Source organism: Canis lupus, chromosome 14 (assembly GCF_003254725.2).
Source record: "Canis lupus dingo isolate Sandy chromosome 14, ASM325472v2, whole genome shotgun sequence".
Lineage (NCBI taxonomy): Eukaryota > Metazoa > Chordata > Mammalia > Carnivora > Canidae > Canis > Canis lupus.
Window position 1 is genome coordinate 47,500,075 of NC_064256.1, and position 121,896 is coordinate 47,621,970.

A 121,896-nucleotide genomic window follows, 5' to 3' on the forward strand; every position below is an offset into this window, starting at 1 on the left:
TACCTCCCAAGGAGGAAGTCCCCTACACTCAGTTATTTCTAATTTACAGCTATATCCTCTTCTCCTTTCCTTTATTCTAACATGCTCTGCTCTTACTGATTTAATGCCTGCATTCCACTGGCCTCTCGGCTCTGGGAATAGAGAAATCACGTATTCATATATTTTCCTCATCATTGTACTTCCAGAGCCATGGATGTTGAAGTTGAACATCAAAAACTGCCTTCCTTTCTTCCCTTCCACCACCTTCCCCCTTCCCTGAACCATCATTTACCTTTGAAACTGCCAACTAAGAAGCAGGACAGTGTCCTCCATCACTCTGTCCCTCTGGGGCATTGGCCCCAGGTGGGATCTCTGTGCTAAGGAGCAGTGGCCACAGGATGTGGCGCTCAGCAGGAACGGTGGGACCTTTGCCCTTTGACATTCTCATGTAACACACATGCCAGCCAGGCCCTAACCTCCAGTCCTTGGAGGTCAAATGACACTGGCTCCAACTTCCACTCCCTGGGTACAGGTAGCAGGACAGCCAAGTTCCCAGTCAGTGGGGATTCTTGAAAGTCAGACATGTCACCAGACCTCTCAGACCGTGACTTTTGCTTCCAGTGAATCCCGGATCTTTCTCTCCTCTTGCATATTTCAGCTGCCCCCTTCTCCTATCCCAGAGCCACCCAGAGAGACTCAGCTCCTCTAGCTGATTGCCCCTGAACAGCACTCATTCAAGGCCGTTACACTTTTTATTAAAGATTCAGGGTGGGGGGGTGTGTGCCTGGGTGGCTCAGTGGGCTAAGCCTCTGACTCTTGGTTTCGGCTCAGGTCACGATCTTGTGCTTGTGGGATGGAGTCCCATGTTGGGCTCTGTGCTCAGTGTGGAGTCTGCTTCAGATTCCCTCTCCTCCCTCTCACTCATGCTGGTTCGCTCTCAAAAAATAAATAAGTAAAATAATCTTTTTAAGGATGTAAGTGTGGGGGTTACATCAGAGGAGAGCCCCGCAGATTAAACAGACTGTCAGATGTCATTAGTCTGAAAGCCTCTGGTATCCCCTCTCCTGGGCTATCCCTAACAGGGAATGTTCTTTGGTCTTCTATTAGCTCCAGAGTCAACTTCTTCCTGGGTTCTTTTGCTCCCTTTCACCGCCCCCTCCTCACCTTGGCTCACCTACTCCTCCTCCCAAAACAGTCCTGCCCTCCTCCTCCTCCTCCTTCTCCTTCCTCTTTTTCTTCTTTAGTTCAAAGAACATTTCTTTTTATCTTTGGAAGGCTTTTTTTCAACTTCATTGAGGCATAATTGACTAACACTAAACTGTACATATTTAAAGTGTCCAATTCTCTATTTTGACATGCACACACTCGGGAAGCCATGACCTCTCCAACATTTCCATCACCCCCACAGTTCTCTTGTGCCCTTTTTCATCCACTCCTTCATCCATCACAACCCCAAGCAACTGCTCATCTACTTTCTCCATGTATATTGATTAACTTGTGTTTTCTAGAGTTTGTATAAATGGAATCAAGCAATATGTGTTCTCATTTTTTTCCTGGCTTCTTTCATTCATTGTGATGTTTTCAAGATTCTTCAATATTGCGTGTATTAATAGTTTGTCTTTATTGCTGGGTAGTATTCCATTATACGCATATATCGCTACTTGTTTATCCATCCATCTACTGGTGGATTTGGGTTGTTTCTTGTTTTTGGCTTTAACAAAGCCCCCAAAACATTCACGTACACGTCTTTGGGTTTCATGCTCTCATTTCTCTTTGGTAAATACCTAAGAGTGGAGTGGTTGGGTCATATGGTAGATGAATGTTTCATTTTTAAGGAAATGGCCAGGCTGATGTCCAAAGTGGTTTTATATTTCACATTCCCACCATCAACGAATCAGTTTCAATTGCTCTACATCCTCACCAGCATTTGGTAAGGCCAGTCATTTTAAATTTAGTTGTGTTGTTGTGGTTTTGTTTGTTTCAATGCACAGTGGTTTTGCTACCTCTTGGCTTCATTTCTACCAAGTGGGCACATATGGTTAGATTAACCAGATTAACACATGCTTAGATTAATCAGGTTATGTCTGCTGTGCCAGTGAAGTTAATAGTGTCCCTTTTACCTTATAAAGTGTCCTGGTTTGTATAATAAACTATGTGATTTCCCTATTTCTACTCCACGTAGAAGGCTGTCCAACCATAGCCACAGAGGCTCATCAAGGCATTCTGCTCGACAGAGATTTCCTTTCTCTACAAGAGATTTTTGTGCTTTTCCTGAACATTTTTTCCTTAAAATCACAACAGGATTATAGGAGGAGAGGAGTGGCATGATGTAGCTTAGTACTGGGGTTGCAGCGTGGGATAAGTGGAGGGGATAGAAGGAGGGAGTCAGACCAGGTCCTGATGACAATCATCTGAGCTAGATGCAGCCATTCTTGACATAAGCTCTATTCTTTAACTTTTGAACACAAGAATGGGGAAACCCCCCCCCCCCTTTTTTTTTGGTCTAAGCTGGTGTTACTTAGATTTCTGTCACTTGCAATTAAGTCCTGACCAGTATGCGCAGTAGGGGAATGTGCCTAGCATTTTGCCAAGCCCTGGGTGCCTCTCATTTCAAATCTGAAGTACTTTCTTCCTTCCCTAAGAGTTACTGTTTTTGCTGACCTAGCCCTGGGAATGAATGAATGAATGAATGAATGAATTTATTTAATGAGACACAGAGAAATAGGCAGAGACAGGGGCAGAGGGAGAAGCAGGCTCCTGGCAGGGAGCCCAATGCGGGACTCGATCCTGATCCTAGGACCCAGGACTCTGGGATCAAGCCCTGAGCCCTCCCTCAACCACTGACTGAGCCACCCAGGCGTCCCATAGCTCTGGAAATTTAAAGCAGGAGCATTGGTCACATTGGCTGGGGGATGAAACTTCAGAGGACACTAAATGCCCAGGGTCAAAGTATTCAAAACTATCATCACATGGTTTGTTTAATCGAATCCTCTAGCTCCGTGTATCTGCTGTAATTCCGCAGGCTCTTTAATCTTTAACCAAATCGTCATTCAGTGGTAGGATCCAAAAACTGCTCTGAATTTTGGTAAGCAATCTCCATTCCCAGCTAGCATTTTCTGTCTCCTTAATGACTAGATGTAATACTTACAGAAACGTATGGATATTTACTGAGAGCGCTGTGCGTGCAGGCAAGCAACCCTATTAAGTGACGTCTTGGAACACATCTCTAAATAACAGGTGGCGCATGCCCTGTCCTAGCAGCACCGTGAGTTACTAATGTTTGAGGACACCTCTCTGAGAGCAGTGCAAAGGTGACTCTCCAGTGAAACAGCAGAGGAGGTTGAAAGTGGGGGGCAGAGTTAAAAAAGATCCTGTTCAGTGTCCCCCGGGAACGTTCTCAGCTTGAGTGCAGAATTGAGGGAGGCCCCTGACACGCTGGGTCGCCTTCCCCACAAGGAGCGCCCAGACCCTGCCTCACGCCCCAAAGGTGATCTAAACTCAGGCCGGGGGTGGGGGGTGGGGTGGTGGTGCCTGGTAGTGTTTGCGCCCTGGGCGCCCCTCTCTTCTTTGGGGCTCTTCTTGCGGTAAAGCAGCGTGGTGGGGCTCGCCGCGGGCAAGCCTGAACACCCTTCGATCCACACATCCCGGCCGGGGTCTCTCGTAGCAACCCCCCACTCGCGAGCCGCAGGGCCGGGGGCAACCTCGGTGTGACCCGCCGCGGCAGCCGGAGCATCGGCCCCGCCCACTCAGGTCCTAAATCCCGCCCCCGCGCCCCGCGGCCCCGCCCCTCCCGCCCTGGCCCCGCCCCCGCGCTCCCGCATTCCTTCTCCACCCCCACGCGCTCCGGCCACTCCCCGGGTAGCAGGGCCCCGCCCCCCGCGTGCCGGCCCCGCCCCCGCGCCCCTTGGCCCCGCCCCTCCCGCCCTGGCCCCGCCCCCGCGCTCCCGCATTCCTTCCCCACCCCCGGGTAGCAGGGCCACGCCCCCCGCCCTCCCGGCCCCGCCCCCGCCCTCCCGGCCCCGCCCCCACCCTCCCCGGGCCCCGCCCCCGCGCTCCCGCATTCCTTCCCCGCCCCCGCCCCCCGCGCCCCGCGGCCCCGCCCCCGCCCTCCCGGGCCCCGCCCCAGCGCGCTCGGGCTCCGCGCTCCCGGGCTCGGGTCGGCGCCGGGCCCCGCCCCCACGTTCCCCGGGAGTCCCGGGAGGAGTTGCCGCGCGCGGGGGAGGCGTGGCCGTGGTGCCGGCGGAGGCGCGGGCGGCGCGGCCAGGACTTTGGCTCCGACACGGACGCCGAGCTGGAGCCGGGGCTCGGGTGCTGGGCGCCGACGCGGTCCTGGCGGATCCCGCGCCCGACTCGGGCGCAGGACTTTTCGCCTCGATCCACGCAGCTGCGGCGACGCCGCAGGTCCTGGTGCAGCCTCGGGACTCGCCGCCGCCGCCTCCGCGCCGCGCTGCAGCCCCCGCCGGCTCCGGAGAGCGGCTCCGAGAGTTTCTCCCGAGGAAGGAGCCGCGGACGCGCGTCCCCGGGGGCCCCGCCGCCGACCCGCACGCGCGGGCACCAGCCCTGGAGGCGGGGGGCCCGCGGGTCCTGGGCTGGGCTCAGGCTCCGGAGCCGCAGGTGGAAGGACGCCCCGGGGGAGCCGCGGAGAGGTGGGGCGCGGGGACCGGCGGCGGGTCTGGCGGGGTCAAGCCCCTCTCGGTACCTGCACGGGTCGGGACGGGCCTCCCAAGTTGCAGGTGGCGCCGAGGGTCAGGAGGAGGGGTGGGCGTGGGAGCTGCGCCCGGGGGGGGGGGGGCGACCTGGGGGGGGACGGCCGCATCGCCGCGAGAGGTGAGAGAGGCCGGACCGGAGACGGGGCTGCCGAGGTCTCTTTCCAAGAGAAGCGGCTCGGAGCGCTTTTGGGGGCGTCATGTGACAGAAGCCGGAGCTCTGCAGGGGAGAATCCATGCGGGCCGGCCTGGCTGTGTGTGTGCAGGAGTTCACGGACTCCTGGCTGCGAACTCCTGCTCTGGCTAGGGAGTGCTAATGCAAACTGATCAACTGATCCAATCGATTTGTGTGTTTATTAATTTGTTTTCCAGGTGGCCAGGTGAAAGGCACTTTGGGACACCCTGGGCATGGAGATTTAGTGTTTGTCTTTGGTGACCGTTTGGTTCCCTGCATCCTGCGCGCCCCCTCCCTCCTTCCGGGCCAGTAAAGGTCCGTCGGGCTTCCCCGCCTCGCCAGGCCAGGGGTTCGGTTCTCCGCGGCGGCGAGGCCTTCCCGGGCCCGAGGCCCGCCGGCATGGGGAGCACGCTGGGCTGCCACCGCTCCATACCGCGGGACCCCTCGGACCTGTCGCATAACCGCAAGTTCAGCGCGGCCTGCAACTTCAGCAACATCCTGGTGAACCAGGAGCGGCTCAACATCAACACGGCCACCGAGGAGGAGCTGATGACCCTGCCCGGCGTGACCCGCGCCGTGGCTCGCAGCATCGTGGAGTACCGCGAGTACATCGGTGGCTTCAAGAAGGTGGAGGACCTGGCGCTGGTCAGCGGCGTGGGCGCCACCAAACTGGAGCAGGTCAAGTTTGAGATCTGCGTGAGCAGCAAGGGCAGCTCTGCGCAGCACTCGCCCAGCTCCCTGCGGCGGGACCTGCTGGCCGAGCAGCAGCCTCACCACCTCGCCACCGCCGTGCCGCTCACGCCGCGTGTCAACATCAACACGGCCACCCCGGCGCAGCTCATGAGCATTCGAGGCCTCACGGAGAAGATGGCTGTCAGCATCGTGGACTACCGCCGCGAGCACGGGCCCTTCCGCAGCGTGGAGGACCTGGTGAGGATGGGCGGCATCAATGCAGCCTTCCTGGACAGGATCCGACACCAGGTGTTTGCAGAGCGGTCCAGGCCCCCGTCCACGCACACCAACGGGGGCCTGACCTTCACCGCCAAGCCTCACCCCAGCCCGACCTCGCTGAGCCTGCAGAGTGAGGACCTGGACCTGCCCCCGGGGGGGCCCACCCAGATTATCTCCACCCGCCCTTCCGTAGAGGCCTTTGGAGGCACGAGGGATGGGCGGCCGGTGCTGAGGCTGGCCACCTGGAATGTGCAGGGCTGCTCAGTGGAGAAGGCCAACAACCCCGGGGTGCGAGAAGTGGTGTGCATGACACTCCTGGAAAACAGGTGAGGACAGGAGCCCACCGGGGGTGTTGGCTGCAAAGGCAGTTCTTGCACGGCCTCATCTGCGCATGCAAACGAGTGGGCTTTTAATCGGGGGTAGGGAGGGGGCAAGATTATTTAAGCAGTGTTCTTGAGGCCCCAGCTAATATTGTCACCTGTGGCTGAGCTCTCCTGCTTCAGAATTTCCTGAATTCTGAAGCCATTGGGGCTCGTGGCCCGTATCTTGAACGTGGCATATCTGAGATCAGTTCATAATTTGGGGGTATGTGGAGATTATGTTGGTGTTATTGCTTTGGAGATCGTTGTTTGACTCAGAAGACTTCATGCGGTTTATATCAGATCAGGCGTGCAGAGTCTGGGAACTCTTGCACAATTCTGCACATGAGAAAGAGCTAGTTGGATTTTTTTTTTTTTTAATGAGAGGGAAAGTCACATTTGTTTCACCAAATATGCCTATTTGTATGCACAAAATCATCTGAAAGGCCAGGTATTTGCAAACACATACACTGTGTATATTCACCAAAATGCTGTGAATGAATCACTCCTCATTCTTTTTCCTTATTTAGCCTGAAGTTGGTGTTCAGGTCCACAATTGCAGCCCCAAATGTATGTAACCTCTCATGTCCTGTAGCCAGGAAGGGTCAGGCTGACATGTGGTGAATATTGGCCAGATTTTCCCATCTGAACCACAGGGGAAGGAAGGGCTCCTGACTTGTAGGAAGGGCTCTTATCTCAGCATGTTTACATTATGCACAACACTGCTCTCTGTAGGAACTTCTGTTGACCGCCCCCCCCCCCCCCCATAAAACAAAACAATATTATTGTAGCAGTAACTCCTGCTGTTAGTAAAACAGTGTAGTATATAATGCAATCAGCTTTGGGAAGGAAAGAAGTCTTTATAGTGGTCTCTTCTGGGTCAGAAATCCTCTGATCCTGGTCTTGAGGGACTGTGCTATGCCACCTGCCAGAGCTGGAGTGTGTGTGCGGCCACTAGCTACTTTCCTTTGCACTGGGCTGTCGGTGAGCCTGGCGGGGCAGCCGGCTAGTGACCTGAAGTGAGTTCTCCGCGGACAGTCACGGTGCACTGTGGCAGAGCATCAGGATAAATTAGTGAGGAATAAACCAGGTCACACCGTTTCTCTGGCTCTGTCCCGTGGCACACTGTCATCACAGGTCAGAGCACTGGACCGGGGGAGCTCCTGGGCACTCCTCCTGTGCTGCGGTGTCCTCTGTTTTGCGCTGTAACTCACTCCTTTTGCAAAATCATCTTGTATACAGGTGAGAACTAGACTGAGCACTCGGTGGTATTTATCCAGAATGGCTTAATAATTGCTCTCTTCATCCATAGCAGCATAGGTGCATGTATGGGAGAGGGAAGGGAGGGGGAGGAGAGATGGCTGTTTAATTCCTATTCCTGAGTTTTCTTAAGGCTTAATTTGGGGGGCAAGGGGGATGAATCAGGATCTGAAGTTGCCCCAGGGGGGAACAGCAGACCGGCCGCTCTTGCCCATTTACTGTGACAGTGATTTTTCAAGTGTGGTGTCTGGACCAGCATCAGCATCAGCTACTGACTTAGAGACCCTGGGTCTCTGTGTTTTCATGCATTCTCTGGGTGGTTCCAATACACACTGAAGTTTGAGCCCCATTGTACTGTGTATTGGGCAATCAGCTGTCCCTGTGGCTTGCTCTGTAAAGCACCTTCTCCTGTACTGGCTTTTCTGACAGGATCCATGAATCCATGCAGAGCTTTCCAGGTACTATGTTTTCTTTGGTTCTTCTGATCATCTCTGTGGTTGTTCAACCTCATGATGCTCTTTCTGGCCAGAGTTCGAGGGATGTATTCCACTTCTAGGGTAGATGAATGTGAAGGGTAGGAAACGGGAGAAAGGGCAGGGCACAGTTGGCCTCAGAGCAGGTTCAGCTCTGCAGTGTAGACTTGGGTCAGCCAAGGGCAGGCTGAGAAAAGCACTAGCGACTCCTGTCCAGCACGGAGTTAGGATTTGTCTTGGTGTTTCTTTTTTGGATTTCCTGGAGGGATGATGATTTGTTGAAGACATTTAACTCTGGCGAGAGTGCTAGAAGAACTTACCTGGACCTAGTAGGATGTAGAAGGGAACACCTGTAAGTAACCAGGAATGTGACCTATGTCCCTATCACATTTCTCACCCTTGGCCACGTGTGTTGTCCTGTGGGTTGGTGGTTTCTTTTGCCTGTTCACAATGTGCTCAGAGTGTTCTAGGACTCCTAGCATCTTATTAGGGTCTGGTAAACATACAGTAATAGGCTTAGGGCTTGATCCCCTGTCAAGCTGGAGCAGATCCATTTGTCTGTGTGACTGTCCTTGGGCACCAAAAGATGGCTGGCTGTTACACAGTGGGTCACATGTCCCCAGAACGACAGTGCACATTCTCCGAGAGCTGTGTGTTCATCCTGATTCACAAACATCTCTCGCATTCCAATTGATCCCCTTATTAGTAAGAGGAAATACATTTAGTTTGAGCAAGAATGGATGCTGGTAATTTTCTAGGCGGTTCTTATTTTTGTACATGTGTGTTTATCATCCAAGTATCCTTCATACTTTCTAATACTTCCATATGCATTTGGTTTCCGCATTAACCCGGGAAGTAGGTAATGCTTGTTCTTATTAATGATTCTGCATCTCTGGGCGAGGAAACTAAAACTAAAGACGTTAAATAATTTGTCCTGTAGCTCATTAGAGACTCAGCTGGGAATAGGACCCAGACCTTCTGACTTTAATCCCATGCTCTTTGCGAGCATGCAGTGTTCTGTAAGCAAGCCACCTTCATCCTACCTCTTGTTCAGGCATCCGACCCTCTGCCCAATCAAGGGCACTGGCCAGTTTGTGTGCTAGTCACATTTAAGAAAATAAATCCACTGTAAAGGCCTTTTAATGGATGCCTTGACTCCACCTTTTCTGTGTAAATTCGGTGAAATTCCTTAACCTTTCCAAGTCTCAGTTTTTCCATCTGTTAAATGTAACTAATGAAAGGAAGAAAAAAACCCTTCAAAAAAAGAAATACTTCTTTTGTAAAAGGAAGAGCTGGCTCTTTATTTTCCTTTCTGTGGGTTTGCTTTAGTAGGTATGTTTTCTTAGCCTAAAGGGTGCCAGTGTGGGACTCTAATGGTTAGAGTCCTTTCTCGCCCTGAGATGCTGCTGGGTAGACCAGCGTGTGTGAGCTACAAGAAACGGTGTTTTGCATGAAGACCGAGGTAGGACAGCAGAAAACTAGATAATCCTATGAGCACCAGGAGCCTTCAAGGACATCACCCTGTGGCACAGAGCTGACGAGTTTCATCAGATTCCTTTGCCAAGCCTCAGTCTTGGGCAATGTTACTCCTTGTTCAGTGTTTATGGAGCAAGACAAAAAGAGGAATGCTTCTGCTAAACATCCTTGCAAAATTTGGTGACAGCCCACATATGGAATGAAGATTAATTTTTAATTTTCGGTTTTTGCTGAGTAGTTGTTCTATTTTGAAAAGTCCCTTTGGTTTATGGAAGAATAAGCCCCAGTGGAGCTGACTTTGACAATCTCCAAAAAAATAAATAAATAAAGAGGTTTAATATCCCACTCGCACATTTTCCCCATGGCCTCTTTCAGAAGGGAACGTGTCAAAGTCTTTGGCCTTATAATGATCTCAATCTGTTTTCTTGCTACATGTCTGTCAGCAGTATCAAAGCACAAGGTGAATTAGTGCCTGGCAATGCACACTGATTGTGAGAAATGGGATTTTAGTTGATCAGACTTGATTAGTAGGATCAATGTAGACACAAGCTATCTTGTTGTTTGATTCATCCATTGAAAAATCCATGTTGAGTAGCTGCTGTGTACATGTGTATGCTAAATCCAGGAGTCAGCCTGGCCTGTTATTTAACTTAAGTAAACGTGAATCAGCTTGTGTGGCTCAACCTCAAAATAGTCTGAGAAACCCAGATTTTCAGGAGCGGGGGTGGGGGGGTGGCGGGGGAGTCACTGAGTGTGATTGATTTCTGGTTGTATTTTTCCCATATGAATAATGAACTTATCTTGGGAGACTGAACGGTGGGTAGATGCAGCCAGACATAACATCTAAGGCAAAACGGCCAGCAGCCCTCTTAAAGTAGAAATTACGAAAACTGTTTTGACTGTGGAAACTGAGGCTCAGAGAGATGAAATGGCATCTATGTGGCCTTCAGAAATGTAGATTGGAGTCAGGATCTGGAGCCAGGCTTTGTCTGATTTTAGAGGGGGAGTGGAAGTGTCTCTTCCCAAACACCGTGTCCTTTGACTGACCCTTGGCCCACCTGCTGTTCCCTCCCTGTCTTGGGTCTTAGCTGGCCAGGCATCAGGGCTTCACCCAGACTCCTTGGGCTAAGGCAGGCCCCTGGAGGCCTCTGCTCCTTTCCTGTTTTTCTTCCTCTGAAGGACAGGGCTTATGGTCAGAGGTAGAGCAATCCAGAAGGTGTCAGGGCCTCTCCACCCGGCCCCTCAAATGTGAGTCTATGACCTTGGCTCATCTCCAAGGTAGAGTTCCGGTTTTGTGAGCCAAGGAGCTCTGGGTGGTTTCCAGAGAGAAAGGTGGTCGGTAATAAGACTTCTGTGGATTAATAAGAGAAGATAGTGTGAATGGAGGGAAGTCCTGGTGTGTGCACAAGGCAGGCTTTTTTTTTTTTTTTTTTTTAAACCAAAGGAAAAGATGTTTATCCTACAAGAAAGATGGGCTCATTTGGGATCTGATTTTGGAGGTCTGATAGTATTGTTTCTCCCAGAGGATATTCATTCCTCTATTATATATTCATTCAACAGATATATCTTTTGAACTCTCACTAGGTACTGGGTTCTGTGTCAGACTCCTGATAACGAGACACAGTCCCTCCTATCATATTAGGTGGGGAGATGGACAAGTCAACCCATAACAGTGGTGAATGCTGAGGGGGGATGGAGGTGAGTTGAAGAGAAGCCCGCTGAGGTGGATGCGGGTCAAGGAAGGCCTCAGCTAAAGCTGATGGATGTAAAGGACCCAGGCATAGAAAAAGTGGTGTATAGTGGGAGGTGGGGGAACAGGGGGCAGAGCCAGATGGCTGGGGCCTCTAGGGCTCTTATTTTAGCAGGAGGAGGTCACAGTTGCAAACTTTGATGCAAAAGTTGATGATTTACCTGTTATCAGGCTGTTCTAGCTGCTGGGAGCATTGGAGGGGAGTGCTTGGAGCAGGTCCTGGAAGTTGGGTAGAGGGTACAATTTGAGAAAGTTGAGTAAAGGCTACCAAGGATGGGGAGTGGGGGGAAGGGCGAGTGGGTGGAGGTGAGAGCATCCTTTAGCGGCAAAGACTGGAAAGCCATGCCTGTGTTTTGGGTGCTGTGGGGATTAACCATGTGGATTCCTAGAAGGCAGGAGGTGGTTAAGGAATCCTGGGCTAGCCCACACGCCTCTGCGTTACATTGACATGATGCAACTTGCCGGCCTGACCGCTGCCCTCTCTTCTTGCCTCACTCTGGACGGGTCCACAGTGCCCCTTCTGGACCGGGAGGGTCTGGGTCCATAGTGGTTGGAGGAAGAGGCCTTGTGGTCTATCCTCTGTGCAGACCAGCTGTCTGATGGGGCCACTTAATTTTAGTATCAATGGTACGTGTAGCAAGGGCATATCTGGAGGGGTTTGGGGTAACCATTTCTATTAAAAGACACTTAAATTTAGTTCATCATTGGTTGAGCACCCCCTCCTGACGTCCTCCTCAGGGATGTTAGGGACCCAGGGAAAGCCTACCCTGTCCTCAAGGAGCTCACAATCTGACATAGGGACACATCTGCTGGTACTTAGCCGCGTGCCATGGGCTGTGAGGGAGGAGGTGAAGCTTATGCACAGGGATGTGGTACCTGTCTGCCGGGCTCCCGAGGTGTGTGCAGTCCTCCTGTAGGGGAAGGATAGGACCAGGTCAGGTGGTTGGGAGGGAGCTAATGTGGAGAGGACAGTGGGATCTGAGCGGTAAGAGCAGGGTGAAAGTCAGCAGCCCCCTGCAGTTTCTGACGCTCAGGGGTCCAGGCTGGCTCAGCGCCCAGGCTTATAATCTGAAATATTCAGGCAGGGAGCACAGCAGGTTTCCGTGAACAGTGCCTCACAGTAGAGAATAGTATTGAGGTAGGTGTTATTTGCAGTGTGTTATTTTTATCTCAAAATTACCCTACTTTACAAAAGGTTTTATCTCAGAGTTCCTCAATAATGATCTCTGCCAATAACAAAATGATGCATTTCACTAAAATTTGATGTGAGGGTAGTGAGGGTAGTGATGTATAGTTGAGTGGAAATTTCACACCAGTGACAGCTGGTGTCAAAACATCCAGCAGGTGCCACAGAAATGCCCCCCTCTACCTCTAGGCATGTAGTCCTCAGCAAATTTTTAGGAACCTCAAAAGCTGCCTGACCCTGTTGCTGTGACCATATGCAGGCATGGTCCGGCCAGCAGCTCTTATTGTAATATTTTGATTGGCAGCTGCCAAACAGCTGGAGAGGAACCCTGGGGAGGTATACTCAGAGTAAATGTTTCATTGTAAAGAAAAGTCTTGAATTCTTCTACCAAACTGCTGGATAAAGAAACCCTTGGGTTTTCTTTCCTGAGCAGAGCTGCCTCTACCTATGTTGCTTTGTCATTTGTTTCCAACAGTCCTATTTCCTGCGAATTCTATTTTGGTTCAGCCATTACCTGATTAAGCTGTTAAGCTGGGCCTTCAGTTGTTTTATCTAGAGGCCACTGTAAACTCCCGAAATGCAGTGCCGCAGCCAAGGGAATGTTGTTCACGTTGCCACGTTGAAAGCTGCGTGCATTTGGAGTGTGGTTTTGTCATGTTCCAGGGATCTGAATCCTGTTTGCTCGCCCAAAAGTTGCTAGATGAAAGCCGTACTTGGTCTTTCTTAGCTTGTGCTAAAAGCACAGTGTCTTTTGAAGCAGGAGGTCTCGGATGGATTGTTGTTTTTTAAAAAATACTGATCTAAAAAAAATACTGATATAATACTCTGTAAGGAAAAAAAATAAACCAACTTCTTTAGAATGTATTTTTGATAAGCAAATTCAGCCTGACTTATAATGTTTTGCAGTCTTCATTTTCTTAGACGACGAAAAAGTAAACATTCTGCTGGCCTTGAAGTAGCAATGATTGGCATTGGGCTGTGGACTCATCTGCCAGTAGACTCAGGGCTCTGGCCTTCCTTGCTCGGTGGGCAGCCTCTGCAGTGTCTGGCCACTGCGTTGCTTTACTGGTCAGTTCTTTACAAAGTGGCTCCCATTCATTTTTAATTTGAAGACCCATTTAAAAAAAAAAACAGCAAAATACTGCAGGTCGCTCCCACCACCCAGTGGTGGTTGTATTTTCAGTGTCCTCGTGGAGAAAGTAGTTGTACTAAAAACAGAAATAATGGCAGTTAACATTGATCATTCCTGCAGCCGAGGCCCAGAGCCCAGTCGCTTCACAAGTGGGCATCACCATTAGCCCGCTGGTACAGCTACAGAGAGATGGCTCAGAGAAGCTGAGTAATTTTCCCCAAGGTCACACAGCTTTTAAGTGGTGGAGCTTGGACTATGTAGCCCAAGCAATTAAACCCCAAAGTTTGATGATAAAAGCTACTCTGAGCTCACTCATGCTCTTCCATGTGCTTGTCTTTATTCACCGCCCTAGCCTGCATACCTGCGACTGGACTAGATGTTCTCCTAACAACTTGGTTTGAGTTCCCTAGGTCATGATCTTTCATAAGTATGCGGATCCATAATGATATCTGTGGGTGTATCTTGTCCTTGTTTCTTCAGAGTGGAGCGAGGATATTTGCAACGTCGTCTGAGTGCAAGATACTATATTTTTACAACTTGTCAGTCTTTTACAATGGTCTTGCCCACACCTATTAAGACAACAGTTTCTTTAAACAACTTGCTTTTATAGAAACTTCTCAAGAATTTTTCTCAGTTTTCTTCAAAAAACTACTTCTGTTTCTGCTCACATTCCTATTTCATCTGTTGAGGTTACATTCCAGGAGACCACGGTAGCATGTACAACTGACATAAACAAATCCGGGAACAGATACAGCTGACCCTGGGTAAGCACATGATGGACAGCTGATCTGTTCAGGAGGACTCTGTGTACCATGGGCATCCATCCCTCTGCGTGTTTTCTGAAGGGACTGAGGATAGTCTTCTGGGTCCCCGAGTAGAGGTTGGTTAGGAGAACATCTATGGTGTCTTGAAAAATGCTGATATCTGGGCACCTGGGCCCAAATAATATTATTTATAGAGTCTAAGGACAATATTTGCCGTATATGTGTATTGCAGACCTCTGGCGGTAACAGCAGACTGTTACCGACCCACTATTATTTTCTCTAGAAGATTGACTCAAAAATTATAACCAATTATAAGGTCAGGGCTCACTGTCCCAAAACCCAACTACCCCCCCCAAATATCCTGCAACTTTTAGAAATAAAAGAGGTGAAGAAGTAATGAGCTTTTTGTTGTTGTTTACTTGTTTGAGTTAAGACCTATCTTAGGCAGCATTTTCTCCAGTAACATAGATGGGCTGCGTATGACATTCGTGAATAACAGTAAACTGGGAGGGATTTAAGCAAGTGGACTGGACTAGGGAAAGTACCTTATAAAGTACCTCCCCAAGTGTGTCACTCTGCACCTTCTTTTTTAACTGTTCCAAATTCAGTTTTCAGGTTTGATTTTTCGTTAATGTTGAATCCATGTCCATATGAAACTATACCGGAGACCATTGTATTCAGCATGTACACACATGCTCAACTCAGTTAAATGCTGGGCAAGACTGTTTGAGGTTGATTTGTGGTCTTCAATGATGTGACTGTTATCCAACATTACTAATAAACCAACATTTCTAATAAAAATGCAACTAGTTAAATACTGTTACCAGTTTTGACATAGAAATAGAAGATGCTGCTATCTTTTAAACTTTGGGGTAAATTTAATTAAAGAGCTTCTGAGATTATAAGATGTTTGTTTAAAATGTTACCATTTACAACTATTTATCAAATCTATGAAAACCAGGCATTTCTTGTCCCTGATCTACCAAACTAGATGATGGGAACTCCCCTCTACATGCTAGATAGGATCCTGCCCGATTCATAGGCTGATTAACAAAACCAAATAGATCTTTGGGGGAAAAAAGAGTTAAACAATATGGAGACCAAGAGATGATTGTAAGATCACCCATAACCACTGATTTCAAATGCAATGCTTGCGTTCATCAAACAGCTGTGGTATTCTTATTTATTGATTGTACCTAGTAAAGGTTACATATTTAAATATATACACTTCTTCTAAAACATAAAAGTCTCTTCCATTCCTTAGGTTATTTCTAGAGAGGGAAAATGATCACTATATCTGCCAAATGCCTTTCAATTCCAAGAAGGAAAAGCAATTGCTCCCACGGATAAGATGTGTCTTGTTTGCTACAGCTGTCCTAACAAAGTGCCGCAGACTTGGTGACCTAAAGAACAGAAATTAATTTTCTCACACTTCTGGAGGCTGTAGGTCCAAAACTGAGGTGTTGACAGGGTTTTTGTTTGTTAGTTTTATTTGTTTTCCTGAGGCCTTTCTCCTTGGCTTGTAGAGGACCATCTTCTCACTGTGTTTCAAATGGTTATCCTTCAGTACCTGTGTATATCCAGATTTCCTCTTCTTCTTCTTCTTTTTCTCTTTCTTTCTTTTTTCTTTTCTTTTCTTTTTTTTCTTTTTTTTTGAAGTAGGCTCCACACCCAGGAGCCTAACACAGGGCTCAAACTCATGACCATGAGATCAAGACCTGAGCCAAGATCGAGTTGGATGGTTAACTGACTGAGCCACCCAGGTGCCCCAATCAAATTTCCTCTTCTTAAAAGGACACAAGTCATATTGGATTGGAGCCACTCTAATGGGTTTCTTTTACCTTCATTACCTCTTTAGAGACCCTGTCTCCAAATGCAGTCACATTTTGGGGGTTTGGACTTCAGTGTATGGCTTTTGGGGACACAATTCAACCCATAACAAAATGATGTAAGAAAAATCGCCCAGGGATTCCTTCTTGGCTCTTTGTGAAGAATCTGTTTCTCAGGTAAAACCTGGAAAGATGATGATTCAAGATACTTGTTTAACAGTTTAAATGCTAGATAGTCCTAGAGTGACACTCTGCCCGACAAGAGGGAAGCTTTTCTTGCCAGCCACAGTCAGCGTGGACCAGTTCAGGGCTGAGATCCTTGAACTTCTCTCTTTGCAACTTGCCAATCCTTGGTTTTCTTCTGAAATGTAGCAGTCACCCCAAACCTTTTACTCATGCTGCCAAGGCAGTAGTTCCACTTTGCCGAGTTCCTTGCTTGCCCTTGGCTGCAAGTGATGGTGACACACGAGTCTGTCTGCCCTTTAGAATTTAGTGCCCTTTAGAAGTGCTGGGGAAAGGTGAGAATCAGAGGGACCACCATGAAGTCCACTCAAATTCAGCTCTCCTTGCCTTGTATTGGTAAGCACTGTAGCAGCAGGCTCCCCTGTTGGCCTGTGTTCCCCTCCAAAGCCGTCATTCTGTTATAATTGCCTGTGCGATGTCGTCTGCACTCCTAGACTGTAGTACGGCCTACTTTCAACATGATAACACTCAGGGATTTGTGGAAAGAAGAAACCACCACTGACATTTATTGAATGTTTACTTTGCCCCAAGTGCTATTGCTAAGCCTTTTATCTTCACACCATCCCAGTGAGCTAGGTAAAGTATCCCCACCTTACATGTACAGAAACTTATCTTAAAGAATTTAAGTAAACTTGTTCAAGGTCACATGGTTGGTGCACGTGGAGCAAAAAGTCAAACCCAGGAAGAATTACTTGGAGCCCAAAATCTTTTATGATCAAAGGCGGAGAATCCATAAACTTGAAGATTTCCTAGACTTTTTATATCTGAAAAACATGAAAAGCCAAGTTAAATTGGGGAGTACTCCCTGGAGTGGGTCCCAGCCGATACTGAGGAAATCATCCTATTCTATCATCCGGTGAAGTCAGAAATGTGGGGCTTTCGGGGTGCTGGATTTTTAAAATTGCGATATAATTTACATACCATATATTTCACCCTTCTAAAGCGTACAGTTCAGTGGGTTTTGGTATATGCACAAAGTTGTGCAGCCCTCACCACTATTCTAGAACATTTTCATCACCCCAGGAGGAAACTCTATATGCTTTAGCAATCATCTCCCCACCCTCAACCCAACTGCCCCAGCACCTGGCAACCCCCAAGCTACTTTCTGGACATTTCATATAAATGGGATTATATAACGTGGACTTTTCTGTCTGGCTTCTTTTACTTAGCATGTTTCAAGGTTCATTCTCGTCGTGGTATGTGTATTTCTTTTTTTTAATGGCTGAATACTGTTCCATTATATGGATATACCACATTTTTTTATTCATTTGTCAGCTGATGAACAATTGGGTTGTTTCTACTTTCTGGCCATTATGAACAATGCTGCTGTGTACATTCATGTGCAAGTTTTTGTGTGGACATCCGTTTTAATTTCCCTTGGGTATATATGTAGGAGTAGAGTTTCTGAGTCACATGGTAATTCTGTGTTTAACATTTTGAGGAACTACTAGACTGTTTTCCAGATTGGCTGCACCATTTTACATTCCCCTGAGCAATAGATGAGGTGTCCTATTTCTCCACATCCTCTCTACCATTTGTTATTCCCTTTTTCTCTTTTTCCCTTTTTCTTTTCTTTTTCTCTTTTTAATTATAGCCATACTGGTGGGCATGAAGCAGTATCTCATTGGGGGTTTGAGTTGCATTTCTCTAATGACTAATGACGATATTGAGCATCTTCTCATGTGTTTACTGTCTTTTGTAGATCTTCTTCGGAGAAATGTCTGTGCAGATCTGGGTGGGCTGTTTTCACACCTGTTTCCAAGCTGATAAAATACAAGATATTTTTATGCTAACTCACTCCTTACTCCATATCCTCCCTCTTTCTTGCCCCTTAATCGTGGGGTCATTATGCCGGAACCTAAACTAGAATAATCACTTTGTAATAGGAAAAAGTGCCCACTGTCCTACAGGAACACCCTTCCCCTCCCCACCCCATCTCAGGGGGAACATGGAGAATTCCATTTCGTGCTTCATTATTCTGGCTGGAGCGGTCTGTCAACACTGGACTTTTAACACTGCCCTTGAGAAGTACTGGATGTCTTCTGATTTTTATATTTAAAGTATATGTTTTGGATGGAACTCTAGCACTTTTTATGTACAGCCAAATGTAACATACAGCATGCCAGGATTTGCAATGAGAGGTGAGCTTTGGATGGTTCATGACAATATCTGCACATGACAGGACCCCGCACCAGAACCCTGAAGGAGCACTTTCCATAAGACTCTCACCCATCAGTGCTAGGCCTCACTTCTGTTTGGTTTATTTTTAAAAAGTCTTTTCTTCTTCATCCCCATCCCTATCCATCCCCTTCCATAGGTCCCCAGTGCAAAGTGCTAAATAAATGTCCTTAGACATCTCTTTGAAAAATGGAGTGCTTTCAATCTGCAGAAACCCTGTGTTTTTATGGTTGCCAGCTAGCTCCCTGCTCCTGATGGCTGCTTAGCCACTGGCCGTGTGCAAGGACAGGTACCACGTATACTTGTCCATCCCCAGGTGGTGACACACCATGCTGCCTTGGGTTCCCTGCTACCAGTGAGACCAGCATGTCCTTCACGTACTTTTCAGGCATTTGGATTTCCTCTTTGGGGAACAAGTTTTCTCAACTGTTGCTCATTTTGTAAACTTTAAAATTGCCTTTAAAAATGTTTTCTTATTATTTTTAGTTGTTTGGAAGTTTGTGCATATTCTAGATGCCAATCCCCAGAGATTGCAAAGTTCTTTTCCCAGCCCATCACCCTCTGTTAACTTTGCGTTTGGTGCCCTTCATGCAACAGAAATTCTTCATTTCGATGTGGTCGAGTCTGCCAGTTTCTCTTCTGGCTGCTGCTTCACAAATCCATCCCCAACCCCCTGCACTGAGTTCATACCTACATTTTCCTCTTTGTTTCTATATTTTATAGTTTCCTTTTGCATCTACGTTTTTAGTCTATCTGGAGAATACCTTTGTGTAGGGGTGAGGTGGGGACCACCTACAAACAGGTTATCCTCCCCGCCCAACTTGGGACACCACCCTTACCAGATGGGTACACGCGTCTCATGGTCCATTTGTGTGGGTCTGTTTGTTCCCACATTGTTAATAACACCGTGGTGTCTGGTCGAGTGAGTGTTTGTCCTTTGTGTCTACTTCAAGATTTCCTTAACTGTGTAAATTTTAGAGTCAGTTCAAGTCTCAAACATCCTGTTGGATTTTTTTATTGGAATTGCATGAATTTTACAGATGAAGTTTGAGAAAATTTGACATCATTGCAATGTTAGCTTGCCCTTTCTTTGAACCTCTGTATTTCTTCATTTATGTAATAAGTCTTCTTTTGGAATATTTAATAGATTTTCATATATTTCTCTGTGGAGGTTCTATGTATTGGTTGTTAGGTCAAATCTTTGATACTTTGATTTTTTATTTTTAAAATCTCAAGAGAAGTTCTCTAGTTTTGTTGTCACTCATTCTAGTGGTTAACTATCCTTATGATGACACCACTCTTCCTCTACTTACTATACATCCTTCATTTGTAGTTTAGGCCCATTTTGCTGAATCTTTCCTGGTAGAAGGAAAAACCAGCCAACCAGAACCCCTGTGAGGCTCTTTCTGGATATTTGGAGACCTCCATTCAGTCTCCTTCCACCTTATAGTCTCTCTCTGATTAATGTAACTTCATTTTGCCTTTTTCCATGGTTTGTATTTTTCAAGGATAAATCAATTCTCTGACAAATCAATACTATAGACCTCAGATTGTCCTTTTTTTTTTTTTTTAAGTTTCTTTATTTCTTTTAGTAATCGCTACACCCAACATGGGGTTTGGACCCATAACCCTGAGATCTGAAGTCATGCACTCTTCTGACTGAGCCAGCCAGATTGCCTCAGATTGTCCTCCTTGTTTGAGTAGGTATATGAATATGAGTGGACTCAGTGGAAGAACCTAAAGACATGCCACCAGCTTAAACCAAGCCAAAAAAAAAAAAAAGTAGCGACCCTAAAATATAAATGTTTAAATTCAAAACTAATGTTATTTGTGCAGAACAACTCTAGCAACAGATTGTATTTTATTGTAGGTCAACTTTGAGATCAGGGACCTTGGAATTATCTTTAATAGTTCAAACATCATTTATAGAGTCTCATTTCTTACAAATCTTATTTGCTTCTCACGTGTCCGTGGATTCCTCTCAGTCTGACCACAGACATATGTCTGTACATGCCTCCACCCACAGAGTGTCTGGATATGTGTGAGTTATAAATATACCCATCATTTTAAATAGATCTTTATCTTTAGTGTTAATTGCTTCTTTCTTCTTCCACTTTCTCAGTGAGTAAGTCAAATTGGGAGGACCTGTCTGCAGCTGGCTGTGTACTGCCTTCAAACTAACTATTTGTAAGTTCTTCTCTGTAGTTAGTCTCAGCCAAACCCAATGGTACTTGGCATCTTATTTCATCTAAAAGCAACCCAGGTGAAAATGAGAAATTTCTTTTTCTATAATCAGGTTTCTAAATGGCCCGGGGGCTGCTAAAGTCAACGTCAGGTGCCATGACCTAGGTAGGTTTTTTGTGTAGTGCAAGGCCAGATTGTGTAGTTTTTTTTTGGTGTCCAAGTAGGGGTCTTCAGTTTTGATATGAAACATTTAAAACATACAGAAAAATATAAATAAAACTTGGCAGACTTCCTCCCTCTTATCCATGCATTTTACTTTCTTGAGGGCCTAGAGCCCTTTTATCCCACTGTCATTCCTTTGGATCCCCCACCCCCACCCCATCACCACCACCCTTATGTGCTTGGAATATTTCCTTCCTTACAAGACTTGGTGGGCAGCAGAGTCTACCACCCATGGGGGAAGTTGGAAATACAAAGGCTTGCTTTCCCAGCATCCTTTGCAGTTAGGGTCTGGGTTCTGCAGGCCGGTGAGTTTGTTCTAATCTCTGAGTTGGGAGCCAGTGGTATTGACAGCTCAGAGACATGAAGAGCTCACGCCAGCCATGGGGACAGTTTGCACAGGATCGTGTCCCTGGGACAGCAGAGTGTGGCTGCTGGAGGGTAGTGGTGTCCAAGGGTGGGTGCTGTTGGATGCCTATGCTGCAACATCACGAGTTCGGAATTGTGGCAGTGGGGTGCTCACTCCTCAGTCTTGGGTCCTGTTTGCCCCTTATTCCTGATTGCCCAGTCCTAGCTTCTTAATATCCTTTTAACGAGGTCCTTTTTTGCTTCAGTTGGTTGGTGTTGCTTTCTGTTTCTTGGTCAGGTCAAGAATCCTGACCAATACACTCTGATATATAGGCCCTCACAGTAATTTTAAAATGCTCTGTAGCCAACAAAATCTTTTCTTAAATGAAATTTCAGGAGGAAGCACAGTATGCAAAGCCAATGAAAGGAGAGCCTCTTTGGGTGAAGAGTCCACGGTGCAAGCAAGGTTGAAAATCCACAGCCCTGGACCTTTCTTGACGTTAGATCAGTTCCTGCCTCTCTGCCTTTGTTGCCTAAGCCTTGTTTTCTCTGCCATGCAGCTACTGGATGAGCAGAGGGTGGTGCTTGCTAGTGGTTCCTCATCGGTTTGTGTTTCCAGGCCCTCAAGACTCTGGCCTTCTCTTTGATGGCTTTCACCAGGTGGGTGGTTACAAAGCTGGCCCCTGTCCAGACCCTGCACAAGTGTGGATACTTAGATCAAAGGACATTTGTTGCATGTCTTTCTTAGAGTCTTCTTCAAAACACACATCCATTTTTTTTGAGGTTTTATTTATTCATGAGAGACACAGAGAGAGGCAGAGACACAGGCAGAAGGAGAAGCAGGCTCCCCATGGGGAACCTGATGTGGGACTCGATCCCAGGACCCTGGGATCAGATTGCCTCAGATTGTCCTCCTTATTTGAGTAGGTATATAAATATGAGTGGCAGACACTTAACCACTGAGCCACCCAGGCGCCCCAACACACATCCATTTTTAAGATAAAAAAACCTTAACAGTCAACTGATGAAATTTACCCTCACATATGGAAAAAGGATGTGTTTTAGAGTGGCGCCTCTCAACCTAAGCAATTTTGACTTACAATTTTTTTTTCACTTTGAGGTTATTATAGATCCACATTCTGACATTTGGGACCAGATAATTCTTATTTGTGGGGGCTGGCTTGTGCATTGTGGGGTGTTTACTGACATCCCTGGCCTCTATCCACTAGATGCCGGGAGCACCCTCCTTCTCCAGGTGTGACAACCAAAAATGTCTACAGGCATTCATTGCCAAATTAACGTCTCCTTGGAGGTAAAATCATCTTCTCTAGGCCCATTTGTAAAGAAGGCACAGAGAGCAGTGTGACCATTGTGGGGACCGGGGCCTAGCCTGGCTGATTTCCCTTGGCTTCAGTAGAAGTGCTGGACCCTAGGGCATGAGCTGGGTAGGGAAGGAGGGAAGCCAGAAGGGTTGAGAGGAAGATCCCTTGGTCTCAACAAGGTTGAAGAAGGAGTGTGGGTGACCTCTAGCAACTGGAGAGCTGGGATGGGGTAGGGGCTGGAGCGTGTATGATTTCAGCCATGGAGTGACTGCGTGTGGAGTAGAAGGCACAGTTAGGGAGGTAAGGCCCTAAAATTCCTCTGTACCCCTGACCCCCTTGCTGGGACCACTAAGTAAAGAAGGTACTTGGGAGCCACAGACTGATCCACCTCTCTGGTGATGAGGGTGAGCCTGGGATGTGGAAAGGGCAGGAAGGTTAAGCAAAGGCCCTATGGAAGGAGATTCCCTAAAGAGGACAAAGCAAGGTCTTCCCGTGGGAGGTTGATATACCTGCTGAACTACAGCTCACTGCCAGAGCTGCTCAGAGAGAATCTCTTCCCTCCTGTGGTTCAGCGCAGAGCAGAACTCTGGAAGGAAAGAAGAGGTGTAGGGTTCATTATCTCCAGGCCTCATTTTACAATAGGAAAATTGGGTCTTATGGGAGCCTAGTGAATTTGGCAAGTTCTCTTAGGCAATGGCCATTTGAATAAAATTATTTCTGTCCTCCGATGCTGGGAGGTATCAGCTTAACAATAACCCACAACCCTCGGACCAACTACTGGGAGGTATCACTATTATCATTGCAAACGTGTAGGGAAAATATTAGCAGGGTTTGAGACACTCAAGCATTAGTGCTCCTATTTCTATGGGGGAAATAGGAACACATTCCCTTAGTAATGACCTCCCTTAAAATAAACAATGAATTGTGACTGAAATAAGGTATTATTTTTTTGTGTGCAGAGAAACATCTCAAAGAATTGTATTTGACTTTAGATCATGCTGATTTGATCTGTGCTTGACCATATTATAAATACAATCCCAAATAAACTGCTAATGCTGAGAAGCAGATAAAGTCATTTTCAGTAAGGGAAAAGAGGTGGGAGGGAAGTAGCATATGGTATTAAGTTGTACGACCTAAAAATAAAGCTGCCTGATTCTGCCCATATAGCTCTTGGGCCCTCTGAGTGTCTTCAGTGGAAAGAAAAATAATGAATCAAAAAATGATAATGTATATTTTGACTTAAAATGTGAATGCCTAACTTTTTGAGGACAGAAAGCAGATCTGTGGTTGACTGCAGATGGGCACAAGGAAACTTTTGGGGAGGATTGAAGTGTTCTAGAACTGGGTTGTGGTGATGGTCATGCTACTATAAATTCCTACAAATCGCTGGGTTGTACGCTTGCAATGGGTGGATTTTACGGTATGTAAATTTTACTTCCCTAACGCGATCCCACAGTGATCGCCCTGTGCTTAAGTAATATCTTATATGACTTCTCAGCAGTTTTCCTGTGTCTTTGTTTCATGAGCCCCTTTAACAAGTGCCCCACTTAAAGTAGGTCTTAAACTCTCTGTGCTTCACACTTTTCTGGAAAAATGGTGGCAATAATGCACCTCCCCAGAGGTTGTTGGGGCACGTAACTGAACTAGTTAAGTACAAAGCACTTACAGCAGCCCCTCTTCCTGGTGTTCTTGTCATCCCCACCACCACCTCCATCACCACCACCACCATCATCATCATCATCATTATCATCATCATCATCATCATTCAAGTATTCAGAGCTGTTGTCATTTCCTTCTCTATCCTGGCCCAGGCCCACCTCTGAGCCTCCCGCACCTTCCTTTCCACATGCTGCAGTCAGGCTGTAGCTTCTAAAAGGAAATCTAATCTTTCTGAAAACTGTGCTGTAGGTGGTTCCCCATAGCTCTTGGGTAAAGGCCAGACTCCCTGTACTAACAGGGACCCCTACCCCAGCTATGGTCCCTTTGTCTCCGGCCTCACTTTAAGCTCTCCAGCCACCTCTTAGTGCTCCCCATGCTCCTGCCAGGCGAGAATTTTCCCCCTTCCCCATCTGGGCTCTTCTGGGAGAGTCTCTCCACTATTTCTCTTTCTGTAGGTGCCAGCATCCCTGTGGCTCCTGGGGAAGCCAGCCTGGAGCCTGTGCCAGGCCCCTCCCAAGCCCTCAGCACCGTTGTTCCTGGCATGCTTTATATACCCCCCAGGGGCCCCACAAGGTAGGGCGTGCCCACCTTCTCTGTGCTGGGCGCAGTGTCCAGCGCAGTGCCTGGCCCTTGGTCACTAACCCTCGAAGAACAGCCTTGTCTCTCAAGTGCTGGCTTGCCTTGCTGTTTGGGTTGCTCCAGGGAAATAACCCGCTCCGAGTGTGTGTTCTGTTCATTGTTAAGCAGCCTCAGATCTGGAACCCTTTCTCTCTTTGGTCTTTGTTCAGGAGGAAGCTCCTTTTGGTCTTCCATAGGTTTGACTTAGACTGGGGAAGAGCTGTGGCCTTGGCATTGCACAGGATGATACTTTTCCAAGGCAAAGATCCTGTCTCCATCTGACCTCCTGGGATCTTAAAGCCCTAAATTAGAAATGCTTTCTTTGCATGGAATTAAAGAGCTTACCCATTAACCATCTGCTCACCTGCAAACCAACTTTTTCCTGTGGAGAGCCCCTTTATTATTTTTTTTATATGTATATTTTAAAAATATACTTAACACAGCAACATTTCCATTTTAATCTGAGGAATTCAGTGGTTTAGCTTCCACCCTGATAATCAGCCTGGCCGTCTATCACCACTGCTGGGCCAGTGAGGGCTGGCAATTCCCTGAAGTTAGTTAGTTAGTTCGTTTATTATTTATTTATTTATTTATTTATTTATTTATTTATTTATTTATTTATTTATTTAAATATTTTATTTATTTATTCATGAGAGACACAGAGAGTGGCAGAGACACAGGCAGAGGGAGAAGCAGACTCCCTGTGGGGAGCCCGTTGCAGGACTCGATCCTAGGAAGCCACGGTTACACCTTGAGCCAAAGGCAGACACTCAACCACTGAGCCACCCAGGTGCCCTTCCCCCCCCGGAAGTTTTATTTATTTATGAATATTATCTCATTCTTTTGACAATTCCATGTTAGCTGTATTTTATAATGTGCATAGTATTACATTAGTACTTCTATATAATTTATCAGTAACTTATATATGTATCTATATATATGTCATATATCAAGAATAGTGGTGGGGCCATAGGGATGGTGGGGATAGTGATGTGTTATTTTAAAATTAGAAACAGGATTACAGTGACATAAAAGCTTATCTATATGCAGCGGTTTGTATACTTTAAAAATCAGCAGAAGCTTTTCCTGAAAGGGAATTGTAGGTAGAGCTCCAGAAGGGACACAGTACGCACCCCTGTGTGAGCACGAGGGGCTGGGGCCTGGAGTGCTGCCCGTGTAACTTCCCCTTACGGCCACAACCACCTGAGGAGCTTGGAGGGTGCTCCCACGCCCGCTTCCACCCCAGGAGCTGGCTCGGGGGGGCACAGTGAGCCAGGGCCCCGAGCCTCCCACCCCAGGCACTGGGGGGGCTGAACTGTGGAGCATGGAAATGAGAACTCTTTTCTACCAGAAAGAGATTCACAGATAAAGGAATTGGGTCATTGGCAGGGCATAAGATGCTTAGAGTAGTTGTGCAGCCACTGGTGGAAGTGACACGGGGTAACGCTCCACGGCAGCCTCCTATCTGATTTGCCATTTGTCCGGTCATCGTCAGGTGTCATAGTCCATTGTAGTCCTTTTCCACTTGGCCTCGTGGGGGTTGGCAGGGAGGGCACACGTGATGGATGGGATCACGGCTGTTTTCTTCCTTCTCTCCTTCTTGCCCTGCCCACTCTCATTTCCCGTTCTGGGGATAGTGGAAGAGAAGTGTCCAGAAAGGCCAGTAAGGTCCTCATCTCCCCTGATGTCCCTTCCCAGAAACCAGGGCCCTGGTGCCTCTCCCTGGCACTGCTTTTGGAATATTGGGGATTGTGTGACTGTCCTCATGGCTGTAGATTGTCCCAGGTGATAGCAGGAGGCAGGAGAAATGACACACCCGGGATACACGCAGGGTGGCTCGCACGGTGGCCCCGGGAGGTTTGGGCCCATACCCCCAGCCCATCAGCATGCCCCTGGCCTCATCCTCCTTGCTCATCTCCTGGCCTCCTGCCTCCCCTCACTTTGCCGGCTCCAGAGCGTCCTCCACCGTTTAGGCCGGCTTGTCCCTTTCGTCACCCCACGCTTCCCTTGCCTTCAGCAGCATTTCCTAGAGTCGGGTTGGATAATCTGCACAATTACCCAGGGTGCTTTCTTGGTAGGGATTCCTCAACCCACCCAAGACCTATGAGATCTGACCTCTGTGGATGGGGCCTGGGAAGCGTGTGTTTGACAAGCTCCCTGGTGATGCTGGTGCAGGCTGAAGTTGAGGACCACGGAGCATGGCCCATGATGGTCAGCAGTAGCCTGTCCACATGCGTCCCCAACCCTTCCCTGCCTTGCTCTGCCACTACGTCCCACTGCCCTCATGCCCTTCACTGCCTCTGTTCCCTTCCACACCTGCAGGGCTCTGCAGCCAGCGTGGCACAGATGTAGACCAGGGAGTCCCTCCTCGCAGCGGCTCCCTCCTCCTGTCCCATGTCCATCTCTCTGCATTGGCAGCTATTAAACTGAATGGCTGCCCACCCCAGGAGTGACCTTTCTGTAAGCTTCTCAAGAGGAGCGGTCATATCTTTGCACCACTGACGTCTCACATAGCCTGACATGAGAGGCATCAACAGAAGTTTCGAACTAAATTTGCAAGTTGACGGTGGCCAGGGGTGAGTAGCCTGTGTCTTGCAGATCTTTCCTGCTCTTGGCCCCCAACCACCCTCCTTCTTCTAGAGGGAAAGGCAGGGACATTCAGAAATACTTTGGCGTAGGTGATAAATAGTTATGGCAGCAAAGTTAGAAAACATCCGCGTTTCTCTTGGTACCCCTGAGATCTGAGCACCTGAGCCTGCAGGTAAATGGAACTCACCGCTTCCCTTTCATAGACTTGTTTGATGCATTTTTACATCTCATTTGTTCTTTCTCCAACTCTTTGCCAGTGTTAAGGAAGAGGAGGGAGGAGTAGAAGGGGCAGGACATCAGGACAGCCTCACCGCAGAATGTTATCCCCTCCCTAACTTTGCCAACAAAAACAAGGAATCTTGAGATTCACTACGCCAATTCCCATCTCTTATGTTCCTCACCACTGACTAATTGACTAAAGCCATTGAGAAAAATAAACGTGATTTATAAAATAGTATCATGGGGGAGGCAGGATTAAAATTTGTGATATGCTTCTGGGAATTTACCTTGCAAACAAACCTAAACACATGTGAGTGAAGTATGGATAAGGTTGCACATTGTTTGTGACAACAAGGCCTGGAACCAGTCTGTGTGTCTACTGTTAACCGACTGAGCGCAGCCCCACAAGAGGACTCTGGAGCTGTAATAGCAGAAAGATCGTCATTTTGGCTTGTTAGGGAAGAAAGTAAGGTAGAGAACAACATATATACTTTTGTGTAAGAAAAGGGGAGAAAAATAAGACAATATATTTGTATTTACTGGTAAGTGCATTAAGAGATGCTGGGTAGGGACGCCTGGGTGGCTCAGTGATTGAGCATCTGCCTTTGGCTCAGGGCATGATCCCGGGGTCTTGGGATCGAGTCCCACATTGGGCTCCCCACAAGGAGCCTGCTTCTCCCTCTGCCTTTGTCTCTGCCTCTCTGTGCCTCTCATGAATAAATAAATAAAATCTTTAAAAAAAGAGAGAGAGAGAGATGCTGGATAGACATCAAAGAGCCAATAAAATGGTAATCTATGGTAGAGCATGCATGGGGGGTGCGTGGGGGATAGGGACAGGGAATGGAAGCCAGATTTCTCAGTGTGCCTCTCTGTAGCATCGTGATTTTTTTTTGAAGTCTGTGAATATATTTCCTTTAAAAAAATTATATACAGACAAAAATATTTCTAATATGGTCTCAAACGTAGTGGTACATCAACAGACTATTACTTTGTAATTGAAACCAGACTGGTCTCCACAGCTTTTGCCCTGCCTAAGTTCCCACCAAACTTTCACATTCCTTCCATCTAGTCTTTGCAGGGAGGTTATGGACTTTCCCAGGGGCATGTGGCCGGAAGTAGGCAGGCAAGCCGGGAAAGCCTCGTCTCCAAGCCGGGGCTCAGTCTGCACCTCCTACAACAGAAGCAAAGAGCTTCCTTCCCTTTAGCAGATGGACACAGAAGCAACATTAAAACGGCACCCTTGAAGGGAAATCCAGCATCTTGGGTCTTTCCACCCTTTTAAAGTTTTGCTTCCCTTCTGTAGAGGCTCTTTAGGGTTGTCCATGTCTAGGTATGCTCTACGTTTGTGTGACAATGACCTTTGACTCCTTGCCTCTTCCTTCCTCCAAGGACCAGGGTGGATGGATGGATGGGGTCCTCAGAGAGGAGGGCCCGGAGGGGTGCCAGTCCTCATCTATAAGCCCCCACTTCTAAGCCAGCTCACATTCCAGTTTGTTAGAATTGTTCTTCTCAAATTCAAGCAGCTGACTGTGGGCTGCTCCTGGGTGTCTGAGGATGTGCAGATGGCACGCACACATCATCGTGTTCTCCGCAGAGGCTGAACTTGGCTTGCTTGGCACAGGTTTTGTACTTGGCTAGCACACGGTCTAGTTGTGTTCCTAGGAGAAGATGACGAAGACCCAGTCGGGCTGAGCGTGGTCTCTGTTTGAAAAAAATCTGATCTACTTGGTAGACCATCCTTACAGGAGTGTGCACTTGGGCTCTGTCACAGGAAGGTCGTGCTGTGGGGATGTTGTCAAGACACTGCCCGTCAGTGCAGCAGCTTCACCCCTGATGGGAGAGCAGCTTTGCTCCAAGTAACTTATATTTTTGTTCATTTTCCTCAGACTGTGTGAATTTTTCCACAGTGCTTTGGCTGCTTGAAACATAGATTGGCATTCCAGTCTGGATAATTGTGTAGAACCTGGATGCTCTGTCTCTCTAGGCCTGTCTCCCCGTTCTAGCCAGGTTACTCTTGGCCCTTATTTTAAACATTTATATTCTAGTTTACAGTCTCACAAAAGCCATAAATTCTTAATGAGACTGAATATAAGCAGAGAAGCAAATGTTGTATCTTAGAGTCTTTTCTACTTGCCCTGAGTTTCTTTTTTTGACTTTCTCTAGGATGAGGGTTGGAACATTTTTTCTCCAAGGAGCAGATAGTAAATATTTTAGGCTTTTTGGGCCATACCATTTCTGTTGCAGGCACTCTGTTCACTGTCATATAGTGAAAGCAACCACAACAACACATTAATGAATGTAGTTGTGTTCCCAGTAAACCTTTATGGACACTAGCATTTGAATTTTATGTAGTCTTCTCATGTGAAAGAATATTCTTCTTCTTTTGATGTTTTTCAACCATAAAAAATGTCAAAACCATTCTTAGTTTACAAGCTGTATAGAAATAAGTGGCAAACTGGACATGGCCCATGGGTTTGCAGTTTGCCGATGCGTACTCTAAACCCATGATGTGTTTTGATAACTTCTAAGGAAAAGGCATCATCACATACAGTCGGGAGCTCCTGGTATCTAACCTGGAGCCCATCTTATCCAAGTGACAATCACAGAGTCAAGAATCAAGTGTACCCTGGGAATATCAGACCTGGGACCATGTGAGGGCGGAAGATGCCCCTGGAAGGACAAATCTGTGTTTCTTCCTTCTGAAGAATTCCAGTCCCTTCAGTTTGAAACAGGAGTAGTTCACTCTCATAACTAGAGAGCAGGTTGTTGACTCCCTTTGCTTTATAAAATGGCATATTCATAAAAGCCACAAAAACTTTTGCAAGATATCTGTAGGAGGTAAAGAGTCAGTGATACGGTGAACACCCATTTGCTGCCACCCAACTTACGAAAGAGAACACCATTATTTTAAAGCTCCATTTGTGCCCTGCCCATGCAGAGATGACTACTTGGGGAAGCTCGTGTTCATCGTTTCATTGCTTTTCTGGAGAATTTCACCATGGGTGTTTGTGTCCGTAAACAGCTGTGTTGTTGAGCTTCAATTAATGGAGTAAAGTGCCAAGTGTTTCTCCGCAGCTTGATTTTTGTTGCCCTCAGGCTTGTGCTCCCGAGGTTCATCCATGGTTGTGTGCAGAGCCATGATTCCTTCAGCTCCACCGCCGTGCCAGTCCATTGTATGGGTGTACCACAGTTTACTTATCCATTATCCATCCTACTGTTGATGGACATTTAGATTGTTTCCAGTCTTTTGTGATCACAGGCAGCGCTGCTACAAACATTCTTATGTGTGTCTCTTGGTGCCTGTGGGCAAGAATGTCTCTTGGGAACAGATTAGAAGTAGACTGGCCAGTTTTTGGTGTCGCATTAATACATTTTTATTTTATTGACCACACTAGCTTCAAGCATCCCTTTGCCAGACATGATTTAACAGTGATTGGTGAGCACGTAGATTCCCAGATCCTGTGCTCTTGCCCCTATGAACTGTGGCCCATCACATTACTACCTTAGAAGGACGTTGCACCTTCCAGCTGCTGAAGGTCACTGGTAAGATAGGAGCATCCTGAGTTGGGGATGGCTCCCATAGAAAGGAGAATCGTGCCTCTGCGTCTGTTCATGGTTCCTAAGTAGCCTTGATGTTTCGCTCAGTGTCCTTTGTTTGGTGGCAGTGTGTTTGTTTGGCATGTTGTTAGGCTTTGCAGGGATCATATGTTCTGGATCAAGTTTCTTTTAAGCTCCATAAAAGGCCTTCACCTTGGTGCAAAAGTGTACAGCATAAATCAGAATATCCCTTTACCAACTGGCAAAAGGAACCACTTAACATTGGAGCAAGTATAACTGGCTGTTATGTTATAAATATAGATATTTGAAGTGCATTTACTTACTTTTTCTTTTCTAGAGATTATTATTTATTTTGCTTGGTGGGTTGCTTTTCTCCCCTGGCATTTGTAGAAAATCAGCAGCTTATGAGCCTATCTTAGCATTCCCTGGGGACCCAGAGGCCAGATGGCCAAGACTTTATTGGCACCCGGGCCTGGTTATAACAGCTCTCTGGGCCCTGCCCTCCCTGGGTAGTAGCACACCGATTTCTCTTCCCTCTGTCTTTCACCCTCCTCTTCCTCAAAAATCTATGTCTAGTCTTTAGTTTCCTCAGGATTCCCAGGGAAGGGTGACAGCGGCCGGTGGGGAAAGGGCTTTAGGGCAGGCTGGGTCTTCTGACCCTGAAAGGTTTATCTCAAGTGGGATCAGCCTGAAGTTCTGAGTATAATTCCCAGAGAGAGAAGCAAGGCCCATTCCTCCGGCTTCAACTCCAGACCTTCGATGAGAGTCTTGGAGGGGTTCTGTTCACCTCATTTAAAGACCTAAAACACACATCACCGTATCCTTCCATTGGATTCTGAAAATATAGCAGCAGCCTACTGGAAAGACCCGATAATTGTCTTTTTTCCCCTCAGGACTTCATAAATCAGAATTTCTGCATCGATCTAAAGGAAATAGAAAGATTCAAGGCAAGCAATTAAAAGTAATTCAAAATAAACGTACAGTTAGGCATGCATAAATGTGTACTTGTGTGGGTGGGGAGAGAGGCAGGGTCATTGCTGCAGCAGGGGGGTATGCAAAATTTGGACTGATTACAATTTTGTAAGCTAGCCATTCTTTCAACAGTGTTAGGAACTATTATTGGAAATGTCAGATACCAAAACCGTGTTTCCGTATCCTGTGTTTCTATAATGCAGGTTAGCTCAGACACTACTATGATCGTAAATATGGCAACGATGTCAGTCTAATGTGGAAGCCAATTGTTCCCAGAGTATTAATATTATTTTGCAGCAGTGCACAAATCCAGCAAGGCAAGGAGGAACCCATTCACCTTGTTCTGGGTTCGTTTTGGCTGTGCACTCTGTTCCGGAAGCAATTTTGCATGGTTCTGTCTGAGTTTTGTGCATTTTGCCCTTGTCGTTCAAAGTCAACACCTCCCACTCCCTCATTCCTCACCTTTAATCAAGCCACCTGTACATTTTACAATTTTAAGCGAAGTCTTCTTTTCTGAAAGTTTTAAAACTTGTGATAACACATACTTAACCTTAACGTAAAATTTACAGTTTTAACCACTTTTAAGTATATAGTTCATTGGCATTAAGAATACTCATGTTTTTTTTTTTTTTAAAAAAAAAAAAAGAGAATACTCATGTTTTCATGCAAACATCCTCACCAGGCACTTCTAGAACTTTCTTTATCTTGCCAGACTGAAATTACGTGCCTATTTAAACATTAATTCCCCATTCCCCTTTCTTCCTCTGGCCGTTGGCGACCCCCATTCTAGTTTCCATCTCTAGGCCTTTGACTGTTCTGAAGTGTACCTCATATAATGGAATTATACAGTATTTGTTCTTTTGTGACTGGCTTGTTTCACTTAGTTTAGTGTCCTCAAGGTTCATCTATGTATGTTGTAGCATGCGTCTAAATTTCTTTCCTTTTTAATGCTTAAGAATATTCTACTGTGTGTATAGAACACATCTGGTTTATCCACTCACCTATCTGTAGACACTTGGGTTGTTTCTACCTTTTGGCTCTTGTGAATAATCCTGCTAGAACATGGGTGTACAGATAACTATCTGCAAGTCCTGTTCTTCTACTTATTAGTGATATAACTTAACTGTGCTGATACTTTTTTAAACTGTGATTGCTAGTTTCTTTAGATCTCTGGGTACAAGTTTGCATCAGTTTTGAATGGTATCTTTCTGTTTTTCTATAAGCACTGTTATTTTTTTACTATAGAACTTTCTGGAACATGTGCTTTTTTTGATAATCAATATAGCAGTAATGATCGTATGTGATGATGAGGCCAGAAATGAGTAGGAAGAGGCAGTGATGTTTATCAGTCATTCTGTGTGTCTGGCACCTCCTGGGAGAGTGCTGGGATCAGTCTAGATGGTGTGGTAATGGCCTTCGATCCCCACAACACTGTTGAGAGGTAGGATGTAGCAGCTAGCTGTGTTGTGACTAAAATTAAGACGGGCGGGCTGGATGGCTATCATCTGGGTCCTACAAGAACCCAGTGGCTATGAAGCAGTAATTAGCTTCAATAAAAAGCAAAATTTCCATTAGTCCTTTCCTTCACGCAGGTAAGAGCTTCAGTAAATAGATGGTGAGAGTTAATTCTACATCCGTTTCCTCTTGTCCTGATTCCTAGTCATCTGTTGAAATGAACGGTTGTGTTAGAGGAAGAAAACAGATGGGTGGTTGCCGGAGAGGTGGGGGCAAAATGGGTGAAGGGAATCAAGAGGTATAAACTTGCAGGTATAAAATAAGTCATGCCACTGTGATGTACAGCATGGGGAATATACTTAATAGTATCATATATACTGTGTACGGTGACAAATGGTAACTAGACTTACTGTGGGAATCATTTCACAGTGCGCACAAATGTCAAATCACTATGTAGTGTGCCTGAAGTGAATATATCGTATGTCAGCTATACCTCAATGAAAAAAAAATAACAACTTTAAAAAAATCGAGCTGTGAAATAGGTAATCGGCTGATTATAGACACTTATTTTTAAGTATGTTTGGGAAATGAGGAGATGAATTCTTATGGAGCTCATTGGTTACTTTATTAAGGAAATGCCAGATGTTATCAAAGATTCATATAATTTCATGTTCATATTTCATATTTGGATATGCTTTATAACAACTTATTAGCAAATGTTAGTTTCTACTTTTAAAAATACCTGTTTAAAGCATGACAGATTGAGTGTCCTTAGTGGGTTCAACTGGACAGATAGTGTGGAAATTTGAACAGTGACCGGTGCCATTGAGACGTTCCTAGCCTTCCCGTGGCTGCTGTTAGTAGGTGGCAGACCATTTCCTCTGTGCCCACCCCCGCAGGACCAGAGCCATCGCAGAAGCTCCAGAGCACCAAGCCCAACACGTGGCACAGTGTGGTCCTCAAAAAGATATTTGCTGATTGGTTAACCCAATTTATGAAAATTTCAAAATGAGTACTAATCTGAATTCCAAAGGATGGACCATTTGTCAGGTTGAAAACTATTTTTTTGTTTTGTTTTGTTTTTAGCGCCAAGTCCCAGAAAAAAAAAAAATCAATGAATGGTTTTATTTAGTCTTGAAATAGTACTGATGTCATTATTAAAATTTCACCAACTATGGTATAACAGATTCAACGTCTTTATGTTACCAGTGACATTAATTTTCCTAAATCTCTTTGAAGTTCTTTGCTTCTGTTATCTTCTTGAAGTAGGTTTTTGTTAAATGTGAGAATCTGAAATTCCAGTCGGTACCTACCATGGGTAAAGAGCTTCTAGTAAGTATGGGTGCTTTAGGGATAGAAGAAAACATGTATCCTACCACTCTCCAAATGACTGAGAAGGAAGGCTTCCCAGAACTTCATTATTCTAGCTCCCTTGCTAAGGTTATTTAATGCTATGGTTAAGAGTAGAGATCTGCAAATAGTTCAGATCCTGTGCCTGACGCTCACTGCATCTGACACGTTAGACAAATTATTAACCTTCTGATGCTCAGTTTCCTCATCTATAAGATTAAAAATAAACATGGGCCTCTTTGATTTTGATGACATGTAGATGAGAAATGCACATAAGGCTCCTTTAGCCCGGGGCCTGGTCAATGCCAACCATTATTTTTAGCTTGGGTGACTCTTGATCTGGCTCTTGTGTCAATCTTCCACTCTTAATTCCCGTGCATAATCAGCCAAAAATCAATATAATCGTGACCAAGAAGTGATTCTTGTTTGATTTTTCAAAGGCTGCACATTTCATCTTTAAGCACAGGCCACGCTTGAAGGTGAACCTGAGCACGGCAACAGCACACAGGTTGGCCTTCGTGGACTTGTGGAAAGAAAAACATCTGGCAGCCTTCATCGGCTTCCTTTGTTCCTTTGGGTTTATTTTCGTTCTCCGAGTCTGATACCTAATGGAAGCCTGACACACAAAAATAACACTAATCCGAGTACAGATGTAAAACAGCCCGCTCTTTGAAGGTGGGGGAGTTGGGGATGAAAGCCTGAAGCTTGATTATCCCCCAGTTATTTTTAGAGAGGAGAAACCCACCATCAAGTGATTGCATATCCTTCCTGGCCTCTGCCTTCTGGGTTTGTGTGGGAGATTCTGAGGCTGGCCAGGAGCGTGACTGGTACCCACCACACCAGAATGTTCGGGCTTCCTCATTCTGGTCTCTTGCCAGCCATCTTCTCTTAAGTCATTACCGGTCATTGACCTCTTCCCCAGGAAAATGCTTAAGAGGTTTCTGAACTTGAAAAGATTTCTACATTCACTCTTACTCAGGAACTTTGCAGTTCCCTTATTTGGGCCAGGTGGTGTAAAATCAGCGCTTGAAAGTGACCGGATTGGTACCGAGTTAGAAAGTGTCTGTGGAATCTGTCAAGGGAACATTCTTCTGAGAAGAGTTGGTTTGTGCCAGATCCCATGACCATGGACACCACGGTTACTGGTCCTAAAATTAAGCATGTACTTGGCCTGCCCCAAGCGAGTTCATGGGACCAGGAGAGATGGACTCCTGAGGCCAGCCACTCTGAGATGGCTTTTGTTTAGATCCTGAAATTGGTATTTCAGCCTTGGCCCCTGGCTGTGGGTGAAGCCTTTGTGGCACAGCTGTACATGTAAGCATGGGGGGAGGTGTTAGCTGCACACACAGCGGATGGGGCCAAGGACGCAGGAGTAGCCTGGAAGCAGCTGTGTCCTCCCCACTGTGGCCAAGACCAGAGGTGGCACCGGCCGGGGCCGAGTGTCATTGGCTTTCCACGGTAAGACTTCCAGCCCACACTGAATAAGAGGGATGAACACTGGATCAGGAATGATTAGTGACCCATTCAGCTGCCTGGGCAAGCGTGCGCCACCTTAGGTGATATGCACGTGGGCACTGCTGATGAATACCAGATGCACACTCATGTCCTGTCCATCCCAGATGGCACTGCTGCCTCTCCAACCAGATGCCCTTCATATTGTGACTCCAGGGTGCCCTTTTTTGTTAGTTTGAAGGAATATATCCTGGTGAGCCTGTGGCCAGAGACCACAGCCTTTTCTGGAGTCTGGGATCCCGAGGCTTGTTGCGATCCCTGCCACGTACTTTTGACATTAAATGGGCAGGTTTGGGAGGCCCTGGTTTGGGGCACTCAGGCTCTCTCAAGTCGTTGGACCCTATAGGTTAAAATACCTCATCAGTACAAGCCCTGCACTGACACATGAAGGCCTAAGTCAAATTTAAAAGAAGACTCTGGGCACCCAAGTCTTTCACCCTTTGCTAAAAGCAGAGCGCATGAGCTTTGCATTTGCAGATGCGATGTTTATTTTTAAACGCCGAGAGTGACACGGTGTATGAGCAGTGACGCATCCCCAGCCAGCTAATCTGTATTGTGTAAAAACACACAAACCACAAATTATTTTTAAAAGGGAAGAAGGCAAAAGAACAGATGCAGCAAACTCCTTGTGTCATGTGAATCAAGGGAAAAACTCCGCAAGATGCATTTCTGAGCAGTGGCAGAGGGAAGACCAGCTTGGCTAGAACGAAAGGGCAGGAAATTGTCTGCTTGCCTTCTTGCGGGGTGGGGGGTGGGTGGTTAGCTGATACTTTCCTTTGCCTCTAACTTTTGGGGGCCCGATGATATCCATCTTTATGTGGATGTGTTCCTTCTTTCTCTTAAAATGAATTTGGATGACTTTTGTGTATATAGTGAAAAGTGCAGAAACTGGAAGTACAGAGTGTGTAGGGTATCACAGAGTGAGCAAACCTGGGGGCCCGGGCACTAGAGCCTCCCAGTCAATGGCCTGCGTCTCAACACTGGATAACACTGGGGAGAGCTAGTTTACTAAAGTCAGACTGTCATAGAACCCAGCTCCCCTTGTATTACAAAAAATGGATATTAAAGCCCGAAAAGAGAAATGATACTTTTTGGATCAATAACCAAATTGTGCTTCCACGAATGAAATTAGAGACCTCCTGGATGGAGTGGGACGCATTCCTTCTTCCCTCCCTAGTTCAGGGGACTGGTTGCTCTGCGTGTTCTCCCTGAGGATGAGTGATGGCCCAGATGCCCCTGGGCTGGAGTCAAAGGCTGTGGCACAGGGTTCTTTCTGCCCATCGGTCTTCCGTATGGGGCTCAGGACTTTGCAGGCAGCTGGGGAGGGACGGCCTGGCCCAGCCCCTTCACTGCTGCTCTCCAGGTAGTCACAGCCTGACCCTGCTGGGCCCTGGCCCATGTCTATACTAGAGCAACTTCTGGTCCAGTGGAGGAGATGAGCAGGGCATAGAGTGGGATATTCACAGCATGGAAGCTAACCAAATCTTGGGGTGGGTGGGGTATTGGGGAAGGCAGGGCCTTCTGGAAGCTGGGGTCCCTGGAGCTTTCCTGGACTTAAGTCTCCACTAGGAGAGGGTTATCTGGCCATGTCAGGGCACACCACCATCAACACATAATAACGAAAACTCCAGAGTTTCACTGGTCTTCCTGTGTCCTCCTCGGCCCCTTCCACGATTTCTCTCTGCCCTTGGGGCAACCCTGCACCTCAGAGTGGCCCAGAGAAACTCCCAGAAAAACTGGTGATGAGTGCTGAGGTTTGAAGTGCCAACCAGGAGAAGTTATGTGGAAGAGGCTCTGGGAACAAAGTTCCTGAACAAGAGAAAGTGCAAGAGGCCCGGAGCCAGGAGACAAGAGAGTGCTTGGAGAATAACGAAGGCCAAGTATGGTGAGTGTATGGGAAGAATGGCCTGGGGGAAATGAGGGAGAGAGGAGGCTGGACACAAAGGGAGGGACCCCCACGTACAGACCTTGGAAGGCCACCCTTATACACTGTCAGGTGTTGTTCTGTGTTCTGTGAGGGACAGGCTAGTTTAAGGACGTGTGCCCAGCACGGTGTTTTCTAGTGGATTCAGGAGTCTGGGCCATCAATAAGCGACCAGGAAGTGACTAGGAACAGACCAGCCACACCCGCCCCTGGAAACACAGTTCTTAAGGCTTTTTCCAGAATAATGATCACCTCCCTCCCTGGTGGCCTTGGGGGCCATATCGCCGTGCTGTACCCAAGCTGGCAGTAAACTTGAGCCTTGGACAGGATGTGAGGGGCTCGGAGAGTTTTGTCTAGAGCCTCTCATCTTGGCTTGAGTCCTCAGGGCCAGGCCACCCCCACCCCCACCCCTCCTGGCCCCAATGCCTCACCCACCCCCACCCCCCGCCCATCCTCACCATCAATCCTGAGATGCACCAGTCCTGGGGTTATTTTGTGTGGCCTTTGAACTCCATGTTAACGATGCCTACTTCTGTCGTGAGGTGAAAATAAGGTCCGAGTTTATAGGCGAGGGACCTTTTGGATTTCTCATTCCACGTGGTGAAGAGGCGGTCACTGTCTGAAGTAGTGGCTTCAGCTGGCCCCCTCTTACAGTGGACGTCCTCTCCTCTGGCACGTCTTCCAGGCCTCAGGGACCTCCTTGGGAACAGCTTGAACATACGTGGAGCCAAATTCATGCTTTAGGTTCAGACCCATATCCGGGCTTGTTGACTACAAGTTGGTAGAAGAAATCCTGGAATGTGGGAATGATTGAATGAACCAACCAACAAATGAATTCTAGTTCCAACCTGGCAGAAATGTTGAGTTGGTGATTTTTACCGCAGGGGTACTTACGGCATCCTGCTCCGTCCATTCCTTTGTGTCCTACCTCCGTGGTGAGTGTCCCCTAGGGGTGGGGGCATTAGCACCTCCCGAGTCCTGGTCCCTCCTGCCACCGCCTTCATTCTGAGCCTTGGTCCACCCCGTATTCCCCTCGCGTCACAACTTAATGGTTCTGAATTGAATCCTCTAGAGTTTGTGCATACTCATCCCAGGTCTTGGTCTCCCAGGAAGGGCCCTCACATGGCTTTCCGGGGGGTGCTCCTTCAGTGCAGGAATGCCACATGGAGTGGACTCTAAGTAGTTGTTAGATCTTATTAGAGAGTGGTCCCCAAATCTTCCCATACTGAAAGTTCACCCAGGCATCATTTTAGAGATGCAGATTCCCGGGCCCCAATCCCCATGAATTGGACTCGGTAAGCGTGGGATGTGAGCCAGCAGTCATAACCTCTGAGAGAACCCCAGATACCGTGAGGCAGGTAGCAGTGGGGTCGGGGGGACACTGTGCTCTGCACCTGGTGGGGGAGCCCCAGGCTAGGTCTGTGCTAGGCAGGAGAGAATGGTGGAGTTGACCATGGGGGTCTGCCTTGAGAGAAGTAGATGGAGAGGCAGCCTCGGGTCCTTAAACCAGCCCTTCTCATCCCAGCTTGCCTGCCTGGCTCTTCTGGAGGTGCACATTTTTGGGCACAATGTGGGCAGTTTATCAGAAATCCACGTGTCCCTGCGTCTGCTAAGATTTGTTAGCTGGCTCCGGTGCTGATTTGAGTGTGACTTTACCTGGTCTCCAAGCGTGAGGCACTAAAACTCCTGCCCTTGGGAAACTACTAAAATCTTTATTTCGGAAACGAATCATGCCCCGGTCAGAGCTCCTGATTTGTGGTGTGTCTCTCATTTCTTCTTTTGTGCCTTTCTGTATTCCCTTGGCGATCAGGTATTACTGAGAGCTTCCTCTTTAGGGACCTGCCCAGGCCCTGGTGATGCCTTGAGAAGCCAGAGCCAGGGACCCCTCCTAATGCCACAGGCGGGTACCCTCTTAGTGTGGAGTGTGGGGCTGAGAGGGCTAACAGGGCTGGGGGCCTGACAGACTTGCCGTAGGAGGAAGGAAAGGGGGCTGTCTGATTTGCTCCTGGGAGAAATGAGGGGACTCAGGGCAGCCAGGCCCCCGCAGCCGGCTTCCCTGCTGGAATGCTGCTGGCAGCGACTCCATCCATTACCTGCTCCGCCCCAGGAAATCAAGGGTGGGTCTGAAAAATAGTTCCCTTCCTAATGATTCGTAAAAGAAGCCAGGAAGCTATCAAGAAAGGCCTGAGGCCCTTAAGCACTGGGATTGTAGTGACTTCTCCAGTTTTAGTTAGGGGTTCTGACAAAACGTGCTAAGGTGAGTGGGGGTCCTCTGGGTCTGCCTACAACTTAGAGCAGAGCTCTTAACGGCTGGAATGTCAAGGAGCTTCTTCCCTGAAGATAAAAGGGAAAGCTTTAAAAGATGAGACGTCCTGCATTCCTTGGTTTGTGGGAACAGGATGAGTGCTATCTTAAATCAAGGGATCCCTGGGTGGCGCAGCGGTTTGGCGCCTGCCTTTGGCCCAGGGCGCGATCCTGGAGACCCGGGATCGAATCCCACGTCGGGCTCCTGGTGCGTGAAGCCTGCTTCTCCCTCTGCCTATGTCTCTGCCTCTCTCTCTCTCTCTCTGTGACTATCATAAATAAATAAAAAATTAAAAAAAAAAGATTTAAATCAAGGCACAGTTTAAGACTGAAGGGTGCTTTGGTTATGATGGTTCCATCTTCCAGAGGCCTCAGGCCATGCTGTGTCCCCAAGCGTATGTCCACAGTCACAGGTGTGAGCCCACCTCCGTCCATCCATCCCTGTCTTCGGGGGTCTGACTTAGGGGGTCCTTTGTGGCCTGAGCAGTGAGGCTGATAGAATGAGGATATTCTGCTGGATGTGCCGGGAGTTCTCAATAATGGGGGGGGGGGAAGGACCTTGGGGAGGCCCGGAGCCGGGTTGGGGGGTGGGTGGGGGTCCTCCTTGCTGCCCCTCGGAGGTAGAAGAGTGCCTTGCACATTGCAGGGGGTCTCAGGATTGCATACCCAAGCTTTGCAGAATGCCTTCTACTGAAATCCTGGCCCCGAGGTGCAGGTTTATCCTTGGGAGATAGGAGACAGGAGCTCTTTTTCTGTCTGAGAAATCTAAAGAAAGTTCTCCAAAAGTTGCAGTGCCTTGCCAACTTTTAGCACATGCTGCCTCAGACCTGTTTATTTAGGATGCTGTCCTCCCTAGCAGTCTCTCCTCTGGGTCTTGGGAAATGCCTTGGTTTTCTAGGGACTGTCTAGATGGTAGGAATTTTCTAGGAAGGGGGATTTATCATTATTATTATACCATCATCATTATTATCATGAGTAGTAGTAGTAGCATTAAAAGCTCTTTATCCCCTCCCTTAAGAATTTCAACTTTTCTAATTATTGCCATGGCCCTCAGAAGGCGGAAGGGTGGCAGCTTGCTAAGAGATGGCAGGACATGGTGTTGGTGGGAAATGAGACCTCATGCCTGGGTTTAATAATAATCAATACTAATAAGGGCTAGGATGAATAAGTCCACGACTTCTGGAACTTCCAGGACCCCCAGCCGGGGACGAGCTTTGCAGAGCCTTAGGAGAAGGAAGTGCCGTTGGATACGCCTGGGTTCAGACCCCAAATTTCCATCTGCTGCTTGGGTGATGGCCTCCCCTCTGAGTCTCAGCTGCTGTTCCCTAAAATGTGAATCATATTTCCCCTCCAGAGGCTTTGGTGTCCCCCACACCAGTTTCAAAGACATCTGGGTATTTTCTCCCCCGTCACGTGTCTTTAAGCATGCCCAGCTTTGCTCCAGATGAGAGCCCAGCTCTAGAAGGACAGACGGACTTTAAGGGAATCGTTACATGCACCTTCCAGCTTTTGAGCATGGCTGCTTTGCGGTGCTAGATCTGCCCTTTGGAACACGCCTCTTGGGAAGAGGACTTCCAGGGATTTGTTCGTGTTTTTGTTTTTTCTGTCCCAGAGATTACTAAATTTCCCAGGCCTGATCTGTGCCTGAGGCTGTGGTGGCAGAGAGTTGCTGGAGTCTTCTGCAGGTTGTCTGTTGTGCCAGCTAGCTGTTAACAACCATACACCCAGGTTTCCCGAGTCTGGTGGCTCTAGGCATGAGGCCCTTGAACGTGCACCAGAATCAGCTGTTGGATGGGTGGGTAGCCTCCAAGACTCCCCATGGGATTCTTACTAATTACAAAGGAAAAAGTAGAAACTTCCCACTGCCTCCACAGACACCACAATACCGAGACAGCGTGCTCATGCATCTCCTGATACGAGGCCCCGAGAAGAGCACAAGCTCACTTCGGTGGTGTTTTTGCCAAAAGTACATAATCTGAATTTTATCATGCGGAGACAACACATAAACACAAATTGAGAGCTACTCTGGAGATTCCTGGCCAGTACCCTTAAACTGTGTCAGAGTCCCGAAAGACAGAGAAAGCAAGGCTACGGAGTGGCTCTGTGCCGGGTTGCAGAGGACCAAGGGGACGCGGTGGGTGGGTGCAGCGGGTCCTGGGTAGATCCTGGAGCAGGAAAAGAACCCTAGTGGACAACTGGTGAGATGCGACTATAGTCTGTAGAGTGCTTAATAATAGCCTTGTGTCACCATCACTTCCCTGATTGTGATAATTGCATGGTTTTGCAAGATGTTCACCTTTCAAGGAAGCTGGGTGAAGGATCCAGCGTCTTTCCCACACCAGGGTGTGGAGAAGGGTGCTCAGGTTTTGAAGCCAGAAAGGCCTGTTCTGGGTTCAAGTCTTACCTTTGATAATGATCAGCTAAGTGACACAGGTCAGGGAGCATTACTTGTCAGAGCCTCTGTCTCCTTCCCTGCCAGTCTCCCGCTGTTACTGTGAGCAGGGGGGTACCTGTATGCACCCCACAGCATGTAACGTTCCCTTCCCCAGTTGTAAACCAGGCATTTGACTTCTTCCCCATCTTCCAGCCCATCCCTTATCTCTGCCGACCTACACCATGCACCCTCTCGTGCAGAATTTTCAAAAGTCCGCACCTGCATCTATGCCCGAGGTTCTACAGGTGAGAAACTCTTTCTGTGGTTCTTGCCAGAGGAAGCCTGAGGTAGGATTAAGCCCCGGCCTATCCTGCCTCCGCTGGATGGAGCTCATTTTGCCAGCTCTGGATCCCTTTAGGATTTTCCTTCAAAGGCTCCATGCCCCTGCAGCAGACCAGCAGCAGCATCACCTGAGAGCTTGTTAGAAGTGCAGAGTCTCAGGCCCACAGGCCGAGACTGCATTTTACCAGGTGCTTCGTGATTCAAGCTTGAGAAGTCCTCTGCTTGAACCGTGAGCAATTTGCCTTCTCGTGTGTGTGTGTCTCTGCAGTAGAGGGCCCGACGAAGGCTGATATGAGAGCTGTGAAATGTGAGCGCAGGTTAGAAAAAATCTTCAGGATGCATCGTTCTGGGCCGGACCCTGGTGTGGCATTCTCTCCCCCGGAGACTTCAGAGGCCTGAGATCCTGCCAACAGCCCAGAATTTCAGCCAGGGCCTGAACACATGGGGTTGCCTGGCCAGGGTCTTGCTGGGGAAGGGTTGTTTATTTTCTGTGAAGACGTGGGTTTCTCACCCTGTTTATTAGCCTGTGCCAAGCATGCCTGGGGCCTCCACGCACAGGGCTGGCAGCGTCCAGCTGCTCCCAGGGTGCCCGCAGGAAATGGGTAATGGCACAGGTTGCTTTTAAATGATAGGCTTTGTTTGTGGCAAGACTTGATACCTCTCAGCATGACAGGTCCCACCTAGCTTGTCATTTAAACTAAGCTCACATTTCTTGGATGATCCAGGGCGCCCAGGAGCTGAGCCATGTGCCTTATGCACCTTGTGTTTAACTGTCTCCATGCCCCTATAAGGTAGGACCACCACGAGCCCCATTTTATAGCCCTGGACACCAGGGCCTAGAAGGGCTGAGAGGGAGGGGCTCAAGGTCATGTCGATTGTAAGTGGAACTGGGATTTGAACCCAGAGCCTCCTTCCTGAACCCTTTATTGTACACACCTAGTTTCCCTTCTGGTGTCCGAAGCAAGACATGGGTAAATGATGCCTGTCCTGGTGCCAGTCCTGGTGGCCAGACCCGAACCAGCGTCCAGGCTCCTTCCCACAGCGGTTGTGAAGTGTGACCATTTCGGTTGGGTCTGGAGCAGTCAACAGAGTTGGCTGCGCCCGGATAGGAAGTAGCTCAGGAAAGCATGACAGGTCACGTCCCCTGCCGCCCGGGCTCATTCCTGTTCTGTGTGCATTTTCCTTCCTTTCCCTTCCCTTTCTAACAGATGAGCAGAGGAGAGCAGAAAACCACCAGAAATTAAATTAATGCCCAGGCAGTTTGGTTTATCCCCAGGAACTCCAGCGCAGGAGAGGCTGGTGTTTTTGAAACTGGTTCTCTTTTAGAATCAACTGAAAGGCTCAGAGGTAATTAGCTGTTACAGAAAGACTATATCGTCATTTAAAAAAGCTGCCTGGTGGGAGTAATCATTATTTGTAATGGGGTGGGAACATGGCAGTAAAAATAGGCCCTGGGCCTGGGCCTCATTTGCAGGACCTAAAAGAAAACCAGCCAATTGGCTTAATGAAAATTAGGCAGCGGCCCAAAGTTGTCACTCTCTCACTTTTTAATGTGAAGGAAAAAAAAAAAAAAAAAAAGCCATGAAAAGAATGCACTTTACTGTGAAAATTTAGAGGAGTCAGAAAAGCACAAATAATGAAGAAAAATCTTCCCTAATACTACCATTTGAAAGAACTACTCTTCGTTCTGCATTTCCTACGCTCACAAATAAATGTTTATTTGCACAAAATTGGGATCACAGTGACGTATAGTCTTATGAAGTACTTTCCCCCTGAATATTATTTCAGTTTCTCCCCCATGTCATTAAATGTCCTTTGTAGTAGCCAAACGACTGCATTCGATAAAGGCATCGTAATTTATCTAAGAACAGCAGTGACAGGAGTGATGACGAGGACCGCCAGGCGAGGCTTTGCATGGAAGTCGCTCTGTGCCAGGCGCTGTTCTGAGCTTTATGTATGAATCCACTTTATCGTCACACAGTCTATGGGATGAGAACCATTGTTCTTCCCATTTAATCTTTGTTATTTGACATTTAAACTTTATGAAACAAAAATGTATTTTAAACAACTTCGTACTAAACACACATCTCTAAGCACAGCCTTTTTTTCCTGTAGGTTGCTGCTGGGTCAGAGGGTCTGCACGGTTTAAAGCTTTGATGCACTTGCCCTCTGTGCTAGGGAATGGGTCTCCATCTCCACTCCTGTCTCATCTCTTCTGCCTCTTTCTTTGGTCTGGAGGTGGCCTCCTGGTGGCCCACCAGGTGAGCGAGGGCCATCTGCTGTCTACCGAACATTGCAGCTTGTGACCAAGGGGTCTGGATGGAGAGCAAAGCTTTAGTCCGGGTTCTTTGGGACCCACTGCGCTGATCACTCGCTTGGCCCTTTATTGTGCCATATAGTCATTTAACTCCAGTCTCCTGATGTGATGTCTCCCAATTAGGCTGAAAATTCCTTGTGAGCACAACTGTTTTTCTTGTGTTTTCTCAAAGCTCAGTGTCCTATGCAGGCTCCTTATTCTGTAAACATTTGCTGATTGAGCAGAGAGGAGGAGAATAATGTCAGTAAATATGGGTGGATTTTACTAGCAGCTGAAATAGATGTGGGGGGGGTGAAATCTGATCACTCCCCTCCCCCCGTCACCCCCCCACCCGCCCCATAGGCCGAACCTCCAGTGAGCAGGCCTCCTTGGGAAGCCCATGAAGCCCATTGGGTTGCCCATTGGATTTAAAATTCCATTGGGTTGCATGGCTGTGGGTCATTTGCCCACCTGAGGAAGGACACCGACCTTGACTCATAGAGCCCCCATGCGTGTCAGGGCGGTCTGGCTCTCTGGGGTTTGCAGAACAGAGTGGGAGTGAAGTCTGGGTGTGCAAAGCCTGACAAACAGATAGGGCCTCCTGGGCTACAGAGGCTGGGGCTGCCATTCTCCTGGGTGCGTCTCCCTGCTACCTGGGCCTGGGGAGCCTACACGGAGCTCCTGAAGCGACTGGGAATCACTGTACCGTGGTGGTTTAGAAAGAATGGTATGTTCTTTAGAACAGGATACAGATATCTTTGATTACTTCCTGGGTGCCGCATCCTGGGCTGGGCACTAGGGATGAATGAATCAGGGCTCTTGTCTGCTAGGAACTAAGGGAAGATCATCCTGTGATGGTTGTAAGACAGGATGAAGCTTAGCTGTGCATGAACAGTTTCTGTTCCCATCAGTGGCCTGTACGCGCAGGCCATCCCCTGGCTCTCCACCACGCTACGCTGGCTCTGCATGGGGAGAGGGTCAGGTGTGCCTGGAGCCCTGGCCCTCAAGGCAGTGCAAGGTGCACAGGGGGAGGGAGGGCTGGCAACCAAACAGGACCAGCAGACATCACGGTGCATCAGAAACGAACGTGGAGAACAAAGTCCCAGATGTGGCAGTGGTGTGGGCTTTGTGTCACTCACTTGTTTCTGTGCTGGGGGGATTATTTTTACCATGAGGATGCAGCCAGGTGTCATTTGTATAAATAAAATAGAAGATAAACGATAGAAAAGAAAATTAATCTTTGACTCCAGACTCTCCAGAGACGCTTCCCCTTCCAAACTGGATCGTCTCTAAGTCACTGGCCCTTGATTGTTTTGTGATGAGGAAGACACGTTTCATACTTTACATGGGGGAGGAGGGAGCGGCCTGCAAAATACTTCTGGCCTCTGGTGAGCTTTGTAAAGGGTTTCAAGTTTCACTGCCCAAGCAGCCTGGATTCCTTCTGGGCCCCAGCGCTGCAGGGGAAGGGGAAGAGCGTGGCTCTCAAGTGTGGTTTCGAAAACCAAGCTGCAGGTGAGAAGCACGGAATGTGATTCTTACCCCCCAGATGAAGTGGCATTAGCTTTTGAACGCTACACGTAAGTTTTGAAAACGGTGACAAGTTCCCAAAGGGCGTAGGCCATTTCATCAGGAGGGGTGACAGCAGGTAGCGTGTGGAAACCAGATCTCTGGCTCTTTTTAGAATAAAAGTTGTGCCTCAGCAACGGGGTATTTTTTGCAAAGAGGAGACGGGGGCTGCAAAGAGTGCCAAAGACAAAACCCCATAGGACCTCTCTGTCCGACTCTGGGGTAACGGGGCCATTGACCTAAATAGGGGCAGGAACCCGCTGAGTACAGTGAGCTCACGCAGCCAGCATGGGCTGAACTGAGGCCGCTGCATCTCCATTCACACACCAGCCCGTGTGCATTCAGGACCCAGATGACATGTGGGCTGCCTTCTCGAGCCAGCCGGACCCCCCTCCCACCCACCCACCACCCCCCACACCAGCTCTCTCTCCTGGCTCCGGGAGCCTGGCTAAGGACCGGGTGGTAACAGTGTGAAATCCCTGGACAGTATACGATTTTTATCATAAGAACCCCAAGAAACGAATGGACTGTGTTATGCTCCAGGGCTAGGTCAAGGGAACAATTCTCTGGACCGTCTAGAACAGCGCTGTCCAGCTGAAACACAGCGTGAGCCACACAGGCAGCTTTTAATTTCCTGACAGTGTAAAAAGGTAAGACGCGACAGGTGGCCTTAATTTTAATATTTTTTATTTAATTCAGTATTTCCAAAATATTTACATTTGATGTTTATGCAGGTAATCAATGTCAAAATTACTAATGAGGGGGATCCCTGGGTGGCTCAGTGGTTTAGCACCGCCTGCAGCCCAGGGCATGATCCTGAAGACCCCGGATCGAGTCCCACATCGGGCTCCTTGCATGGAGCCTGCTTCTCCCTCTGCCTGTGTCTCTGCTTTCCTCTCTCTGTGTCTCTCATAAATAAATAAAATCTTTAAAAAAATTACTAATGAAATGTTTTACATTCTTCCTTTGTGCTCTTGGCTGCTGTATTGGAGAGTGGAGATCTAGAAACCAGATCACTCAGCATCTCATAGAGTGAGGGTGGAGAGCTGCCAGGATGTGGTCGGAGCCCCTAGGATCACTGTGGCAGTTGATATGCGGTTCTCATAGCTTCTTTTACCATTTAAAAAAAAAACAACTTTAGACCTTAATAACTAAAGTTATAAATGCTAATTCTTTATATTTTCATAGGATTTTTCCATTACAGGATACTTTAGTATGTTTTCTTTTGCCCCAAAAACTCTGGGAGGGAGGCAGGTAGGTACCATTCCTTTGGCAAATGTTTGTCAAGGGTTTACTGGGTTGGTAGGCCCGGATTTCACATACAGCTCCTGCCTTCTTGGAGCTCAGATGCCAGTGGAAGTGAAAAACTAATCGTTGTGTCAGTATGGTTGGAACTATAGTGGGAACGTGAGCAGGGGCTCACGGGGCGATACGACACACAGAAGAAACACCTTCATTCTGCCCAGGGGTGTCAGGGTAAGCTCTTCACAGGAGGAATTTTTGAGTAGAAAGATGTAGAATGAGGAGGCCTTTGCTAGGCAGAGGTGGTAAAGGGAGATGCATTCTGAACATGGTCCATTTGGCTTAGAACTTGCGAGCCTGGTATGCCCATTTTACAGTGTAGACAGGGTACCGGCCACCGGCTTGAAGTCCCACTGGATGTACATAGGACAGGGTTCTGGAGCCCAGGAGTTCAGGCTAGCCATGCCTAGGGCAGCTGTTCATCTGGAAAAAGTGGTTTCTGGGCCAGTTTGTTAGGGAGAGAGTAGTGGGAGGGGCCTTACCCTGAAAATTGTCCCTTCCAGGGCCTTTCCTGCCTGTAGCCACCATGGTTTGTTTTGAGACTGAAATACGAATATCCTGCATATGATACTATATTTCCATCATGTCCAAGTCCAGTAGGGTTGTGTGCTTTAAGTACCGTTTGCCATGTACCTCTTGGAGTTATTGGGGAGTTTTGGGAGAGAAATCACTATTTCTGGATGATTCCAAGTCCAGGCACACTGACTGCCCTCCTGGAATCTCAGTTCACAGATCTTAACCCAGACAGGGATTTGGGCTCTTGCCTTTTGTCTATAAAAGGCCCTCGGCCACCACCAGGACAGGACAGAGACAGCGCCCACATGCCTGCCGGAAGCCTGCTGCCCTCCAGGAACGGCGAGCCTCCTCTGTGCTCAGCAGTTTTTATTTTTATCTCATCAGCGTGTTCCTCCTTTTAAAGTGTGAATCCTAGTGACCCGAATGAGCCTGTCTGCCTGGGCCTGGGCCAGCGGGACCAGGTTACTCCAGTTCAGAGGCGTCCCTGGCCTGGGATCGCAGGGCCGGGGGTTTCCTGTGTGACTGGCTGCAGTGGGGCAGGGCGGGGTCACCCCAGCCAGGAGCCCAAGTGGCCTGCCCGACCCGCCAAGCGCCAAGCTCTCGAGCTGGGAAAACGTTATGCTAACTGTGGACTGGGGCCTGCCTTCCCCTCCCGCATCCCCTGTATAGCAGCCCTTTTAAAAGAACAAGCAAGCAGAGTTGGCATAATTCAAATTAATATTTAGAAACACAAAGCCAAGTGTGTGTACCTCTCAGAGTTTGGCCGTAGATAAAATTCAGGTCCGCTGGCCTGGCTGTTCATGCATGTGGGGCTCTGCTGAGATTTTATCCTTGCTGATGCATCAGAACAACAAGGTTTCATGTTCAGAGCTGGGCATCGGGGATGTGCTCTCTCCCTGGGTGTGAGTGGTCAGCGGCGGCGGCCCCAGCCTCCCAGGGAGGATATGGGTAGAGTTTTAGAAACAGGAAAGCAGAGGCCTGCCCTGTGCCTCTCTTGGCTGATGCCTGAAACTCACCTGACTCAGAGGGAAGGAAAATAACCTTTGGGGGCCCCCTGTGCTATGCTAGGACCTGATTTAAGTACTCTGCCTACGTAGGCTTGTGAGTTCTACACAACTGTTCCGTGAGCTTATAGTTATTGGAGGGGGTTTTCCGTCCAAGGGCAGTGGTTCTCCAAGTGTGGTCCCTGGACCCGCGGCACCAGCCTCACCTGGGAACTGTTTAGAAATTCAGATTCCCAGGGCCCAGCCATGATCTCCAGAAATCAGGACTCTGGGGAGGAGCTCAGTTGATCTGTGTTTTAGCAAGTCCTCCGGGCAATCCTGAGGCACTCTAAAGCTTGGGATCCCCCACCCGAAAGGTGAAGATCACAGACCTGGGACCAGTCCGGGCTCAGGTCTCAGATGTATGGCGTTGGGTTGGGCAACCATTCTGTGCCTCAGTGTCCTCATCTGTATGTTGAGGGGTGGATATTAATAATGGATTACACTAATGTGTGGATTCCATTAAGTAATTTATATTAAAACTAGGAATGGTGCTGGGCACATGCCCAGCACACCCTAAGTGTTTGCTCTAAATATCTCAAATTTGGCTTTGATCCCAGATCTGATTGGCCTCAAGGCCATTTACTAATTTATTGTACTGGCTGTTTTGTAGAAACCGAATTCATCTAGCTGTTACAGCATCTCATTCTGCAAAAATGTAGGGTGTTCTGTAGGCCCAGGCTAGCAAAGAGGTTCTTTCCTCATTGTCACCCTAGTTCCTTAGTAGGAGCTGCTTGGAACACTGAGAGAAGGATTTTAAGGCCATGCCTGATCTTGGCATGTGTGTGTCATTATTGATTAGTGATGTCTGTCCTGGGTGCCCATGCAGGGTCCTTCCTTCCTGCTGTTGGTGGTGGTTGTTGAGCAAACTAGAGTAGATTTTCTTTCCAAGATTTTATTTATTTATTTGAGAGAGAGAAAGCGTGTGTGAGAGAAAGACATCACGAGCACTGGGGAGAGACAGAGGGAGAGGGAGAAGCAGGCTCCCGCCTGAGCGGGGAGCTCAACGTGGAATTCGATCCCAGGACCCTGGGATCATGACCTGAGCTGAAAGCAGACAGACACTTAACCGACTCAGCTACCCAAGTGCTCCCCCCTTTTTCTTACAAGTAAGATTTATGTATTTATTTTAGAGAGAGTACGTGAGCAAGCAGGGGGAGGGGCAGAGGGAGAGAGAGAATCCAGAAGCAGACTCCCTGCTTAGCACGGAGCCCGAAGCAGGGCGCAATCTCAAGACCCCAAGATCACGACCCAAGCTGAAATCAAGAGTTCGCCACTTAGCTGACTGAGCCACCAGGCGCCTCAGTAAATTTCTGATCCTTTCCTGTTACTGGGTTTTAATGGGAGGCTGTTAAGAGTCACCGCTAAATGCCACAGACCAAAGGAATTATTGTGGGATGCATGTGTTCAGGGTGGGTTAGCAGGAGTCTGCATGTGGTTTGTGGGTCATGACTGGCCCAGGAATTAATGTACTCCTTGGCCTGGTGCTGCCCCTTTTGGGACTTGTGGGTGGCTGTGACCACAGGAAAGGACTGGTTAGGGATTTGGATGTTCTAATTCCTGGCCAGACACCTTTCTATTTTATCACGATTAATAGTAGCTCTTAGCCCCGTTTTGCAGATAGGGAAAGGGCTGTCACAGCAAAGTACCACAGACTGGGTGTCTTAAACAACAGAAATGTATTTTCTCACAGGTCCAGGGGCTAAAAGTCAAGGTGTCACCAGGGTTGGTTTCTTCTGGGGCCTCTCTGCTTGGTTTATACATGACTATCATCTCCCTGTATCTCCATGTGGCTGTCTACCCAAACTTCCTCTTCCTTTTTTTTTTTTTTTTTTTAAGATTTTATTTATTTGAGAGAGAGAGCGCAACAGCTCAAGCAGTGAGGAGAGGGAGAAGCAGACTCCCTGCTGAGCAGGGAGCCCCATGTGGGGCTAGATCCCAGGACCCCGAGATCATGACATGAGCCGAAGGCTGACGCTTAACCGACTAAGCCATCCAGGCACCCCCAGACTTCCTCTTCTTAGAAGGACACCCTCTGTGTTGGATTAGGGCTACCCTATGGCCTCATTTTAACTTTACCCCCCTCATTAAAGGCCCAATCTCCGATTACAGTCACATTCAGACATCCCAGGGATTAAGACTTCCACACGTGGATTTTGGCGGGGGGTACAATTCAACTCATAACACCCAGCCTCAGAGTATCCATGTGGGTCTTTCACAAAAGGGAATCGTTCACTGACAGGTTGGCCCTGAGGTGACTGAGTTCACTGAGTACAGAGAGGAGGAAAAGCCAGCTGAGAGGGGTGAGGGAGTTCTCTGAGGAGCATGACATTTTGGACATCCTTTAAGCATGACTTTATAAAGCAGAGAGGTAACTGGAGGTAGAGAGGTAGGCAGGGGTGTGGAAGAAAGGGAGGACCCTGGTTTAGGAGGTGATTGGTTGTAATAGTTAAGGCAAGTGATAATGTTGTTGTCATGACTTACTCAACATCCATACCCCCCCCCACACACACACACACTAAGAAAGGGAAGCAAATAGTGACATGCTTTGCCTGGTTCACTGCTGTGTCCTCAGCCTAGAACTGTGCTAGGCACAAAGTAAGAGTCTGGTAAATACTGGTTGAATAAATACAGGAAAGCATGATGGTAAAACATAATATAAATGCACAGTATTTAAAGTAATGTTAGTGTCTGAGTGGAGACACAGATTAAAGGGACAGAATAATATCTCAAAAGCCAACCCTAGCATTTATGAGCAGTTAACATATGATGATGGAGCATCACAAATCAGCGGGGAGAAGGGATGAATAATTTAGTCAATGACCAATGCAAAATAATTAGGTCCTTTCCTTACAACATGTATCAAAATAAATTCCAATTAGACATGTCAAAACATGAAAAAACTGGGGCAGCCTGGTGGCTCAGTGGTTTAGCACCTGCCTTCGGCCCAGGGCGTGATCCTGGAGTTCTGGGATTGAGTCCCACATCAGGCTCCTTGCACGGAGCCTGCTTCTCTCTCTGCCTGTGTCTCTGCCTCTCTCTCTCTCCCTCTGTGTGTGTGTGTCTCTCATGAATAAATAAATAAAATCTTTTTAAAAAAACATGAAAAAACTAAGTATATGGGAATATAGTGAAGAGTTGGCTTTCTAAGCATGAAAAACACTGGGGGAAAAAGAATAAAGAGCAGTGGATTGGACTGCTTTTAAAAATGAAGCACATAACTTAAGGCATATATCACACACCTTAGAAACAAAAATTTATTGTCAATGCAGAAAAATTACTACCTGTGACAGAAAAACACATGTGAAGCCTTTAATATACACAAAGTGTTGCTTATTTAAGTCTATGGGGGAAAAACCATTTATATCTCAATAGAAAAATTAGATAAAGGGGAGATGTAGATAATGCATACAAGAAATAGAAGCAACCAAGTAATATAGGGGAAGGTGTTTGACTCAGCTACTATAAAAAAAATGTAAAGTAAAACAAGATATAATTTTTCTCCTATCAGGTTACCCAGCAGAGGTTGGGTTGCAAAAGGCATTTTTCTAAATTGTTGGTGGGAGTATAGCTGGAGAAAGCTTTTCTAGCACACAGTTTGAAAAGGCTTAACTACGTACATATCTTTTGACCTAGTAAAGCCAACTCTAAAATCTAACCTAATCTAATCTAATCTAACCTAAGGAAATAATCAGAAATACATCTCGATATATGTGCAAAGATTTTTATTAGAAACATGAACTATGTAGGGAAAAATCTGCATGACAGCAATGAAGGAAACAGCAATTCAATTACAGTACATTCACCCAGTAAATATCACATAGCCTTTAAAAATAATTTTTAAAAAAATATTTATTTATTTTAGAAAGTATGTACAAGCAAAGGGGGAGGGGCAGAGGGAGAGAATCTTCAAGCAGACTCCCTGCTGAGCATAGAGCCTGATGTGGGGCTTGGTCTCATGACCCATGAAATCATGATCTGAGCTGAAATGAAGAGTTGAATGATTGACTGAGCCACCCAGGTGCCCCAAAAATAATTTCTTAAAGATTATTTCATGCAACAGTTTTTAACCAAGGGTCTTTATTTGCATCATGCTCACTACTGTCCCAGTGGCTAAAGCAAGTCACATGACCAAGTCACTGACTCATAAGATGTGAGGACTGACGGCCACTGGCTTATCAGATATATTCATCTTATGATTATGGTTTCTAAACACAAGACACGCAAGAACACGTGCACATGTGCGAATAAGACAGAATGTTATCAGTGGTTATTTTCTAATTTCTTTCTGTGTATTTTCAAAATTTTCTATAATGAATATATATTTTATCATAAGCAAAAACTATGACATTGAATTAGAAAAGTGTGGCTATGGCTTTGGAGAACTTGATAAATGATAAGGGATGGATTCAGAAGATGGTTGGGTGGATAGAATTAACCTGTGTTGGTGGCTTTTTAGGTGGTGGATATGGCAAAGAGTAGGTGGGTTCCAGATAATGACGCTCAAGCCTTGATTGGATGGTATCTAAGATGCGGGGAGGGTATGTAGAGCAGCTTTGCTGGGGGATAGCTCATTTAATGTGTTGAGTTGAGGTCCCTCTGAGGCATTGTAATAAGAGTCCAGCAGATATTGGAAATACGGAGGTCAAGTTTGGAAGGGAAGTGGGTGCTAGAGAGAGAAAATTTTTTTTGAATCACTGCTGGTCATTGTGATAATATATGATTGGATCTTTGAAAATATGATTGGACCTAATATTTAAGGCCCTGGCAAGACAAGTGTAAGGCTGGTTCCAGTTCCAGACACTGCTTCAGGGTGGCTTTCCTCAGAAGGCCTTCCCTGCCCCAGCTCCAGAGTAGGTTAGCCAACCCCCTCCCTGGACCCCGCCATAATGCACTGTCACAAGTACCTTTTGGAGCACTTGACATGTTTGTAACAAAATAACCACATGTGTAGTTAGTTCATCAATGGGAGTGGCCCCACTATGGATTGTCAGCTGCATGAGAGCAGGGCAAGCCCTGTCTTGTCCACTGTTGTTAATCACTGCTGTCTGGCACAAGTTTTCTGGCACAATGATTGAGCCAAAGCACACAGCAAGCAAGCCAGAGAGTAAATGGGTAAGAAGGATTCAGAGAAGGTGTTGGGGGCCCACAAGCCTATCCAGAGAAGGGTTTCAAGGAGAGAGCAGGCCCCAGTGCCAGGCAGTGGTTAGAGGTGGGGAAAGATGGGTTTTAGAAAGAATGGAAGCAGGTCCGGGGAAGAATATGATCAGTCTTTCAAGAGCATAGGTGGGCGAGTTGGTCTTGGAAAAGAGGAGTAGAAGCTCTTCTGAGCAACAAAGTAGTAAAGACGATGGGACAAACACATGAGCAAGAGGAGGCCGTACAGTAAATTGGACATCATGGCTCCAGATCAGCTGGGCTGAGTACTCTCTGACATTTGATTTTTCAAATAGATGTCCACAGGAAATAGATGTCCTGTTTGAGAAACAAAAGCTGTAGTCCTATCTTGCACCCTCACCGAGCCACCGAGAGTCCCCCAAGAGAGCCCTCCTCACCAAGTCTGGTTAAGGAACCCTTAGGTGTAAGCCATATAAAGTTGTCTGTGCTGAAATCCTCACATTCTTAGTTAGGTGTCATATTTAATTCAGTGATTCTTAAAGTATGGTTCCCAGTCTGGCAGCACCTGCCTCTCCTGGGAACTTGTTGGAAATGCAAGTCCTCAGACCTGCTTAAATAGAAAACTCTAGGGTGGGGTTCAGCCCCATCTGTTTTATTAACACTGGGCTTAAGAACCACTGTCTTAACTCCAGAATACAAGCCAGTGGTTCTTAGACGTGAACTCGCTCCACTGACACTGATGCAGGATCCTCCAAGTGCAGGGATGTCTCTTTTCTTCCTGCCTGCTTCTTGGAAGAGCTTTTGAAGTTGTCAACTTAAAACCCACTCTGGAATTCGCTGAGCTTGGAGAACTGGGCTGCTAGAGTTCGAGGCCCCCGTCTTGCCCTGGCTTCTTCCCTATTACATGGCCAATAGTTTCTGCTGGGATCCTAGGCAGCTTTCTGGGCCTGACTCTGCACCGGAGGTTCTGAGCCAGCTGGTCAAGAGTGAGGGGAGGAGAGCAAAGAGGGGAGGTCTCCCTGAATTCAGTATTTTAAATTAAAGACAGTTAAGAACTGGAGGGGCCTGAATTACAGGCTGGAGGATAGATAAGGTTTCACACTTAACAGCTGGAATTCATAGCGCTGGTGTCTGGGACCTATTACTTTGAAGACACTGCAAGATGCTGTTGTTTAACAAAAACCAGCCCCAGCCCACCAGCAGCTGTCGTCACTGAGACTCAGCACCCTGCTGGGACACCAAGCTCCTGGTGCGTCTTTGGGTTTCCTGGACATAAAGGCTTGGCAGTGGTGGCTGCTACTGTTACTTTTAAGGGACTTCTTAGCTGCAGCTCACAGTATGGACACCCAGCAGCAAATGTTAATTGATAGAGAGATAGAGGGAGTTTTCTCCCCTTCCTAATTTGGAGGGACAGATGTCCAGAGACCAACCAGATCTCCACACATCTGAAGCTGACTCTAGAAACCAGGGGTTGAAGTTTTACAGATAACCGAGGCTCTCGGCAAAGACTAAGTGGCCATTTGTCCCTGCAGTGGGATGCTCACTCTCCTTTTGAAAACCTGTAGATATGATATTTTAGGAGCCTCACTGCCTGGGATTTGTGTTCCAGTCTGTTCTACATGTTTGAGTGCAGTGTTGTGGGTAGATCCTGGGGCGCTGTGGCTGACACCATCCCCTGATGTTAGGGTTATTCCTGGGTGGGAGGCCAGTAGGTAAGTGCCTGTAATGTCACTCGGGAGCTCCCTCTCCCTTTCTGGAAAGCCTCTGGTCCTCCCTGCAGACTGCAGACTTGTGTCCAATCTAAGTTCTTTTGTGTTTTGCACACTTTTTTTTTTTAAGATTTTATTTTTTTATTTATTCATGAGAGACACACAGAGAGAGAGGCAGAGACACAGGCAGAGGGAGAAGCAGGCTCCCTGGAGGGAGCCCCATGTTGGACTCAATCCCGGGGTCCCAGGATGACACCCTGAGCCAAAGGCAGATGCTCAACCGCTGAGCCACCCAGGCATCCTAGCATTTTGCACACTTGTATAGTGACATCTTTTGCTGTTGCTCAAACCATAGGGAAGATGGGAGTCCTCAGTTCTGGCTCTACTTTACCCATAGGACTCTGAGCCAATAAGTAAATCTTTCAAAATACTCTTTTTTACCCTCTCTGAAGGAAGTAGACGTCAATCATACTTCTTCCAGCTGGTGGACCCATATATATACAACTTTTTTTGGGCAAAATATTGATAGTAGTTATTTATCAAGAATTTTGGGGAATTTAAAAGCCCTGTACATACTGTTCTAGTGTCTCCAGAGAAATATATCCAATTAACAAAGGAGAGGGAGGAGAGAAATGGTTTGAGAACTTCCACTAAGGTACAGAGGTGTGATTGTTCATTGATTGCCTTGCACAGGGCTGCTCCCACCCCACACCCTACTCCAGGCCTTCAGTGTGACTCATAAGTGCTGGAAGATATTTCCCTGGGACTGCTCCCTTCTCTCACCATCATCACTCACTGACTCTGATGAAAGAAGAATTAAAATGTTCAGTTTTTCTGATGGCCAAATAAATGTAAATTTAAACAGCTTAATAACACCTTTTCCATGTATTAGATTAGGTAGTTTTTACATAAATTATACAGGGCAAGGAAGCGGGTCATACAACTGCTTGTGGAAGTCTTAAGTCTGCAAAGCAATTTTGCAAAAGTTATTTAAAATCTTAAAAATATACATAGTCCTTGACCTCTTAGAAATGTATTGTTTGAAACAGTTAAAGTTATGCAGAAAGTAGTATGTTCAGAATTGTTCACCAAAGTGATGGACAGTGAAAAATTTGAAACAGCTGCTGGGATGGAAAAAATTTAATCTACCCTTCTACGTTCTTTGGCTGATCTAATAATTACATTGACATAAGACAGACTAATAGGAGAAAAACAATTTTAAAAAATTTTATACCTATGAGAGCCTCATAAAAATATGAGACCCAAGGGCAAGTCTGGCAGTTGAAGCTTATATGCCATCCTGAGCTAAAGAATGCTCAAGGGGCCTTGGGCTTCAAAGGGGAAGAGGGTGATTCACAGACGAGTAGATGCAGGATGAGAGCAGATATTTGATAATTGGCTGTTTGCTCTGCCATAGATGGGTCATTCACATAGAAAGTTATCTCTGGTAATAGCTCTCTTTTTGGGCCAGGCTCCATGTCTAAATTGTTTTTGGTAGTTAAGGGAGAGGTAAAAGTTTTTCTTGAATCTGCTGAGCCTTGATTGCCTTTAGCTCAAAACAATCCCCATCCCAAAGTGGCATATTGTGGGGCAACGTACTCTGCTCCTTATCACAGCTTTGATGTCCAGCAAAGATTATTAAATATAGCATATATCTGTATTTATATCTCTATCTCCATTAAAATGACATGGAATCATGACAATTAATAATGACAATAATTTATAACATAATGGTAATTTAAATAATAGAAACAGCATACACAATATAATTCCAATTCTACAAAATGCATATATTCATTTTATTCAAGTCTAAAAGAATATAGATGAAGATATTAATGATAATTCCAGGGTGGCAGGATTATGGTTAATATTTCTTTTCTCTGTCTCTCTCTCTTTGTATTTTTAAACTTTTTTCAAATAAATATGTGCTTTGCAAATGACTTTTTTTTTTTTTTTGGCAAATGACTTCTTTAAAAAAAAAGTTTCTGTGAAATATGCCCTTATAATTGCTGCTTTAAACATCTCCCTGCTCAGAGAATCTTACTGGCTGGTTTGCATTATAAGGAGGAATGAATATTTGCTTTTTAAGCTGATTAATGAGGCCATTGCTTCTGACAAAACCCAGGGGTGAATTTTGTCTGGCCTAAAAGGAAGAGAAGCCTAGCTAAGAGGTGAAAGGTCAACATTGAAGCCAGATGAAAAATTTTGGCTGAAGCATTAAGTTGGAATCACAGACCCTGCATTGTGTTGTGTTAGATAACTTTCTGATTTCTAGTATGTTATTGAAAGTGGAAATTTTTTTCTCTTGCACATTCAGTTGATCACTCTTACTATTCCCCATAACTAAGTTCTTAAGAAGGTGCTAGTGCATAGTTGAAAGCAGTAGCAGTAGCCACCTTGGGCATATATGGCACTCTGGTGGTTACTAAGATATGGGCAGTGGGCTGAAAGGGTCACAAGAAGAGCCAGTCTCATTTGGTCTTGAAGTGCGCCCGGAAGAATCATGTATACTAAGTGTTATGTGAAAATAGCACTCTTTTCTTGGCTGAAAATATGTGATCAATGTAAAGTTGAACTTTAGAAATATTCATTTCTAAATGGTGGCTTGTTGGAAACATTAAAAGGCAGAAGGGTTGAAGCTGGAGGGAAAGAATGGCGATTTAGTCCAGGTTAAGAGAGACTTTGGTTAATGAAAGCTTCCCAGAGAGCCTTGAGAAAGGCCTGGAGGATAAGCATTCATACTGGTGGATCTTCCTTAGAGCTCCAGGGTGGGCTTTCACACTGGGGTCTAGGAGTCTGCAGGGAGTGGTTGAAAATGAGAGGAATTACTTTGAAGCCAGTCTTTGTGGAAAATACCAGACAAATCACTGGGCTGCAGCTTACTTTGAAATGCATTAAAAAAAAAAAAAAGATGGGTGGGTGGGTGGTTAGGACAGATGTATGATAAAGCAAATAGTGTGACACGCTAATGATTACAGAATCTGGGTGGTAGGTGTGTGTTTACTTTAGAGTTCTCTGAATTTTCCTGAAGGTTTGAGAATTTTCATAATGAAAATACCAGGAGCAAAAAGAGCAACTAGTTGGCAAAACCTAAACTTATGGACATTTACAGGAAAGACTAGGTAACAAGGAATCCCCCATGAATCCCAAAATTATAAAAAGGGTAGGGACCAAAAAAATACCAAAACCCATAATCATCAACATGGTAACTGGCCAGCACTCGTTTAAAAAACAACAGTGTGCGCGCGTGTGTGTGTGTTGCTTACTTCCATTCTCACAGAATTTGATGCATGTAAGGAAATACATATAATGCAAGAGATTAAAATGTTGGAAGGAAGCTTTGTGAATGGAAAGAGAAAACAGAAGGATAAGACAAGATCATCCCTTGAAGTACATCCCACGTAGTTCTGAAGGAAATGCTAGGAAAGACCCTAGGAAAGTGGAAATGTAGAGGGGAACAGGGTCAGCTATAGTCCTTACCCCTTACCAGGTGAGGTCATGCAGGATAGAGTGGTCACTGTCCCCACAGTACATAGTTATTTGAAAAACTCATTTGATCTGGTTACTTATTTTACCTCCCCCAACAAAAGCCAAGGAACAACCAGAGGACTTAGGAAGAGCCCACTGGGGAGGAGTGTGGTGAGAGGTATTTCTTCCTGAAGGAAAAATTATCTGTAGATGGTATCTGCAGCATTTTCTGATTTGTATTGGGCAGATAGCTCTTCTTGGGTGGAAGTGTGTTGAAAAAAATTAAGGGGAGAAAGGTATGAGTTCCAAGAAGTCCCCAGTTCACTTGGATTAGAGAAGGCATAGTACCAATTTGAGAGCCCCTTTGGTTTAGGGATCTCTGAGCCTACATCTTATCATAACCACTTGGATTAAGAATGACCAAGAACCTCATCCAAGTTCTAAGGTTCTGCCATTGTATGTGACACCAGGGTGGGAATTTGGAATGGAATCAAGAGATGCCAATGAGGGTTTGAATGATGACTTCGCTCTTGCTATGTGGCATAGCCCCTCTATTGTCCTCTCTACAGCAAAGCTAATGATGCCAGGCCTTTGTGATGGGCAGACAAAATGGGGGTGTTTGTGGGGCATCTAGCTCTGCGCATTGCAGATGGCAGACTGAGAAGACAGTTCTTTCCCTCTCTTTTAATCCTCTGCCCTGATAATGAACCTATAGCTGTACCTCAATTCTTAAAGAAATAATAAAAGTAGTTGATAATTTTTCTCAGTTTAACAGAAGAGTTTCACCCTTCAATTTAAAATAACTTGATACTTAATTTCTTTTCAACATTTTTTATAGTTTTATCTTTGGGGCGGTTCAAGTCTTTACCTTTTTGTAAAGAGACTTGCATTCTGTATGAATGGTACAGCTTTGAACGAGTTTAAGAACCAATTCTGTAGTGCATGTTTTGCTTATTTATCTGTGTATCTTTTTGTTTTCAGTTTAGAGGATGAAGGAGAACAAAACAATGTGGTCTACTCAGCTCCAGAAGAGTTATAGCATTCTTTACACTTCTTTGAGGGACAGTGGTATGGACTGATCTGAAATTAAAGTGCTAGCAATTAAAGAATTTAATCAAATTATTCAATAATGATAATGACACTTCAAGTGGTAACCCCAGTGTTAGAAGGCCTGGCATTATGAAATCTGAACTTAGCAATTCCATGTTTATAGAAACATTTCCAGGTTGTTGATCAATCATTTAGAACTTCAGTGGCTAAAATACCAATTTGATTTTTAGGAATGAAAGCTTTATATTCTTACCAGTTCTAAGGAAGATGAGAATTGTGTACCAGGTCGTCTCCATATCAATTAGGATAAATATTAGTAAACATCATTTATTGAGTACCTGCTATATACTAGAAGGCAGTATTCTACAATAAGTCCCATTTCATTGAATCCTTATGATGACCTTATTAAATAGAATCATTATCTGGATTTTACAGATAAGAAAATCCAGTCTCTGATCTATTGTCATCTCATGGGATAAGTGTTCCTGACTTCTTCACAGCACACTGGCCACTTACTACTCCTTTACCCTGCTTTAATTTTTATAAACTCATCACCACTAGGCACATTACATAATCACATAATTTATTACGTATTCCATTTGTAATAAATATAATAGAAAAACTGGTTTGTTGCAGATCACTCCTCACCAGTGGTGTGCTGGAGCTGGTCCCCACTTCCCTAGGGCCAGTGGTTAAACATAAGCCAGCAGACCACTCTTCCCTACCCCTTGGCAGAATGGAAGCTGCATGAGAGTAAAGATTTTGTTCTGTTCATTGCTTTTTCTCTGGTTCCATACGCCTGGCACATAGTAGGTGCTCAGTGAATATTTGTTGCATGAGTAAAAAGGGGTGAGTGCTTTTAAATCATACAGACCTGGGTGCAGTTCCCTGCCCTCGTGTGGGTTTTTCACAAGACACTGAATCTCTCTGAAGCTATAAAATAGGACTTGAAATCCTTTCCTCTTCAGCAGAGAGTAAACTCTCCCACAGCCAGTAATAAGAGAAAGTAATATTGTAGCGTACAAATCATCAAATCAATCCCTGAATATTCTTTAGCTTTGGAGTCTGTAGTTCATTATAGCTGTGTCTATGAGGAGAAACTCTGAGGTGAAAGTACGAAAGGCTCAGTGCAGTACCTGATGTCTGGAAGACACTCTGTTAATGGCATCCTCTTTCTCCTGCTCATTGGTTCTCTCTACTTGTCAGTCTGTTCCTGGGTCTTTTCTTCCAAACTCCCAGTTTTCTTCCAAACTCCCAGAATAAAATTGCCCAGTCTACTGTAGCTTTATCTCCTGCAGTTAAACCATGCTATTAACTTTCTAATGGGATTTCCTGTGGGGCCCCAGACCTTAGATTAGGTTAAATGGTTCAGCCTTCTAAAAAGTGGCATTACGTAGGCAGTTTGCTGCTGAGAACAAAAGTGCAGGTGCAGAAAAGTGATTCCCAGTCTCCAGTTGGGAGCTGGCCTCACTTCCACTGTTAGCTTGTCCAGGCCTGGGTCTGATCATCTTCAGCTGTCTTCAGTTAAAATCAGGCTTCCTGGGGCACCTGGGTGGCTCAGTGGTTGAGCATCTGCCTTCAGTTCAGGACATGATCCCAGGGTCCTGAGATCGAGTCCTGCAACAGGCTCCCCATAGGGAGCCTGCTTCTTCCTCTGTCTTTGCCTCTGTCTCTGTGTCTCATGAATAAATAAAAAACATCTTTAAAAAAAAATCAGGCTTCCTCACTTCTGGCCATGTGACTGGTTTGTGCTTGAAGAGATTTCCAGAAGGTGCTATCCTGATTCCACCCTGTGAGCCCCCTCCAGGTGATCAGCAGCCCTGGGGCCTGAAGCCATGGGAGCCCTGAAGCTAGATCTAACAGAGGGAGATGGATTCTCTTTTGGATACTTTTCCCCACATGGAAGATGAAGAGTGCTGCAGTTTGAGGAAGAGCCAGTCTTTCCATTTACTGAACAAGCCAATTGCCAAAAGCAAGAGATTAGACATTATCCTGCCCTTCAGAGACCCCATCTCTGGAAATATCAGCTCAGATACCCATGATGATGTAGAATAATAACAAAAAGAAGGAATGACCAGTGGTGGAATCTTGGAGATAACAACTGGGGCAATGAGGAGGTGGAAAGCACTGGGCTTGGGGAGCCTACCCAGGATGTTGCTCATGACACAAAGGGTCCCCAAGAGGAGACCCCACCTCACTACCACCCCTGTCATCCCCTGCCTGGAAAACAGTGAGAAAGCAATTTACACCTTTTTCATCATTAGTTCCTGACTCACGTACTTGAAGCAAATTCCAGCTGGTTAGTCTTTCTTTTCTATCCTCAGCTACGAGCCTTGGACGTGGGCCCTTCATCGTAGAGCCATCTCTTTGGGTTTTTCCCCCATTGCCAAGTAGAGAAAGAAAACATCAGACTATAACCAGATGGGAAATAGGGGGAAACTGGCATGGTTTCAGCGCATTCTAGTAAATCTACTCCCCAAAAGCAAAGTGTTACAAGCAGGGTGCCCTGGCAGCTGCACATGTTGGGAAACAGGATGCTTTCTCTCATGAATTGACTGAGAGTCTCTGAGGAAGAGGCAAACCTCACTAGAGTAAAGGTTCTGAGTTGGCTGGAAGCTATGCCCTCAGCCAGTCCCCTCCCAGGTCTGAGAAGGAGATCCATCCTTGATCCAGGTGAGCAGAAAACAGAACCATTGTCAGTCTGCTCATAATATCTGTTGGAAATCAACCATTGGTCGGTACAAACTTTTCCTTATTTAAGGATGAATAAGACAAAAAAGACTTCATGGAAAAGTCCTGCAGAACAAAGTAAAGTCAGTGGCTTCTGAAGACCCAGAAAATCATCTATAGCAGGTCACAAAAAGAATTTGGGGGAAATGTGTGACATCCTCAGCATATTACAAAAAGATATGTCCTCTCTGGAACAAGGACAGAAAAACATAAGGAAAGGATGGGTTGATAAGAAAAGACCACAGAAATAAAATTTTAAAAAGAGATTCAGTGAATAAAGAAAGGTTTTGAGGAAACAAAATTCAACAACAGAACTAAAACCCAAATTAGCAGGAGTATAAAGAGTATTTATGTGTGGTAGGCTGAAAAATGGCTCCCAGAAGATATCCATGGTCTAATTCCTAGAACTTATAAATAATGTGATGATACATGGTAAAAAAAAGACTTTGCAGATGTAATTGGTTAAGTTAAGCATCTTGAAAGATGGGGAGACTATACTGAATTGTCTTAAGTGCAGTCACAGGTATCCTTATAAGACAAGCAGGGGGAGATTTGATAGAAGAGAAAGCATTGTGATCAAGGAGACTGAGACATGTCACGGGATGCTGGCAGCCACTGGAAGCTGGAAGAGGCAAATAACACATTCCCCTCTAGAGCCTCCAGAGGGAGTGTGGCTGTTTGAACACCTTGATTTTTGCCTAGTGATACTGATTTGAGGTTTCTAGCCTCCAGAACAGTGAGAGTAAATATGTATTAAGTTACCAACAATTTGTTAGAGCAGCTCCAGAAAACTAACACTAACACTATGAGAAATCAAATCAGTGATGTGAATGAAGGGGAAGGAAAAAAAAAACAACTTTGAGAAATGGTTCTGGAAAAAAGAAAAGAAAGAAATGGTTCTGGAAAATACAAGGAAGAAAGAGAAAAATAAGAGACAAGTTTACAGATATGGAAGACAGAACTAACTGCCTATGTCCAGGTTATTGGTGTTGGTGATTACTAGGATCAGTGATCCAGCATCAGCTACCTCCCTGAGCTGCAGAGAGATTGGGCTCACCATGTTCTGAACACTATTAGGGAAGAGAGGTCCAGGTCTGGGCATAGCCTGGGAAACATAGAGAATAACAAGGCCAAACGGGGGGAAATTCACAAAAATCCAAGTAGAGGAAGAGTAACAAAAATCAGGTTGACTTTTGGCTTGTTCTCTGTAACAGAGAGTCTACGTCTATGGAAACTGTCAGAATATTAGAACACCTGGGAGTTTTCTGTTGTCTTGTTTTTAATTCAGATACGTTCCCAGGCCCTGCATCACTCCTCCTTACGTGGAGTCTGGAAATCTGACATATTAAAACATCTTCTGATTTTCAAGTAATTTGGGAAACCATCTATAAAGTTTTGGGGGCTATGTTGTAACCCAACAATTTCACACTCAGCTGAGTTGTCCATTGTGTATGACGCCAATCAGAAAGACATTCTCAGACAGGTGAGGGCTTAGGAAAACATATGAACATGTTCCTTATTTTAAGGTTTACTTTAAAGATATATTGTAGAAGTTCAAGATATTTAAAAAATACGGCTCAAGAAGAGGTAGCACAGGGGTGCCTGGGTGGCTCAGTTGGTTAAGCATACGACTCTTGGTCTTAGTTCACATCATGTGATTGAGCCCCATGTTGGGCTCCGCGTTCAGTGGGGAGTCTTCTGGAGATCTCTCCCCCTGCCCCTTTTCCCTTTCTCTCTGTAAAAGGAAGAAGAGGGAGAGGAGGAAGAGGAAGAGGAGAAGAAAAAGAAGTAGTAGTAGTGGTGGTGATGGTGGTGGTGGTAGTAGCACAAGCCCTGGAATCAGTAGAACTAGAAAGCAATTATTATTTTAAGTTTGGTAATCAAGCAAATAAGAGTGTCAGAAATTGTTCTTAAGACCAGCTATAGAATGGAATCACAACGTGACTGTACTCTGGATCTAAACTGTAGGGTATTGTTAATGGAAATCAAAAGGGAACAGGAGGTAAAGGTTTGTTGTGCTGCTTGTCTGGAAATAGGTTGGTAGCACAAAAGTTGTTTCTTTCTTCTTTTCTGATCTTTAGAAAAGTGTTAATAGCTGAAGAAAGACCCTGAATAATATTAGTACCAATATCCACCATTGACGGTGGTTTACTCTGAGCTAAGCAAGGTGCTTCGTACTTCCCTTGTGTCATCTCTGGTCAAGGTCACAGGGTGAATACCAGATCCCTGCCTCCCACCTGCTATTCTTAAACTTCCTTTAGGTCCTGCAACCAGTAGGTGGTACAGCTTGAACTGCAGACTGACTACAGACCCCTTCCCTAATCCCCTACATTAATATGAAAACTTAGGGACGCCTAAGGGTGGCTCAACAGTTGAGTATCTCCCTTTGGTTCAGGGCGTGATCCCGGGTCCTGGGATCAAGTCCTGCATCGGGTTCCTGCAAGGAGCTTGCTTCTTCTTCCGCCCATGTCTCTGCCTTCTTTCTATGTCTCTCATGAATAAATAAATTTTAAAAATATGAAAACTTAAAGGTACACACTGGAGATCTCCCCCACCCAAAATTTCTAGAACTACTCAAACCCTGGGAAGTAGAAAAGCATCATAAAAAAGACCATCAATAGATCCAAAAAGACCATCAATAGATTTTAAAAAGCAGAAAATATACAGAGTACTTCCTTTAACTTTAGTGCATTAGAATTATAGAAAATACAAAATGATACAATTTAAAACGCAATTACTTAGAGATAAAAAAATATAATCCAAAGAACCGTGGACGCTGATAAGAGATCAAATTAGCAATTTCAGACTTAGTGGTAGGAAGCAAGAAGGCTACGCAATGAAACTTGAAACAAGGATGTATATTCTCATAGAAAAAAATTCATGGCTTTATAAATAAGAAATCTGAATAATGAATACCTGACTCAAGAGGTAAATAGAGAAACTCAAGAAAACAATGGAAACTTGTAGAAAGGAATTAATGAAGGTATATTTTGACCTACTTAATTAGAAAAAAAAAAGTTCGACTTGATAAATCCTGGACCAATTTTTTCAGAAGACCAATGTGGTAGACTGATTCCTCACAAACCTAATTTTTTAAATGAGAAAAATATCTATACATGTTAAAGAAAGAGGAAGAGGATATAACCACAGAAGCAGATGTTGTTTTTTTAAGTTAAAAGTGATCACTAGCATCATTCTGTGCTCAAAATTTGAAAATCTGAATGGTCTGGACAATTCTCTAAGAAATTTCTAAGACATGGAAATTACCGTAATTGATTCAAGCAGTTGAAAACCTGAATAGAACAAAAACCATAGGATTGTCATAAGAGGAGTTTCCTGCTCACTGCTTAGCACACTAGTTTTTTTCTAACCTGCCAGCGTGAATTCCATGTAGATTGTTCCAGTGCTGGTGTTGTACTGGTCAGCGCTTGGCTTTGGGAAGGGAGGACGAGATGGCCAGTGTGTGTTTGGCAGCAATGGGGTGAGATGCTGAAGAGGACATGTCTGAGAAAAGCAGCGCCTTCCCTGGGAGCCTGCCTTCCCTCTGAGGCCTGTGTGCTCACTGACATCCGGGGGCTGTGTTTTCCCAGCCCCGAGCCAATGGTGGAAGAAAATATAGCATTAGGGAAAACAAGTCTGTATCTAAGATCCATGGCATCTTCAAAAATGTGATGATCAAGAGAGAACTCTTCCTTACTTTCTTCAGGGGAAGTTAATGTGGAGCCTTCCTTCAAGGAGAAGGGACAAGCATTTGGATTAACTGGGTTGACCAAGTTTCTGAATTCGACTTCCGTGCAATGTCCTAAGTGGCCTCCATGTCCTGCATGGGGACATATGGATAGAAGGTCATCGTTGCCTATGGCTGCTGCTGGGTGTGATTCCATCTTCTCTCCAAATTGTGCTCTTGAGCCCCCTGTCCCTCGCTGGGGGGAGGCTGCCTGGAGTGTCCCCTATGCTGTTGTTGAGATTTAGATCTTGTCTGCCAAAGATGCAGGTGGGAACGCCTCCCTCACTTGCCTGGCTCCCGGTTTGGGAGGGCATGCTGGGTGCAGAACTTGGGTCCCACTGACTCCACTCTTGTCCCCTACTCCTTCCGCACCCCAAACCATTCACACCAGAGCTATTTTATACCTTTTGTGGGCATCTTCTGTGTCTTGGGCCTCTATGACATCACTGCCCTAACTCATCACTAGCTACCCTGTGCCTTCGAAGTACAGTCCAAACTCCTTAATATGGCTTACCAAACCTTCTAAGCAGGCCTAGCCCCACTTATTTTTCTACAGAATCATCTTTCAGCACCTACCCCACCCTCCAGATATCCCTGTGGTCCCTGGTCTACCTCAGTCTCTGGTGGCAGGGCGGTGGGGGGGTCATGTTTCCTCTACCCCCTGGTTCCTTTGCTCCTGCTTTCTCCCACTCCATAGCTCTGCCTTGTTGAAGCCCATAGGCCTCAACCTTGAAGTCACTTCTCAGGGAACCTGCCAGCTTTGTGTAATGCCCTTCCAAAGGACCTCATGGCACCCTGTGTTTGCCTCTTGAGAGTGCATCTTGTGGCTGATGCACATAGCAGGTTCCTCCATTAGACTCAGAAGTTTGAAGGCAGAGGCTGTGTTTGCTCATCCCCCCATTGCCAGCGCCCAGTAGTGCCTGGTGCATAATATATAGCCCTTAAATATTTTATCCATGCGGTGAGTGGATGGCTCCATGGTATATATACATCCTTTGTGCATTTACCAAATGCTGCTATGTCTCATGCATTATAATGTGTCACTTCATGAATGCAGGGTAAACTCAGTGCCAGAATCCTGAGAGGGAGGGAGCTGGAGTGAATTCTTGAGTCTGGTGCCCCTTTAGGCCATCCATCTGTTCTGGCCGCATGAGTTTCTGCATAGTTGGGAGTTTGGCCTTTGAGTGTTTTTGCAGCACCCATAGAGCTGTCTGCCTCTTATCTGCCTCTTTTCTGCCTTTTCAGGGACCATGAAGGTTCAGTCTTCAGCTCTAAGCCACCCCAGCCTGCAGGGGAGCCCTCCAGCTTCCGTCTTTTCAACTTTGCTGCGTTTCTTCCCTGCTTTCAATGTCTGCCTGGCACTCTCCCCATCGCCCCCTCTAATTCCTTGGCAGACCTTGCTGTACCAGGCTCCATCCAGCTGAATAAGACCTCTGCCCTCAACCAGCTTACCTCCTTTGTAACTCAGGCAAACATTAATCACATGCCTCCTAGGTCTATCCAAGTGTTGTCCACTTTGACTTCAGAATTTGCCCCTAAAGTTGTCATTTTTCTAAGTAAATCACTGCTACCAGCTGCTTTTGTGTTACTATTTGCCTCTGTTCTCAGCAGAGTGCTGAAAAAGAAATTGCTGTCATTGTCACTTCCATCTGATGGGAGCTCTGCTGTTTTCAGAGGATGGTGACCAAGCCCCGGGCCTCAGCATAAAGATATGCACTCTGGAGTCCAGCTTTGCCAGTCCACAAAACCCAGGAAGGTCTCAGATACACCTTCCCGGGCCCATGCCCCAACAGAAGCCTCGCCTCCTTGAGGGCAGGGACAGTATGTGCTCATCTCGGACACCCAGATGCCTGGCAGTTCCTGAACTATAGGAGGTGTTCAATATACATTCGTGGAATTTATCAAAGGACAGAAGGAGGAAAGGGAGGAAGGAGAGGAGGAGGAAGGAGTGAAGGAAGGAGGAGCAAAGCTGACACTGAGAGGTAAGGGTAAGAGATGAGAGGTGTCAGTTGGAGGATTTGGTAAAGGGGTTTGCAGCAAGTGACATTTCATCCCAGGGACTATCTGTATCAGATGAAAAGAATCTGATACCATAAATTCTGAAATAAATACTCCCAAATTGGAGCGTTTCCAATAAGGGAGGAAATAACATTAGGGTAGTTATATAACAGGAAACATCTCATATGTTCTTAAAGGCTGCAGCTCTAAAGAAGGGAAAAAACCCCACAGCTCCCAGAAGAAATCCAACAGTGCAAGCAGCTGTAGCAGTAACTTCTTATTGACATGCGTTGTTTCCATTTTAAAACTCCAGCCCTACAGATTTGAATGTCTTTTCATCTCCTTTCCACCCTTTCTCCCTTTCTCCCCCTGCCCCTAGAGCAATCTCATCTTACATTGCTGCATTTTAGTAGTGTGGGAATGCTCCTATGGTTTTTTTTCCCTGACACACACACCCCCATGTGTTAATACTGTTCAGTATTGGTTTTAGAGCAGATTTTTTATTTGTTTATTTATTTATGAAAGACAGAGAGAGAGGCAGAGAGAGAAGCAGGCTCCATATAGGGAGCCTGATGTGGGACTCGATCCTGAAACTGCAGATTACACCCTGAGCCAGGGGCAGGTGCTCAACCACTGAGCCAGCCAGGCGTCCCTTTATTTTAAAGATTTTATTTATTCATGAGACACACACACACACACACACACACACAGAGAGAGAGAGAGAGAGAGAGAGAGAAGTAGGCTCTGTGCAGGGAGCCCAACGTGGGACTCGATCCTGGAACTCCAGGATCACGCCCCAGGCTGAAGGCAGACGCTTAACCGCTGAGCCACCCGGGCGTCCCAGTTTTAGGGCAGATGTGAAACGAGTTTAATCTCACGTGCCCGCTTCAGTAGATTGGTTGGGTCTCATTGGAGTGTTGAGAAGGATTCCAGACCTGTGTCTAAGTTAAATGGGGGCAAAGTTGACGGAGAGACGTGGAGAGGGTTGGAGAGCGGCACTAGGCGTGCGTGTGTTTGCCACGTCCTGTTCCAGGGGCAAGTCAGAGCAGGGGGTGGCATCCTTCAGGCTTTGACTTAAATGAGAGTCAACTGATGTTGTCTTAATTTCATTTTCCCTTAGCGCCTGGCCCTGTTGGTTTTCAGCTCATGTTCTGTGGTGGCGTGCATGTAATATCTTTGCAAGCAGGGATAAAAAGAGAGTTGAATATCTTAACTGTGTTTAAACCTTTCCTCTGATCTGGTTGATGTCTGCTATCCGATCCCTTGAATCTGACTTCAAGGCCATGGACAGGGGCGGGAACAAGAGAGTGCTGAAAAATGTCCTCTGGTAGAACTATTTTCCGGTGGTTATTTCAGAAGCAATTTAAGCTTCTGAAACTCGAGCTCCGATGGAAAACCCCTAACTTAGCACGTAAGTCGCCATCCAAACCGGTGGCCTGGAATTTAGATTCGTGTGTGGGGAATCAGAATGTGCTGAGGAGAGGCCAGGAGCTTTGACCGACCACCGGGCACAACCTGTTAATAGCAGGCATTTGCACAGATGCCTCTAGTGCCTGTCGCCAGGGGGAAACATGCACGGTCATCTTTTTGAAGGCAGTCTTTTTCAGAGGGAGAAACTGAGGCCCGGCTGCTGATCCAAGCTGGATTGGGCCAGCTCTAATATGGACTGGGCCCTGCCAGTCGGTAGGAAATGTTCATTGGGTGCTTTCCGTGTGCCAGTTTTAGACACTGCGAGTGCAATGGTGAGAAGACCCTCCAGCCCTCAGCCGCCGGGAGCTTCCTTGCTGTTTGGGAAGAGACAGGCCAAAGAACCCCAACATGTAAATGCTTTGGGGGACTATTAGCAAGTGCACTGAAGAAAATACAACGTGATGATGGGGGGCGCTGCTTGACCTCAGTGTCCAGAGAAGGCTGCCTGGAGGACGTGGCGTTCCCGGTGGGCCTGGAGTGCCACAGCAGGCCGGAGGCCGGTGCTGTAAAGATCTTGGGCAGGACCCACGCCAGACCAGCAACTGCACCGAGGTCCGAGAGATGAAGGAGAGCCGGTGTGGTCGGAGCAGAGGGGATGCCCCGCTCGGAGAGTTGCTGAATTGGGGGGTGGGGGGGTGGGAGGGTCTCGTAAGCCGCAAGACTTCCCTTGCACCTCCTAGAGTTGCTGGTATGTGGGCCGTTGCGTTTGGTTGGATGTGCTTGCTTATTTGGAGAGATTACGAGGAGTTCTGTCAACTCAAGTGAACCTTCTCGTGAGCGTAACCCGTTTGGAGGGAGGCTCGTGGTACAGGTGAGGGGCCCAGAGAACCCCGGCGGGGTGGAGCGCGGAGGCCGGTGACCATGCACCAGTGGCCCTGCGGGGAGGGAGCGTGGTGACCACCGGCCCCTGACCTGCTCCCTAAACGGCCTCAGGGCGCCCCGGGCTCCTCCCAGGCACTGGTGAGTCCAGCCTCGTGTCCACAAGCGCTTCGAAAGCGGCGTGTCCTGCATCCGCTTCTGAATTCCCATCTCAGTTGCTGAGCACGGTCCGGGCTCCGGCCCCTAACGTGGAAACCGGTGGGCTGTGTCCACTCCACACCCCTGCTCTCTGCTCGGTGCCCCCGCCTCTGCCGCTGGCCTTCTGTGGGTCGCCCTGTCCCCAGGCGGGGCTAGCCCAGCCCCTCCTCCAGGAAGCCTTCCCTGTCCCCCGCCAGCGCCGGGCCGCCCTGCGCATCTTGGCCCGTGCCCTGTGGCCTCCAGGAGGCGGCGAGCCCCGGGCGGGGAGCATGCCCTGGTCCTGTGCGCCCTCGGCTACGTGCACACGGTCGGGCGCGGCCAGTGTGCAGCCAACGGCGGAGCAGGCGTCCACGTAAGCGGGGATCGTAGCGCTCGGCTTGTTATCGTCAAGGGAAGGTTCATCCTGAACAGGGGCCACTGTTTTCTTCTTTTTCTTCCTCTGAATTAGTTCAGATCCCTTACATGAAAAACTTTTTTAAAAAATTTTATTTATTTATTCATGAGAGACACACAGAGAGAGAGAGAGAGAGGCAGAGACATAGGCAGAGGGAGAAGCAGGCTCCATGCAGGGAGCCTGACGCGGGACTCGATCCCGGGTCTCCAGGATCACGCCCTGGGCCGAAGACAGGGGCTAAAGCGCTGAGCCACCCAGGGATCCCCTGAAAAACTTTTTACGGTGAAGTGTACATAACGTAAAATTTGCTATTTGAGCCACTTACGAGCATACAGCTAAGTGGCATTAAGTACATTCACACTGATGTGCAGCCGTGACCAGCATCGATCTCCAGAACCTTTTGGCCATCCCCCAACGAAACCCTGTACCCACTACACAGCAGGCCCCCGCTCCACTCGCCCCCGGCCCCTGGCAGCCACGCTTCTACTTTCTGTCTCTGAACTCGACTATGCTAGAGGTACCTGATAGAAGTAGAATCTTGCAATATTCGTCCTTTTGTGTCTGGCTTGTTGCATTTAGCAAACCGTCTTCAGGCTTCCTCTGTGTTGTAGCACATGCCAGGACTTCCTTCTTTCTAAGCTGAATAACAATTCCATCTTATGTATGTACCACATTTTGTTTATCCCTGCATCCGTTGGTGGCCATTGTAGTTGTTTCCACCTTTTGGCTGTTGTGACTCATGCTGCTATGAACACAAGCGTGCAAGTTCTGTTCCAGGCCCTATTTCCAACTTTTCGGGGGTATATGCCCAGAAGTGAAATTTCTGGATCCTATGATGAAATCCACTTGTACTATTTAGAAACAGTTTTAATAGTTCTGAAATGGTCATTTCAATTCAAAGCAAAGGTTACTTTAGATGGGATGAAGCAGAAATGCAGGCTGACATGTCAAATTTTTATTCTCGTGACTTGGCTGATGGTTGGCGGCGTGAAATGATTTGTTTCAAGTGTGGTTTCAATTTTTTTCTTACAGCATCAAGCTTCTAGCTGTGCAGGAACTACTTGACAGAGAGGCCCTGGAAAAGGTAAATATTTTGTTCTTACTACCCCACATTCACAAACTTAGAGCAGAGTGCTACACATGGGAAGAATTCCACTCCCTGTAGCCAGTGACAGCACTTACTGCAAAGTGGGTCTGTTATTTTGTGTTAACAGTCAGTGAACCATGCAAAATTTTCATCCCAACTCCCCACATTGCTCATGTCCTGTTACAAACCCAGCGTTGCTCAGCTCTTTCAGGGTTGTGTGAAAGTGGAGGCTTGCCATGCTCTAGGGCAGCCTTTCTTTTCCTCTTAACACCAGGCACTGGACCCGACTCCATGCTGGCCACTTCACTCCATTTCTGCTTGTGGGTATTACTCTTTGGGCTTGTGGATGATAGGATGGAGGCCCAGTGAAGTTAGGTCACTTGCCCAAGGAAAAATAGCTAAGCGGCAGAGTAAAGGTCTGAACCCCATGGTTCCATTTCCCCAGTCAGTGCTTTTTCTGTTTAACAGGCAAGTTCGTGAGTTTGAACCCCTTTTAGGCTATTTGTTAGGACTAAGAAACTCCCTCCCCTCCTCACACTAATGGTTCGCTATGCCCCGGAAAGGATATCCAGGGCCTCAGCTTTCTGTGGTCAAGTCAAGCACATAGCCGGGGATCCTTTGGCAGTCATGAGTTCAAGTTCTGTGTCCAAGGTGGGGTGGACTCTGGAAAACAGACCAGGCAAGACCAAGAGCCACCTCATTCGCCTCCCAACTCATACCACGCTGCTCTCCTGGGTGGCTCTCTCTCTTCCTGAGTACGTAGCTGTGAGTGCTAATTAGAATCTATAATGTTAATGTAAAAGGAAGTGGTTAGAGATAAAAACACTATTATTATTTAATTTGTAGATAAATTTGCAATATTATTTTATTTGTAGAATTTTAAATGGTCCGTCTGCTGGTTGGCACCAAAGCAAAGTGTTTAAGCACCAAACAGTGATGTGCGGGGAAGGGGCTGCTGAGCTCTGATTCCAAACTTAACATTCCTTCAGGCTCGTTTTCATCACAGATGAAACAGGGATAATGCTGCTTTCCTGACCTCAAAGAGGCAGTATGAGAACCAAATGAGTTAGAGTGGCAGAAGGGCTTTCTGAATGCCAAAGCACTTGACATATTAATTCTTAATTACTTATATTAATTCTTAATAGACATCCAGCCATTAAAATGTACGAGGCCCAGCTCTAAAAGATATGTTGGGCCAAATGACAATGTTGGATGTGGATTTTAGATTAGACCAAGGAATTACATCAATATGAATTTTTCCTGAGGTCGATAACTGACACGTGTAAGAGAATGGACTTGTTCTTAGGAATTTATACACTGATGTATTTAGGAATAAAGGGGCGTGCTATTTATAACTTCTTCTTAAATGATTCCGAAAAAAAGTAATGGAGATATACGTATATATATGTGAACTAGAAGGACGCAGAGCAAGTGTAAATGATAAAGCAAGTGGGGCATGGCGAAGACAGTTGGCCCTTCTGGGTGAAGGAATATGCAAAGATTCTTTGTACGTTCTTGAAATCTTTAGAAAGCTACCTCTCCAAAACCAATTTTCTTCTCAGTATTCTCTGAGAATAGTTTTTTTGTTGTTATTTTCCTCATCAATGTAAAAAAAAAAAAAACCATCAGACAAAGCTCATAAACACATGGTGTCCATGTACTGAGCTGTATCAGTGTAATGAAAACATAGGCACTGAAAGTATCGATTAGGTCTTTAAGCTGTGTTAGTGTTTGATTTGGAGAAGCTCCATGGGCAAGCCAATTTAGGGGTGCTAACTGCTTGGGAAACCTAGCAGAGAAGGGGGTCAGGGCTCGCTGTGGGTGGCAGCAGAGCCGTGTGCTGCCCCGAGGGTACAGTGGTGAGCCTGCCATGGAGCAGGTGTATAGTGTGGGGCTCAGAGAGTCTGGCCCAGAGCCTGCCTCCTCACTGGAACATCTTGGGTTACTAACCCTCTCTGTGCTTCAGTTCCCTCGTCTATTAAGTAGAGGTCTTTATAATCCCCAATTCACAGAGATTTGGAGAAGATGAAGTATTAGACAGTCAATGTAAAGGACGTAACTCTGTGCCCACCGCTCAGTGATCCCCAGATCACTGTATGTGTTATCCTGCCCCATGCCCTCCTCCCTCTTTCCTACCAAGTCCGATGATGGTTTTGTATCATTCCCCTATCTCCACAGATGACAAATAGATTGACAAGATGGTCTCAATACGCACAGAGGCCAGCTGGGAGCCAAGTTCATGTAGCATCCTTCTTTGTTCCTTCTTTTGTTTGTGCATTCATTCATGCATTCATTCATTCATTCATTTATACCAAGGCATCTGTTGAGGTTTCCATGTGCCAAGCAAGTAGCAAACATTTTTAGGGAAGTCCAGAAGCCACACGTTGACATGAGCTTGGTAGTTAATGGCATTTTGAGTGACACATGGTATGTTACCTGGCAGAGTACTACTTTTGCCCAGTTCAAAGGCTGGAATAGATATGTTCCCAAAGACCTCCTGATGTACAGATTTTCATCCACCTGGACAAGTTAGAGAACCACCAAGTTCTTAGTGAACTGCAGAGCTTTGCTACTCAAAGTGTGGTCCGTAGATCACTAGCATCGTCAGCTTGTTAGAGAGGCGGAATCTCGGACTCCACCCAGACCCCCAGAATCCGTCTTCCTTCTAACAAGACCCACTGAGTTGTGTGCACTAAGACGCAAGAAGCTGCCCTGAGGAGGATCACTTACGATCACCATCCCTGCTGCTAACTAATCCACCCGAATAGAGAACCTCTGAGGTGTCAGATTTTTGCTTTTGTGGACAGTTAAGCTCTTTTTTTTTCCTCCTTCTTCTTTTGCACCAGAAGAGAAGTAAACATCATCATTCTATTTGTATGAACCTGGTTTTTAATCTTTAGTTTTCCTGCTTCTTCCTTTCATTTAGGAAATAGTCTTATTTAATTTAATAGGTAGAGCCAGAAAGGCCTCAGCTAGACATACATCCTGCAAACTTCAAACCTCTTTGACTAACTTTGTGGCAGGGCTTCCGATGGCAATCTGCCTTTGGGCTTTGCAATTACTGAACTCCCGAGATCCGCCGTGGTGGAACTGGTCCACCTCCAGACGTGGTCCCCAGAGCAGGGACCTGCTGCCTGCGTGCATTCTCTTTTAAGATGGAAGCTGTTCAGGAGTCATTTCTCTCATAGGTACTTGCAGGTTAAGCCAGACCAGTAGATAGTCAGATTGTGTTAAACATAATGTAAAAGGCTGAAGAGAAGCAGTCTCCTAAGGTACTTAGATTTCTGGTGCTTTCCCCCAGTATTAGGCATTGTTATTATGGTCTTAGTATTATAGCTTCAAATTACCAGCCATCTGCCCGACTTGTACTTTCCCGGGTTTTAGATAAAAAACCTGTCCGCTGTGAAAGTGGTGAGATTTTCCTGGCTTCCGCAGGGCACGGAGCCAGCTCAGGGGAGGCTCTGTTATGCAAGAGCCAAGGTGCCCTCCCGGCCTCAACCCTTTTTGGCTGCTGGACCTGGCTGAGGACCTTCCTTGGAGGCCCCAGCCCCCTATATAAAACTGATCTCTCTGGTTCCCTTCTACCCTAAAATTATTGTGATTACTTTCTCAGTTGATGCTAGATCATGTTGTGAAGAGGGAAAAATTATTTTTTTTTCATACTCTGGTTTTTAATATTTTCTCTGCTGCTCTGCCCCAGTGATCCTTACTGGGCTTTGGGGCCTTTGCATTTCATCTGCCTTACTCACCATTAAAACACACTTTCTAGGGCAGCCCAGGTGGCTCAGCGGTTTAGCGCCGCCTTCAGCCCAGGGCGTGATCCTGGAGACCGGAGATCGAGTCCCATGTCAGGCTCCCTGCATGGAGCCTGCTTCTCCCTCTGCCTGTGTCTCGGCCTGTCTCTCTCTCTCTCTGTCATGAATAAATAAATAAAATCCTTAAAATAAAATAAAAAAAAACACTTTCTGGGGAGATGTAAGTTGTGAGTATGTGCCCAGTGACCCTCACACACAGATCACTAGGGTTCCAGGTTTTGCTTCTAACCCTGCTGTCTTAAGTCTGGTACAGTAGATTGGGGTGGAGGTTAGGGACCCCTGGGGGGATTAGGTTTCTAAATTTCTCTTCTCTACAAATACTGCAAAAACATCATTTCCTGGAGCTATGTCAATCATTTGTCATTTATTTAAAAAATAAGCTATAAACCATAGAATTAATTAAGTCTCTCTACCAATTAGTTGTATTAAACTGTTGAGGAATGTCTGGGTGGCTCGGTTGGTTAAATGTCTCCCTTCGGCTCAGGTCATGATCCCAGGGTCTTGGGATTGAGCCCCACATCGATTCTCTGTTCAGCTGCTTTTCCCTCTCCCTTTGTGATCTCTCTGGCTCTCACTGTCTCTCAAATAAATAAATAAAATCTTAAAAAAAAAAAAAAAGAAAACGACTGTTGGAACCATGAGAAGATTACTTAATATGCATACATGTCAGGACACACGACACCGCGCCCCCCCCCCCCCACGACAGAATGTTTTGCATTTAGCCAGGCTTTGTCATCAAGCATCTATCAGGTGCCAAGAGCGAGGACCCGCTCTGAGGAGGAGGCACACCAGCCTGTTCTCTCCGTTCTCTTTGCTTTAAGTGTGGGACGCTTTTGTTTTTCTGAACTTAAGGCACACAGACTTGTTTCCCAGGCTTTATGCACAGGCCCGTCTAATGCCTTGAAACGTGGCATTGCATGAAAGGAAATAAAAATATTGGTACAGCTTGATTTTAGTACGATCGGTTTTCAATGACCCTTTCAAACAGCTTCCTGCAAAGCTGCAGACAATAGTTTGGCCGTTCACTCCAGCTGGAGGTCACCCTGTTGCTGGATGGGCCGGAGGGCAGTGCCCCAGCTGACCCAAGCCGGGATCCGAGTCCGCCTGAAAAGCTGCCTGTGTGAGGTTCAGGCCACCTGGCACTTGGCCATTGCTGTGCTTCCCCCGCCTTGGCCTCTCACCGCCAGCTGACCGAGCCCACGCTCTGTCCCCTGGAACCCTGGCTCGAGGGCTCAAGGGTGCACACACTGGGGTTGAGTCCAGCTCGGAGGTTCACTAGCTGGGTGGGGGGGTGTCTTGGGCAAGTTATTGATCAGATGCGGTTTCTTTTTAACATGGGGGAAGCTCATAGTAATACCTACCTCCCTGGGATATTTTTTATGAGAATCAAGTGAGATAACGTGTGAGATCAGAGAGATTATGTAGAGAGTGAGCACCGGAGTGATGGTGGCTAGTGCTGTCTCTGCTACGGAGATGATCCCTGCCGTCACCGTCAGCATCATCAGCATCACCAGCATCACAGATACCTCTTTTTTCTCCTTTCTCAAGAAGCCCAAATTGATACTGAGCTGATGCCATTAAAGGACATCGAAAAAGGAGTTACCACCCCTACCCTCCCGCCGTTTGGCAAATTTCTAGGACAAAAGGCCTGCCGGTCTCCATGCCTGTTCTTGGATATTTTCCCTAGAATTTCAGCTATGAAGCCCAACTCTGAGTCTAGTTTTCCTGCAGGTGGAGCAGATGATCCCACAAAGCCCTTTTGGCACTTTACCTGTGAGGTGACGTGTATAACATTTCACCAGCAAGCCCGGAACTCAAAAAACCTAACTTGATACTTGCACGTAATGGCTAGTCAGGGACTTCGGCAGCTGGCGCCTCGTGGTGGGCAGGGCAACATTGGAATTCGAAGTTAGTGGCTTCCTGGGAACTTGTTTTTTTAAGATTTTATTTATTTATTCATGAGAGACAGAGACAGAGAGAGAGAGAGAGAGGCAGAGACACAGGCAGAGGGAGAAGCAGGCTTATTGTGTGGAGCCCAATGTAGGACTTGATCTCGGGTCCCCAGGATCACACCCTGAGCTGAAGGCAGACGCTCAACCATTAAGCCACCCAGGCGTCCCTCCTGGGAACTTTTAGAAGGAAATAGGAGGTAAATAATAGTTGCATCGATGTGTATGAATGACGTGAGGATGCTTGTATCTGTAACTGGTGACCAGATTTCCTGAACGTAGGCACAAGTACATACGGACACTCTAGCTCTAACATTACATGCTTTTGGAGTGTTTTTCGCTGCGATTTGGACTTCTAGTTCATTGAGTTTGTGTAACAATCGAGTACTTAACACTGTGCCTAAGTTATACCGAATACCAAGGGGGCTAAAGTTATATAAATACATTTGAGTGGAATCTATAGAATCTCAGAATGCCAGAGCTGAGGGCAACTGTTCAAACCCTGGAATCTAACCTTGTCGTCCTGCAGACGGGACATGGAGGCCGAAGCACCTGAAGCGTCCCCCTGGCCCAGGGTCCACAGCAGGTGTTATGGAACCAGGAGTGACCGCAGCGGATGGGGCTCCATTCCAGGGCTCCCTTCAATACCACTGCTGCCACCTCCCATCATCTCATTTGATCTGGACATTAGCTTTAGCAGACTCGATGGAAGCTCCTGCCTCTGCATCTTCCAGGAGGGGGAGCTGAGCCAGAGGGTCTGTCCCTGGCCAGGTGATGGAGAGCTGAGACTCTGTCTTTATTTTTTTATTTTTGTTTTTTTTTTTGTTTTTTTTTTTTTGTTTTTTTTTGAGACTCTGTCTTTAAACAGTATGACTTGTAGTGGGACGGACACAGGCATGTCGCGTTTGTCTCTCCAAGCAACCTTTGGTCCCACGGGGGAAACAGAGAGCATGGGCTGGGGGCTGGAGGAGGAGGAGCTGGGAGGTTCAGGGCTCCGGATATGCAGACTGTGCCACGGGAGCATCCGAGAGTGGAGGCGCTCACAGGGCCGCGAGGGCTGCGGGAGTCCCAGGGCCTGCAAGGAGGGCAGTAGGGAACACGCAGCAGACACCCTCCGCATAGACTCCGTGTCAACACGAATAACTTCAAGAATCTTGCATAAAGTCTACTTAAAAATACCTTTTAAAAAATAGCACTCTGTCTTCATTTAAAAATGTCAGAATGAGATTCCTCAGCTCCCTTGGTTTATTTTTTTCTCCCTTGCCTGGCCCTTCGTGTACTCTGAGCCTAATTCAAATGCCAACTTGAATGGTCAGTATTCATGTGTCTGTTGCTTTTTTTTTCCCCCCAAAGTGGCTTGAGCCAAACCAGTGTCTAAGCATGATTAAACTCATTGTCATCATGTTTCTGGCAGGCAGCTTGTTACCTACCTTAAGGGGCCAGGAAGCAGAAATGGAGACCCCCGTGAAGCTCAGGCTCCCCGTTTGCTGTGTGGAGTCTGGCTCAGGCCCACTACCAGGCGCCACAGCCACCCCCTCACCAGCTCTGCTTCCTAAACTACACACTTAGACCCCACCCCTGTTCTGGAAAGGGCTGTTGGCTCAGGTCCCCCCAGGCACCTCAGCTGCCAGAAAATGGAACATCTTAGTGAATTATGGGCCAGGCTTCACAGTTCATTAAAAAAAAAAAAAAAGATATATTTTCTCTTTATTCTTTTAGAATCACCAAGATACCATGTATTTTTAGGGGCTCCCACTACCTTTCTTTCTTTATGAAAAGCTTTTATTTGAAGTGAGCAGAATGAAGAGTTCCAAATAGAGCTCTTAAATCCCCTTTAGCTTTCTTAGCTATCAAGGATAAACAAATTAAGAGATTCTTTTAAATATATTACATTAGAAAAGATATTTTATTTTACTTTTTTTAAAAAAATCTTTAAAATCTTTATATTTTATATTATATAAATACAAATAAAAAAATTTTAAAAATTAAAAAATCTTTAAAAAATAAAAATAAAAAATAAAAAATCTTTATTTATTTATGAGAGATACAGAGAGAGAGAGAGAGAGAGGCAGAGACCCAGGCAGAGGGAGAAGCAGGCTCCATGCTGGGAGCCCGATGTGGGACTCAATCCCGGGTCTCCAGGATCACGCCCTGGGATGAAGGTGGTGCTAAACCGCTGAGCCACCCAGGCTGCCCAGAAAAGATATTTTAAATAATGGTATAGAATGTTAAAGTGGCGATAAAGCCAGGGTCCCCATTCATTGCTGGGCAGCACTGGTGATGAGGCACTGTCCTTCTGGAAGCTCCTGGGCAGCATAGTTTATCAGCCTCTTAGATGCCCTTGCCCTTTAGCCAGTAATCCCATTCCTGGAAGGAAATGATCCCTAAGAACAGAAAATAAATAAGCATGTTATATCATTATGAATAATTAATAGCAGTTGAGTGCTCAGTGGGAAGGGAGGTGTTAAACAATCTGGGGTAGCAGTCCCCAAACCTGAAATGTGTCGCTACTTGTCCTACTTTCTTCTTTGCTACTGTCCTATTTCTCTTCTTTCCTGTACTTGGAGTTTCCTGTATCTTACACGGCCAGGCTTCACCCTTCCTCTGCTCTCCTGAACCCCTAGGAGCCTGGCCCCTGGCCCAGTTCATCTACTAAATCATAGCTTACCCTAGCCAACTTCTAACCCGAAGCATTTTTATTTGAACTTTTTTTTTTCTTTTTAAAAAACCATGAACTGATTTTATATAGAACTTAAAAATTTATAGGCAGTTGTCCATTTTTGGTCATTTCTGCATAACTGTTTCTGTTTTTGTAATGAATACATAATGATTTTATATTAATAAATATTTCATAACATTTTGAAGCCACTTACAAACAATGGTAGGAATTTGGGAATGGGAAAAGGAAAGAAATCATACCTGAAGCTTGTCTTGTCTAGGTGAGTCTGAACCCACGGCCGCCTTCTACCTCTGATGGTTTGTCCCTGGGGCTATCCTTCTTAATGGTTTTGTGACTTTGTCTTCATACTCTAGATTCATTATTTCTTTGCCTCCTAATTGATTCTGTATTTATAGGGGAAAAAGGAGAAATCTTATCACGTCCATATGGATTGCAAACTCAGCAGAGACCAACACAAGGCTTATAACAAGAGCAGAAAGATAATTTCATTCAGGCTTCAAAGTGGAGGGGGCCTTGCAAAATCACCACTGTCCATGTTTTTGCTAAGAATTATATTATCATCAACTAGAGAGAGTTTTGCTGGCCTCTTGTAGCTGCTTATAAATGATGGGCTGGTCTTGTGCACTTGTCTAGTCAATGATTTAAATAAACACAGTGTGTCCGTGTTAGTATTTTTCCTGTGCTGACTGACTCTTGGTTTGTGATGCTCTCTCTCCTCTTCAGGAGGGCATCTGGAGGCTTCAGTTCTGGAAATGGCAGCGTAGCTTATATCAGTATAACCTTCCCTCAAATAACAATGATCAGCTCTGGGTCAGATGAAAGAATGGAGAGCTACCCAAAGCAGGCAGACGCAGGAAAGCTGTCAACCCTGGAAAGAAGGAGCCAGCACTGGGTGAGATTCACATCTGCTGGACTTTGCCTCTGATCACATTGCCCATCTCTGTGTGCAGCTAGAGTTGAGGCAGGAGATCTTTTGGGGGATATCATGAGTCTTCTCTCTTTTTCTTTTTTCTTGGTCCGTCTAGCTACAGGTTTCTTGTTCTTTGTTGTGCTTTTCAAAGGACTTTTGAGTTTATTGTTTCTCCGTTATTTTTTTATCTTCTATTTCATTCATTTCTGCTCTGATCTTTCTCTTTTCTTTTGTTATCCTTGCTTTGGGTTTAGTTTACTCTCCCCTCCCCCCGTCCCCACACCCCACACCAAGTGTCTTCAAGTGGGAGATTAGGCTATCGATTTGAGATCTTTCTTTTTTACTAATATAAGCATCTATAGCCATAAATATTCTTTCAAACACTACTTAGATGACTCCCATAAGTTTTGGCATTTTGCATCTTCGTTTTCATTCATCTCAAAGTGATTTTAGTTTGCCTTGTGATTTCTTCTTCTTTCTTCCCATTGGGAATTTACAAATGTGTTGTTTAATTTCCACTTATTTGTGGATTTCCCAAAATTCTTTCTGTTATTGACGTCTAATTTTTTCCCATTCCACAATGGTCAGAGAACATGGCTTTACTTGACTTTAGTCCTTTTAAATCCTTCAGAGCTTGTTTTATGGCTTAGAATGTGATTTATTCTGGAGAAAGTTCCAGGTACACTTGAGAAGAAAGTATATTCTACTGTTGTTTGGCTGAGTGTTCTGCAAATGTTTACAGGTCTATTTGGTTTATATTGTTGCTTAAATCTTTTATTTTCTGTTAATTTTCTGTTTAATTGTTCTAACCATCATTGAAGGTGAGGTATTGAAGACCACACCTATTGTTCCTTCAATTCTGTCAGTTTTGTTTCATGTATTTTGGGGCTCTGTTATTTGGTGCATATAAACTTATAATGGTTATGTCTTTCTGATTGAATGACCCTTTTATTATTATAAAATGTCCTTCTTTATCTCTGGTAACAGCGTTCATTTTAAAGTCTATTTTTCTAATATTGGTTTAGCCATTACAGCTTCCTTATGGTTGCTGTTTGTACGATGTGTCTTTTTCTTTTTACTTTCAATCTTAATTGTGTCTTTGAATCTTAAGTGTATCTCCTGTAGCCAGCATATAGTTGGACATTATGTTTTACCCAATTTGACAGTCTCTGCCTTTTGATTGGGTTATTTAATCCATTCACATTTATTTTTTAAATATTTTATTTATTGAGATATAGAGAGAGCATGACTGGGGTTGGGTAGGGCAGAGGGAGAGGGAAAAGCAGACTCGCTGCTGAGCAGGGAGCCCAATGCGGGGTTCGATCCTGGGACCCTGAGATCACAGCCCAAGCTCAAGGCAGATACCCAACTGACAGAGCCACTCAGGTGCCCCAGTCCATTTACATTTAATGTTATTATTGATACGCTTGAATTTACAGCTCCATTTTACTTTTTGTTTCCTATATCTTGTGCCTCTTTTGTTTCTCTTCCCCCTCTTTCACTGATTTCTTTTGTACTAAGGGAATATTTTCTAATGTAGCATTTTAATTTCCATAATGATTGTTTTCACTATGATTTTGAATTATTTTCTTAGTAGTTTGCTGTTGAGTTTAGCATATAAATCCTAATTTATCAGATTTATACTAATTTCTTTCAGATTAGTACTAACTTAATTCCAATGAAGGATAAAAACATTACTCTGTATTCCCCCCCTTCTCCTTTTTAAGCTGTTGTTATACATGTTACATCTAACTACTATGCTACAGACCCAACTATGCAGTGTTAGACTCATTACTTTATTTGTTTATCTTTTGAAGAAGATAAGAGAAGTACAAGTATTTATTTATAGCATTAGCTACATTAACCTTTATATTACCATTTCCAGTTTACTTCATTTGTCCCTGTGGGTTCACATTACCAGTTGGCATCATTTTCTTATTGGCATCTATCGGGCATCATTACTTCATATGTATATACAAATGGATGAATGAGTGGGTGGATAATGGGTGAATGGGTGGATGGATGGATGAGTGGGTGGATGGATGGATGGGTACATGGATACATACATACTTATATGCATGCATACATAGTTGGTGGGCAGACAAATAGAATATATTAGATTGCCGTATAAAACTTTATTTACTGCTCTGAGTCATGGTAAAAAAAAATTTTTTAAACTGCTGTCCTAGAGTTTGTTGGCTTGGAACAGGGGAAGAGTCTTGCTCTTAGTTGAAAGGCTTTCAGTACCTGAAAGGCTTGCCCTTAGGTATATCCTGAGCCCTTTCCCCTCTGACCTCTTTAGCCTCTTGACTCTATTTTGCTTCTCAACAAAAGAGAAAACGTGCTCAACTCACTGTATTCCCTTCAGAATTGTTGCATGTAGCCACTACCTTGCCTAAACACTCACATAGCCACAGTGACAGGAGTTACATGCAATTTCCTGCCTTATTTAATCCACCCTCAAATGCTTCTGTTATCAGGAAATGCTAACAATGAGCTGGTACTGAGAACTTTCAATTCACTTTTTTAGAGAATTCTGAGACTTTTTATGAGTGATTCATTCTTTCATTCATTCATTGCTTGAGAGCATGACTTTGTACTTAGCAAAGTTTGGGTTAGTTTGTCATTTTAAATGAAACAGAAGGTCAGGTAGGTAAAACTGTTTTTGCTCGGTTGCTAAAAACAGTTATGCTGGATGCTCTCCGTGGGTAAAATTATCCTGATTGAGCTGGTCACTGAGGCTTGCTTTGTCAGAATTAATTCAGTGGAGAAATCTATCACATTGTTAGCTACCCATTTAGAATGAGTAATTCCTACAGCTGATAAAATATTTTTTTTTATTAACCTTCAGGAGGCATTGAAATGGTGAGCTTGGGCAAATTCCAAACTTCTGGGAAAGCATCCAACCTGCTTTCAGAGATTTTTGATCTATCTTGGTAGAATTTCAGGAAAGTGTACCGGCGTTCCTTATGAATGCAATTCAAGACCCCTTTCTAGATCCTAGACTTGGTTTCTCCTCCCCATTCTGACAGTGCTGCCTTGCACTCCTTGCCTCGCCCCTAACCTGTCCCACCTAACTCTTGTCCATGAAACACAGACCCATTTTCTCAGGCAGAATTAATCTGGTTGGAAGAAGATAGCCAGGGAAAACAAAGCAGCTCCCCCTAAATGAATTATTCTAAAATTACCTGCCCTTCTAGTTACCTGTCAGTGGCTTTCTGCATCAGTAGCCAATCAAGGGATGTATTTAATTTAAAAAAAAAGAGATGTATTTAAGTGACTCTGTAGAGTCATTATTGAGACACAGAGCATCTTTCTGATGTGTCCAACCCTAGGGATCCACCAGAATCAGAAGTGCCCAGGACTCAAGCAGGATCCCCATCATTTATAAGCCAAAGACTGAACTTGGAAGGAAAAGTGACAAGTTCTGGGTGTTTTTTTTTGCATGAATTTCCAGCATTTGCACCAGCTCCAGAGATGGGGGTAGAAGCAGCGGGGGTGGATTAAAGCCTTTCCTCCCTTGATTACAAAATTATGAGGCTGTAGTTTTGTATGACTGTGAATCTTCTCTATCAGGCAAGACTTGTTTCCCTTCCTCTCTTCACCTGGCTGAAACCTCTAGTTAAAGAATAAATTGCTGCCTATTGATTATACATTTTCTCATTACCCAGACGTCCCTGTTGTGCACTCTGTGTGGCTATATTTGTGAATAAGAGGGGAAGAAGTAACAAGTATTTTTAGGCTTCATTTCAGGATGTGACAGGGACATTTTTTGGTGTTGTTTTTGGTGTTTATTTAGTAGAAGCATTTAATTTGCTTTTATTTATGAAAAAAAGATGCCATGTGTGTACATATGCCCTCACACTTGCACGTCTTCTTCCTGGGTAAAGTTCAAGCCAACTGATCAGTATTTATACAATGGCTAGAAAAGTGAGATTTCCAGAAAACTTGAAAGCAGAGAGAAAAATCAAAACATATAAAAAGATTATTTAGTCTCTGTAATTTGATTTTGCTTCAGTCCTTCATTTATGATGAGAGCAGACAACCCTTCTAAAACACCAGGTGGATCATCTGACTCCTAACCTTGTTCCTACTTCAGTTGGAAGCTGAAGGGCGCAATGGGGTCAGACAGACAGGGATGTGGGTCCTGGCTTAGCCCCTTGCCTTCTGGGTGATCTTGACCCCGCCAGCCCCACATTTGTCATTTCCCCAGCCATGGTGTGTGTCTCATCAAGCAATGTGTGCCAGGAACCAGCAGTGGCCTTTGGCTCGTGGTGAGCTGTCTGGTCGACAGGCTGTTTTGGTTATGACTCATTAATGTGGACTTCTCCGTGTGCCCTGCACAACACGGTTCTGGCATCTGTGCCATGGCCCATGCCCAGTGGATGACTTGATTTTTCTAACACTTCTCTCTGCCCTGTGGGCTTTTGTTCAGCCCACCCCCAGTAATTTGAAAGGAGCTGGACAGCCTGTAAAGCTCACCTCGGGCCGTTATCTAAGTACCTCTGGCCAAAAATGTAATGGAAGGGGAGGTTGTCTGCAACATAGTTTGGGGATTTGGCTTCCCATCTCTCCCATTAGCACAGAAAGCTGAGAAGCGATGAGTCTCAGGACGTTCTCCAAAATGAGAACGCTATTTCGCGAACCACCACCTATAGTTCTTGCTGCCATAAAGTGCCTGGGGGTGAAACATCGCAGGCCTCTCCGTCTCTTGCTGCCCACGCAGAAAAGAACAATCGAATATATGTGGTTTGCCCTCAAATAATTTAGGAGATATGAAGGCTTTAAATTGTAGGATTTGGCATCATGCGAATCAAAATAAAAGAAGTCATGAATCAGTAATACTTTCACCCACAGCTTTGAAGTCTTTATTTTTATGATTATTGTTGCTAAGGATGGAAGGCTGCATAAACACCATTTGGAATAGCTGGAGGCTGGTGTTTTAGAAGAAAAATGGCAACCAGAGCAATTTCCCTGAGGGTCCCTAAGAGCTAATTTTGTTTAATGTGACGGTGCCTGAATAACTCTGGCTTCTTCACAGGGACACACGGGGACGCATTGGGAGCTTTGCAGCCAAGCCTGAGTCTAAGAGTGAACGAGTCGTCAGTGTTTAGGGACTGACAAAATCCATCTCTGGGAAGAAAAGATGTGGGTGTTCTTGGAGGAGGGTAGGGATGGAGAGCTAATGTGAACCGTGGCTTTGTGCGGCTTCTGTTCTGGATTATTTTCTTTGGATTTAAATACCTAAATAATGGTTTCCTACCCTCTTGTCTTGGCTTTTTCTCCCTCCTATCTTCCTTTTCCACGTCCCTACCCTTTCTGTTGCCATATCTGAAACCTCAGAAGCAAAAATACTCTTATTAATAAATTGTCCTGTGGGATGGTTTTTGGAAGTTTAGTGATACTCTTCTCCTGATCTATACACATCTTTTTTTTTTAAACCTTATTTTTTTATTTTTTATTTTATTTATGATAGTCACACAGAGAGAGAGAGAGGCAGAGACATAGGCAGAGGGAGAAGCAGGCTCCATGCACCGGGAGCCCGACGTGGGATTCGATCCCGGGTCTCCAGGATCGCGCCCTGGGCCAAAGGCAGGCGCCAAACCGCTGCGCCACCCAGGGATCCCCTGATCTATACACATCTTACCCATTTTTGTGCCTATTCACCTGAACATATCAAAAAGGGAAGGAGATTCTAGAAAGGAAGAGCTGCAGCTGGCTAAACCAACATGGTTTGTCTTAGGAAATGCTATTTTCCTCTTATAAGCATGGAAACAGAGGCCTTTTTGCTTACAGGTAAAATGTTGTAACATAAATGGTTGACATTTCCCATCAAAATTTTGGTTCAGCACTTCATTAGGAAGCACTGAATGAAACTGTGTTGGCAACCCTCATTGTTGGCATGTTTCTTAGGTGATATAAAAATGTTAGCATCCGTGGAATGGCATATTCCAAGCAAACCATGGTCTGGCAACCCCAGGGTTTCTGCTCCGAATTGGGGTGCTTCACTCTGCCTACAGCTTTCCTATGCTCTCCTGAAATAGCCACAAAATCCTCCAAAACTCAGTGCTATTTTCAGACCTGCTTCCACTTACAATAATTTGTTTCGATCATTACTCACAAGTTTAGTGCCTAATTTGGGACAAATATTTATTTTATCTGCCCTGAAACGGTCTTTTTTGAGCTTCAGAGAGCCTCTATTTCTGGGATTACTGGTGTGGTCCTCTTCCAGGTGCTCAGTGACCTTGTGGTGGGAGCACCAGAATGACCCGCATCCAGAGGTGGCACTGACCCCCCTGTTCCCTGCGGGGTGGAGGGTTCTGTGACAGCCCGTGCCTGAATAGTGCCTGGGGTAGTGCCTGGTGTTTGTTGAATGAACAGAGTGGTTCTTCTGCTTTACCTTCAATATCCAATCCATTGTCCAAGGCACTTCCTTTATGATCAACATAAAATTCCCATCCCATAAAGTTAACCACTGCAGACTACATTCTAAAGGGCATCATCCAGTGGCATTTAGTTTATTCACAGGGTTGTGCAGCCATCCCTTCTGTCTAGTTTTAAGACATTTTCATCATCAAAAAGGAAACCGGGTACCACATGAGGAGTCACTCTCATTCCCCCTTCCGTGGCAACCACCGGTCTGTTTTCTGTGTCTATGGGTTTCCTACTCTGGGCATTTCATATAGATGGAATCATACAGTATGGCCCTTTTGTGTCTGGCCTTTTCACTCATATAATATTTTTGAGGTCCATCCATGTCAGACAGGTATTAATATGCCATTCCTGGCAGTGGGTCACTACTGTTGCATTATGTGGATAGAGCACATTTTGTTTATCACTCATTGGTCGATGGACATTGGAGTTGTTTTTTTTAAATCTTTGGGCTGTAGTGAATAGTGTTGCTGTGAACATTCACATACTAGTATTGGTTTGAGTACCTGTTTTCATTTCTTTTTTTTTAATTACATGCAAATTTTATTAAGAATTTCAAATTAACATATTTCAGATTTCTAGCATGGAATAGAACCATTTTGGGACCGAAGCAATGGCGTAGATAAACACCGATATCCCTTGCAATGCCAAATTTATTAAGAAAACAATTCCTCTGCAAACCACATCCCCTTTATATAACAAGATGAAATAGTATCTTCCCCTTCACTTTGGCAATAGCCATTACCTAAAGGAATGAAAAAAACAAATAGTGGGTCTGCCACTTAATTAAAAATGGGATTCTATCTTTAGATTAAAATTTTTTAAGTTCAGAAAAGGCTGTAATTAAATGAGCCTTTTGATCAGCAAAAACAAAAATTAGCAAAGAACATCTAATCAAACAACCAAAAGCATTTTGAAAATAAAGAGGGAAAACATAAGGTGTTTTCATGGCATTTTTTTTTTCCTACACACTCTCACAACCGGTTAAGGATTTCCAGGAGTTAATTAAAATCTCAGGAAGGAAGGAAGAGCATTATACAAATAACAAGATGTGTTCAGATTCCATGATCTTAATGCTAAGTTTTCAAAAAGGAAGTTGAAGGCAGGGATCCTCTTTCCATGGCCTTGTCCTCACAGAATGGCCCAATCTGTATAACCACCCCAAGAGCACATGGGAGACCTGTGCTACCTGCTTTAGAAATATCAAACCGGTGTGGTGGGAACAATTTGTATCCTCTTGTTACTGATGAGGAAACCGAGGCATGGAGCAGGGGAGTCATCACTTGCCCAAGGTAAGTGGCAGGGCCAAAGTTTTGATCTTTATGCAGCCTCTCTCTAGAGTCTATGTCCCGAAGGTCCCCCTTAACTAATGGACATGACCCCACTGACATCACAGTGGAGTAGACATTCCACTGAGTTCTGGCCCAGTGATCCCCCCACCTTTTGTACACACCTGAGGTCCTCACAGATAGATTGACAGCAGGACAAATTCTCTAAAGAGACCTTTTAATTAAAAAAAAAAAAAAAAAGCTAGAGGGAAACAAATAAAGGTGCAAGTGGTCTATCTGAAGGTGAAAGAACCTCAACTGTTTATGAAGAGTCCCATCGCTTGTATCAGGGCGTTCAAAAGAGAAAGCGTCGCTTCCTCTCCGATTGTACGTTTCGGGGGCTTAAGGTCTGGGGGTTCACACTCCACACTCTGAAGATCAATCGGGAGGGCCTCGCCTACTTAAATAGACTCACCTGTGATACACGGACGGTACCGATGGATTTTCAGAGACGAGGACGTGATCATGGTAAATGCTCCCTTCCTGAGGATGAAATCGCTTTGAGCAGCTGAGGGTAGAATTGGTCTTAGGTGATTTTAGGGTGTTGATAGTGAAACGAAATGAGCCTCAAAAAAAAAAAAAAGCAGAAATTCCTCCCACCACCGAAAGGCCCAGCCCCACGGGATGGCCTGCCACGTCTGAGCCCCGCAGGGGCAAGGCCCGCCGAGGGGACGAGGAGGCCTAGTGCGTGGCGCCCTGGTAGCGGGAGGAGGGCTCCGAGCCGCGGGGCTGTGTGGAGAGCCAGGTGCTGTGCGGAGAGCCACGGAAGGTGAGGGTGCTCTCCATGGCACGGTGTTCTAGATCTCTCTACAAGTTATCCTATAACGAGCTTGTGTTCCTTGACATCCGGGCGTAGGCTTCGATGTAAAGAGAAGGAGGGAAAAACCCCACCGCAAAACGATCACAGTCTTCGCTCCCATCTGAGGTTAGGGATCTTCACATCCAGAGACCTTTGGTGGAGAAAAGAACCTCTGGAAGTGGCCCTGCGGGGCGACAGTGACAAGGGCGGTGGGGGGTCCCCAGGCCACGGCCGCTGCCTCCCCTGCCAGCCCAACCACCGCCTCCACGTCAGTTCCCCCTGCAGAAAAATGCTCCAGTTGCCCTCCAAAGGCCCTTCTTCCCTCTTCTGCTAGTTTTTAAGCCCCTTTTTGGGGAAACAGGTGGTGAGGGACCTTTGGAGGTGCAGAGGAGAGGCCACCAGCACCAGCAAGCGCGTGCGGGTGTCCCTTCCCTGGACTCTCTAAGAGCAGCTAATGGTTAGCTGCTGGTGGAGGCTGAGAAACACCTCTGTTTGCTCTTCATCCTCCTCAGCGGATAGGCGTGCATACCCAAGGATGGCCAGCCACCCAGAGTCCCTCGGAGCCCAGGGAAGAGCTAGGCCCGTGCACAGGGGTGCGGGGCTGCAAGCCCATTGCCAGTCTCCACTGCTGGTGGTGGGTGGGGTCTGAGCCTTGGGTGGGGGGAGCTGTGGTCTGGCGTGTTGACCTCTGCAGAGCTGCCCGAGACCCATCATGGTCCCCAGGTCGTGCGGCCTGGTGCACTGGTGACGGAGCAACGTTAGCACCTGGTAGTCGCTGTAGGTCCTAGGTCCCGAGGCCCAGGTCTGGGTCCCCAAGGTGCAGGGAGTGTGCGCACCGTCACGCGGCACAGCCGGTAGGCCTGTGTCTCCTGAGCTGTCCTCCTCTGTGCATCTCAGCTGTCGAGCCAGCCAAACGGGGTGCTCATCCTGCACGGCCCACCTGCCGGCCCGGGTGACTTCGCCCTGGTACTTGGCCTCGCGTGTCAGATGGGAGTGTTATTACCTGCCCTACGGGGTTAGCGTTAGGGTTACATGTGAACATCTGTGAAAAGTGCCTGCCGAATAATTGGCACTTAATGTTGGGTCCCTTTCCCCTAACCGCCCCCCGCCCCCATCGTTTACACAGGGTTTAGAAGCTGACCTGGTTGTAGATTATCAGCCAACTGTGTTTCTTACTGTTGTTGGATTTAGCCAAACCTAACCTGTTAGAATTACTGCCTCTTAAAACAGTGCTCTTATTCTGGACGGTTTAGCCAGGGGTCTTTGGGTGGGGCCTGGCGGACATGAGGGAAGCTGATGCTGTTTTGGGAAGAGTGGAATTCACTCTCCTGTTTGCGGGGAAAGCCATTTTTTTTTTTGTAACATTTTATTTATTTATTCATGAGAGACACAGAGAGGGGGGCAGAGACACAGGCAGAGGGAGGAGCAGGCTCCATGCAGGGAGCCCGATATGGGACTCGATCCCAGGACTCCAGGAACATGCCCTGGGCTGAAGGCAGATGCTCAACTGCTGAGCCACCCAGGCGTCCCTGGGGGAAGCCTTTGAAAAATTCACCCAATGTCCTGTCAACACAGCTTCTTTGTGGAGTTCATACAGCGATTATCACAGAGAAAGAGGGAAAAAGAAGTCTTAGTGTATATGAGACTCTCGTACCCCCTCTCCCATCCTTACACTCCCCCCCCACCCCTCCTCCTAGAGTTCTAGAATCATACAGTACTGGAGCTGGCCATGCCCTTGGGAGGGTCATCCCCTCCCATCCCTACGCTATATAGATGGGGAGACCGAGAGCCAGGGCCCCGAAGCTCCCGTCCTCTTCTTCCAGCCCAGGAAGGTGCCCCTCCGAGGAAACGTGCAAAGCGAGGAGGAAGCAAGTCCAGTTCTTTCTTTGAATATTGGGAAGTGGTAGTTTCTCGTGGGCCCTTAAAGAGCAGAGGGAGAGAGAGTGACCTGCTCTCTCCCCCTCCGCAGACTCCTGGCCCCTAGGAAAGGACCTGGTAGGCGGTGCCGTAGCAGTACTGGGAGAGGGGCTCCGTGCCCTGGAGCCCCCCGTCCCCACATGGTGCTCTGTCCCATGTGGCACCTGGATATGTACCTGTGTTTGCATTGACCTAAGACAGAGTCTTCTTTCTTCTATGACGGTCCTGGTTCTGCAGGAACATAGGGCATAAGCTGATGAGCAAACCTTTCCTCTCCTGGACAGATTGAGACATAAAGAGGGTTGAAAGCCTTTTCACTTTTGCTTTATGTCCGTGTCACGCTCTGTGTGAGCCTCCACTCTGCAGAGAGGCCTGCCAGGGCCGGTAAGGCCGCCGAGAACCGTTCAGGCACTTAGCTCCTCGTACAACCAAGCAGCGTGACCGAGCACACGGCTGCCCCGTAGGCCTTCAACATATCAGCATCTTAAAGTCTAAATATCCCAGGAAAACTTTTAGGGGCTTGTTATAGGCCTGTTGTAGGGGCACCTGGGTGGCTCAGATGATTGAGCGGCTGCCCTCTGCTCAGGTCATGATGTCCCCGTCCGAGGATCAAGCCCTGCATCGGGCTCCCTGCTCAGCGGGGGGTCTGCTTCTCCCTCTCCTCTGCACCTACTCCCTGCTTGTGCTGTCTCACTATTTCTCTCTCTCAAATGAATAAAAAATCATAAAAAAAATAGGCTTGTCGTGCTTAGCAAGCCAAACGTGGTTAATATTTAGTTGACACACAGATATTAATTTGCTTTTGCATTGATGTTTTCTCTTAAGAGTGCACTAACATTTTTTAATGATCATGACCAGGGGCGCCTGGGTGGCTCTAGTGGTTGAGCGTCTGCCTTTGGCCCAAGACGTGATCCTGGGGTCCTAGAATCGAGTCCCACATTGGGCTCCCTGCATGGAGCCTGCTTCTCTCTCTGCCTATGTCTCTGCCTTTCTCTCTCTCTCTCTGTTTCTCATGGATAAATAAATAAAATCTTAAAAATAAATAAATAAATAAATAAAATCTTAAAAAAAAAAAGACCATAACCAATATTTGGTTTCACTCTAAATGTGATCATTTACAGGTGCCCATAGATGTACCGGCTTCTATTATTGTCCATAACATTTCCATCCTTGAAGATCCTGGCAAAGCCAAGAGCCCCTCCTCGCTATTAACATTACAAATAATGTCCCTGTCTGATTTGTTCTGATTCCTGTAGTATTGGAGTGAAAGTTCAGCCTCTTGACCTCACCTTGGTCTAAAACAGGGACGCCTTTATTTGATGATGGCAATTTATCTTTTTAAAGGAGAGCTCACCTCTGCTGCTTTATCCATCATACACTGCATTTTCATAGCTGTTGCTGAGCGCACAGGGAAAATGGGTGGTTCACATGTGGAAAAGTCATTATCAAGGAGAAGTTACACCCACAATCCGAAAAGCAGGCAAAAACAACCAACTCAAAGCAGGGCAAGTTTATCTGGAAATTTGACCCAGAGGGTTCTAAGTGAAAACACCCTTCCCCCCCATCCAGGAAGCAGGATAAGGGTGGCCATCTGGAGTTGGCTTTTGGAATGCCTGCCAGTACTCTTGCTGTTCTGTTTCCAGCCAAGTGTCTCGGTCACCACTGTAACACACCTTTACATCTAGCTCACAGAGCCCCCGGGTCTCGTTTTAACCGGATAGGAACGGTGTTGGGACCACTGAGCTTGCTGGTGGCTGGACAGGCCACCAAGTGAGGTTGGAGTGCCTTTCCCATTTATGTTTCTCACTCAGGACCAGATGAATAAGGAATATTCATTTCAGGAACGGGGAGGAGTAGAAGGAAAGAAAAAAAGTTCAAAGGTCCACAAACAAAACACCGTGGGTCTCAAGTCTTGGAATCCTCTGTCACCGCAGAGATAAGCAGAGTCAGCTGATCCAGACAGAGCCAAGGGGCCGCACATCTAAAACATGGACAAAGGAGTCTTTTCCTTTAGGACCTGACATTCCTAAGCGCCAGTGCCTTGAGCATCTTGTAGATTGGAGTTAAAATGTCTGACTTTGAGGCCCCCTCTTGCCGACCCAAAGGGTAGGGTGGATGTGGTGTTGATGACCAAGTGCTCTTCCGTCTTGACCAGCTGGTTGTGGGGCTGATGCTAAAAAGAATGATGGTATCACCCCATTTGGTCTGGGGCTAAACAAACAAGTCCAGCCCATGGTAGTCCTTGTAACTTATCCTTGGAGAGACAAGCCATAAGGTGGGATCCTCGAGAGGCACCCCTTTGATTCATTCGTTTGGCAAGTATTGGTGGCGCGCCTCCCGTGCGCGGCGCTGTAGGCAGGCTCCTTTCATGTTATTGCACAGGATTATCTGAGGAGAGCCACAGTCAGATGCTTTCACAGTGTGGGCTGATAGCTGAAATGGTATGTTTGTTTTGAATAGTCAAAACTGTCTTTCTAGACCACAGGTATGAAAAATATGAAGGCTGAGTTCAAAATCAGCAATTGTCGAGCCTCGTCTGAGCTTCATCAGACTTTAAAGTTGCTCGGGGAGCTTGTGGGAAGTGCACGGATCGGCCCTACACTCAGAAATGCCGATGCAGCAAAGGACGGGGCGGGGGCGGGGGTTCCCAAATGTGTGGTTTTAAAATCAGGAACCAGCGTGCTTTTGACGGAGGCAGGCAGGCCAGGGGCTCACTCCCTGGGTTTTAGAAACACATCTGTGAGGGGTAGTTTCAGGTCGTGTAGGTCAGTTACCTGGGAGATGTTTCTCCCACTATACGCATCTCCCCATTTCCACCCCTTCTGGCCTGGCGAGCCTCTTTTACTCGGGAGAGTATTATTTCTGCCTTCTGATATGTGGGCGAAGCAGAACATTTGAGAACCAACTGTTCTGAATAAAACAATTTCAGGCAGAGTTCAGATGGAGGGCTCTCAGAGGATGCTTTTGTTTTCCTGCGACATTTTTAGGAGAAAGGATCTAAGGCCTCAGTGAGGCGGCCCGGCCTCCCGTGGGAGCCTGCCCTGCCCCACCTAGCCCACCTGTCCAGCCCGGAGGTAGAGCAGCAGCAGGTAGCCCCCAGCTCGGACCTTCCCCTGACACCTGCCCGCTGTGCAACCCTGAACGTAAACTCACGTTCGGGTTTGACCTTTCTGCGCTGCATGCACTTTGCTCATGAGTAACTGGAAGGACGTCTGCGTCCTGGGGCCGGATGGGGGAGGTCCCGTGAGGGAGATGATGTGTACAAAACAGGACGGCTCCGCAGCAGGCTTCGCACACTTGCCAAACTCGGAAATCACTCCGGGATCCTGGGAAAATGCTGACTTCAGTGCAGTGGGGCTGAGGTGAGCCTGAGACTTTGCATCTCTCGCGGACTCCCAGGTGAGGTCAGGGCTGCTAGTCCGTGGACCACACTCCAAGTAGCAAGCAGCTCTCTCTCTCTCTCTCTCTCTCTCTCTCTCTCTCTCTCATTCCTCTGAGTAGCAAGAATCTAAAAGTGTTGCTTGGAACTGGGAGTGCAGTTGACTCCAGTGAACAAACTGGCAGTTCTTCCAGCCCTGGACAGAGAAGACGGTCCCACGCCTTACCTAGCGCTGCTCATGCAGATGGGGCGTAGAATGCTTCTAGCCATAAACATTTTTCCCCTGGTCCCTTCAGCTGTTAATTGCATCCCATAACGTAAGAACTACTGAAGAAGAGGGCGTGGGGCGGGGGTAGGGGAGGGAGGAGATCATCTACTCTGTGGGCCGAGGGAGGTTATCAAGAGCAAGGCTTCAGATGTACAAAGTATAGGTGGCCCTTAAAATTTAGGGCTTATGGGTTCCTTAAATCTCTTAAGAGTTTACCTGTGAAAGAAAGGTTTTTGGATAGAAAACAAAAGGAGAGTGTCTTTTCCTTCATCCAGTAGCACCAACTTTAGGCTGGGTCAGAGTCACCTGGAGGGGCTGTTAAAATGCAGATCACCTGGCCCCAGCCCAGAGTTTCCAGTGCGGTCTCGGGTGGAGAGGGGCCTGCGGATCTGCATGCTTGATGAGTTCCCAGGTGACCACACTTTGAAACCCAGCACATGTTAGGCCCAAGAGGCCATCTCTGAGGGTGGTGAGCATGGAGAACAGTGTCCGCCGGTGCCACCTCTTCACATTCTCACCCTTCCTGTCAAAGTGGCATTGCCAGGAATGGGAACGGTGCTCTCCATGAAGGGGAGATTGACCTGTCTCCAGGTGACTGAAGGTTCTGTAGGGTTGGGAAGGATGAGATTAGTGGTGCCTACATGGAGCTCTTCCCAGCACAGCGGGGGTCCCCCCCAAAGACTGGGGCTCTAATCTGGATGGTTGGCTAATCACCTGAGGGGGCTTTAGAAGAAAAATAGAGCCCCTCCCCCTAGGGTGCTTCCCAGGAGATTGGGGGGAGCAGGCAGGTGCGGGACTCCCTGCGTGGAGAAGAGGAAGCACCAGATGGGCATTAGGAGCTGCTTTCCTTTTTAATGATTCTCGGATTTGGCTCTAATGATCACTCAGCAAGCACATGATTCCCCGGCAGGAAATTGGACCCTTTGTGTAGTACATTTCCTCGCTGGATCCCTAAAGTTATCGTCAATACATTCCGGCTGCAGTTTCCAAAGTGCTTCATTTCCCATCCGTGGATGGCTTCCAGCCAGGACCATCTGGCCAAGGGGACCCATCTCGGGTGAGGGCCCCATTAGAAACAGCACTGTCCACAGCCCCTCAGCCCTGATAAAGGCCCCGGTGACCAAATCCCAAAGAGAATACTTCTCAGGCAAACTCAAAATCAGGTTAAAATTGAGGCCATTATTTAGATAAGGAGCTGCAAGGAGAAATTCTCCCTTTTGATTGTCATACGCGGATTTGAGGAGTGCCAGCCTTCTTGGAGTGTCCTGGTTCAGCAGCAGATGCTCAGAGAATGTTCCTGGGTGCCATGCTCTGTGCCAAGGGGACTTGGGTACAGTCCCTGCTCTCATACTGTCTGTGGTCAGTAAGGGCAGACGCTTAACTGTCTACCTGTAAAAACAGAACCCCAAGAACCGCGAGTATCTAACAGAACTCCCATCATGCTTCCTCCCTTGCGCAGGGAGGGAGGCCTCATCTTCCCTCTTACAGCATAAGCAGTGTGAGGGCATTCCCAGGAAGGGCCAGGAATGCAGCTCTGTGGAGGTGTTCCTGCAGGGGGCTGACAGCTGTTTGCCCTCCCACACCCCCATCCCTGTGCCACCTACGTGGGGCCCCCAATGCCACCTGCGTGGGGCCAGGTGCTTCTGAGGCTGTGGGCAGCTGCAGAGGCCCTTCCCACCTTGGTAAGCATCAGAATCCCCTGGAGGGCTTCTTAAAAACAGATCACTGGGCCTCTTTGACGTCTCTGATCCTGTAGGCCTAGGATGGGGCCAGAGGATTTCTAACCAATTTCCAGGTAAGGCTCCTGAGCCCCAGATCATACTGGAAGAACCACAGGGGTAGCAGGTGAGCATGGCCATCACAGCTTACCCCGGGGACAGATAGAGCATGATTGAATGACAGGCAGGAAACCTTCCGAGCAATGCTGGTGACCCGGGTGAGAGAAGAAGGGTCTCCGAAGCAGGCCACGGCCATGGGACCAGAGAGCAAAGAGAGGGAGCCCCAGACACGTGGGACAGTAGAACCAGCGGGCCAGGCCCAGTGAGAGAGGGGACCAGGGAAGGGAGGGAAGAGTCCAAGCAGCCACAGATGGCCGTGCAGGGCACTGAGACGGGAATGGGGATGGGGGAGGGGAATGGCTTGTCTCTTTGTGACCCGCCGGGCTTGTGGTTTGCAGAGATGTTCAGGTGGAAATGTTAAAAGGGTTGTCAAAGTGCTATTGGAACCTCCGGAGAGAAATCTGAGCTGCAGGTACGGCTCTGGGGGCCTTTGGGACAGAGATTTAAGCTAAAGCTGCGGAGCTAAGTCAGATTAGCTGAGGGCAGCTCCCTGAAGAGAGAGTGATGAGGTGTCCAGAAGGACATCCCAAGACTCCCTTGGAGGGCAGGGCACGGAGAGAGGTGAGTGGCTTTGCTGCGAGGTGCATGAAGCAGACACGGCCGGTGTCACCAGGAAGGGGCGGAACCAGGTGTTGGGGCATCTCAAACACTAAACCCAAGTAGGACACATTCTGGGGAGCCCTCAAAAAGCCATCCTCAAGAGTCTGGGTTGTGTCTGAGGCGTGAGTTAAAGGAACTGATCCACACATTTTGGAGCACATCGTTGGTTAACTCCTCACTTACGTGGCCTGTGTGATTTTCACTTGCTTTGGTGACCCAGTGGCTTTACAGTTCCTAGGCCACATTGGTGGCACACACGTGAGCAAAAAGAAGTCACACTTGGGGGGCGGTAGCCACCCATGGCAGTGGGGCTTCCTTCTAGGAAAAGAATCAGAGTGAGCAAGATGGTAGTAGTTCAGGATGAAGCTTGGGGGGTCAGTTTTTCTACCTCTAAGCTAAGCTCCCGGGAGAAGAGCTCATTCCTCTTCCCTCCTCCACGCTTGATACCGATCTGGACCCCCGTGGGACCTTGAAACCACTGGTTTTACAAGGATAAAAAGGATTCTAACAATTTTGAGCTATTTGTACTAGAATGCTACAAAAAAGAATTGATTGCTATGAACTGAGAGGGCCCCCCCCCAACCCAGGTGATTATTGTGTGTTTTATAGATCGTTTGCTTTTTAATTTGTTGGGCTTTTTCAGACCCCTGGGTCTTCACAAACCCTAAGAACATAGGGAAAACGTCCGACAAGTCTCTGAATAAGGCTGATGAGTCAGGGTCAGGCATCTCCTGGTTCCTCAGGCTGCTGCCCCCCCCACCCCCCCGCTGGCCGCAGGTGCTGGATGCAGGATCACACACCGACCTGTGCTCTGTCTTTGCAGTTCTGTACGGAGCTAAACCAGCCCATCCTGCCCAACATCCGCAAGTGGAAGGGACCCCGGGGATGCTGGAAGGCGGTTGTTGCTGAGATGCCCTCTACTCAGCTCCAGAAGGTACCTTCTTCTGCAACACCTGGATTTTATCTCCATTTTGTTGAAACAGCCTTTTCCCCTAATCACAGACGTTTAAAATTTTTTCTTTGCCAACATCCTCGATGCTGTTTTGCGTTTCTGCACGTCTCTTAGCTCTTTGCCATTCATCTCAAAATGCCCTGGTTCTCGTTTCGTATGTAGATCGGGAATGGACTCCTGCCCAGACGGAAATGGGAGTTGGGGGTGTTGGGAGGAGAAGAGAAATCCTGTCTGGAGCCAAGGCTGCGGATGGGGTATTTCTGTCCTTTGTCCTCTTAATCCCGTCTCCACAGTTCCATTCTCTGCCAAGTTTGTGGAGAGCCCATTGTTTCTTGACTGAAAACTTCAGATTCACTTAATTCATACGCAAAGCGTTTGCTTTCTGAGGTAGAAATTGTGCACATGGAAATGTTCTGTGGGCATGTTGAGCAGATTGTCATTTTGAATTTTCTTTCGTTGGTAGTTCCCCTGTGGCTGTAGGGATATGTTTCACTCTTACAGATCTATGCAAGACCAGTTTTTACACACTAGGAGTGTTTGATATTCGTGGGATTTTATTTTATTTTATTTTATTTTTAGTTTTTATTTATTTATTCATGAGAGACACCCAAAGAAAGGCTGAGACCTAGGCAGAGGGAGAAGCTGGCTCCACGCAGGGAGCCCATGTGGGACTCCATCCCAGGACCCCGGATCACGACCTGAGCTAAAGGCAGGTGCTCAACCACTGAGCCCCCTGATGTCCCAATATTAGTGGGGTTTTGGATTTTAAAATAGACTTTCAAGAGTTAATCATGAGTCAGAAACTGTGTCATTACATAGTTTTTCTATAATGCAAATGTATTTTTCCTCTCTAGTATACCTGTTTATAAACATACGTAAATAACATTTATGTGAGTGATATGGATGAAAAGTATCCAACCATTTATTGACAATAAGCTCTCTTTTTAGCTGCTACTTAAAAATGTGATGTAAATCTTCTTTCTCTGGGTTTTATGTTTTGGAGTGTAAATGGTTACTATAGGTGACAGCCAGTGTACATTCCCCATAGGCTAGAAATTAAGCCAAATTGGGACATAGCTAGTCTTTCCCTCGGTAGCCCATGGCTGTCCTTTCTCAGTCTACATAGAACTAATAATACCATCTTACCTTTAAAAAAAAATAGCACTTTGTACATATGTAGGTTCACTAAGCTCTTGTAGTCCACTTAACACTGCTTATCTGCTGGGAAATCATCAGGTTACTACGTGCCAGGCACTGTGCCACATGCCAAACATACATGGGTGAGAAACACAGACCCAGGGACCCAGCCCTGCCTGGTTTTAGTCCTTGCAAGCCCAGGGCCGGAATCCAACCTGAGCTGACATAGCCCCTCCCTCAGGGAGCTCCCGGCCTATTGGAGGCATGAGGCGGGGAACCCCACTCGAGGCTGGGGTGCCTAGGCCATTGGAGGACAATGTGCAGTTGCAGGGAGACCCGAGTTCAAGCCACTTAAACTTCTCAGCCCCAATTCCTTTATCTCTAAAATGGGAGCAATAGCCCCTTCCTTCTGTCAATCAGCAGGAAGCTGTAGGATTTGAAAAGATCAGGTGCACTGAAACACAGGCCAGGGCCTGGCGGGCCCACGAGAGGCACTGCTGGCCTGGAAGTCCACACCTGTGTCAGGCTGCGGCTGGGCCATTGTACACTTGTTGCCGTGGGGGCAGTGCGCCTAGTGTGGACACATCTCCCGGTGTCTCAAAAGATGCAAATATCTAGACTTTAATGTGAAAGTTCCTGAATTTTGAATATGAACAGATAACCGAAAAAAATTTTTAAATGCTGTTGAATAAATTGTGTCTGCAAGTTGCATGTGTTCCATCTCTACCCAAGACAAATGTGGGCAGGTGGTGGCAGCAACTGCCATTCCCCCAGGGCCTGAAGTGACATCGGGTGCCCCTGCTCAGCTCTCAAGCCCTTGCCCCACAGCTGGGCGGGCGGGGGGGGGGGTTGGCGGCTGTAGATGAGAAGGCCCACACCTATAAGGCAAGACCGTCTGCCCGGCAGCCCTCTGGCTGCCACACGGCGGGGTCGGGCTCGAACCCAGGTGGAGCCCTGGCTCCAACACTCCATCTCCTACTGCCCCTAGTGGAGGTGCGGCCGTTCTTCAAGAGACAGGGCCCCCGGGACCAGGGGTCGGGAGAGACCCCCAGAAACACCTGGTGCTGCTGGAAAGGCGGGTGAGCAGGTGTGAGGCGCGGCACCGAACAGGCAGGTGCTCCCCGGAGGGCTCCTGGGCAGTGGCCGGTGCGCCCTGGGGAGCCCCTGAAGCTTTTAAGCAGAGCTGAGCCTCGGAGAAACAGTAAGTGGGAGGATAACCCTCCAACGCTGAAAGGGCAAATCCCATTTCACTCACTTTACACCCAAGGAAATAGGTTTAGAGAAATGGAAGGCTCCGTGGTCTCACGGCTGAGTGACAGGGGTGGCACGAGATCCAGGGCTTCCAGTTCTTAAACTGGCGTCCTCTCCGGCCACAGGCCTGTGGTCATAAATGTCAAAGTGCACAACGTGCAGAACATGGTTCCCCTCCCTCCTCCCCAACACGAGTTGGTCTGGTTAAGGTGCTGAGCCCAGCAAGGCCTGGGGCTGGGACCTGAGCGGACGCTGGGGACTCAGCACAGGCCACTCTGGTTGTGCAGAGTCATTTCCTCTCTTTTGGTAATAAGTGTCTCCGGCCCCTCCAGCGATGCCACAGATCCCGCTGCCAACCTCTGGCAGCAGAGCCTGCAGATGCTGGGATGGGCTGGGAGAGGAGGCTTTTCCTCTTTCCAGAAGGCCCCACGGACAGCAGCAAGAAACAGGCAGGTCATCTGAGGCCAGAGATAGTGGTGTTTAGTGTCAGGCCTCAGGACACCCCTGACGCCACCCGCTGGCCCTCACAGGGCCCTGTCCTGGGGCTGCAGGCCCCTGTGTGGGCCCTGTCCACCTGCAGAGGGCCCTTGACCGGGTCCAAACCCCTGGGACTCTTAGCACTGACCTCCATCCATCCAGCAAATATTTATGGAGGATTTACTAGGTGCCGGGTACTTACTGGTCGTGAGCTGCAACTAATCAGTAAGCAAAGCCCACCCTTTGGAGTCCTCTATTTGATTCTCAGCATCGCTGTTTACCAGCAGTGGGGTGTTAGGGAAGTTACTTAACCTCTCTGGGCAGCTCAGTTCCTGCTTGGTGGACGCGGGTATGAGTATCTGACTCCTGGAATGTGATGATTAAAAAGACAACTCTGTGCTTAGTCAGGGCTCCCCTCACATCCCTCCCAAAATGATGAGAGCCCAGGCACCCTTGGCTGCGCATAAACCGCTGAAAGTGGCAGCGTGGGAAGTTTGGGGCAAGGGGACAAGGAGGAGCATGCTATAGCTTTGGGGTCTCCTTTTGTTTCAGAAACAATCCCCGTGCATGTGATCCCAGGACCCAGTGCAGAGACCCCCCCCCATCTCCTGGTTTCTCCTGCCTCCTCCCCCAGGTAGGGGCTGAGCCCTGCCACAGAACCGACTGCTCTCCAAACTGACGCGCCCCCTTCTCCTGCAGGGCGCCGGGTTCTCAGGATTCCTGTGGGATGCTGCGGCCGGCGTGGAGCTGAGAGACGCCACCTCGCAGGAAAGTTCTCCTGGCAACGGGCACGGGAAGCCGTCGGGTCCCAGCCCGTACCTGGCACGTTTCAAGGTACCGTTTGTGTCGCTGTGAAGGTCTACTTCTAAAAGGGGGGTGGGGGGATCCCTGGGTGGCGCAGCGGTTTGGTGCCTGCCTTTGGCCCAGGGTGCGATCCTGGAGACCCGGGATCGAATCCCACGTCGGGGTCCCGGTGCATGGAGCCTGCTTCTCCCTCTGCCTGTGTCTCTGCCTCTCTCTCTCTCTCTCTGTGTGTGTGACTATCATACATAAATAAAAATAAAATAAAATAAAAAAATAAAAGGGGGTGGGGGGAGTCCCTTTGTAAACTGTGATCCAGAGCAACCTCATCTGCTCTGTCTCAGGGCCAGGTTGCCATGTCCTCTTGGGGCTCCCTTGGCTGATGAACTTGTCCAGGGCAGGAATGCGAGGGCCTGGGGGTGAGGGGACTCTAGCTCCAATAACACTGGCATTTGGGCAGGAAGGGGATCAAGTGGCTGGTTCCCAAACCTAATACAGGTCAGAATTACCTGGGGAGATTTTTTTTAAATCAGGTATTCCTGGACCCTCCCCCGAACACGCAGGATTTCTGGAATAGGGCCCAGGACTGCCTGTTTTTCCAAGGCACCTTTAGGGCTTCTTCATCCCTCTGATATTTGGAAACCACTGGATTTAGAGGACAGCAGAACCTGTACCGGGGACAAGGGGATGACCCTCAAGGGGTCATTTGGGTTCAGAGGGTATGCAGGAGGAGCCTCTGGGCTCTAGGGTCAGGGCAGCCCCACCACTGACCTCCTCCAGATGAGCCCCTCACATGGGAGCGTTGGCAGGCTGATGTGAGCTCTCCCTCTGATTCGCCTGCATGTCCCTGGGCAGTGCTCAGAACGGCCAACGGTCAGGAGCTCGGAACTAGGGGGAACAAGGAGCCAGCAGCCAGAACCCATCGCCCAGTGGGCACTCAATGGACCTTATCCCCACAGCACTTACCTGTGAAATCACGGGGTCGGGCAAGAGCGGGCCCTTGCCACCGAGCCCAGCAAGCCACCTGTGGGGGTCTGAGGAGCCTTCCCCCTTCTGTGTGCTCCAGACCAGTTCGGGAGCCTCAGAGTTGCTTCGAACCACAGCACAGTCTCTGGCAGCTCCCGGCTGGGGCAGCCCTCGGGGGCTGTGTTGGCTCGGGTTGGGGTCTAGTCCAAGCTCCTGCCCCTCCCTAGCTGCAAGGTTGCTGGGGTTCCGTGTGCACACCCACCCCGGGGTGTCTTAGGTTGCGCTTAGGAGACAGACGTGTAAAATCAGCCAGTTATCATCTTTAAAACCTCCTAATGCCGCACTGGCATTAAAATTAAATTCATGAGTGACACACAGAGAGAGAGGCAGAGACACAGGCAGAGGGAGAAGCAGGCTCCCTGCAAGGACCCCGACCTGGACTCGATCCCGGGTCTCCAGTATCACGCCCTGGACTGCAGGCGATGCTAAACCGCTGAGCCACCAGGGCTGCCCTGGGCTGCTTTTCTTTTTATGTAAAGTGGTTATACGTGCTTTTACCTGGCAAGACAACCCCCAGACCAACCAATGTCTCTAAAAGTCTGGATGGTTTTTGTTTGTTTTGTTTTTTAAGATTTGAGAGAAAGAGAGAGCGAGCACACAGGCATGAGCGAGGGGTGGGTGGGGGCAGAGGGAGAAGCAGACGCCCTGCTAAGCAGGGAGCCCCATGTGCGGCTTGACACCAAAACCCCAGGATCATGACCTGAGCCGAAGGCAGACGCTTAACCAACTGAGCCACCCCGGCGCCCCATGGCTGGCTGCTTTTAATGGCCAATGAGAAAATGCTACCGTGTCCTGAATTATTGGTCCAAATCCTTTAACGTGCTTAGACGGGCGCTCGGCCTCCTATCCTTCACGCCCCAGTCTGGGCCGGACAAGTGGTATGGTGTGGAGATGTGCCTTGGCTCTAGCCCCCTCCCTTGGCGGGGTTTCCCTACCTGTGGCCTCATGGTTCCTCTGTGGTCACAGCTGCAGAGAGCTCTCCAGGCTGGGCGGTGGTGGGCAAACTGGGGTCAGCCTCCACTTCCTGGGGGCTCCCCCTGCACCCCCTTCCCTCCTGGCAGTGTTTAGTGTTTGTTGCCATGACAAGCGGAAGGGCAGGATTGCTAAACCCCGAGCCGCTGAGCGATGCTGTGGTGCTCAGGAGACGGGCTCTGCCTGCAGGCGCCTGGACCTGCCCACCAGGCCCTGCACCCTGGGGGTGCAGGATCAGGGCATAGCCCGTGCTGCCGACCTTCAGCCAGATTCCCCGCTTGATGCATTTGAAATCTGGAGAAAGGGAGCATCCGGGCATAGTGGTCTCCAGAGGGAAAAGCAGGCAAAGGGGGGCGGGGGTGGGGTGGGGAAGGAGACGGGCCCCAGCAGGGGGTCCTGGCAGAGGGCTCGCCAACTGGCCCTGGAAGGTGAGAGCCCCAGTCTTGGCTAACGACCGGCTGCCAGAGCCACCACCTCCTCCGCCTTTGGAGTTGCTTTGAAGGAAAAAACAAAAAACCCAAACCTGACATTTCCAGATGTGCCTGGTTTTTCCAGACCCTCGGTTGGAGGAGACGGTGTGATGTAGGGGAGTGGACTGATAGAACAAGGGAGATTTCGGTCCTACAGGTGCCTCAGAGAAAAATCTAACCTGGCACCACCTTGCATGAGCTCTCGGGGTGCAAGCTACTTGGTTTGTGTTTGCTGTTGTCAACACCGTGCAGGAAGCGATTCGTAACTGGGAAGTAACGAATCCAGGAAATAGGAACATCTAAGCCCGTCCCTGTTGCTTTGTTTCCTCTCGCCTCAGGTGGGAAGTAATGACTTGACCCTTGTGAACCTTCACCTGGCAACCTTGGTCCACCCAGGGGGCGAGAATCCAAGCAGGAATCACAGTGACAGCCACCGCTTGGCTAGCTTTGTACAGACCTTGCAGGAAACCCTAAAAGGTAGGAAATGGTCTCTCTGTCCGTGGCTAGGTCCACGGCTCCCACTTCTGGAGGGTGGGCATGGGGTTGCCTCTTCCGGGCATTGGTCCTTTCCCTTAGGCTGTCAGCGGTGGTGCATACTGAGGCACAGAAGACCACTGTAGCCCCTGTGTTCAGGGAGCCCGGCCACCCCCGTGCATGGGGACCTCTTTGTCTCTTTGGGCCTACTGTGCACGTTCCGTGGTATCGGCTAATGAGCTCTTCTCTTGGATGGAAAGGATTAGGGGAAAAAAAGTGCTGACGCCTTCCCCCGTGACAGGTCCTCGTGGGTTCAGCTGCCCTGGTGGCAGTGCCACCTGCAGATTTGCACGTGCCTGCCTCTGAAAGAGAGGCTGTTGGTGACGCACCTGTGAAAGTCCCGATTAGCACAAGTAGGCTTTTTCTCCCCAGTGGGACGCAGGTCGCACCAAAGGGGTCCTGGAGCTCTCAGAAAATCTAGGTGTTAATCTTGGCTCCTTGGCAAGCCCATCTGGTGGGGGCCTGGCCAGTGCTCACCTCACAGGGGGGCCCGGCGGCCGTGGTGACCGTCTGTGGCCGCACCAGGCCCACAGCAGGGGCTCAGGGGCCAGGAGCGGACTCCCAGATAACCAGAGGAATTGAGAGCACACCGGGAAGAGCAGAGCTTCTGGAGGAAGTTGGCCCTCTGTTTCCAGGCTCTGGCCCAGCAATACAGAAAGTTTTCCTGGGTGAGGTTTCCTGGAAGGAAAGAAACGTTGAAAAAAAAAAAAAAAGAGGAAATGTTGACCCTGCTGTAAAGACGGGGATGTCGTCGGTTTGGCTCAGCTTTTCGGAGGCCGACCCCTCTCGAGGTGACGGTTGGCATCTGGAGGCTGGAATTCTCTTACACGCTCACCAGTATTCTCTCGTTTTCGAAGCCTTTCGCGTGTTAGGGTGCACCCCCCCCCCCACGTGGGCGACTCATGAGGATCCAGCTGTAGAAACAATCCAGTCACGTTCTAAATTCACATTTTAAAATGGTTTTATGGTTGTGGTCAAGTGTATGTGACCTGACGGTTACCATCATCCCCACTTTTAAGGGTGCAGGTGGGTGGCGTGAAGTGCGCTCAGTGGTTCTACAACCTTGACCCTCGTCCGTCTGCAGAACTTTTTCACTTTCCCGAGCTGGGAACTGTGCCCCAGCCCCGAGCAACCCCCTTCTCCTTTCTCTTTCCCTATGAACTCGGCCGCTCCCGGTACCTCCCCGAAAGTGGGACCGTGCAGTCAGTAGCTGTCCCTTTGTTGCTGGCCCACCTCGCTTACGTTAGGTCTTTATGGTTCATCCACCGTGTAGCATGGACCAGAGTTTCCTTCCTTTTTAAGGCCAAATACTGTTTATTGTACGTCTATATGGCATTTTGTTTACCCACTCGGTGGTTGATGGACACCTGGGCAGTTTCGGTCTTTGGCTCTTGTGAATACTGTGGCTGCGAACAATCGCTTAGGCACCTCCCATTTTGAACCAGGATGTGCTGGGACCAGCTTTCTACCTACTAGGAGTGTAAAAAAAAAAAAAGAAAGGTGTTTAAGCTGAGCCCCCCCATCCAAGAAGCATCTCTGTGGGAAATCGTTCGCCCACAGCTAGTTCCTAACCTAATTCAAAAGGATGGCCTGATAGCATTTGAAATCTGGGGACATTTCTGTTGTTCTCAACCTCAAGCGCTTCCTTATCTGTACACGGAAGCAGAAAGGGAAAATGCCAGTTCGTGACTTCTCTGATAGCTTCTCACTGTTTTCTCTGACATCCGGAGAGCGAGCAGGTTCTGGTACCAAGTTGCCCAGGGGACTGTTGACCCACCGCCGGGCTGACCTTGACTTGTCCAGGTGTGGACGGTGACACATGTTCCCCGCGCCCTTGTGCTTATAACCAGGATCCAGTTGTTGCCCGGTGACCCCGCAGACGCAAGGATTCAGGAAGTGCTCCAGCCTGCCCAAGGTGCCAGGGCAAATTGATTATTAGCAGGCGAGGCTGAGCTAAAACAAAGGCTAAGCTTTTTATCCCACGGCCTTCTATCAGAGCAAACAGAACCGATTTGATTAGCAAACTCTGGGCCTTTCTGCCTTGGCCTGGAATGTGCATCAGGGTTGACATCCGTGTGTGGCGTGCCAGTCTTCTGATGGAATGCTCTTCTTTCAGACCCCACCGGGACTCGCTCCGTGAACTCAGCTAGCAGGGGACAGTGTGCACAGTAATGCCTGGCGTTGGGTTGGGCCACCCCTTGGGGGGAGGGGGGGACCAGCTCCTGCTGTTGCCTGTGGCATTCCGCGGACGTGGGGACTGTCTGAGGACATCAGCCCCAGACATTCCCCACTCACGCCTGGGCACTAAGGAGCCCACCCCAGGCGAATGGCTTTCTAGAATTCAGGAGATTATGGGAGAACCTGCACACCTGTGGATTCTCAGAGGCAAGGACTGTATGACGTCCTCAGCAACGCCGATTTAACAGAAAGCAGATGAGTCCTAGGAGACCTGGAGGTGCCCGTTCAGAAAGGGAGCTGTTATTGTCATTCTTGAAGTGACGCAGAGCTGGGTGTGTTGACCTTGGACACCAGCATCTCTTCCTGATTTCAGAATTGGCTTTGTTGGCCCAGACGTTTTCAGGTCTGCGTCCCCGTGAAAACTTCTCTCATCGTGTGGGAACCTCCTGCCTTGTTTCTCACAACCTTCGGTGTTATTACTTAATTAAGATAAGCCTCTTTCTCTTCCTTCCTTTCAAAAATTGTGTCTTAATTCTGGGGTTTTCCTTGTGCCTCATTCATCCGTTCATCGCATACGTGTTTATGGAGTATCTGCCGTGGTGCAGGTGCTGTTCCAGGCACGTGGGGTTTTGTGCTGAACAGCCCCCACCCACGTCCCCGTGGCTCTTCCATTCTAGCTCTTTGTGTAGAGCCCTGGACTTGAGGGCTGGCCTGGTGACTCGAGGCAAGCCGTTGAGCCTCTAGAGACTTAGCTCCTCACCTGTGCAGAAGACCCAATACCAGGTGAGGGCTCATGGGTGGGCCCTGGTCAGGTTAGCAGTGGTCAGGTATGAACGGTTTTCGGGTCTCCTTTCCCATTGAGGTTGGCACTGATTTCTCAAGACCACGTGAGCTTGCCCTGCTTTGGGCACCAAGGTTGTTGAGATCTAGCGCAGAGGTACCATTACATCTCTTTCGGCCACGTGGTAGGGCCACAGGAGAGTGTCCCATCCCATCCCCTTCTGTCCTTCCTGGCCCCTGGCTATGGTGGTGGTGGTGGTGGGGGGTGTCGTCTGCAGTGCCCCAGTGCCCTCTGCTGGTGGCGTGTCCTTTCACTCTAGATTTCTTTGCCTCTGGCCATTATTGCTGAAACATATTCGTGTCCAGGAACGCAAAAGACTTTGCTGAGCGTCTCAGATACCTGCGGCTCTCGTGTATGAACTGCTCTCCTGAAAGCCTCCCTTTGCAAGTTAGGACAGGAGCACTGCTCCCCACGGCAATGCGGTTTCCCCCGGAGGGAACCTCGAGACAGGAAGTGATGGTCGGAGATGATGGGACTCCCAGAGCCTAGCTGGGGTCCCTGATGTCCTCTCAGAATGTCTGCTCCCTCTGGGGAATACTTCGTGATGACTCCACTTACTCTAGTGTGCATCAGACAACGGTAGGAATGTTGCAAATACTTCAAAGAGAAACCCTTTCTCCTCTAGGCCCTCTGTGTCCGTCGGTTTGGGCTTAGACCGACTGTATTGGTCTGGGTGGGTTAGACCATAGACATTTATTTCTTCACCATCCTGGAGGCTGGAAGTCTGAGAACAAAGCGTGTGCAGGGCTGGTTTCTCCAGAGGCCTCTTTCCTTGACATGTCGGTGGCCACCATCTCGTATCTTTGCATATTTTTCTCCACCGTCTCCAATGAATGTTTGTCAAGCTCTTGTTAAATATCTGGCTGAGACCCTCAGGTTTTGTTTTGTTTGTTTGTTTTTTTCCAGCCACAGTTTTGCAACGCATGAGCTGGAACAGGGGTGATCTCTGCATCCCACAGCTCCTTTTCCTATTGTGTTACTGACCTACTTTTAAAGTTTTGTGGATATTTCGGCTTTTTGTTTGTTGCACAAGGCATTTAGAAAAATTGGTAGAATGAGGACCATAAGCCTTCCTGACCCTGGGGCGTCCAGTCAGAGAATCGAGATCCCTCCCGCTTAGGGTGCCGCGATCAGTAGTGGGTTTACCTCCCGCCATCTCCTAAGTGCCTGATTTTCTTTCTTCCCACCTCCAGGAGAAAAAGACATGATTGTTTTAGGGGACTTTGGCCAGGGTCCCGACAGCAGTGACTATGATATCTTGAGGAAAGAAAAATTTTACCACCTGGTCCCTGCGCACACCTTCACCAACATCAGCACCAAGAATCCCCAAGGCTCAAAGTCTCTGGATAACATCTGGATCAGTAAAAGCTTAAAGAAGGTTTTCACAGGTAAAGCGGACGTCGCTCATTCTTTCCCTGTTCAGAAACGGGAGTTGAGAGAGACCTGTCTGGCCTGATGGTTCCAGATCCTTTGGTTTGATAACTCTGGTAAGGGGTTATCTTGCCTCCTCTGTAGGCATTTACAGGATCACATCGTTCAGGTGCTTATCTAACTATCATTCAAGCAGAGCCGCTCTGAAGAGTCTGGTGGGGGCTGGGAAAATAGTTAGAAGGCGTTCACTGATCTTCAGCTACAAATTCAGCATGTCCCGGGCAAAGCTGGTTACGGGCCAACAGATACTGGCCCTGCGATGAGCTGATAGCTTTCTCGAACCTTAAGGACACTTAGTCATTGAGCAAACCTTCCTCAAGCCTCCTCACATCCAGGCCCCGTGGTGTGGCCTGTGGTTTCCTGCCAGTGCCCCGAGGAGCAGCCACTGAGGCTGAGCAGACACGTGTCGGAGCCTCGGGGTGGGGTGCGGGACGTGCTCGACACGGGCCCCACGAGGACCCCACGAGGACCGGGCTGCGGTGGGTGGCTAACCTCCATGCGGCCCCGTGGCCCCCGCCACCCACAAACCAGTAACCTGCTGAGCGGACTTTGGGGCAGGAAACAGGCAGAAATATGACCGTGACCGTAATGTCTTTTGATGAATGGCAGGGACCGTGGTTCTCAGTCCTGCCTGGTGCTTTGCCAAGTGCCAACGTGTCCTACATATTATACCTCAGTGAGATGTTTACAATTTGTGCAAGTCCCAGTTCTGGGGTTCCCCTGTGGAAGCCTCACGGGCAGCCAGGGCTGAGGTCCTCAGGAGTAGAATTTCCAGTCCAGACTGTGTCACCAGCTGCTTACACCTCTCTGGGTGCTGGTTGCCCGTTGCCCTGTGTGAGGGAAGAGCTGAAGGATGATGGAAGTGGGTCTCCGGGGGAGTGACAGTCACCAAACTAGGGGAGACATGGTTTGCAGAAAAACACTGCTGGTCAGAGGCTGGGGCGGCCTGTCCAGGCGGCCAGGAGGGTCCCTGAAGACGACGGGGTTCTCATCACAAGAGAACACGGAGCCAGGGGGAGGTTAGAAATCGTTTCCTCTGTCCCCTTGCTGCTAAGTTATGGAGGGTGATGTGCAGGGAGGAGCAAAAGAACCGAACAGACAGGCTTTTTCCAAAGAGGACGTGCAAGTTGCCGACACGTACGTGAAAAGACCCCAATGTCGCTGATCATCAGAGTGGGGGGGATGCAAATCAAAGCCACAATGAGCTGTCCCACCTTTGAGAGCTATTTGACGCTGCCTCAGGTTCATTCTTGCGGCTCAGGTTAGAAGAAGTATATGGTGAGGAGGAGGCCAGCCGTAGGCCGGCGGGTGGGTAAATGAGCGGGAAGCGTAGACGCAGGGGGATTTCGGTGCCTCCAAGGTAGGCTAAGCCCTCGCTTGTCCGCCAAATCGAATTGGCCGAAACCTTTAGCTTGCCCGGCAAGCTGGGTCTCTGAGGGGTGTTGTCAGGGGGCGCTGGCTTGCCCACCTGCCGCAGAAGCTTCCAGCCGCCAGCCTGTGCCCCCTCCCAGCCCCGGGCCTGATATCTGGCCCTCTCTTTCCCTGTCACTCCAGGTCACTGGGCTGTCGTGAGAGAAGGCCTCACGAACCCCTGGATTCCAGATAACTGGTCCTGGGGCGGAGTGGCCTCTGAGCACTGCCCCGTGCTAGCTGAGTTTTACACTGAAAAGGATTGGAGCAAGAAGGAAGGCCCTCGAAACGGCAACGGGGTCACCTTGGAGCGAAGCGAAGCCAACATTAAGCACGAGCGATGATGGCACCAGATCTCTTCTCCGCCTCTGAGCCCGGAGCCGGGAGCTCCCCCTTCTAGAACATGCAGGCAGCCCAGCTGCGGTTTGGCCTTCAGCCTGACAGCACTAGCACCTGGGCTTCCACCTGCCTCCCGCCTTTGTTTGTGGACGTTTTGGGACCTCTGGTGGGGGAGGGAGGTGCCGGATGGGCAACTGGCAAGCCCGGTGGGGGCTGAGCTGTCCTTGTCCTCTGTGGGTGCCCCTGGATGGCGCGTGCAGAGGACCGAGCTGGGGCTCCCGGGGCGGGAGCGGCCGTCCCAGGCCCCAGACCCTGTCCGGGCCACGCCAGAAGCTCCCGTTGGTGACCACCAGTCCTCGATGCTCTGGCTGCAAATTACATAAAGCTTTTAACTGTGACGGAGCTGAGCACTCTTCTCAAACATTTTGAGTGGTGATTTTTAGTTTTGTTTTGAAAACAATAAACAGAGATGAACCTGACTGGTTGCGGTGAGAGTCCCGGGGGTGGGTTCCTGGCAGTGGGGCCGTGTTTTGTGCCCATGAGGCTGTGGGCCAGCGAGCCTGCCCCTCTACAGTCTCCCCCCACTTTGCAGAGGTGCCTTGCACACCCCCGTCGACCCCCTGCGATCACTATAAAATCTAGGGCTTTCTCTCTCCCCACCTGTTCTTCGTCTTCTGAGCCCCTTGCTACACTCTCGTGCATCGAGCACCTAGTCTGTGCCTGGGACAGTCTGTGCCTGGACATTCGGCACAGGCCCCCTTGGGCTGGACGAGAATTCCAACAGAATGATAGTGTTTCCTCCCTCCCTCCCCACCTACTTCAGTTTTCAATCTGATCCCTGGCCCAGAGCTGCCCTGTGGGGATTCTGAGGAATGTCTGTTAATTGTGGATCCACAAGAAGCAAAGCCTGGGAGTAGTGAGGGAGGAGGGTGTTTTGCGGGGTGGGTGGGGGGGGATAAGCACATGTGAACGGCCCCTAGGCACCCTTCCCTTAGCTGGCATGGTTCTCCCTTAGATCTCCTGTGAGACCAGGATTATAACACCCATTTTACAGCCACAGAAACTGAGGCTTTAGACAGCTTAACCTCCTACCGGTCACATATGCGGTGAGTAAACAGGTGGGATCCAGGCCCAGCCCGAAGCCCGCGCCTACATGTCCATTCTGTGTTTGCTGGCGCCAGGGCTGAGAAAGTAGCCTCACTGGTGGTGAGAGCCCTGAGCCTAGATGATGGGCTACCCAGGCCACCATGGGGCCGAGGGTTTATTCCTCCCCCCACGCTGAGAACCTGCTGTGGGCCGGTACCCAGAAACCGTCGTCACCACGCACTGTGGACCCCACGGCTCGGGGCCAGGGCCAGATGCGGTGGAAGCGGCCTGTTTTCCATGAGACCATCTTTTGGATCCCCCCAGCTCCAAGAAGCGTCACCGATGATCATGGCCCTGGGAAGGAAGTCTTTGCTGGGCGTTCTGGGGCTGCCTGGGCATCCGCCAGCCGCTCCGAGGGACCCTCTCCAGCGGGAAGGTGAGTAGTGCCTCTCCCTGGGGCTCGGACTGTGCAGCGGAGCACGGAGCCTGTGATCGCTGAGCTTTCACCAAAAGCACTGGAGTTAGAAGGAAGGGGGAGAAGGGGGGAAGGAGGAGAAGGGGGGGACCTCCCAACCCAACTGAGCAGACCTCCTCTGGTGCCTCACCTCCACCAGCGCTCACCAGCCAGCTGCCCCAAATCCTTTTAGCCGGATTGCCTTTTGCACCAAAACGATGGAAAGAAAAGGCCTCTTAAGTGAGAGGAGAGGGGAAGAGAAATCCAATTGCATGACCTTGACGAAGGTCATTCGGTTTGGGCTGGAGGCTGGGGGAGCTGAAAGCAGCAGCCACGCCTCACACGCCGAGTGGCCCGGCCTCGTGGGCTCCTGACATTCAAGCCTTGCTCAGGAAGCCTGGCTGGGGGGGGTCCGCAGAGGGAGATGTTCTAGCCTCCGCCTTCTTGGTTTTTGCTTTTGGGGCATGGATTTGGCTTGTTTTCTGCTCGGTTTTGCCGTCTTTAACTGAGTTTATTTTAAAGGGTGGTTTTAGGTTTATAGGAGACGAGGGCAGAAAGCACAGAGTTCCCATACCCGTCCTAGAGTTCCCCTGTTGACGTTACGAGGTGTCGTTGCTCCCACCGGCGAGCTAGCCTGGGCACGTTATCATCCACCGAAGTCCATAGTTCACAGTTCACTCTCTGTACACTCCGTGGGTTTCAACGAACGTGTGAAGACCGATACCCGCTTTGCTCGGCTCTAAAAACCCTCTGTGCTCGCCTGCTCATCCCCTCCCAGAGGCTCGCCCGGCAACCACTGGTCTTTCTACCGTCTCTGTAGTTTTGCCTCTTCTAGAAGGCCGTAGAGTTGGTCAGTCTGTAGCCTTTCCAGGTTGACTTCTCTGAGCAACCTGCGTTTAAAGTTTCTCTTTTCACGGCCTGACAGCTCATTTCTTGTTATTGCTGAATCACAGTCCACTGGATAGAATTTGTCTGCACCCCCACCCCGCCTTCGAGTCATTTCTAAACCCTATGCTTCTCCAGACTTTCCTCCCACCCCATCCCCAGCTCTGTCCACAGATGTGACATTTCCATCCCTTCTTTCCTCCCCATTCTTTTCTTCCTTCTCCTACAGTCCTCCAGGATTGTTCGAGAAGGGGCCCAACCGCGGAGCCACTTTGTCGTAAAAGCCAAGAGGAGCCCCCTGATGCGGAGCTGGGTGTCCAGAGGGTGGGTTCGGGCAGGAGAAGTGAAGGATTAAGTGCTAGGGGACCCGAAAGCCCCAGGCACCAAGTGGAAGCCCTGGTGTCCTCCCTGGGTCACTCTATCACAGGGGCACCACGGGCGAGCAGAGCCCCTCCCCTCCTACCTCGATGGAACCTTCCTCTCCTGACCATCGTCCCATGAGAGGTCCTGTGATCGGAGAGCTCCCCTCCTCTGTGCAGAAGCCGGCCAGCGGGGCCCAGGGCCATCTCTCTGAGCTCTGCTGCACCAGCCCTGCCCTTTTGCTGTCACCAGACTTAGCAGGGGTGACTCAGAGGGCAGCCGGAAGCCCTCCTGTGCCACAAATAATTAGGCCCCAGCTAGGACCCCCTCACTACCATTCGGGAAGATGTCAAGGGAAGCAAAAACAGGAGTGGCCCTCAAGAGAGGGCTGCATTCTTCCAAAGCCAGAGAGATGTCATTTTCTTATTTTCTTCTTTGCCTTTCTTTGGATCTAGTGGTTTGGAGCCCACCCCCCATCCCCCCGCCTGCTCCCCTGCAGATCCCATCCCACTCGGGTGAGTGAGAACCTGCCAGGCCGATGTCTCCGCCATCTGTGGAATGGGAGGTAAGTGCACGTCACATGCCGCAGGGTTTGCTCTCCACGGAGAGGAATTAGTGGCCTCGGCACCACTCAGTTACGTTAGGCTGGCTCTTGTTTTTAAATAGTCCTTGGCCACGCGCACTGGCTCCTTAACCTTCCTGAGCGCTTGACACTTCCAACTGCTCTCTTCCTCAGAAGGGCCCAGAGAGGTCGGTGCTCTTGTCTGCGTTCCTCTTACAGATGAAGGAACCGAGGCACAGAGAAGGTAAGTGATGGGGGCTCCGGTCTCACCGTGGTGAGGAGTGCACTTGGTCTGGGACACGTCAAGCCGACCCGGAGGCCTGTGGAAAATCAGTGGCCCTGACAAAGGCAGGTGGGACTAATGCCAAAGGGATAGGCCAGGGAGCTTTTGCTGTGGCTTCCTGCTTTCTGGAAACTGCTCGGGAGGCTGAGGAGCCGAGGGTGACCTAGGCCTTGGCCTTTCCTCGGCAGCACACAGACCGAGGGAAGCAGGTGGGAGAGAGGCAGGGTGCCCGGGTCCCCTCGCCGCTGCAGGCCAGCGGGCCAGGTGCAGCCCGAGACAGCAGGACGAGCTCTGACGGCAGCGGGAGCTGTGGTCTGGCGCATCTTGGCTCCTCTGGCTCTTGCCTCCTGGGGTGGCTCCAGCTCCTCCCTTTTTCTCCCATGGGTGCCTGGGTGGCCTGCTTGGGCTTGGTAACCTGGGCAGCTCAGATCCATAAGAGCAGTGAAGGTCAAGGGCCTGTGAAAGAGCATCAGGAAGGAGGGTGCTGCTTTGTGTCTGGAGAGCCCTGTCCTCGGGGGGCAGTGGTTCCTGGGGGCCGGGGGAGAGGGCGAAAGCCTCAGAAGCCCTTCCGCATCTGCTTGTGTCTTCCTGAGTTTGGGCTCAGGCCCCGTGAGGCAGGTTTCACGTGGTGCCTGTGGTCGTGGGGATGCTCCATAGTGTCTGCTGAGCAGGCTGGGCTCCAAGCAGTAGTCAGGGTTGGAGGATGGACTTGCCCCAGCGCCCTGCTGACTTCCGTTATGATCAATTATTTATTTGTTTATTTACTTTAAAGATTTTATTTACACATGAGAGAGAGAGAGAGAGAGAGAGAGGCAGAGACACAGGCAGAGGGAGGAGCAGGCTCCATGCAGGGAGCCCGACATGGGACTCGATCCCAGGTCTCCAGGATCATGCCCTGGGCTGAAGGCAGGTGCTAAACCACTGAGCACCTGGGCTGCCCGATAAATTATTTAATTAAATGTTTGGGGGGGCTGCGGGGAGCATCAAGGACTTTGGTTTTGCCGTGGGGAGTGCGATTGACCTCCCTCATCGTGTGATCCGGGCAGAGCCCGCTTGGCCGCGGAGGAAGGTGTCCGACCAGTGGGCCCAGGCCCGCTGGCTTCCCGGGGTGGATTCTTCCTTCGGGTTCTGAGATGTGCCGAGGTGGCGTTCTTAGAGATTCCAGAGACGGCTTTCTCCGGAAAGAAGGACCAGCAGGACGCTGTCCCCGTTCTGTAAGGAATCCTATGCATTTTCCTGGCTATACAAATCTCCACTCCCCTTCACCGACTCCAAGCTCGAGGCCAGGGAGGAGGCGGTGCCAGGATGAGGTCCGCTATGCCACAGACTCGCTGGGCACACTGACAACTGCATTTCCCTGGCCTGCGCTTCGCCTTTTGCTCTAAAGGGTTACGTCTGCCCCAGCTACCCAACAAAGGGATTTTCTCTCTGGGGTCGTGGGCCTCCCACTTCAGTGCATGGAGAGTCTCCCAGGAGCTTTCTGGCCAGCAGGTTCCTTAGCCCTAACCCAGGGAGCCCGACGATGGGACTGCTGATTAGGTCTGGCCTGTGGCCCAGCCGGATTGGTGAAGGTGCCCTGAGGTTCACACTTTGAGAAACACCCGTGTGTGTGGGGAGGGGATGTTTAGGTGCCCAGAAATGTGGCTGAGCCTACTGTACATAATCTAAAGATGGAGCATCAAGAAGAAATATGGTAGTTTACCAGAATCTTCGTGTGGCTTTTCAGGACTCGGTGAGAGATTCCATCAGTGGGGGCAGTACCTGGAAGAGTCCATGGTGGAGGCCAGCAGGAGCTGAACGAGCGGACAGGCTACTGTGACCGTGTGACAAAGGGTCTGAGCCCTCGGCTGGCGGAGGCTGACGGGCTTTTCATCACTTCAGGTACCAAAACACAAGGCCAGGTCTCAAAAAGTAAATCCTCACTATTTGTAAAACTGGTAAACAGCTGGAGCTCTAGGAATTTGTCTAACTTTCCTTCTGAATTTTTCTGAACATCGTTCTTCATCACTCGCTTATTCATATTTAAATTACCAAAGGATCGGGACACCTGGGTGGCTCAGAGGTTGAGCGTCTGTCTTGGGCTCAGGGCATGATCCTGGGGTCCTGGGATCGAGTCCCGCATTGGGCTCCCTGCATGGAGCCTGCTTCTCGCTCTGTCTGTGTCTCTGCCTCTCTCTCTCTCTCTGTCTCTCATGAATGAATTTAAAAAAATAGATTACCAGAGAATTTTTCACAGGACCGACCTGAGCCCGCATGCGAGCAGCAGTCAGACCGAGTGGTTTGGGTGCTGGGGGCAGCTAGGCTCAGTGAACGTGCAGGAGGATCAGACCCGAGAGCCTTCGCAGGCAGCTTCCCGACGGACCCTGCAGGCAAGGGCACCAGTTCCCATCCTCAACATCCAGTGTGTTCACATTCTCAAAGCCTTGGCTTGTCCCTGACAAATCTAGTCACTTATCTAACCCCTAAACACCTCAGAAGCTTGCCCACCAGCCCTTGGGGATCCCAGTTTATAGGTGTATTTACCTGGGGCATGGGGTCAAGAAGGAGAAGGCCTCTGTGTTTTCCAGTGTTTCACTGAAGACGGTCCAGAAGCTTAAAGGGCTTGAGGGGTACCTTGTTACCAGGTGTCTGGAGCATGGGGAAGCCCTGAAGACGCCACAGAGGTGTGGTACATCAAAGCACAGGGGGGCTGAGGTCAGAAATTGTGAATTCCCTAGCCTGGCCTGTGATCCAGAAACAATGGGGACCTCGGTCTGTGAGCCACTGTTAGCTGATGAGCCGAGAAGTCTCTTTGGTGAGAGGATCTGGTATCTTTCCCCAGTATCTCCTCCCTTATTCCTCTAAAAGGAAAAAGCTCATTTTACCTAGAAGTGTCTGGGTATTTGTGTTAGGAAGCTGTGGTGAGATTAAAAAAGCAGCTGAATTTCCCATTGCTCTCCCCTTCGATAGAGGTTGTGTTTCAGACGCGTTAAATGTTATCGAAGCTACCTCTGAAGACTGTAAATTGTATTTAACATACTTCAGCATGTGACACACTTCGTGTATTTGTATAGACAGAGTCTGTATATTGGTTTTTAGCCCAACTCAAGGGATTTTTAAGGCAAACTGGTTAGCGAGAGATTTGGACACCAGAGGATGCACCTGACTTTGGAATAGGACTGCAAGAGTCTTCAGGAACTCCTTCTCTTGAGCTCTTGGAAGGGATCTACAAATCTTTCCTAGAAGAATTGCGCTGGCTTAAAGTCGGAGTGTAGGTCTGGGTTTAGCTGTGAGCGTTAACTGGCAAGATGGATCATCTAGAGGGCCTGCAGCCTGAAATAAAATAGGGCCCGAAGGAGCCAGAACAGGAGGGAAAAAGAGCTCGTGGCCCCTCTAGTGGGCAGCGGTGGCGTGGCATCAAATTCACTCCAGCGCTCAAATAACACTGTAAAGAAAGTTAGGTCTTCCTAGATCCGGGAAGGCCCATTTACCTGTCAGATCCAAGATACTTAATTCCCTGGGAGAAACACGGTGATTAATCAGGGAAGCACCGTAACTATGATAGAGGTTATTTTTAAAGGGCAAAAGAAACAAATGTGGCTTATCTAAATTTCAGATATTTAATCCTGTGATAATCATGTATTTGCTGCTCTTAAGACCTCTGATACAAATGGTGTTTGGGATTTTTTTCAGGTTTGGCTAATCCCCATAAGGGAAAAAATAATCTCCAGCGTTCTACAATGTCATGAAATTATCACTCACTGAGATTTCACCTATTTTTTTTTTAAGATTTTATTTATTTATTCATGAGAGACTCAGAGAGAGAGAAAGAGAGAGAGAGAGAGGCAGAGACACAGGCAGAGGGAGAAGCAGGATCCATGCAGGGAGCCCAATGTGGGACTTGATTCCAGGACCCTGAGATCATGACCTGGGCCAAAGGCAGGCACCCAACTGCTGAGCCATCCAGGCGTCCCTCACCTATTTTTTTTTTAAAGAATAAACCCTCATAACTTTAAAGAGTTCATACCTTAGAATAATCTGATATCTATTAAACAGAAAAATCAAAATACAAAAAAAAATACGTATGGTGATCTATTGGTGCTAAAAATAAAGCAGAGTGGTTTTTTTGCATATTTGATTATATATATGCATAAAATATCTCTGGGTCACAGCACACATACAAATAGTGAAGTTGGTTTTCTTGTTTTACCAAGTTTTATTTGAGATGTGAATTTTTTTAAAAGATTTTATTTATTCATGAGAGACACAGAGAAAGAGGCAGAGACACAGGCAGAGGGAGAAGCAGGCTCCATGCAGGGAGCCCGATGCGGGACTCGATCCCGGGTCTCCAGGATCACGCCCTGGGCCGAAGGCAGACATTCAACCGCTGAGCCTCCCAGGTGCCCCGAGATATGATTCATATGTGACATTAAGGTGTACAATGTGATGACTTGATACGTTTATATATTATGAAATGATTGCCACAGTAGACTTAGTTAACACCTCTAGCACCACATACTTGCCGTTTCTTTGCTGTGGTGAGAGCATCGAAGCTCTACCCTCTCAGCACCGTCCAAGTACGTAATAGAGCATTGAGAACTCTAACCACTGTGCTGTACAGTAGATCCTTCAGAGCTAATTGGAAGTTTGTA

General features: G+C 47.9%; 1 protein-coding gene across 1 annotated transcript; it reads left to right on the forward strand.

Annotated features, from left to right (window-relative positions):
- The first annotated feature begins 4,248 nt into the window (after positions 1-4,248).
- EEPD1 (endonuclease/exonuclease/phosphatase family domain containing 1) lies at positions 4,249-114,114 on the forward strand. Its single transcript, XM_025464623.3, has 8 exons — positions 4,249-4,625; positions 5,058-6,137; positions 73,847-73,898; positions 100,640-100,750; positions 104,333-104,467; positions 107,241-107,379; positions 111,649-111,843; positions 113,441-114,114. Exons 2-8 carry the CDS (start codon positions 5,260-5,262, stop codon positions 113,638-113,640), a joined length of 1,710 nt encoding a protein of 569 aa, XP_025320408.1. The 5' UTR covers positions 4,249-4,625; positions 5,058-5,259; the 3' UTR covers positions 113,641-114,114.
- The last annotated feature ends 7,782 nt before the right edge of the window (positions 114,115-121,896 follow it).

What these genes read in the sequence shown, in the direction of transcription:
- EEPD1 (XM_025464623.3), top strand. Translation starts at nt 5,260, where the DNA reads ATGGGGAGCACGCTGGGCTGCCACCGCTCCATACCGCGGGACCCCTCG. An exon ending in ACAGAGAGGCCCTGGAAAAG is followed by an intron (nt 73,899 to 100,639) that starts GTAAATATTTTG and finishes CTGTCTTTGCAG; the next exon opens with TTCTGTACGGAGCTAAACCA. An exon ending in CGTACCTGGCACGTTTCAAG is followed by an intron (nt 104,468 to 107,240) that starts GTACCGTTTGTG and finishes CTCTCGCCTCAG; the next exon opens with GTGGGAAGTAATGACTTGAC.